The sequence below is a fragment of the Garra rufa genome, chromosome 13, assembly GCF_049309525.1.
Source record: "Garra rufa chromosome 13, GarRuf1.0, whole genome shotgun sequence".
In the NCBI taxonomy this organism is placed as follows: Eukaryota; Metazoa; Chordata; class Actinopteri; order Cypriniformes; family Cyprinidae; genus Garra; species Garra rufa.
Window position 1 is genome coordinate 24,397,700 of NC_133373.1, and position 122,786 is coordinate 24,520,485.

Here is a 122,786-nt window from a genome sequence, read left to right on the forward strand (position 1 = left end):
TAATGAAAAAAAAAAAATTCTTACTGACCCCGAACTTTTGGACAGAACTGTATATAGTAAGTCAAGTCACTATTAAAAAGTAAAAAACAACAAAATATTTTTTTGTCAAAGCAACAGTTAATGAAAACTATATTTTCCTGACTCATACACAGATGTGTCACTAAAAATAAAATGGATAATTGTATTGTGTGGTGAAAATACTAGCAGGGCAAGTAAAAATCAGAATTACTGGACTGAATGAGCCAGCAGAAAAGACAAATCTTTACTCTTGAGCCCTGCCTATAATTGTCATCTAGTGTTCACGCACTATGCATTGTACTTTTTGCATTACAAAAAAAATATAGAAAGCACAAAGCAGTTCACAAAAACGTCACAAAAAAGACTTTTGAAGTTAATTTCTATAGAGGGTTTGCACTCACGTCACGGTTTGGTCAGTTACCCAGATGCACAGCCATATTGGCAATACTCAGAAGTAAATAACTGCATGGATTGCACGGTTAATGAACTACTGAATACGCTGTTCTGCTAACTCATGCTGTCTAAACCACAGAAAAAGCTGCTAAATCATATAGAGAATGACTTAGTAAGCAGGAAAGGGCGCAAATACTTTGACAAACTAAAGCTAATAGGTGGTACAGATACATACAAGCAGTATTAATTAAGATATTAGCCTAATATTTCCCCTACCTGACTGGAAATGATAAGAACAAACATAAATGTTGTCAACATTCTTGCCCTGGAAATCCTGGTTCAGTTTGGCCAAAAACAAACGCCTTTTGTTCCTCTTCCTTTTGTTTTTTGCACCATTCTCCTTAATTTGTTATAACTTTTGGCAGTTTATAGTACTACAAATGTTTTTCCTGTTTTGACCAGTTAGTACAGCACAAAAGAAGACAACAGTTGACCATTTTCAACAGCAATAATCAGAAAAAACGCAAGTTACATTCGGTTTAGTGGCACTGTTTACGTTCAGTGCTGCCAATATGGCCAATTGTGACAAAGACAGGGCTCTACAGTTACTTTTTTCTTGTTAGGAGCACTTGTTAGTTAGTTCGAACGGCTGGTTCATTCAGGAATAAAGCAAGTGACTGTCTTTAAGAATGGGAAATTGAATCATTTCGCTAGACTCGTTTAAAAACGCACGTTCAATTATAAATGAAACACCGCTGTGTTTGAGTGGAGATGCGCAGCGGCTCAGTTGTGCCTTGTTTCAGACTATTTTTGACAACGAAATAGAGCAAAATCAGGCAATAGTGTTCTAGTCAGACAATGTAAGTCAGTTAATAATAACTCCTTGTTTATTTAACTGTTGTATTAAATCAATATCTCATTTACAAACTCCCTTAAAAATGATTAAAAGCTGTCACTCATCTTAGTTCGCGATCTATATTATAATCAACAAAGCTCTCTATACTGCACAATCAATATCTTATATACACTCTCTCTAACCGCTGTTTATGAAAGGATTCATAAGATGTCTATGATACATTATTTAACGTCGCAAAAACACATAGAAACCTTTGAAGCTCCCCTGAGCGCAAACTCAAATATGCTGATCGCAAATGTGAGTGAAATGGTCACACTGTAGAGCCCTGCAGGACGAAACCAAAAGCTAAAATGGAAAAATGCACTGTACACTAAATACTATAAACACCAGTCATATTGAAAACTATGAAGAACAGATCAAAAAGTGAGTCATCATTCAGCAGTTAACTGAACTTAAGAAACAAATAAGTGATTAAAAGCTGGTTCTTTGCAATTACCCAGTTCAACCATTTAACAAATCAGGTTATAATCTCACTGAGTGGCAAGATTATCAGTAAATAAGTACTTCACATGAACTACTTTGCGCCATTTAGAATTTTTTTAGCAGTAGTCAGAGATTTGCATGAATGTTATTTAAAGCATTTCATTACAGGATTTGCAATGAAATGAGGATGGGTAGATGATGACAGAGCTCGCATTTTCAGGTCAACTATCCCTTTAACACAGAACTGCAGCACCATCACACATAAATCTGACTTAACTGTTGGCACAGGCACATATTGCAGCACAGTAGCAGAGGAAAGGATGGCCTACATCACAGGAAGATGAAAAAAAGAGGGGGGAAACCCCTACACATCAACCACAGTCAAAACACGTCTACAACATACTGCAGGACCCAAACCACACACTGCTCTCCTCACTCGATTGTTTCTTGAATTACCCACGTTGATGAACAACAATGGTGCTGATTGAGCTATATTAAGGAGGACACTCTCTCAACAGAGCAGCAGCAGATAAAGCAGGACACAATTGGCTTGGTTTTGTTTCATTAAAACGTCTATCTTTGTTTCTCATGGGCAGGCGCTAGGCTATCAGGAAATCAGACCGTCTCTAATCTTGCTTGGGGGACATCTGATAACCAAGGCACTTGAAATACCTGAATATTTCCTACAACACCAAAAATTGTTTGGGTTGCAAAACAATTCTTCATTAGTACGTTTGAAGGCTCCTGGGAACAGCTCTGTGTGGGAAACTGAGAGATACTGTAGAGGTGAATGAACTCAAGGGGGCCAAACAGGATGGGACTTTATGTAAACCAACTTGGTCATCAGTTAAAACTTTGCCTTTAATTAGACCCTGAAGACTTCCAGAATTCCAGAGGAAATAAACAGTCGAGACAAAGACAGGGGAATATGTTCCTGTCCACTAATTTTCCTAAACAATACCCTGTCTAATTACAGAGGTCCAAAATAAGGCACAGTGCACAAGCCTCCTTTTTTAAATACAAATAAAGGCAGGTCAGTGAGGGAGGACCTGTTAGACGAAGCAAAACAGCTCTCTCGTGGGGACTATACTAGCTTTTTACAAGCACAAACATCTCTTAACATGCCAAGTATGCTTTTGGAACTCATTAGTATCTATATATTATGCAGGGCAACTGGAGGAGTATCTTTTAAATCAAGTCTGTCACATATTTGAAACTGGTTATGGCTACTGACAGCTCCAAATGAACATCCATGGATGTATCTTCCTCTTTATTACATGACGTGTCCGCATACATGAAGGCATTACATCTGTAATAACTGCACACTACGCATACTCAGCTAGCCTAGCTTTATATGCATTTAGCATTCAGGTGGCTCTTAACAGCTCCTTTGGGTGAAAAAGTTAGCAAAATGCGGCTTATCTAGTTGTTTCGACCTTCTTGTGCAATAAACTAAAGAACTTACGTGATGTTAATGTTTTCTTTTGGTTTAGCATGCAAGCTAACCATAATAACTAAGCTTTGCTTACTAGTTCTATGTGGAAGAGTGAAATAGGTTACTATTTGAAGTTTACCCGGTTATAATAACTAACAATATGGATAAACAGTCAAGGGCTGTTGTGGTTTTAATACACAAGGCATAACTGTAAATGTAGCTAATTCAGCAGCTCGCCATGGCAGATTAGCAAGCAAAGCAAAAAAGCAGAAAAAAAGCCTTCAACCCTACCTGAGTCAAGTTTACTGCTCCTCTCTTCTCTTCTTGCTCATAAAACGAGCCAAAATCCAAGCCAGCGACTTCTGATATTTGCTTAGCCGAGCAAATTTGCTCGCACTTTTCTTTCGTAGAGTGTTATTGAGTAAAAAAAAGAAGCCTATGCGCGTCCCGGGTTCACACACACATACACACATACAAACACATATATGAAGCGCTAGCAGGCTGCTAGTACTTTTACGTTACACCATCCGTCTTACATTACTCGCTTTTAATGCCTCTTTCAACAACAAAACAGCTCAAATAGAGTCTGTGCTCTTCGCTTTCAGTTTGCCGTGAGCAAATATTACATGTAGTGTTGTATCCTCCTCTTATTCAGTAAAACAATGAGGGGAGGGCTAAGCGTCAGGATTCGGTTAGCAATGTCGCTACGCCATCTATCTGTTCGAGCTCGGATGAGGCATAGAGCAAAAAGGTCCAATCAACCAAAAAAGGTCTTCCGCGTTGGTTGGACCTATGTGCCTAGTGAATAAAGAAATGCGTTAAAGCCTTAACCGTTCTCTTTAACATATTCGTTTTTGTATATGTGACACTCGACCACAAAACCAGTCATAAGGGTAAAAGCTGAATCAATAAGCTCTCCATTGATGTATGGTTTGTTAGGATAGGATAATAATAGGTGTAAATGTCGAATCTGAGGGTGCAAAAAACCTAAGTAAATCAAAATATTGAGAAAATCGCCTTTGAAGTTGTCCAAATTAAGTTCTTAGCAATGCTTATTACTAATCAATTAAGTTTTGATATATTTACGGTAAGAAAATGTACATGAAACATGATCTTAATATCCTAATGATTTTTGGCATAAAAGAAAAAATTATCATTTTGACCCATACAATGTATTGTTGGCTATTGCTACAAATATATCCGTGCTACTTAAAACTACTAGGTTTTGTGGTCCAGGGACTCATATATATAACTATATACACTGCCTATCGTTCAAATTTGGGTCAGTAAGATTTTTCTAAAATACGTAAATAATTTATAGGCTAATGTTACAAAATATTTATATAACAAATAAACTACTCTAATATAAAAATATATATATATATAATTTAAAATATAAATAATTATATTACCCTTTTTTATTATAACACCTAACATCTTTAATAATATGTGTTTTGAATTTTTTAAGAATATAATTAATATAATTCTGTGGCATAATTCTTAATATAATACAATATAATCGTTTCTTTCTATAGTCATCAGGCTTTTCCCATAGGGTGGCGACAACACCACATTATTGATCTGTTGTCCACTAGGTGGCTTCAAATGGATGGCCTACAATTTCTCATAAATCTTTATGACGTCATTCATAAGCTATGCAAATGTGGATAGGTTGATTTAAAAAACTAATAAAATGACTTAATTTCAATGCATTTCAATTTCAATACCTTAATACACATCCCTCACTATCACCAACAAAGGCCGGGGTTTATGCTTTCAGATAAAGGACAAAAAACTTGCTTTCAGGATGGTTTTGTCCTACTTTCATATATAGGTGTAATGGTGTTGAAAAAAATATATATCCTCAGGATAAAATACCTTCTTTCCACTGCAAATATCAAAATAGCACAATAACAGGACACACAAAAAATTGCTCACACCCAAGTGCATAAACCAAACAATGAATAGGGTGTATCCACTGTTGAATGGCAAGCGGTGTTCTGACATGAAAGACCAGCCTCTGTAATGTGATCACCAACATGAATGAAGTGCAATACCACAGGCTGTACTGACAGCTGACAGAACACATAGCCAGCTGCACCATTTTCTCCACTTTTATCTCCCTTTAATCTGCTCCTCTAATCAGATCTCTTGTCATTTGTACCTCTTTGTACTGGACACAGCCCTGAATGCACACCAAGCAGAGAGCCAGGTGTTTCTTGGCTACCTGTGTTCCGTTCCTGCAAACCCATGTGCTGTCAAACAGCATTTACTGTACAAAAGCATGGTGTAAATCACATAAGACATTAATCACAAAAGAAAACAGTTATGGTCTGTGGGACTTTTATATTATAAGCTAAAAAGAGCTTAGCATTGGCTTGTCTATCACCTGTAAGGTTAAAAAAAAGTTTAAGGTCTTAATAATTTTATTAGCAGTCAAACAGTTGATTTAACTTACGTTACATTAAATTATGTTGAATTGATGTTATATTTCGCTGTTTTATTTACATCTGTCAAAAGCGACATTGGAAAAAAGTTAATATACAAGGTGGGTGGTCAAACCGTCTAGGCCCCTCCCAAAGAGTGGGCTGGTTTTGGAAGATAAAGTCTATAATATGACAGGATACATCTATTTTCTCTTCAGCAGTCTTGAGGCAGGAAACCCAGAGGTTGCACCCAGTGAACATCCCCTCTTTCCTTCTCCCTCAGCCTTGCTCTCTCTCTCTCAGACACATCCAGACTTACTGGTGCTGACCCATACAGCTGGTGGGATGCTGACCTTTCTGAGGGGAGCGGTGCAGCCGGTGACTGTCAGCAGGGCGAGGGATATTGTCCAGAAACGCAACTCCAGCATCTACAGCAAACCACCCAAAAACAAGATCGGACCTGGGGTGAGTGAAACGATTACAAAATCCTAAAAGGTTGCACAGATTCATGGGATCAGCCAGCGTTAGGTCAATGAGATAATGGGATTACCTTGGATGACTCCTTATATTGAAGAGTAAACCTCAGATTTAGTTCACATAGTATATTATATGAATAACTGTTCAAAAGTTTGGGGGTCAGTATGATTTTGTTTTTTTTAAGAAATTCATTGTTTGATTTAGCAAGGATGTATTAAATTTACACTTATAATTTTAGAAAAGATTATCTTTTAAAGATTGATGCTGTTTTGAGCTTTCTATTTATCAAAGGTTCCACAAAAATATTAAGCAGCACAACGGTTTTCAACATAATGAGAAATGTTTTGGAAGCATATTACCATATTAGAATGATTTCTGAAGGATCATGTGACGCTTAAGACTGAATAATGACTGCTGAAAAATCACAGAATATATACATGTGATAATTTTTCACATATTACTGTTTTTAAATTAAATAGCAGTGCAATATAATCATTTAAAGCTGTTTGAATTCATGTGTGCATTTCATGTGTTTCTGCAGCAAAGTTTCTTCATCATGTCTGTATTTGCTGTCGCCCTCCTTGCCCCCGCCGGCTGGATTCTGCACCACATCCCAGAATATCGTCAGAGAGAAAAACCCCCACCATCCTAAAGAACGCACACCTCCATCACGGTCAACTTACCTGGTGTCACGTACCACTGACAGACCTGGCTGCCTCTAAAGCATTATTCACCTCTAGTGAAACATTTACATCCTTAAAACACAACATCATGAGACACATCACAAGTATACCTTTTATGGATAATAATATTAATATTAATAACAATTATCATAAAAAAAGTCCAGTTGTTTATAGAAGGGACAAATTGGCCCCGTTTGAATCTAATAAGAAATGTAATTCCATGGTGTTTAATGCCTTAGGACTGTGGCCCTTACTACATGCAAAATGACTGTATGCTTTCTCCTGTAATAAAGTTTCTTTATATACCATCTGTTTTGGTTGATAACTTTATGTTTTCACTGTGCTAATTGTTCTTGCCTTGGGGGCACTGTTTAGAAGTATACATAGAAATGAGATTTCTTGAGAAAAATCACTTCAATAATGTCCCGTAAATTGGAGCAGAGACTGAATAACGAAGCAGATTGATGCAGCCAATTCATACACACAAAAAAATGTGGTTCTTTAGTAGTCCTTGTTTTTTTTTTAAGGTGCTAGTACTTCTGCCATATGAAGAACCTGTTAAGCTCAGTATGGTTCTTCAAACCCAGTATGGTTCTGCAGCGGTTTGTTGGGGTGGTTGAAGTGCTTTAAAGCCCAGTATGGTTCTTTAGTGGTTGTTCAGCAGTTTTTTGGGGTGGTTGATACAGAAACGCTATATTGTATAAAGAACCTGTTAAGCCCCGTAAGGTTCTTCAGTGGTTGTTCAGCAGTTTTTTGGGGTGGTTGAGGTGCTGTACAGCACCTTATAAAGAACCAGTTAAACCCACATATGGTTCTGCAGTGGTTCATTGGGGAGGTTGAAATGCTATATAGCCTAGTATGCTTCTTCAGTGGTTCTTTAACAGCTTTGGGATGGTTGCAATGCTATACAGTGCTGCTATTCCATATAAAGAACCTGTTAAGCAAGGTATGGTTGTTTAGTGGTTCTTCAGCGGTTCTTTGCGATGGTTTAGGTACTACACAGTGCTGCTATACACGCTTAAAAATAAAGGTTCCAAAAAAAAGGTTTTAAAGGTTTTATGGCAGTGATGCCATAAAAGAACCATTTTTGGTTCCCCAAAGAACCTTTCAGTGAACAGTTCCAAAAGAACCATTTTAAAGAACATTTTCTAAAGAAAAAAATCTAAAGAACCTTTTTCAACTATAAAGAACCATTTCTCCATTTAAAAGGTTCCATGGATGTTCAAGGTTCTTCATAGAATCATTGATGCCAGTAAAAAAACTTTATTTTTAAGAGTGTACCGTATGAAGAACCAGTTATGCCCAGTATGGTTCTTTAGTGGTTCTTCAGCAGTTCTTTGGGGTGGTTGAGGTGCTATATAGCCCAGTATGGTTCTTCAATGGTTCTTCAGCGGTTCTTTGGGGTGGTTGAGATGCTATACAGCACTACTATACCGTATACAGAAACTGTTAAGCCCAGTATGGTTCTTTAGTGGCTCTACAGCAGTCCTTTGGGTTGGTTGAGGTGCTATATAGTGCAGTATGGTTCTTTAGTGGCTCTTCAGCAGTCCTTCGGGGTGGTTGAGGTGCTATATAGCCCGTATGGTACTTCAGTGGTTCTTTAGGGTGGTTGAGGTGCTATATAGCACCATTATACCATATAAATAACCTATTCTGTATAAGGAACCTGTTAAGCCCAGTATGGTTCTTCAGTGGTTCTTCAGCAGCTCTTTGGGGTGGTTGAGGTGCTATATAGCCCTGTGTGGTTCTTCAGTGGTTCTTCAGCAGCTCTTTGGGGTGGTTGAGGTGCTATGAAAAACCTGTTAAGCACAGTATGGATCTTTAGTGGTTCTTCAGCGATTCTTTGGGGTGGTTGAGGTGTTATACAGCCTAGCATGTTTCTTCAGTGGTCCTTCAGCGGTTCTTTGGGGTGGTTGAGATGCTATACAGCACTGCTATACCGTATACAAAAACTGTTAAGCCCAGTATGGTTCTTTAGTGGCTCTACAGCAGTCCTTCGGGGTGGTTGAGGTGCTATATAGCGCAGTATGGTACTTCAGTGGTTCTCTAGGGTGGTTGAGGTGCTATATAGCACCATTATACCATATAAATAACCTATTCTGTATAAGGAACCTGTTAAGCCCAGTATGGTTCTTCAGTGGTTCTTCAGCGGCTCTTTGGGGTGGTTGAGGTGCTATAGCCCAGTATGGTTCTTCAGTGGTTCTTCGGGCGGCTCTTTGGGGTGGTTGAGGTGCTATGAAAAACCTGTTAAGCACAGAATGGATCTTTAGTGGTTCTTCAGTGATTCTTTGGGGTGGCTGAGGTGTTATACAGCCTAGTATGTTTCTTCAGTGGTCCTTCAGCGGTTCTTTGGGGTGGTTGAGGTGTTATACAGCACCGCTATAATGTATAAATAAAATGTTAAGCTCAGTATGATTCTTTATTGGTTGTTCAGCGGTTCTTTGGGGTGGTTGAGGTGCTATATAGCCTAGTATGGTTCTTCAGTGGTTCTTAAGCTGTTTTTTTTTTTGCCAATAAGGCCCCCCATTAAGGAAATATTCCAGGGCCCCCACATGAGAAATTTTGATCACAGAAAAGCATAAAAGTGATTCAAAACAGCTTTTGCCATTGTAGTACATTCTTATTCATAGCAAACATATGAGAATGGAGTAGCATATCTAAAATCTAAGGAGGAGATTGGGCTTCCTCTTATAGTTCTACATAGCACCATTTGACATTAAAGATTGCAAGCCACTTTTAGTGCTATTTAGCACCTTTTTTGTTTAGAAAGTAGGTGCAGGTTATTAGAACACCACAACACAAGGGTTAAACCACTACCTAGGGATTTTTCATGACCACAAAGGTGAGTTTAATATCTCACCTGAAGCACAGTGTCTTTTTACAGTATAGTATCCCATGCAAAGACTATTGGCAGCACTGTGACTCATACAGATCACGGGGTGAGCACCCCCTGCTGGTCTAAATGACACCAGCAGCTACCCTTAGTTTACAGGAGTCTCTCATCCAGGTATCGATTCAGCTCTTCCTAGCTTTAGGAGAGTTGCAAGGTGATAGCTGGCAGCTAAATGGCAAGCTACCACCCACATTGAGTATCTCGAAAGGTCTGTATACTTGAGGAAACTAAACAGAACACTGATGTGCTTGATAACATCCAAAACACAAACATGATGCTCCAATCCTCTTTGGAGCAAAGGAAACACTATTATGTCACAGGCTAAGGTCATAGCAGACAAATTTTAAATTATGCTAAGCTATTTAAAGTGCCAGGAAAAGATTTTTAGTTTAATGAATTCAGTGTCAGTTAATGTTAATTTCAACCTTTACTAATGCATTATTAAAATCAAAAGTTTTCTTTGTTACGAGTATTTAAATTGGCCTGAGCTAACATGAACAGTTGCAGTTTTATTAACCAACATTAATAAAAACTAATAAATACTCTAACAAATGGATTACTCAGTCAGTGTTAGTTATTCCATATGTTAACTAATGGGACCTTATTGAAAAGTGTTACACAAATTTGTGATTAATATATATAGTTTACTAATGCCTGTAGCCTGCTACAAGGGAAACATTAATGGGCATTTCAGATATTTAGATGAGCAAGGAAATTGACTAAACTAAGTGGCTAAGTCTGGGGACATCAAAATACATCCATTTTCCAAAGACTGTAGAGAGTGACCCTGGTCTCAAGCACTTCAGAATCCCCATTGTTTGTTTATTTTTCCAGAACAGCAGGAATGTTGAGATTCAGCCTCATTGTGGTAACATGAATTTATTTCTGTTCTAACCTTGTTTAAATAAGTCTTCGTAAATCCTCATAAAGGAAGCAAGATGCATTCCTAGAAATGTATAACAAAATAACCTTAACGTCTGATCCATTTTGCTGTTACATTACCATTTTGAAATAACTGCACGGTTAATGTACTACTGAATACATTGTTCTGTTCATTTATGCTGTCTAATCACGGAAATATGTGTGGAAGCTGCTAAATAATGTAGAGAAGGACTTAGTAAGCAGGAAAGGGCTCAATATTTCGACAAACTAAAGTTAATAAGTCGCAAAAATACATACAAGAAGTATTGATTAAGATATTAGCCTAATATATCACATACCTGACCGGAAATGATAAGAACAAACTCGGATGTTGTCAAGATTCTTGCCCTGAAAAATCCTGGTTCAGTTTGGCCAACCACATACACCTTTTTTTGCACACTTCTCCTTGATTTGTTGTAACTTTTGGCAGTCTATAGTACTCCACATGCGTTTCCAAGTCCGACTGATTGGTACAGTCCAAAACATGACAATAATTGATCATTTTCAGCAGCAACAATTAGCAAAATATGTGCGTTTAGTGGCATTGTTTACGTTCAGTGCCGTCAGATTGATGACGCGTTGTGAAAACACTCTATGCAGGGCCAGAAAGCTCTCAGATTAAATAAAAATATCTTAATTTGTGTTCTGAAGATGAATGCAGGTCTTACAGGTTTGGAATGACATTGGGGTGAGTAATTAATGACAGAATTTTCATTTTTGGGTGAATTATCCCTTTAATGTTTAAGTAGAAGAAATATTCAAATGGCAACAGTTAAATGGTACTCTCATGTGTCTACTGTAGCATTTTCTGATTCATTTTATCTTCAGTGCTCCTTTTTCTCATTCGTTCTAGTGAATCGGTTCATGATAAAAGGTCCACTCTCCTACACTCCTCTCTCCTAGCAGTGGAAAGTCATTCATTTTAGTGAATCGGTTAAATTAAATGGCCCATTCATGTTCACACACATTGCTTTGAAAGTCCGGTTGATGATTCGAGCCCCAGTTGTTTTTGTTGCGGCACGTACACACTTAGCTGTTCACACTGTTTAGCTGTAACACTAAATGTTGTTGATGAGCAAAAATATATAGTTGAAGTCAAATGTTTACATATATCTTGCAGAATCTGCAAAATGTTAATTATTTGACAAAAATAAGAGGGATGAGATAAAATGCATGTTATATTTTATTTAGTACTGACCTTAATAAGATATTTAATAGTCCACAAGAGAAAATTATAGTTGATTTTATAAAAATGACCCTGTTTAAAAGTACATAAGCTTGATTCTTAATACTGTGTTGTTACCTGAATGATCCACAGCTGTGTTTTTTTTCTGCCCACTGTTCTTCAGAAAAGTCCTTCAGGTGCCACCGATTCTTTGGCTTTTCAGCATTTTTGTGTATTTGAACCCTTTCCAACAATTACTATATGATTTTGAGATCCATCTTTTCACACTGAGGACAACTGAGGGTCTCATATGCAACTATTACAGAACTATTACAGATGCTTCAGAAGGAAACACAATGCATTAAGAGCTGGGGGTGAAAACTTTTGAACAGAATGATTTTTTTTATTTCTCTTATTTTGCCTAAATATCTTTTTTTCATTTAGTACTACCCTTCAGAAGCTACAGAAGATACTTAAATGTTTCCCAGAAGACTAAATAAGTAAAATTTACCCTGATCTTCAAATTCAAGAAGTTTTCACTCTCTTAATGCATCGTTTTTCCTTCTGAAGCATCAGTGAGCGTTTGAACCTTCGGTAATAGTTTTATATGAGTCCCTCAGCTGTCCTCAGTCCGAAAAGATGGAGCCTTAAAATCATGCAGTCATTGTTGGAAAAAGTTCAAATCCACAAAAATGCTGAAAAACCAAAGAATTTGTGGGACCTGAAAGATTTTTGTGAAGAACAGTGGGCAGTTTAACTGTTCAGGACAAACACAGGAACTCATGAACAACTAGCATTAAAAAACAGCTGTGGATCATTCAGGTAACAACACAGTATTAAGAATCAAGTGTACATAACCTTTTGAACTGAAATGTCTTATTCAGGTCAGTACTGAATTGTAATGCCAAGCCAGCAGAGGGAGCCCTTACCCATGAACTGACTGTTGCTGCTCCCTCTGCTGCCTCAATGGTTACTTCCTGTTTGTCAGCCATTTAAGGAGGGCCATGCCAAACAGGCCCTCGCGAAGTATTGTTTTGCTGTTGCGGACTCTACCAAGCGTTTTCTTGTTTCATTGCCATTGCCATTGTTCTGTTTCATAGTCATAGTCATGGTCATAGTTTTTCCTTGTTTCATTGTTTTGTTTTATTTGTTACTTTGGACTGCCCACTTGGATTTTGACCCTCGCCTGTATTTCTGGATTACGCCTTTGTCTCGTCACGGATATACAGTCATGGCCAAAATTGTTGGCACCCCTGAATTTTTTTTCCAGAAAATCAAGTATTTCTCACAGAAAAGTATTGCATTAACACGTTTTGCTGTACACATGTTTATTCCCTTTGTGTGTATTGGAACAAAACAAAAAAAGGGAGGAAAAAAGCAAATTTGACACAATGTCACACAAAACTCAAAAAATGGGCTGGACAAAATTATTGGCACCCTTAACTTAATATTTGGTTGCACACCCTTTGGAAAAAATCACTGAAATCAGTCGCTTCCTATAATCATCAATAAGTTTCTTACACCTCTCACCCAGAATTTTGGACCACTCTTCCTTTGCAAACTGCTCCAGGTCTCTCATATTGGAAGGGCGCCTTTTCCCAACAGCAATTTTAAGATCTCTCCACAGGTGTTCAATGGGATTTAGATCTGGACTCATTGCTGGCCACTTCAGAACTCTCCAGCGCTTTGTTGCCATCCATTTCTGGGTGCTTTTTGAAGTATGTTTGGGGTCATTGTCCTGCTGGAAGACCCAAGATCTCGGACGCAAACCCAGCTTTCTGACACTGGGCCCTACACTGCGACCCAAAATCCTTTGGTAATCCTCAGATTTCATGATGCCTTGCACACAGTCAAGGCACCCAGTGCCAGAGGCAGCAAAACAACCCCAAAACATCTTTGAACCTCCACCATATTTGACTGTAGGTACTGTGTTCTTTTCTTTGTAGGCCTCATTCCGTTTTCGGTAAACAGTAGAATGATGTGGTTTACCAAAAAGCTTTATCTTGGTCTCATCTGTCCACAAGACGTTTTCCCAGAAGGATTTTGGCTTATTCAAGTACATTTTGGCAAACTGTAGTCTTGCTTTTTTATGTCTCGGTGTCAGCAGTGGGGTCCTCCTGGGTCTCCTGCCATAGCGTTTCATTTCATTTAAATGTCGACGGATAGTTCACGCTGACACTGATGCTCCCTGAGCCTGCAGGACAGCTTGAATTTCTTTGGAACTTGTTTGGGGCTGCTTATCCAACATCCGGACTATCCTGCGTTGCAACCTTTCATCAATTTTTCTCTTCCGTCCACGCCCAGGGAGATTAGCTACAGTGCCATGGGTTGCAAACTTCTTGATAATGTTGCGCACTGTGGACAAAGGCAAATCTAGATCTCTGGAGATGGACTTGTAACCTTGAGATTGTTGATATTTTTCCACAGTTTTGGTTCTCAAGTCCTCAGACAGTTCTCTTCTCCTCTTTCTGTTGTCCATGCTTAGTGTGGCACACACAGACACACAATGCAAAGACCAAGTGAACTTCTCTCCTTTTTATCTGCTTTCAGTTGTGATTTTTATATTGCCCACACCTGTTACTTGCCCCAGGTAAATTTAAAGGAGCATCACATACTTGAAACAATCTTATTTATCCACAACTTTGAAAGGGTGCCAATAATTTTGTCCAGCCCATTTTTGGAGTTTTGTGTGACATTGTGTCAAATTTGCTTTTTTCCTCCCTTTTTTTGTTTTGTTCCAATACACACAAAGGGAATAAACATGTGTACAGCAAAATATGTGTTAATGCAATACTTTTCTTTGAGAAATACTTGATTTTCTGGAAATTTTTCAGGGGTGCTAACAATTTTGGCCATGACTGTAATTGTTTGCTGTTGTTCGACCTTGCCTGTCTTGACCACGATCTGCTTAATAAAGCCTGAGTTTGGAGCTTACACGCTTCCCTGAGTCCTGCATTACATTGTATTTTGTACGATCCCTCTTATTTTGGTAAAATAATTAACATTTTGCAGATTCTGCAAAGTGTATGTAAACTTTTGACTTCAACTGTACATATGATTAACTTACAGGCCTAAATTCTATCATGATAAAAATGTTACCCCCTTAACTTGATGTGATTTGCAACTTTTTGTCAATACCTTGTAATGTAGCTAAGTACTTTTTCAAAGAAGTATCTGAAGTAAACTGTAGTTATGAAAGCAAACTGTTAATTATTATTAGCTTGTAGCTTTCTGCATGAATGATTCCCCTGGGTCAAATTCAATAGTGCGTCACTCATCCCAGTGTCTCCAGTTAGAAGACATTTTCTTTTCTTTTTATTTTTATTTTTTATTTTTATTTTTATTTAATCCAGTATAGTGAAACTCAAAACAACCCATGGTGAAATGGAACAAGCAGACCCCCCAAGTACTGTGAGACCTGCAGCTAATTGTTCCAGAAAAACGCAATGGTTATTTTGTTAGGCTCTGTTGATTATGGAAAGTCAAGCAGAGTTTTATTATCATTATCAAAAGCAGATTATCTATCATTAACCCATGTGTTTCCTGTTGCTTTTCAGATAGTGTGCAAATATTAAAAAATGTGACAAGTGATGCTATATATAATTAATTTTAGAAAGATTTAATAATGTGCACCTGATCTGTCTACTGACAATAAAACAGAATTATGCTTCCTTCTCTTTCTGGCATGCTGCAGCTGATCTCTCAAAGATTAACATGTAAATAGCAGCAATACTGTCTCTAGAGCAAACATTGTTTCCTGATATTCCCACAACTCGGGACAGAATGTTCTTTCCCTCCTGCTCAAGTCTGTGCTGGTGTCTGCTCTGCTTCAGACTTGCAGCTTATCTGTTTAATAAAAAATAATTATGAGTAAAAGGACAGGATTTTTTTGAGGAGTTCTCAAGCTTGTAAATAGATAGTGATTAGGGTTAAATGTTACCACAGAGCTTAAAACACACACAGTGCCTTAAGGCAAAAATGAGCAAGATAGAAGATACGTGACCATAGTCGTGTGTGTGTGTGCAGTATGTGTGCATGATAAATAAGTGAGCTCTGGGTGAATTGGTCTCTGGGGGTGTATGTGTGTATCTGTTTGCTGTGAGGATGTACACACAGTTAAGGTGCCATAAGGCTCACGCTTTCCCACACTACGGGAATTTTAAATTTAATTGAATTTTTATATTTATTTTTTTGTATATACCATGGTGAGACCCTTTTCACCCTGTTTTTGTTTATACTGAATATACTTATCAGTGCAAACAGCAACATTTTAAAACGATTTGAATGAAATAAAGACCTAACAAGCTAAATTAGTATTTATGAGCAGAAAAAGATGTAAAAAATGTAAAAAAATAGCAAATATAATTATGTTTATTTGCATTAATGCAAAAGCATTATTTAATCATTTTGGCAATGTTCCCACAAAAACTCAGTTGCATAATTTCAGATCAATGAGGTCTACAAACAATCAGATACAAAAAGAAATACAACGCCTGTCACACAGACTGTTTTAACAATGTCCTTACATTTCTGACTATTTGGATGTTTTAGTTCAAAAATATCTTAATTTGTGTACAAAAGATGAACAAAGGTCTTACAGGTTTTGTAAGAGCCAGTTATGTGTAATTCATTTGTGATTATAATTTAGTTAAAAAGGATTAAAATATGGTCAATTTATAATAATTGTATTATCTAAAATGCATAGTTTAATAATTATTACAATTTAAATAACTTTTTTGGTATTTTTTGGCTTTCGGCAGTAATACGTAATGATGTCATTAGTTTGTACGTTTAGGTCAGATTGCAGCTATAGACGCTGGAAGCAACACAGTTTTTTGACCGAGCTATATCGAGTCTATTGTACCTTTGTATTTGTTTTGCATTTCTTCAGTAAATTCTTTTTAAATGAAGATTCGGTCTTACTCGCGTTATTTCAAATACTGGTTGTTAGACTAGCTGCAAAAGTGGTACATAAGGATGTGCACGAAGGGTGTGCCACTACATTAGTCAAAAAACTCGCTAAAAATATTCTATGGAATCTCGCTGGATTGCCTGATAATACTGCTCGACGAACAAGGGAAAAGAAGTTAAGAGTGAAACTGGTAATTCACTGCAGCATCCTCCAGGAAAAGGTATTGTAAAGTACTCTTTATTTTTGAGCATTGTGAGGAAGAGACTATGAATATAGACGCATGAAGAATTCCCGCGTTCGGAAGAAAACGAAAGTAAAAAAGTCTAACCATATGGACAAGAATGTCAGCGCGCTGAATCTCTGCCCCAGTTAGAACGCGCGTGAGTGGCAAGAGTGGATTCGGTCAATGTGGAGTTGTGTGATTATAGAAAGGTTGTTTGCACTCGGTTCTTTAAGAAAGGCAACATTGAAGAAAGTGCTTTAAACTTTGTGCACGCAACGTGAGTAATAACTCCGCGATAAGTGAGATGGCTGATGAAGAAGAATATACATGTGGCGAGGATGGAGTGGAGCAGGGAAGATCACGTAAGCTAACAGAGAAGGGTTTAGAGGAGAGATTGCAAAGGCTCATAGCAAAAAGGAAACGAACTTTCCGAACTCTATCAGGCCAAATGAAGGAGATAGAGACAATGAGGAGGGATACTCAAAATGTACAAGAAGTGAAGGATATGTTGGAAAGTGATTTTGAGCAGTCTCTAAATGAGTTCATTAGGCTTAACAAAGAAGTTGGCAATTTGTGGACTGAAGATGAAAAAATGTTTGACCATGTTGATTGGTTTGAGCCAAAAATGGCACTACTTAAAGACTTCATGAGAACAATTAAAAGATGGGTTGCAGATGTGCAAGAATCCATGGAGAAGGAAACCGAGCATCCAGAAAAACATGATGAGATAAGTGAACATCAAGAGGCTGTTTTACCAAGTGACAGTATTTCCCAGATAGGGGTCAGCAGTGCTGCCAAGGCTCACTCAAGTGGATCTCATGTGAGTTGTACATCAAGCACTTCACGTTTATCATCCACACGTGCTAGACAGGAAGCAGAACATGCTGCTCTGCTGGAACGTGCATCAGCGCTGAAGAAAAAACGAGAGCTTGAATTCGAAGTAGCAAGGATAAAGCAGCAGTTTGAGTTCGAAACAGCCAGAATTAAGGTTGAAAAGGAAGAATTAGAGATGGAGACTGCACTAGCTGAAAGCCAAGCAAAATTAAAAGTGCTTAAAGAATATGAGAGGTCTGAAGATGGTATGGGTAGTTATGCATCAGTGCGTAAATTATCAAGTGAGAACGTGAAGAAGGAAAGAGTCAGCATTACGCTACCGACACAAGCTAATGTGAATGTTCACGTACCAGCACAAGTGCATCACTCACGAGTACCACAGCAGCCACAACCAGTCTCTCATCAAAGTTTTAGAGCTCAGACTAACAGAAGTGATGACATTTTGACAATCATGGAAAAGCAGAATGTAATTACTGAGCTACTAGTAAAGCAACAACAGCTTTCTCAGTTGCCGACAAAGGACATCTCTGTGTTCAAAGGTGACGCGCTCCAGTACAAATCCTTTATCAGGGCATTTGAGCATGCAATTGAGCAGAAGACAGACAATGATCAAGATAAATTATACTTCTTGGAACAGTTTACAGACGGTGAGCCTCAAGAACTCGTTCGTAGCTGTGCTCACATGTCACCTAGCAAAGGTTATCACGAGGCAAAGAAGTTACTTCATAAGCATTATGGGGATGAACTTGTGATTGCCAATGCATACATTGATAAGGCGCTCAAATGGCCACAAGTGAGAACAGACGATGGGAAAGCATTAAATGCTTACGCAATGTTTTTGATTGGATGTCGTAACTCTATGGAGGACATTGAATTTTTAGAAGAGATGGATAATCCTACAAACCTGAGGACAGTGATATCCAAACTGCCTTACAAAATGAAAGAAAGATGGCGTGTTGAAGCTTTCGAGCTCAAAGAGCGAAGAGGTAGAAGAGCAAGGTTTGCAGACTTGGTGAGCTTCATAGACCGCCAGGCCAAGATAGCTATAGATCCTCTGTTTGGTAATATCACAGACAGCCGCCCAAACACAGCTGGAAAGATGAATCAAAGGGAAAAGCAGCCGGCAAGGAAAGAGGTTCGTGGAAGCAGTTTTGCAATCAGTGTTGCTACTGAAAGTAAAGCACCTCAAGAAATACCTATCAAGCCTCCTAACATAATAAAAACAGTGAATGCCTTTGCTAAACCATGTTTGTACTGCCAGCAGTCTCACACTCTTGCTTCATGCAGTAAAATCAAATGTCAGCCACATGAAAAACGAGTGGAATTCCTGAAATCGAAGGGCTTATGTTTTGGATGCTTGGTTCCTGGCCACCTCAGCAGATTCTGCAAACGAAAGTTAGAGTGCAAAGAATGTGCATTAAAGCATCCTGACATTCTGCACAAAGTGAAGGAAGAAAGTTCTGTCTCATCAGAAAATAAAGATGGTGCTCAAAGTAAAGAAGTGTCATGTACGGAAGTTCCCATCACTCAAGAGTCATGTGGTCTTACCGGAGCCGGAGAAGCAGAATGTGTGCTATCAATAGTACCCGTAAAAGTTAAATCAAAAAATAGTAATAAGCATATAGTAACATATGCTTTTCTAGACCCGGGAAGCACAGCAACATTCTGCACGGAAGACCTGCAAAGGAAATTGAATGTTAAAGGGAAACCCACAAGAATACTTCTTAGCACCATGGGCCAAGATAAATCAGGGGAACAAAAGCTAATGAACAGTTTTGTGATATCAGACCTAGAAGTGTGCGGGCTCGAAGACACTATGTTCATTGAGTTACCCAAGGTGTTCACTCATAGCAGCATACCTGTTCATGCTGGGAATATACCCAAACAGTCAGATATTCAAAGGTGGCCTTACCTTCAGGAAGTGAGCTTACCAGAAATAGAAGTTGATGTAGGTCTGCTTATCGGAGTTAACTGTTCAAGAGCCATGGAGCCCTGGCGCATCATTAACGGTCAAGATGGAGGTCCTTATGCAGTGAAGACGGCTATTGGCTGGGTAGTGAACGGGCCTGTAAGGAAGGATCTGAATGACTCAGAAAATGAACCATCTCATTCCTCTGTAAACAGAATCTCTTTGATGGAGATTGAAAAGCTACTGGTTCAACAGTACAATACTGATTTTCCAGAGCGCAAATATGACGACAAGGAGGAGATGTCTTTGGAAGACAAGCAATTTTTGAAGTCTGTGGAGAAGACAACAGTCTTTGAGAATGGGCATTATAGCATTGGATTGCCACTCAGGAATGAGAACCTTCAAATGCCCAATAACCGTTGTGTGGCAGAACAGCGTTTAGCATGTTTGCTCAGGAAGTTTAAAAAAAATGCTGAATTCTTTAATGACTACACAGGTTTTATGGAAACCATCATTAATAAGGGCTACGCTGTCCAGGTTCCTACAGACCAACTGAACAGAGATGACAACAGGGTGTTTTATATACCTCACCATGGTGTCTATCACCCGAAGAAACGAAAGTTGCGGGTGGTATTTGACTGCACTTCCTCGTTCCAGGATAAGTGTCTGAATAGTGAGTTGCTCCAGGGGCCTGATTTGACCAACACGTTAGTTGGTGTCCTTTTGAGATTTCGTGAGGAGCCTGTAGCAGTAATGGCGGACATTGAGTCAATGTTTTATCAGGTTAAAGTGCCAGAACATGATGCAGACTTACTCCGTTTTCTTTGGTGGCCCAACGGCAGATTGGATGAGCCAGTAGAGGAGTTCCAGATGACAGTGCACCTCTTCGGAGCTACTTCTTCTCCAAGTGTAGCCTCATATGCACTGAGAAGAACTGCAGAAGATCACAAGGATGTTGCATCTCCAGATGCTATTCAGACAGTACTGCGAAATTTTTATGTAGATGACTGTCTGAGAAGTGTAGCTACAGAATCTGTTGCAGTGACCTTAGTCAGTGATCTTCGAGCTTTGTGCAGCAGTGGAGGGTTCACCTTAACAAAGTGGACGAGTAACAGCAGAAAGGTGTTACTGTCAATCCCTGAAGAGCACAGAGCCAGTGAAGTGAAAGACCTGGATTTACGGCACGACACTTTGCCAGTAGAGAGGACACTCGGTGTGCAGTGGGACACCGAAAAAGATACTTTCACCTACAGTATGAAGCTGCAAGATAAACCAATGACCAGAAGAGGGATTTTATCGATTGTCAATTCCATTTACGACCCTCTCGGCTTTCTGGCCCCAGTCATCTTGCATGCAAAGCTTATATTGAAAGATCTCTGCAAAGAGCAGCGTGGTTGGGATGAGAACATTGGTGGAAAGCACGCAGAGGATTGGGAAAGATGGATGAAAGATGTTACTCACCTTTCTAACTTTCATGTGAGTAGATGTTTGAAACCCACCATGTTTGGATGCACTATTGCAGCACAGTTACATCATTTTTCAGATGCGTCGGAGTATGCATACGGCATCGTTTCTTATCTACTGTTACAGAATGAACGGGGTGAGAAACACTGCGCTTTCCTTATGGGGAAGTCAAGAGTGGCTCCACTCAAAAGAGTCACGATCCCTAGACTCGAGTTGACCGCAGCGGTTGTCGCTGTAAAAGTTGACAAGATGTTGCAGCAAGAGATTCAGATTCCATTGCAACAATCTGTCTTTTGGACAGACAGCACTACGGTGCTCAGATACATTGACAGTGAAACTGCTCGTTTCAAAACGTTTGTTGCAAACAGAATTTCCTTGATCCGAGAAGCAACCCAGTCATCCCAATGGAAATATGTCAGAACAAACGAAAACCCTGCAGATCAAGCCAGCAGAGGCCTGAAGGCGAGCAGCTTGGCGCAAGGGGGAACATGGATAAGTGGACCAGACTTTCTGTTGCATGAAAAGGATTGGCCGGAACAGCCTGTGCGAAGGAAGGAAAGTCTTCACAATGACCCAGAGGTCAAGAATACAGTTGTTAACACAGTCAAGGTTGAAGAAAAGGTAGAACCAATGAACCAGCTGATCAACTATTATTCGGATTGGAGTAAGCTTAAACGAGCAGTGGCTTGGATTGGAAAGGTAAAGAATTATCTGTGGAAACAGAAAAAAGAAAGAAAAGAGGCATTAAAAATCAAGCAAGCTGAAAAAGACCCTGGAAAGCAAAGGTTAAAGTTAAAACAACATATGAAGAAACTAAAACCTGCTGAAGTAAAAGAATCACTTACCTTGGATGATCTGGACACTGCTGAATTAGAAATAATACAGTTCAGCCAAAGACAGCATTTTGAAGAGGAAATCAAGGTACTGCAGGAGGGCAAGCAGCTCATTCGCGGTAGTGCGCTGTCCAAATTAGACCCAATGTTTTACGACGGCACGTTAAGGGTTGGTGGAAGACTTAACAAATCTGCTATGCCGGAAAATGCTAAACATCCAGCAATTCTTTCCAAACACAGCAAAGTTGCCACCTTGATCTTGAGGGACATACATCAAAGAACAGGCCATTGTGGACGCAACTATGTGTTGGCACAACTGAGATGCAGATATTGGATTCCACAAGCCAACTCCGCAATCAGAAAGATTATCAATAAATGCACAGTGTGCCGTAGGATGTCTGGAAAGGTTGGTGAGCAAAAGATGGCAAACTTACCTGAAGATCGCCTACTCCCACACCAACCTCCCTTCACTAACACCGGCGTCGATTACTTCGGTCCGTTTGAGGTTAAACGGGGCCGGGGTACCATTAAAAGATACGGGGTAATGTTCACTTGCCTAACTCTCCGAGCTGTGCACATTGAAGTTGCCGACAGCCTCGACACGGACTCCTGCATCAACGCAATTCGCCGTTTTATATGTAGGAGAGGTCAAGTCACCATCATGAGGTCCGACAATGGTACAAATTTTGTGGCAGCCGAAAGAGAATTAAGGGAAGCCATCCAACAGTTGGACAATTACAAGATAGAAAGAGCTTTGCAGCCAAAAGGAATAAAATGGATATTCAATAGCCCAGCTGCTTCTCACCAGGGCGGGATTTGGGAAAGGCAAATCCGCACCGCTCGAAGAATTCTTAATTCCCTGTTGAAGGAGCAAGCAGTAAACGATGACTGTCTTCAGACAATAATGTGTGAAGTTGAAAGTATCATCAATGGCAGGCCACTCACAAGTGTCTCAGATGATGCAAACGACGTTGAGCCTTTAACTCCTAACCACTTATTGCTTCTGAAGTCTCAGCCAATCATGCCGCCAGGTATCTTCTGCAAGGATGACACATACGCAAGAAGAAGATGGAAGCAAGTCCAGTATCTCGCAGATTTATTCTGGACTAGATGGACGCGAGAATATCTTCCACTTCTTCAGGAGCGTCAGAAATGGCTGAAACCCAGAAGAAACTTCATGATGGGAGATGTGGTACTGTTAGTGGACAGTTCTTCTCCTCGCAACTCTTGGGTAATGGGGAAAATAGTTGAAACATTACCAGATTCCAGTGGAATGGTGCGGAGAGTGAAATTGAAGACTAGGACCAGCACTCTGGAAAGACCTGTAAATAAACTGTGCCTGTTGAAAGAAGCAACGTTGGAAGAATAACGAAGGAAGACAAGTTGATCTTTACACACATTTGAAGTTTAAGTTGTTTGGCTCTTAATGTTTTAAGTTTGTAATTGATTAGTCCTCCAGCCTAACAATTAGGGGCCGGGTAATGTAAGAGCCAGTTATGTGTAATTCATTTGTGATTATAATTTAGTTAAAAAGGATTAAAATATGGTCAATTTATAATAATTGTATTATCTAAAATGCATAGTTTAATAATTATTACAATTTAAATAACTTTTTTGGTATTTTTTGGCTTTCGGCAGTAATACGTAATGATGTCATTAGTTTGTACGTTTAGGTCAGATTGCAGCTATAGACGCTGGAAGCAACACAGTTTTTTGACCGAGCTATATCGAGTCTATTGTACCTTTGTATTTGTTTTGCATTTCTTCAGTAAATTCTTTTTAAATGAAGATTCGGTCTTACTCGCGTTATTTCAAATACTGGTTGTTAGACTAGCTGCAAAAGTGGTACATAAGGATGTGCACGAAGGGTGTGCCACTACAGGTTTGGAACGACATGAGGGCGAGTAATTAATGACAGAATTTACATTTTCGGGTGAACTAACTGCTTTAATGTTTAAAGGAGAATTTTACTTTCAAGACAAAAATTTACAGATAATTTATTCACCCCCTTGTCATCCAAGATGTTCATGTCTTTCTTTCTTCAGTCGTAAAGAAATTGTTTTTTAGAGGAAAACATTTCAGGATTTCTCTCCATATAGTGGACTTCTATGGTGCCCACGAATTTGAACTTCCAAAATGCAGTTTAAATGCAGCTTCAAAGGGTTCTAGCCAAGGAAGAACGGTCTTATCTAGCAAAACGATTGGTTATTTTCTAAAAAAATTACAATTTATATACATTTTAGCCTCAAATGCTTGTGTGTACTCTGTGTATTCCAGTTCAAGACAGTTAGGGTATGTCAAAAAACTCCCGCCTCATTTTCTCCTCCAACTTTAAAATAGCCAGACATCGCTGTTTTACCTTTTTTTGTTTAGGGCATTTGATCTTCTTTGCATTTTCAAACCCTTATGTAAACACTTGGTCAGTACTTCTGCAGCGATGTAGGGTGATTTTAAAGTTGGATGAAAAAGTGAGATGGGAGTTTTTAGACATTCCCTAACTGTCTTGAACTGGAATACACAGAGTACATGCAGAGCTAGTCAATATGAGCATTTGAGGTTAAAAAGTATATAAATTACAATTTTTCGTTTCGCTAGATGAGACCTTTATTCCTCGGCTGGGATTGTTTAGAGTCCTTTGAACCTGTATTTAAACTGCATTTTGGAAGTTCACACTCGGGGGCACCATAGAAGTCCACTATATGGAGAGAAATCCTGAAATGTTTTGCTCAAAAAACATTCTTTACGACTAAAGAAAGAAAAACATGAACATCTTGGATGACAAAGGGGTGAGTAAATTATTTGTAAAGTTTTGTTCTGGAAGTAAACTTCTCCTTTAAGTTGAAAAAATAATTTTATTCTTGGGTTTATGTCTTGGCAAGACCTTTTCACCCTGTTTTTGTTTATATATTGGTGAAAATCTAAAATCTAAAAGTTTTAATTAGCTGAAGTAGTATTTATGAGCAGAAAAAGATTGAAAATAAAAAACGAGCAATTAAAATGAATTAATGCATTAATGCAAAAGCATCATTTAATCATTTTTGCACCGTTCCCCTTGCATAATTTAAGCTCAGTGAGGTCTATTATCAGTCAGATACAAATAGAAATACAAAACCTAAATCAAATGAGAGAAAACAACTAGACAAAAAGATTGAATTAAATTGGTATATTATAGCATAATAAAAATAAACAATATAATATAAGCAACAATATAAACAATATAAGCAATTTTTTGTAGGCCTGTGTTCCGAAGATGAACATAGGTCTTACGGGTTTGGAATGTCATGACAGAGAATAATTAATGACAGAATTTTCATTTTTGGATGAACTATCCCTTTACATATTTGAAAAAAGATCATTTAAAGATTAGATTTTTTGTAGGTTGGTTATTTTTTGTAACAAGGTAAAAAAAAAATGTTTTTAAAGAGAACTTGTTATACCCTGTTAGAGCAAAGTATTAGCAATGCATTAACCTTCACTAGCATTTTCGGGAAAAATAAAACCCTCAGGTCAAAAAATGACTGGAACACAACATGAAGGTTAAGTATTGTAAAAACATTACATTAAAGGGATGGTTCGGAGTAGAATTGACTTCATTGCTATGCACTCCGAAGCCCATGTAAATACCCCATCCGAACATTTATGGAGATATTAGAGTTTTTCGAATTGCTTGTTACAGGAGTGATTGGTACATGTGATGTATCTCGTAAATTGCACCACTAAACGTGCAAGTAATCTCGGGTAAAACGTGTTTTTAAAACACTCATGGTGGACTTACAAATGTTCTGATGCAGCGTTTTGTGAGTACATAACCTATTTACACTACTGCACAAGTTTGGTAAGATTACTTGCACGTTTAGTGGTGCAATTTACGAGATACATCACATGTACCGTCTACTGCTGTAACAAGCAATTCGAAAAACTCTAATATCTCCATAAATGTTCGACTAAGGTAAAAAAAACTCTGGATGGGGTATTTACATGGGCTTCAGAGTGCATAGCAATGAAGTCAATTCTACTCCGAACCATCCCTTTAAGTGCACTGATTTAGTGCTCTCTTGTGGTGTAACATTGCTAGTGAATGACACTAAGCACACACATCTTTAAAAGTAAGATTTAGTAATTTTGCAGCTGCATTTTTAATAGTGAACAATAGAAAAAATATAAAATACATAATAATCTAAACATCAAAAAATATAAATCAATGCTAGTTTAAGAAACAAATTCAGTAACACACTGAGCTGCTCTATAAGAATCTTTTAAGATGACTATTAATGAATAAATGAATGTTTAAAAGGGTACCAAAACTAATCTTCTTTCTTGTACAAACTTAATTCTTACTCTAGGAAGTCTATAGGGTTACAAAAATTCATGAATTACAGGGAAAATTCTGTCATTAATTACTCTCCCTCATGTCGTTTCTCATGTCTCATGTGTCGACTGAGACAGAAGAGAGGGAATTGTTAAATAAAGTCGTTATTGATGTCACATGGACTATTTTAACAATGTTCCTACAACCTTTCTGGGCCTTGAACGTCTCAGTTGTGTTGCTGTCTATGCAGGGTCAGAAAGCTCTCGGATTTCATCAAAAATATCTTAATTTGTGTTCCAAAGATGATCGAAGGTCTTACAGGTTTGGAACAACATGAGGGTGAGTAATTAATACCTTAATAATAATTTGGTTTTTGCGTGAACTATCCTTTTAATATTAAAAAAGACACACACTGCAAGACAAACATAGCCCTAAATGAACTGCATTTAGGGGCTTCCCCAAACAAGTCACTATCACAATCCGAGTGGCAGATTATTAATAGCACAGAGGGCACAGAATAAATAGGATGCAACCCTGTCCAACCCAGAACACAGAGCCATCAGACCGTAGCCTGAGTGCCCCGTCTTAATACAGCCCCTCTAAATTTAGCCAGATGAATAATGCATCAAACCTTTTTTTTTTTTTTTTTTACTTGTTTTACTTTCAAAATAAAACCTAAAAATAGTCATCTAAAAGTTTCATAAATATAGACACAAATCTCAGATATGACCAGTACGAAAATAAGTAAGGCCTGGGTATTTTTTTCCTTTTGTGTTATTCTCATCTTGTCTTCTTCTGTGCCTTACATCTTACATACTTTTGTTTCTTATAATTTAGTGTCAGCATGAAGACTTAGAAGGAGAAAAGAATAATTGCTGAAACTGCATTGCCATTATCACAGCTTCACGAGAGAGATAAATGCCATTATCAACTGAACTCATTGCTGGGTTTGCTAAAGGCTGAACGTAGCTTTGTGATATGAAAAAGCTGACATATTAAATCTATTCAAAGAGGCTTCGAAATTAAAGATATGTTGCAGAGTCATCCGTCTTTATGTTGAAAACGTTAAACACCCTCAGTGGTCAACATAAATCTGCATAAAAGGGACAAAGTATGTTATTTTAGGGGTTTAGGGGTAGAGAGATCATATTTAGACTTTGAGAGATCACATGGTGTTTCAATGCCCCCAGCAGATGGAGCCTTTGTGTAAAAGACAGCAGTGCCATTTCTATAACTTGTTCAAGGCTTAACCACAATGTCACTACAGGATGGTGTTTTATTTTTGGATCAACAGCTTTTGTTAGGCAATTACTTTCTGCTTAATGAGAACATCTGTTAAAGAGCACCTCATGTTACATTTTGCCAGAGCTGCATTTATGCAGTGACCCTGTGACTTGCTGAAAGAAAACCATTGTCCTGTTTCTGAGAATGGATTCGGAAAAAATGCTTAGACTGTGGCTTAAATCAGCAAACGGCAACATGCATATTTAATATTCACTTCTATTCAGACAACGACATGACTGTGAGTGTGACACTGCTTTTGTAAAACAGCTGAATAAAACATTAGTTAATACTGAGTAATTAATTTAGACAGTATTGTAGGTCACTGAGTATTTTTGCTACGCCAACAAAAACAAAGTCCAAACAATGTTAAAAGATTAAAAAAATCAATCTTCAGATCCCAGAGCAACACGACAATCCCCGAATGCATTTTTTTATTTTACATTGTTTTAAATTCATTTTTAAAAGAATCAACTGAGGGAATGATTTAAGATTAACTCACAACTGGTGTGTCTGAAATCGCATGTTGTCTGAGTAGGTGCTACATTTCAGTTGAAACTTTCTTTGTGACCATTAAAAAAAGTATGTTTTATATAGATGAATATGAGTAATAGGGCTGTCACTAACGATTATTTTGGTACTTGAGTAATCTGTTGATTATTCTGATGATTAATCGAGTAATCGTCTAATTACTAATATAATAATAAAAATAGACCTAAGTGAACAATAGCCTTTAAAGGATTAGTTCACTTCCAGAACAAAGATTTGCAGATAATGTACTCACCCCCTTGTCATCCAAGATGTTCATGTCTTTCTTTCTTCAGTCGTAAAGAAATTATGTATTTGAGGAAAACATTTCAGAATTATTAACATTATTTTCCTGTAGCGGCTAATGATACTTCCGCATTATAAAAAAAAGGTGGATAGAAATTAATGAGAAATGTGTAAATGTCATGACTCCTCCGGAGGTCGCAGTTTCCCTTCCTCCCGCACTTCACTCCCCTGATTGTACACACCTGTCTTGTGATCATGACACTCGTTTCACCCACAGCTGTTCACAATTATCACGGACTATAAAGTTTCTCATCTCCCACTCCTCATCCTGGCTGCATTGTCTTCTCATGTCATGTCTTGTTGTGCTCGTGTTTCAGTTCTGTTTATTTTTTAATTCCAGTCGTGTTTGTGCCGTGTTGGCCTTTTGTTTGTGTCCTGTTTAATTAATAAATTCCTCACCTGCATTTGGACCCTGACCTCATCTCTCACCGTGACAGTAAACTAAATGCATAATCTTTTCTTATAAATTGCCATAACTCTAAAAATGTTTCATTCCAAAACTATTGTTATAAAACGGATAGTTCCGGTCTTTGATTCTGATTGGTTTACTTCTGTGTGTTGCTCTGCAACCACTTTGTTGCAACCACAACCGTTTCTGAGGAACTACATTGTTTGGCGGAATAATAATGTTTTCATTAATATAATTACACTTTATTTGCGCTGTTTTATTTTGTGAAACCTTACTACGTATATATAATAACCGTTTTATAAAAGCAATAAGCCCTGTGAAGCCGTGGTTTACAGTGAATTTCTAACAGCTTCACGTTGTAACTAACCTTAGCTGCTATAAATTCACTGCAAACCATGGCTTCACAGAGCTTATTGCTTTATGACAAAAAAGTTGAAGATAAGCCGATAGGCAAATTGTTTCGCTAGATAAGACCCTTATTCCTCAGCTGGGATTGTTTGGAACCTTTTGAAGCTGCATTTTTAGCTTTTAATTCATTTGAGCACCATTGAAGTCCACTATATGGAGAAAAATCCTGGAATGTTCTCCTCAAAAAATAATGAGATGGAAATTAATGAGAAGTGCCGTAAACTAAATCTTACCTAACGTAAAAAATCTTCTCTTATAAAATGGCATTTTTTTGGTGTAAACTCTAAAAATAGTTCATTCCAAAACTATTGTTATAAAACAGATAGTTCCGGTCCTTGATTCTGATTGGTTTATGTCTGTGTGTTCATTAATTTCATGACACTTTATTTGCGCTGTTTTATTTTGTAAAACCTTACTACGTATATGGAATAACCGTTTTATAAAAGCTATTATATTATTATAAAATGCTAATGCTAACGCTGCCACTTCGGTGGTATACAGAGAACCGTATTTTTTTTTCATTAAGTAAAACAATAAGCCCTGTGAAGCCGTGGTTTACAGTAAATTTATAACACCTTCGAGTCGTGCCTAATAACGGCCCTTAGCTGTTATAAATTCACTGTAAACCACTGTTTCACAGGGCTTATTGTTTTATTTAATGAAAAAAAAATACGGTTCTCTGTATAGCACCGAAGTGGCAGCGTTAGCATTAGCATTACACTTTTTTGGTTTTTAAATGTTGCAGGCTTGCCTTCTAGTGGCTATGCATAATTTATAATTTTGGTGGAAGTAGTAGGTAGACTGTAAAAAATATTTTTGTAAAAAGAAAGTTGTAAAAATTAAAAAATTATAGTATATTTTACAAGAAAATACTATTTCAAAAAATAGTATTAAAATACTATTTAACTCAATGTGGTGCTTCATGTTTCTTTTAATTATTTGTGAATTTTTTTTTTTTTTTTTTTGGTTAGTTTACTTTTCACCTACTATGAATTCGGACATACCACTCTGTTTATTACTGTTTATCGCATGCAATATAGGCTTAGTAGTGAAGTTTCGGCAATGCCTTTTATCGTGCACTACTTGTGTAGACAGTAGGGCTGGACGATTAATCGAAAATCAATTGAAAACGAAATAACAAATGTAATTTTCTCATGTCAGTTATTTCGTTTTTTTAATCCTGTTAAAGGATCTTATCTAGCTAAACCATCAGTCATTTTCTAAAAAAAAATTACAGTTTGTTTACTTTTTAAGCTAAAATGCTTGTCCAGCTCTGCGATGCACATGCGTACTCTGTGCACTCCGGTTCAATACAGTTAGGGTATGTCGAAAAGCTCAAATCTCCTCCAACTTCAAAATCATCCTACATCGCTGCAGAAAAACCAACCCAGTGTTTACAAAGTGAACTTGCAAAGATCAAATGCCCTTTACAAAAGAAAGGTAAAACAGCGATATAGGATGATTTTGAAGGTGAGTTTTTCGACATACCCTGTCTTGAACCAGAGTGCACAGAGTATACATGCGCATCACAGAGCTCAAGACGAGCATTTTGTGGGTAAAAAGTGTATAAACCGTTATTTTTTTAAGAAAATGGCTAAATGTTTTGCTAGATAAGACCCTTACTCCTCGGCTGGGATCGTTTTGAGACCTTTGAAGCTGCATTGAAACTGCATTTTTAACCTTCAATCCATTGAGCACCATGGATAAAAATCCTGGAATGCTTTCCTCAAAAAAGATAATTTCTTCGCGACTGAAGAAAAAAAGACATGAATATTTTGGATGACATGGGGGTGAGTAAACTATCAGGAAATTTTTATTCCAAAAGTGGTACTTTAATACTTTCCCATTAAAAACATACTACCTTGTGTGTAGTCGGCGCTATACGGATATGTATGACCGCTGCGCTTGCGTCGTTTGTAGTGTCTCGCATGTGAGTGGCACCGCTCATCAATGTCAGTTCCAAAACAGTGGACCAATCAGAAGACCACGGAGGCAGGGCAAGCATTGCAAGCTTTTGTTTACAGTAGCAGGTTGGCATGGCAACTTCTGTATTTGACGGCAACATGGCCCATTCCTGAGCACTGCATCTTGCATTTTAGACGCAAAGACATGTTTTGTGTGAATGGCCAGTAAGAACCCGGAGTAAATACACAAATAGAGTGACAGGACAAGATTCCGAATTCACTCATTCTTTTTCATTTACTCATTCAGTGTACTATTTTAGCAAAATAATGTAGGAAATAGTGAGTGTAGGTTACGATTTTAAATACAACCAGTGTTCCTGAATTAATTGGTTGAGTGAATGATTCATGGATTAACTCACAAAGACAAGAATATCTAGTTCTATCCCTTATTTGTAAGTTGATGTATAAATGTAAATTTAGAGTTTTATAAAACTCTGCTTCTGAATGAATAATTTGAGGCAATTAATGACTGACTGATAAAGACAGCTGCTTGACTGTAACAATGTAACTAGCAGAAAAGTCACTGAAAAATGCCCACCATTAATGCACAAACAGGCTGTCTGAAATATTCAAACACAGATAAGTGGAGTGATACAAACTGTGAAAAATCCCAGTGCTGTTAGACTGTTATATTCAGCACTCATGGTACGCTGCTTGACCAATCAGAATTGCGGACTGGAACTAACAGTTGTGTAATGCTTTGTTGCTGATGGGCATACGTTCACACAGCATTCACATCATGTGTGCAATCACGTTTGGTACATCTGATTTCAAGGCTGAGTTCAGTCAATGGCTCTGGCTGACTGGGGTGCTATAGACTGAATCAAAATGACAAACGAGGAATGAAAACTCAGCTTAATTAGATCAAAGACAGCTGGGGATTTTATGCATTCGCAATTTTTACTGTTTGGAAATGTCAGATTTCTGCATGCATAAGTAACTATGAAAAGGCTGAATAGGTGAAAGCCGGGTTGGGGCTGCATTGTTGAATTAGAAGAAAGTCTGACAGAATACACTTCTTGTGTCATAAACAGAAGATCATCTGACATTTCAGTCATAACCTTATTGCTGTTGTAGCTTTGGATGCCTTTGGTTGTTAAATTGAAGACATTCTCTGTGTGTGTGAAGGTGTATATTGCATTATTTAACCATTTCAAGACATTTGAACACATAATCTCAGAACACAGAATCTGCAACATGTTAATTATTTTACCAAAATAAGATGGATGTTACAAAATGCATGTTATTTTTTTTATTTAGTATTGATCTAAATAAGATATTTAATATAAAATACATTTACAAATAGTCCACAAGAGAAAATAATTGTTGAATTACCCCATGCAATACTGTGTTGTTACCTGAATGATCCACAGTTTTTTTTTTTTAGTGATAGTTGTTCATGAGTCCCTTGTTTGTGCTGAACAGTTAAACTGCCCGCTGTTCTTCAGAAAAACCCATCAGGTCCTACAGATTCTTTAGTTTTTCAGCATTTTTGTGTATTTGAACCCTCCAGAAGGAAAAACAATGCTTTAGGAGCCAAGGGTGTAAACTTTTGAACAGAATGAAGATGTGTATATTTTTCTTATTTTGCCTAAAAATCTTTTTTTTTTTTTCAATAAAAAGATGCAATTTACCCTGATCTTGAAATTCAAAAATTTTCACCCCCCCCAACTCTTAATGCATCATGTTTCCTTCCCGAAGCATCAGTGAGCATTTGAACATTCTATAATAGTTGCATATGAGTCCCTCAGTGTGAAAAGATGGATCTCAAAATTTTACAGTCATTGTAGGTATGGGTTCAAATACACAAAAATGCTGAAAAACCAAATAATTTGTTGTGTTTTTCTGAAAAACACCATGCAGTTTAACTGTTCAGGACAGACAAGGGAATCATGAACAACTATCACTAAACATAACAACACAGTATTAAGAATCAAGTGTATGTAAACTTTTGAACAGGGTCATTTTTTTTTAAAATAAATTCAACTATTATTTTCTCTTGTGGACTGTATGTAAACATCTTTTATGTGAAATATCTTATTCAGTTCAGTACTAAATAAAAAAATAACATGCATTTATGATCCCTTTTATTTTTGTAAAATGCGTATGTAAACTTTTGACTTCAACTGTATCTTAATGTGTAGCCTAGCATGTATGTATCTTAATGTGTATTTCAACCTCATTTATGTGCAGCATCTGCTAATGACAGTGCTAGAGATGATCAGTGAGACCAGGAAGAAAAGCATGACTAGGACAAAGTGCCCTTTATATTAGGAGAGAAACTGACTGCTACCATTATGATTTGGGCCTGATTCAGTTAGACCGGATAAAATCTGTGGTCAGATTTCACATTACTGGAATATTTAATTAGCCTGTCAGCATTCAAGTGTGGTTTACCAGCATGTTTGCTTATTTGTAAAATCAATTAGTTTCGTAATCAAACTATTTTCTACGGATTCAAGGCTTAGCTGCGTCTCATTAACTCATGAAACATCTAGTGTTATGTGCTTATTTGTAATTGAGTGGCAGATTTAGTTTAGAAACATTAAGCCTGACTGTCCAAGATTAAATGTATCCATGCTGTTCAAACATTTTATTTAATTAATTTTCTTAAAAGCTAACAATATCTTGTGTCCAAGTCCTAGATTTCATTTTGTATGGGAACAATGTGTACAATAAGCCTGATAGTGCTCCTAGAACATTTACTTAATATAGTATCATGAATCAGAGTTTGAGCAAGTATGTAAACCTCTGGGCTGGCAAGCACTGTTCTAGACCACCATGCTTTATTCTTTCCTTCACACAGTAGTTCCAAATGCACTGTCATTGTTAAAAAAATAATTCATCAAAAAAAGAAAATTCTGTCATTAATTACTCACCCTTATGTCTTTCCAAACCCATAAGACCCTTGTTGATCCAAGTGCTTTCTGACCCTTCATAAAGAGCAATGCAACTGACACATTCAAGGCCCTGAAAGGTAGTAAGGACATTGTCAAAATAGTCCATGTGACATCAGAGGTTCAACCGTAATGTTATGAAGCTACAATATATTTCTTTCAAATCAAATATTTGCTTAACTTAAGAGAACCTAAGGGTGAACTTAAGAGACTTCTTCTTTCGAAAACATTTAAAAATCGTACAAACTCCAAACTTCGAAAGATGGAGAGGACAGGAAAGTGGACAGGAGTTTACAGTGAAAGTGGTGACCCCCCCTCTGGAGGACACTGCATGATTCATGCCCTGTTATCCACAACCAACTGTGCCGCTGTGATGAGGTAAATCAGTCACATAATTTATCCTGCCAGATGCACCTGGCAGCAGAAACCCACTCACTGTCCGCTGTTCACACCACAATCACGAGTTCTCTTTGTCCTCCCCAGGCTTCCTGACTCTCTCACAGCAGGGTCTGAATTCTCAGAAACGATTACATTATGACTCTCAGAAAAGGTGATTTGCTGACATTTAAAGTAATTTCTCTCATCTAGAAAAACTTATCATTGGTGCTAACTGATACCTGCAGTGAAAGCACGTCTTAGACCGAATGGTGCAAGACTAGAACATGGTCGCATTTGTAATGTACGATGTGAAGACGGCTGGGGAAAAAAATCCACAACTTCTTTGATCATGCTAAAGGCCTGTTTACCCGTAAGACCTTTATTTATCTTTGGAACACAAATTAAGATATTTCTGACGAAAGCCAAGAGCTTTCGGACCCTGCATAGACAGCAAGTCTATGTTCAAGTCTTTCTTTCTTCAGTCAAAAAGAAATTATGTTTTTTGAGGAAAACATTTCAGGATTTCTTTTATATATAATGGATATCTGTGGTGCCCCTGAGTTTGAACTTCCAAAATGCAGTTTAAATGTTGCTTCAAAGAGCTCTAAACAACACCAGTCAAGGAAGAATGGTCTACTATAGCAAAATGATCAGTTATTTAAAAAAAAAAAAAAAAACTGACAATCTATATACTTTTTAACCGCAAATGCTCGTCTTGGTCTAGTTGTCATGATCTGGGCTGTGGGGTTTCCCTCAGCCACCTGGGGTCGCTGTTTTCCCTGCACTGCACTTCCCTGATTGTATCACCTGTCACCCGTCTTCCCCAGCTGATCACTATTATGATTTGTCTTTATAATCTCCACTCGTTCCCCACTCTGTAAGTCTGCATTGTCTTCCTGTCTCTTGTATTGTGTTCCTGTTCGCTTGTTCCTGCTCCTGCTCAGTTCCTGTTGTGTGTGCCGTGGTGGCCGTTGGTTTTGTTTGTGTTTATTTGTGTTTATTTATATTAAAATCCTTCCCCTGCATTTGGACCCAGACCTCCTTCGTTTCACGTGACAGAATGCAGACTCCAACAGTGGATCCAGCGGGGGAGACATCCTTTGAGGTGGCGTCGGCCGCTCGTTTTGAGTTCCTCTACGCCTGTCTGGCGGCGATGGACGCCTGTGCTGCCGAGGCTGCGCGGAAGCGCCCCTACTTTGCGGCGAGGGCGGAGACGCTCTTCCGTGGGAAGGCGACGGCGTCCGCTATCTCGGTTCCCGAAGTGGCGGCGTCCGCTATCTCCGTTCCTGACGCGCAAGTGACCGCTATCTCTGTTCCTGACGCGGCACTGACTGCTATCTCTGTTCCTGACGCGGCGGTGACCGTGCTCTCTGTTCCTGACGCGGCGGTGACTGCTATCTCTGTTCCTGACGCGGCGGTGACCGTGCTCTCTGTTCCTGACGCGGCGGTGACTGCTATCTCTGTTCCTGACGCGGCGGTGACCGTGCTCTCTGTTCCTGACGCGGCGGTGACTGCTATCTCTGTTCCTGACACGGCGGTGACCGTGCTCTCTGTTCCTGACGCGGCGGTGACTGCTATCTCTGTTCCTGACGCGGCGGTGACCGTGCTCTCTGTTCCTGACGCGGCGGTGACTGCTATCTCTGTTCCTGACGCGGCGGTGACCGTGCTCTCTGTTCCTGACACGGCGGTGACCGTGCTCTCTGTTCCTGACGCGGCGGTGACTGCTATCTCTGTTCCTGACGCGGCGGTGACCGTGCTCTCTGTTCCTGACGCGGCGGTGACTGCTATCTCTGTTCCTGACGCGGCGGTGACCGTGCTCTCTGTTCCTGACGCGGCACTGACTGCTATCTCTGTTCCTGACGCGGCGGTGACCGTGCTCTCTGTTCCTGACGCGGCACTGACTGCTATCTCTGTTCCTGACGCGGCGGTGACCGCGCTGTCTGTTCCTGACGCGGGCGGTGACCGCGCTGTCTGTTCCGGACGCGGCGGTGACCGCGCTCTCTGTTCCGGACGTGGCGGTGACCGCTATCTCCGTTCCTCTGGCGGCGGCGTCCGCTGACGCTCCTCTGGCGGCGAGGCCAGCTCGCATTCCTCTGGCGGCGAGGTCCGCTCACGTGACTCCGCTGCACGGGCCTGCACCGCCATCCCTCCCCCTGATTCGCCTTCCCCCGTTCCTCCTCCCTCCAGACTTATGGAACGTCTGGAAGACACCTGGGGTCGCTGTTTTCCCTGCACTGCACTTCCCTGATTGTATCACCTGTCTTGATTATGTCACCCGTCTTCCCCAGCTGATCACTATTATGATTTGTCTTTATAATCTCCACTCGTTCCCCACTCTGTGAGTCTGCATTGTCTTCCTGTCTCTTGTATTGTGTTCCTGTTCGCTTGTTCCTGCTCCTGCTCAGTTCCTGTTGTGTGTGCCGTGGTGGCCGTTGGTTTTGTTTGTGTTTATTTGTGTTTATTTATATTAAAATCCTTCCCCTGCATTTGGACCCAGACCTCCTTCGTTTCACGTGACACTAGTTCTGTGTGAGGGAGTTTGACCTTCCTTGCATGTTCACTTTGTAAACACTGGGTTAGTACTTCTGCAGCGATGTAGGACGATTTTGATGTTAGAGGAGAAAATTAGTTTTTTCCACATACCCTAACTGTCATTATCCAGAATACACAGAATTCACACAGAGTGAAACAAGACGAGCGTTTGAGTTTTTTTTTTTTTTTTTTTTCAGAAAAAAAAAAAGATCTTCTCGCTAGATAAGACCCTTCTTCCTTGGCTGAGATTGTTTAGTGCCCTTTAAAGCTGCATTTAAACTACATTTTGGAAGTTCAAACTCGGGGCCACCATAGAAGTCCATTATATGGAGAGAAATACTGAAATGTTTTCCTCAAAAACATAATTTCTTTATGACTGAAAAACGAAAGACAAGGGGGTGAGTACATTATCTGTAAATTTTCGTTCCGGAAAGGAACTAGTCCTTTAAGATGCTGCTCGTCAGATCCTTATACAAGGGCCTTGGGCTGGTAACATCCATCCTTCTAGTCACAAGGGAAATAATAAAGGCTTTAAAAATAGAACCGCTGATCTGTGATACTCTATGCTGTCAAATAATTTTATGGCTCATTCTATAAATAGCCATACACCACGCAATATTAATAATATACTGCAATCTGTCATCATATAATCGCCCTCATGTGGTTCCAAACCTGCATATTTGTTATGTAGAAGATATTTTGAAGAACTGCTTTTGCTTGATCAATTAAAATCAATGGGGTCCAAAACAACATTGGACCCATCTGACTTTCACTGTGTGTTTCAAAATATCTTCTTTTGTGCATCCTCAATGAAGACTTTCTAGTGTTTAGGGTGGTAACCATTTTGTTTTTCTGAAATGAGAATAGCACTTAAAGGAGACCTGTTAAGCCCCTTTTTACAATATGTAATATAAGTCTTAGGTGTCCCCAAAATGTGTCTGTGATGTTTCAGCTCACAAAATAGCCCACAGTTCATTTATTATATCATTTTGAAAAAGCACATTTTGAGTGGAATCAGAAACACAGTATTTTCGTGCATGACTCTTTAAATGCAAATGAGCTGCTGGTCCCCGCCCCCTTTTCCAGAACAGGGCTGTGCCTTTACAGCTTGAACATCAGATAATATTCCCAAAAACATATGTTCGGCACAGAAAGCGGCTGTCACATGGCATGTGAGTACTAAACTAAGTTCTCTTTCATGTCTTATTGCACTTAAACTGTCAAATACACCCAAGTTTATGTTAAAAACACAAATGAGTTACAAAAACAAAGGTAAACAGCTGGGACTCTAAATAGAGTTCTGTGCTTTTCTGTGCTTGTCTGTGCCGCCAACAACAGAACAGCATGCTTTGCTCAAACATTTGCCATGCCGTTAGAACTGGTACACCATTGTCGCTTACGAAAACTAAATAGTTGCAGATTAACAGTTGGAGCGAGTTACTAGGTTGCCCTTTTTCACATTTTCTGGGTTTGTAGATACACCAGGGACCCGATTATAGCATATTTTCATGATATGTCTCCTTTAAGAACTGCTTCTGAATCATTAAAACATCTTTGTGCTGGAATTTCATTTGAAACACAATTCTATGCCACAATCACTCCAGTCTAATGATACTTAGCTAATGCCTGACAGACAAAAGGTGAAATGGGGTGCTCTTGGCTATCGAAGTTCAATCATTCACACTAAAACAGAAGCTCAGTTACAAAGAGGGGCCTTCAATCCCACAGCTGTGGATCGTTGTCTATTACCATCACATTCATTTTGCTCTCTTTCATCATGCAGGCCAAGCCGGAGCCTGGGCGTTAATAATGGTTGAGCTAACAATGCATCCATCGTTTCAAAGGCCCTTACCTGTAGATAATAAATGAAAAGAAGTCATTAATCCATTCAAAAGAACACAAGGACACACACTGATATCTCAGGGCCTAATTGATGTATCAAAAACATACTGCATGACGACACTAATATAAAAGGTTGCACCATGTTGTTCATGTTAATTTTGCTATTGATGTTGGCTGGCTAGTTTTCAGGAAAATAAACTCCCCTCTGCAGACTTGTGATACCATACGCAGTGTATCCATCTCTAGAAGGTCTTTGGACTAAAGCCCTGTTTGATCTTTTGCCATGGTCTGACATTTGATACTGTGACATTTTTCAAAGAAAAAAAAAATTAACCAAGGCTATTGTCACACTTGAGTCCTCTTTAGAAGAACCAAACTGGGACCCCTTTAAAGGGATAGTTCACTCCAAAACCTTTAAATGACATGAGGGTTTGTTTATCTGATTCCATTCATGATATATGGATGAAAGAAGCACAGAGACGCTTTGCAAAATATCTTTAAGAAAGTCTTACAGGTTTGGAACGATAGGAGGGTGAGCAAATGAAGACAAATTTTATTTTTGGGTAAACTAACTCTTAATACAGATATCACATTATTTTTGGAACGCCTGATGAAATAAAACAAAAAGAAACATAAAGAAATGGAAATGAGGCCCCCAGCGTGTGTGTGTGTGTCTCTTACAGTGGGTTATTTTAGTACATTCTCACATATCAGCTCATTGTATTTTACTGACATCTGACCTCCCTCACTCGCCTATAATCTTTCCAGTTGTTCTCTGGACTGACCTGTGCTGTTGAGCCAGGCGATGATGATACATCAGAATGGCAAGGACAAAGGTCAGGTCAGCAATTCATCACACCAGACTCCATCATCCCTGGCCTGCAACTCCAAAATAGAACAATTATAAACAAGACAAAAACAACACCCCCAGATCATGTCTAAATTTTATGCCATTTCTAAACATTTTCGGCACCTGTTTAATTAAAATAAAGCCAATCATTTCTAAATGAATGGCTTCAACACTACGTGCACTAATTCTCAAAAGTTTGGGGTGAGCAAGATTTTTATATATTTAAAAAAAATACAATTTATTCCATTACTCCAGTCTTCAGTGTCACATGATCATCCTATCCAGAAATCTTTCTAATATGCTGATTTGATGAGCTTAATATTATTATCAGTGTTGAAAGGTTGTACTGCTTAATATTTTTGTGGAGTTTGAAAAAACATTTATATGAAATAAACATTGTTTGTAAATTCTAAATGCCTTTTCTGTCACTTTTGATAACTTAAATGCATCCTTGTTGAATAGAAGTGTTGATCAGTTTATAGGCATCTTTCAGACAACTAAATATGTCATAGCATAATGTTCCTGGACAAAATGGAGTAATGTGCCAGTGACCAAGGGGTCAAGGTTTATTTGCTTAGTATGGCTCAGTAAGCTGGCAGATGCCATGACTACATCATCTGGTTCCAAGTCGACGATCAGTCAATATAAACTGTTTTCTGACACAATCATTTGCTTGCAAGCAACATATATATGGGCCATTCTACAGAATTGGTGCAAAACTCCTGTCCCACAACCAAAAAACACATTTAAAACGCATTTAAGTATTCAAATCTTAGATGTTTACCAAGATCCTTCTATTATCTACTGAAACCCACAGTAATATTTAAAATATAAGTAAGCTTAACATACAGTACATAAAATCATCATTTAATGGGTACTTTCAATTGGGAGGTTGCTGTATCAAATGCTAACCCTTAAATTTCAACTTATGAAAATGATATTGAAATCCTTTTTGCATTTTATTCCATTGTTGTTTTTAAAAATATATTTTTGATAATATAATATCAATGTGTCCCTTTTCTCTCATGGCCACATGGTGAGTAGATCACCATCATTTTGAGGTAAATGTGTTCAAAAGTCTGAAAATCTGTGTGAAAACTTTAAGGAACATGACTACCAAACCTTTTTTTCTGCAGTTAGGTACACTTTTTTGGAAGTTATTCATAACATTTAGTTTTTATATCTGTACAACTTCTCAGAACTGTGCTAGCTAACCATGTGCTGATTAGCATCTCTGAGCTAGGTTCAAAGAATCTAAAACAGTCACTACCAAAACAGTCACTACCGAAACAGTTAGGACCAAAATATTTGGTGAAGTTTCAGTAGTGGCATCATTGTTTTTTTGGGTGTTAATCTATAAAATGTAGTTTTTATGTGTGTACAACTGTTCAGAACTGTGCTAGCTAACCATGTGCCAATTAGCATCTTTGAGCTGGACATAAAAGTATCTAAAACCATCACTACCATAACAGTTACGACCAAAACATGTCATTATATTGACAAAAGCGAACACATGATCCTTTATTTGGGGGAAATCAAAATTTAAGTATAGTAAGTTTTTTAGTATTTTAGTATGTTTTAGTAGTGTTTTAGTATGCGAATTCTGTAATGTGATGTGGCCACCAAAACATCACTGTCATGACCTAAACTGTAAACTCAGGACTCGTAGGAAGCGTTGAAAGATCCAAATGCGAGCTTTAATACAGATCGTGGTCGAAACAAGCAGGGTCAATCATCAGCAAACAGTTATATCCAGGGCAAGACAAAAGCATAATCCAAATACACAAGGCGATGGTCAAAATCCGAGAGGGCAGTCCAAAGTAACAAATAAAACAAAGACAAAACTATAACTATGGCTACGAAACAAAACAGAACAGAACAGAACAGAACAGGGCTGCGTTTCCCGATAACGATTGATCTTAGCGCTTAAGAGCGTTTTCTACGAGTCATTTTGCGCACGTTCGTTATTGTCTCACGTGCGTTTCCCAAAAATGCACTTAACACAATTGCACGTAGCCCTGCTTTAAGTGCTACTTAGGAGTCGCTATCCGTTAGTCAAGTGCTGAAATGTAGAATGGCTCGTCATTGTTGCACATGCTGTTATAGCAATCCATCTGATTTTGTATTTCCAATTATTCTTCTACTTTTGTGAATGTGTATTCAACTCGAATAACATAAAAAAGTCCTGTAATTTCTTCTTGAGCAAGTTTAAAAACATAAATTATACAGCATTATTTTCGATATTTATATGAAACCTTAATCATTTAAGTAGAATTATGTATCAATTTCTTTCAACAATTGCTTATCTCACATCAAAATAAATAAATAAGTAAATAAATAAATAAGCTCTTACATATATTTTTGAAAAGTTAAGCCTAATTATCTTCACCTGATGTGCATTTGCTAATAGGACAAAAATTTAAATAAGCACATACCTAGGGGTGGAGACACTAGCAAAATGGCTGAAACCAAAAAAAAAAGAAAAGAAAAGAAAAGACATTTTTCAAAAAGAGGAAATTCATATTATTTTAGAGGACATGGAGCTACAAAAACCTCCTAGGTTCATCTCCTATTGACAGACACTTACCATCTTGAAATCTAGTTCAATTAGATTTAAGTAATTTTTTTATAAATGTGCCTTAGAAAAAAACATTACTGGTGTCCATCTTGAGACGAAACAAAGGGACTGATATATTTTAAGATCAGTCAGTGCAAGTGTCCTTCAGTTGAAAAAGCTCAGACTTGCATTTTAGTCTGGACTAGGCTTAAGCCTTGTTTGTGAAAAGAGGGGTATATATTTTACTACAGCTTGAGTCTTGAGGGTGTGTGTGGCAATATAGTATTAGGGCCTATCTATTAGTCTATCCATATAGGTGCAGAAAAATGTTTAATGTGCACATTCTTTATCAGCACTGTTTTAGATAAATGTACTCTTCATATACATTTATAAAAGGACAACCTTTGACCATTATGAACCTAACAAGAGAATAAATTCAGGGAAGAGGTAATTAATGCAATTTCTAAAATCAGTGATTCAGTTTCTTCAAGTGGGGCCTTCTGCAATTTGTGAAATAGATGACAATCAGTGTGCGACATGTGAATATTATCACATTCTAACATTTGTCATTTTATTTTATGTATTTATTCTTTATTATTTCTATATTGAATTGTGTAATGAGTAGAAAATAGAAATGAATAAAAAATATATGTACAAATAAAATGAAAAATGACTTTGAAGAGAAGTACATTTTAGGTGCAATTTGCCGGTTGTCCAGCAGGTGCCCTCATAACTCTGTCTCCTTACGATGCACTTAAGGCTTTACGATTACTCCAGAGCACCGGTAGATCTACGAAGATTTTCAAGTGCTACTTAAGTTACGATGTTTTTGGGAAACAGACCGTAATATTAAGATCATTTGTAAGATCATTTTTACGAACTTCTTAGGCTTACGATGCTTTTGGGAAATGCAGCCCAGAACAATAACAATGGCAATGGCAATGGCAATGGCAATGGCAATGAAAACAAGAATAAATGCTTGGTAGAATCCGCTACAGCAAAACAATACTTCGCAAGGCCTGTTTGGTTTAGGCCCTGTTTATATGGCCACCAAACAGGAAGTTACCAATGAGGCAGCAGAGGGAGCTGCAACAGTCAGAGTGCGTAAGGGCTCCCTCTGCTGGCCTGGTGTTACAGAAACATGGGCTGTTTTGTCAAAAATAAAGTATATTGAATTATCAAGATTTTATGATAGTGTTTGTTTCAAAGCATATTCAAACTAATGAATGCTTAACTTTGAAATCATAAATCATCTCATAAATCACACTTGAAATACTGTTAATTGTAATTGTTATTGATTTAGCTATATTTAAAAGGTAGAAGTAATCAAAATCTTAACAGGTCAATATAACACTAGTTATGTATTACTGTGTTTCGGTAGCAAATTTTTTGGGGAGAGGACAAATATTCCAAAGTATTAACTGCACAATTACTAGAAATGTATACCTTTTTTATTATACAATTTGCATACATACAACATTTGTGGAAAAAAAACACATTTTTTTTCAAGATTTTTCCAACTCTGACTTTGAACTAATTCTGTATAATGGCATATATATATATATATATATATATATATATATACTGGATGTTGTACCAGACATAGGAAAACCTTATAGAATTGTACAATTACACTACTGTATAAACATTAAGTTATAGCTTTAGTTTAAGTCATGAGGTGACAATAGTCCAGTTAAGCATTTTATTACGGTGTAAAAGTAATGGCTCTGTAATTTGCATGTCAGTTCAACTCAGAACGTAGCCTGGCTATCACCAGACCACGTTATGACTTCGTCATGATTCGTGGTCTGGGAACCACATGTTCATTTTCTCGTATTTGAGGCGTGGTTAACGAATGCCCAGAGCCGTTTATTGGGCGATACGAATGTCTATCAAATGCGCTGTGCGTAGCTCATAGCCAATCGTTTCAATTATACCGGATGACGTATGTAGAGCGAACGCCAAAAGTTGCTCTTTTTTCAAAACAAACTTGCATTCTAATGTCATTTGTCGCGTCGGGTCGCGCCGCTCGCGTCCAGTGACAGACACGAAAGATAACTTTGCGTCTGCTGCCATGCTGGATCCTTCGGTGAGTCGCATAGAAGGCGTCATCGTCTTGCTGCTCCCTCCCCGTTCTGTGATTGGTTCCCTATCTTAGGTGAAAATTAGGTCCATGGTTTCCAGACTGACTAGAAGCGTGAATAAAATCGCGCTGCGCAAGGCAGTATGGGGACACCCAGGCTACTCAGAACGCCTACATATTTCTGCTCGTGCTACAGTAAGATCTAATTCATGGGCATCTAGGGTACTTACATCAATTGCAAGACCAGCACTTCACCATGTTTAGAAAATACTAAAAGATGACATATCATGAAAATTTGACTTTTTCAGATTTTTCAGAAAATCTGACTTTATCAGGTTCAAGTGCTAAAATTGGTCTCCAGTGCATTTATCAATCCAGAAAACATGAAAAAGGACAACCCAGTAACTTTGTTTTGGTAAGCCTTTACTTATGCCATGGCAAAAGTTCAAGCAAAGCAAATGCTAACTGTTTTGTCATTGGCTGCACAGACCAGCACAGAACACTGTTTATACAGACATAACCAACTGTTTTTGTAACTTGTGTGTTTTTAACATAAACTTGTGTGTATTTGACAGTTTGAGCGCAATAAGACATGAAAGAAAACTTAGTACTCACATGCCTTGTGACAGCCACTTTCCATGTGCATGCTTCAGATATGTGCGCTCAGAAAACGTCTCAGGTTACGTATGTAACCCTAGTTCCCTGAAGGGAACGAGACGCTGCGTTGAAACGCTTAGAGAACGCCTCCAGCGTGACCACGCTCTGAATCACGTGTGTAATCAGTCCAATGGAATCGCGAGACGTCACATACGTGATGACGTCACCGACCAGGAGCAGCGCTAGCTTTCTGGAAACAGCAAGCGCCGCAGGGATGCCGGAAGTATGGCCTCGAGAGGCAGCGTCTCGTTCCCTTCAGGGAACTAGGGTTACATACGTAACCTGAGACGTTCCCTTACAGGTAACTTACGCTGCGTCGAAACGCTTTGGGAACGAGAATGCCCACGCCGCCATACTGAGGATGTCCCTGCCGTATTAGGGCGAGAGGACGAAGGAGCCAGGAGCGGCGGGAAGATCTAGGCCATAGAACCTAGTGAAAGTAAGGGGCGTGGACCAACCCGCAGCGTTGCAGATATCTTGAATAGAAAGGCCCGAAAGAAGGGCTTTAGAGGCAGACATAACACGAGTCAAGTGAGCCTTGACTCCCAATGGTGAGGGGAGACCAGAGGACTCATACGAAAGGGAAATGGCATCCACAATCCACCGGCTTAAGGAAGGCTTGGCAGCAGGACGGCCTCTCCTCGGAGGGCCGTAATAGGCCAGAAGTTGGTCAGCCTTCCTGAGCTCTGGAGGGCAGCGCTGGAGCCTTCAACGACGATGCCGCTTCACCGTATACGCATGCTCAGACAGCCCCGCCACATTAGAATAGTGTACAGCGGAGGGGCTGTAGAGCCGCGCGGAGTAAGGTTTTCCCCATGACATCAACACCTCGGTGTGGAGGTCAGGGAAAAATGGAAGGCTCCTACGCAGAGGTGGTGGCCGAGACCGCAGGAAGCGTTCATCCAGCTTGCTTCTCTGCGGTTCGGTCTGTCTCTCGGCCGGCCAGTCTAGATTTAACGTGGCTATGGCGCGAGTGACCACCTCTATGAGCTCCTCATACTGGGGAGAATGAGGGGGTGATTCCTCATCGATGCCCTCTACATCCTCCTCCTCGGAGGAAGATAAGAGGAGCGCCGCGCCCTCTCTGACAGGTGACAGGTGAGGTAGAAGATAGGGACTCGCCCGTCTCCATACCCTCTGTCAGATCCACTTGCGATCCACATGAGTGCAATTGCCGCTCCGCCTCAGCGGAAGCGGGACCAGACCCGCGAGGAACGCTGGTGAAGGCTCCCTCCTCAAAGAGAGCCTTCCGGGAGCGGAACACACGCAAAGGCATGCGTTCACAATGCAAGCAATCAGCCCCCTCGAGAGCTGATTCTGCATGTGCCGCTCCCATGCAAACAACACACAAGCCGTGGGCAAGGAGGGACACACGGCCTGTGGTGTTGCTGCTTATTATCACCCTTTTTAGACATGATAACACAGACAGACAATAACTCTCTAAACAAAAGTTGTGCAAACTGGCACGAAAAACGGAGAGTGACAAACATAAAGCGCTTGCTGAATGGCAGAAAGCTAGCGCTGCTCTCACCGTACGTGCTTTTAAGCTTCCTGGTCGGTGACGTCATCACGTACATGACGTCTTGCGATTCCATTGTACTGATTACACACGTGATTCAGAGCGTGGTCACGCTGGAGGCATTCCCAAAGCGTTTCGATGCAGCGTAAGTTACCTGTAAGGGAACCCTATATCAGAAGTATAAACTAATATGGTTTAAAACACATGATTTCAGCACGATAGACATGATAATTAAAACCAAACAGATGTTTTTTGGCAGAGTAATTGACGTATGAGCTATAACGGCACAGCCCTGTTCTGGTAAAGGGGGCGGGGAACAATAGCTCATTTGCATTTAAATAGGCATGCACGGAAACAGCGTGTTTCTGCTTTCACTCAAAATGGGCATCATAATAAATGATCTGTGGTGTCTTTTGAGCTGACACTTCACAGACACATTCTGGGGACACCAGAGACTTATATTACATCTTGTACAAAGGGGCATAATAGGTCTCCTTTGAACTTCATCGTAGAACATGACGCAAAGATCAACGGAGGTGAATGCAAAGATGTATATGACGCAATACCTCTTAATGATAATGCTAAAAGCTTTCACAGATCACTTGTGTCCTGTTATCTGTAAAGTGCCATTAGCTATCTTTCGCAGTAGAGAGTGAAGCGTACTTCAGCAATGGCACTTAAAGCTGTTCTCAGCTTAGATTTAAAAGTTACCTTGACAGTTGGAAGAGAGATGAACTGGCTCATGAAAAAAGGTAAAAATCCATTAATCACCGAGCAAACATTCGGTGGCTATACGCCTAATGAAAATGTAGACTACTACTTTCTCAGAAGCTCTCTCAGAACATCCACAAAGGACAAAATACATCAAAAAGCACCTTAAAAGGATAATAAAGTATTTCATACGACAAAAAGCACCACAAGTCTGTATAGTATAGAATTAAGTTATATTGATTCTATATAGCAAATAATTGTTATCTATTATATCACAACACTGAGTTTTCTGTAGACATGCTCTGTAGCGATTCACTTTAGGGATTGCATGAGCTTGCAGAGGCTTTTGGCAGCGCTACGGCTATCCTGTCAGAAAGTGCAATGTGCTCCCTGGGAGCTGAGGGATACCTTGCTGGATTTGCTTCTCTGCTGCTGGCCACTCAGGCTCTTCCACTCAGATCGATTTACTGTTGAGGCACAGGCCTTAAATCACAGCGCCATGGCTGTGCTGACTCCACTCCACTTCACTCCTTGACCTGGGGCGGAAAAAACTCAGCAAGAAACGAACGGCTGTCACAACATCATCTATCACCACTGCTCCCTCCATCTCAGGACACAGTCTACCCATGCAACCCACCCACCCCCCTATGCAAGGTTGGGCACTGTGCTTCAGCTGCATTATATCCAAGTGCTCTCCAAAGGCTTCGATAGGGCATTACATCATGGAGAGACCATGCAAGCACAAAGAAATATTTTGCAACATGTTATTAGAGCTGACACGGAGTAGTGCAGTGGGGTGGAAGTCTTATCCGAAAGACAAGAGTAAGAGGTAGGCAGTTATTGTTTGATTCATCTAAAGGCCACAATCTTTTACTCACAAGTTATTTATCCTTCTTCATGGATTTTAACATCAAACACAGTGACGATACAAATGGCTAAAGTGTAAAGTGCTTTAGTGTTAAAGGGTTAGTTCAGCCAAAAATGAAAATTCTGTCATTAACTACTCAACGTCATGTTGTTCCAAACCCGTAAGACCTTTGTTTGTCTTCAGAACACAAATTAAGATATTTTTGATGAAATCCAATAGCTCTCTGACCCTCCATAGACAGGGTACTACCACGTTCAAGGCCTAGAAAGGTACCAAGAACATTGATAGAATAGTCCATATGACATCAGTGGTTTAATTGTAATTTTACGAATCTACGAGAAAACAAGAGTATCACGTTTACATGTTTACAGTACATGCGATGAAAGCGTGTGCATATGTTGTGATATCCTCCAAAATGCCGCTAGGCTGAAGTAGAGTAGAAGAATTGTTGAATAAAGTCGTTATTTTTGTTTTCTTTGAGCACAAAAAGTATTCTCATAGTTTCATAAAATTACGATTGAACCACTGATGGACTATTTTGTTGATGTTCTTGGTACCTTTCTGGGCCTTGAACATGGTAGTACCCTTACTGTCTATGGAGGGTCAGAAAGCTCTTGAATCTCATTAAAAATATCTTAATTTGATTTCTGAAGATGAACAAAGGTCTTACAGGTTTGAAACAACACGAGAGGGAGTATTAATAACAGCATTTTCATTTTTGGGTGAACTAACCCTTTAAAGGAGAAGTTCACTTCTAGAACAAAAATTTACAGATGATTTACTCACCTCCTTGTCATCAAAATTTTAATTTCTTTCTTTCTTCTGTAAAGAAATTATGTTTTTTTGAGGAAAACATTTAAAGATTTCTCTCCATATAACAGACTTCTATGGTGCCCCTGAGTTTGAACTTCCAAAATGCAGTTTAAATGCAGCTTCAAACGGCTCTAAACCGAGGAAGAAGGGTCTTATCTAGCGAAACGATTGGTTATTATTTATTTTAAAATACAATTTCTATATTTTTCTATAACCTCAAACGCTTGTCTTGTCTAGCTCTCTGTGAACTCTGCGTATTCCTCTAACTTCAAAATCGCCCTACATCGCTGTTTTACCTTTTTTTGAAAAGAGCATTTGATCTTCTTTGTACGTTGTAGGATGATTTTGAAATTGGAGGAGAAAATGAGATGAGAGTTTTTAGACCTACCCTAACTGTCTTGAGTTCATGCAGAGCTAGACAAGACAAGCATTTGAAGTTAAAAAGTATATAAATTGTCTATTTTTTTTTTTTTTTTTTTTTTTTTTAGAAAATAACCAATCGTTTCGCTAGATAAGACCCTTCATCCTTGGCTGGGATCGTTTAGAACCCTTTGAAGCCGCATTTAAATAGGGATGCAACGATACGGATCGGCCGATCTTGCTTGCGCGTTTTGTCAGTAAAGCCGGTTCTGTAATCAGCGGTAAATGCCATCAGGTGTGTGATTTCATGTTGAGCCATATATACTACACACAGCCATTGTTTACCGACGAGCTGCGCACATTCACACTGATAATGAACATGGATTTGCGCATCTTGTCTGTGAACAACGGCTGTGTGTAGTATATATGGCTCAACGTGAAATCACGCACCTGACGGCATTTACCGCTGATTACAGAACCGGCTTTACTGACAAAACGCGCAAGCGGATCGGCCGATCCGGATCGGTGCATCCCTACATTTAAACTGCATTTTGGAAGTTCAAACTCAGGGACACCATAGAAGTCCACTATATGGAGAGAAATCCTGAAATGTTTTCCTCAAAAAACATCATTTCTTTACGACTGAAGAAAGAAAGACATTAACATCTTGGATGACAAGGGGGTGAGTAAATTATCTGCAAATTTTTGTCCTGGAAGTGAACTACTCCTTTAAGCCATATCATTCAGACCTGTAGATAATTTTATTTTGTTCTGAAACTTAAATTTTTACAAATGCATTTCTCCAAGGCAACCAAAATGGCTTCATTGGGACAGCATTTTGGTTTTGGAGCAGAGGTATGACAAGATGAAGTAGTAAGCAATCAGACAATGCTGCTTTTACGAAAAAGATTTTCCATTATGAATCAGTGGTGTGAAATGGTGTTCTGAAATAATAAGGCAAAGTCCTCAACCCCAAAGTCCCAAAACCCCACAGATCATGGTTTCAGGCCATTTGAAGTTTGATTTTGACTTGACAAAGTGGTGATATCTAAGTGTGTGAGTTGTTTACTTACTTTTTTTTATGACTCTTCCTATTAACACCCTTATATTGTTCATTTAGACTGATTCGTGAATGCAAAACATTCACAAAACACAAGAGATGGGATTTATCGTATGAACCAACCCCACCAAACTCACTGCATGCTTTAGGGTCTCTATTAAAACTCAATGGGCTCAGGGGAGGCAAGAGAGACGTGAACACCCGCTGTAACTTTACCTGCTTGGTGTCACTGTTGCATAGTTTTACTTTGGAAAAATTAGTGATTTATATGTTCTTTTATGTTATATTTTGTAATATTTGCTTTGTTTTGCTATGAATTTTTCTTTCATCCAATTTTTTGAGGAGACACTCCTCCCTTGCCTCTTCAGAGGAAATGCCCGTTATGAATTATGATACAGCTTGCTTCATTGATCTCTTGGGTCAGACTGCTTACTCACCACAAGCAAACAAATTAGTTTTCAATTGGGCTGTGTCGAGATCACCTCCTTCAGGCAATCTTGCACCAAGTATTTTGGTTCAGATTCAAGTGCAAGTACACATTAATATATGCCAAACAAACTGAACTATGGGAGAAAATGTGCCAGGTTGTGAAACAAACACTCAAAACCAGCCAGGTGTGAAAACACCTTAGTGTTCCTAAAGCCTGGCATGAAAAATTACAATGTAGAATGTATACAAATAAAGTTTTACAGAATAATCGATTAAAGGCCAAAACGCACACAGAGCTCAAGTATGTGTTGTATTATTTGCATTACCATAAAGGGTGCAATATTGGGAATTAGCATAATGTCTTTATTTATCACTTTTCTTTTCAGATCAACTACTGTCAAGAAGGAGCAACAGTTAGAAGAGAATTTTGCTGATCAAGTTAGTTAAAGTCAATATTATGCTTTTAGCAACTTACCCAAATTTACCCCAAAATAAAAATTCTGTCATTAATTACTCACCCTCCAACTCATTTTCAGAACACAAATTAAGATATTTTTGATGAAATCCCAGAGCTTTCTGACCATGCATAAACAGGAACACAACTAAAATGTTTTCTGGCCGGAAAGGCAGCAAGGACATCATTAAAAATGTCCATGAGACATCAGTGGTTCCATAATGCAATTCATAACTATAATGTTATCAATTGCCGAGAATACTTTTTGTGCACAAAGAAAACAAACGACTTTGAACATAATGACTTTGTTATTCAATGTTCTCTTCAATTTCTTGTGTTCTTACGGGTTCGTAACGACATGAGTAATTGATGACATAATTGTAATTTTTGGGTGAACTATCCCTTTAACATAATCAGTTTAAAGAATGCATGAAGCAAAAGTTGTGGCTGACTTTGGTTAGAATAAAAAAGTCTGATCAATGTCTAAATTCTAACATGCTGATTTTTCATTGCGTTTTGCATATTAGAATTGTGTACAATGAAAGAACATCATCAGCTTATCATTAATAACGTTTTCAAGCACTCTTTTGAATTGCTTAATTCTTCAGTCATAATAATAATATATGTATTTCTGCATGAGTGACCAATTCTATTTAGAAATGAAGATAATTGCAAATGTACTTATTATGAATGACTGTAGCTTTGCAAGATGGTGCTCATTTTAATTACTTTTCAGAAAACGGATGGAACCACATTATTTCCTAGAATTAAACACGAACATTTTGTCCTTGACAACAGCAAATCCTTCAACCGTGATCACTTTCCTTGTGAAAGTCAATTTTGGCTTTCCCAAACTCTGATTAAACATGATTAGTTTATTGATTAAGTGACAAGCAAAATGTGGCTACATTAAAAATAGTAAAAGCACCAATTATTAGAATGAAATCCTATTAAATCCTATTGCTACTGCACAGAGATAGCTGAGTGACCAAAAGCAAACTATTTTAAAGAGGTCATCGGATGCAAAACTCACTTTTATTGTTTACATATTGAACATTAATGTGTGTTGGCAGTTTGTACCACCCTACAATGATAAAAATCCACCCAGTGGTATTTTTGTAATCTTTAAAAGTAATATCCCCTTTTTTAAAACAGGTCATTCTCAGCTTCTTTGTAGGTGTGACGACACACCGACAGAGGCCGTTCCCACGATAGTTGATTGACATGAGAGCCTTACCTTAGACCCGCCCTCACCGAGCTCAAACAGTCCGACTCCGATCGCCATTGTCTCGACTCAGGTACAGGGGAAGACAAGAATGTCTCAAATTGAGCGATTGAGGTGTTCTGTTGTTGGATGTAATAATGAGCAGTCGTCATTTACTCCCAACGTCTAAGCCGCTGAAGATGCAGAGGATTAATGTTACTTTCGTTTTTGAAAGAAAAGCGCCGATCCCGATCTACACATGCGTCTATGTTCTTTGAATCATTCGCGATGCAGCTTCACCCACAGCAGAAGTGAGTATAAGGGTTTTTTATGCATCTTTGCTAATGGCTTTTCTGAACGCAGCTAAAGTAAACATCATGTCTCATCATCCCATGGCGGAGAGGGGCGGAGCAAGCAGAGCTCATTAGCATTTAAAGGAACATGCAACAGAATAGCTCGCTCTAAAAAGGGCTTCTGACAAGGTAAAAATAGTGTATTTTACACTACCTTTGAGAAATTTTACCCAAAGTATGTTGTAGACTTTTCATTAAGACACTAAAGAATCATATCAACTTGAGGAAAATAGGCATCCGATGACCCCTTTAAGATTGCTACCTCAGGATCAATAAAATATAAATATATGAGATTTAAAACTTTAAACACTGTCTCTCGTGGTCTTTTGTCTTCATGCTGTAAAGATGCCAAAAATAGGCTAAAGACTGAGTGCTTAAAGTTTTGGTTTATGATCATTTTTGATTGTGTTATGCTATCATCTTTCTTTAGTACACCTATAAAATTTCCAAAGTATTAAATCCCAGAGGTCTTTTTGATCTCTTTTATAGCAACACCATTGACATACTGTCTACTGAGAGCATTCAGGTGGTCTGCAGAACTACTTTATTGCCACGAGGCTGGCGCCAACTCTAGACAGAAGTATGGGGTTGTTAAGGTGCAAAGTTCCTTCAATCCTTATTGAATCTGCCAAAGAGAATACCTACTGCAGCCAGTTTGATTCACAATTCAATTCCATCTTCAGCAGAAAAAGGCCCAGAATAGACTAGGGGTTTCTTTAGGTGAGGAAGAATAAATAAAGAATTGAAGTCCGGGAGATAAGGAACACAAATCGAAAAGACAGAGAGGAAGGAAAAGAAGCAGCGTGAGCTCATCTTGATTGAACACGGGCCTAATGGCCTGGACTCAATTGGATGAACAATCGGACAGATCTACCTTAATGTACACAGAGCCATCAATCTCTTTTTTAACTAGATTACAGCACCCTTTAGGGTTGGTCAGCAGGCAGGGGAGAGGACTGCTGCAGACCAAGCAGGACTTCCTGGCATCAAGCTGTAGGATCAGCTATTGTCTGAATACAGCCCTCCCTGTTCGGCGACCCCTCTTCCTATTTCTAATCTACTCTGCAGTACGCCATGTCTCAACTAATGAAATGGCATTAACTTGGACTACAGCCTATCACTAAAACCAAGCACTCACATTGATTCCTATTGACTACGTTTGTCCAGCACTCAGGAGAACGCATGTATGGTGCCTGCATTTCTAATAGGCTTGCACTGGTTTTCTGATCTTTTCTGAAAAGTAAACCCAGGGAGGTGGGTTTTATTATAAAGTATTGACTAAATAATATTTTAGATTACTGTAATTACTTTCAGATTGTTAAATAAAGGTCCTGGTGGTGTTTACCGAGTGAATAAATCAAAATATCCGCCAGTTCATATTTAAGAGCCAATGAGTGATCGCTGTAATTAAACAGAAGCAACACATTGGAGACATGGTGTCTGAGGTGCTGGCAGACTCTGACTCAGTCCATAAAACAAGACCTATAAATTAAGATTCAATTTATTCTGGGTTGAATTTATTGCTTTGGTGATTTAGTGGAGCAACCTCATTTAGGATGATCACATCAGAGGGCTTCTCAGTCTAATTAAATCTGAAGAAGGAGGGGGTTTTACTGCAAAAGTGTAAGCTGTCACCACACACTGCGGTTTGAGGAAGAGGTGGGAGAAGGAATTAAACTTAAATTATATTTCAGATTACAAAAAAGATCTCACTGATAATCTGTCTATATATAACTGACATTCGTGAGGCCTTTTTTTCGATTTTAACTAGGTATAAGGATCTTATGGTTGATGCCATGTTTAATTTTTCATGACTGAAAAATGCCTACAAGGCATAGATGCATTGTCTGTTCAATAATGTACTCTATTAATATTTAGTAATATAATATATAATAATATAAAAAAATATTGTATATATATATATATATATATATATATATATATATATATACACACACACACACACACACACACACACACACACACACACACACACACACACACACACACAGACATTTATTATAAATTTTCGCAATCTTATATACGGTACTATATTGTTTATATATGTACACACACACAGCTATCTATCTATCTTATCTTTTTATCTATCTATCTGTCTACCTGTCTATATACATTTATCCTACCAGTCAAAAGTTTTTGAACAGTAAGATTTTTTTACGTTTTTAAAAAGGTATCTTCTGCTCACCAAGCCTGCATTTATTTGATTAAAAAACAGCAAAAACAGTTACGTTTTGAAATATGCTTACTATAAAATAACTGTTTTATATTTAAATATATTTTAAAATGTAATTTATTCCTGTGATTTCAAAGCTCCAGTCACATGATGCCTCAGAAATGATTCCAATATTCTGATTTGTTGCTCAAAAACATTTATTATCATTATTATGTTGAAAACAGCTGAGTAGAGTTTTTTTCAGGTTTCTTTGATGAATAAAAAGATTTATCTGAAATGGAAATGTTTTGTAACATTTAAATGCCTTTATTATCACTTTCGATCAATTTAAAGCATCCTTACTAAATAAAAGTATTGCTAAATAGTTTTAAAAATTATGAATTTCTATAACTTATTTCCCTTTGAACCTTTGATCTTTGGATATTTCTATTCATCCAAGAGTCCTGAAAACAAATCTATGTTGATCTCAACTGTTTTAAATATTGATAATAATAATAAAAAGTGTTTCTTGAACAGCAAATTAGCATATTAAATAGTACAAATATTTCAAAATGTTACTGTTTTTGCTGTACTTTGGATCAAATAAATGCAGGCTTGGTGAGCAGAAGAGACTTTTAAAAAGCAGTAAAATTCTTACCGTTCAAAAACTTTTGACTGGTAGTATATAAAATATGTATTTTTAGGTTTATTTATTTTGATTTATTATGCATTTATTATACATTTTTTGAGATCTTATGGTGCAATTTTAATATTTACTAATATAATTTAATAATATTGTTTATGTATGTTACACATTTGTATTATGCATTTTTGGGTATATTTATTTATTTATTTATTTATTTAGATTTTATGTTAGCTGAGTGATTGACATCTAGGTACAAAAGATGCCCTACCTACTAAGCAAAAGTCTTGTTTCTGTAGTTTTAAATAACAGAAAATATACAAACGAAAATGCACACATAATATAAACAAACAGAAGTTATTAAATAGTATGTTGCATTGCCTCCATGACCTAATGCAAAAAACAATAACTTAAAATATGTAATATCACAAAGCAAACAGCTTTAAATTGGACTTAACTGTAGTTTTAGCACCTGTGATTTGAAAATACCCACGTTTTTGTTCCATCAACCAACAATCAGCATTCAGACACGAAGTGCGTGGCACCCGCACCTCCTGTTCCAGACTTTACGGCACTTTGCTCCGGCACTTTTACTGCCAGTTACAATTTCTTTATTTTGGCTTGCATGTCCTATTTCAGAATTAGACGAACTACGCATTTGGATCATTTATTAAAGTCTCTTAATTAAAAATTATTTTCCCGCTGTTAATCAAATCCCATTTGGATGGTAATGCATCCACAGAAAACGTCCTTTAATTTACCACGCAAGCTAAAATTAAAATTCTGCCACCTAAACAAAAGCTGTGGATGGCAAACTGCCCCCCTCCCCCTCGGCTCTCTCCCTCACTGCCTCATGTGCTCTGTGTCTGTCTACTCTGCAGAGTACATCCAACTCGCCCCGAATACACGCTCACTGTCTGACGCCGTGACCTAACCAAACGTAACCCTAAGAGTCCTCGTTGAATACATCGCTTTATCTCCATCCGGAAGCGATAGAAAACGTGTGACTACGTCGCTAATGTAAATGGCGAGCACATTAATAATAGTGCGTTATCTTTGCGCGCGTCTCTCACTGGACGCCTTCACGTCAGGTGGTGCCGTACAAGTAATGAAGAGGTGAATCCCCATTCTACAGTTTTGGGACCTACTTGAGCACCGGCGTCCGAGCCATTAACCGCGTCAGCGTGGGTTCTCCGTGGCGTGTCAGTAACTTCTGTGTCGTAAACTGACATCATCTCATCATGCCTGGCAAGAAATGAATCCCGATTCAGCTCTCGACTCACACAGAATCGCGCACGGAGAGAACTTTGCTTTGCAACTCCTGTGTGGTGGATACGGTGGAGGATCAACAACTTTCCTTAGAAACAGCGCTAGCGTCCTTCCTATGTCGCTCCAAACCCTTCCATGTCACCAATTATTGTTGCTTTAACTGGACGAGAATGTTTCAGAGACCGTATCTGCTCAAACTCGGGGAAGACATCGTTGGTAAGCCTTGAGAAGCGGATAATAAATGACTTTTATGCGCCTCAGACTCGCGTCCTCGCCAGGTGGACTGTGAAGAGACAGAAGAGGAATGTTTATCCGAAATTTATTGCCGCTCAGTTTGGGTTTTTTGCCGTTTTTGTTAAGTCACTGTTTTCTCTCACTGTTTCTTCCCTTATTTCAGGTAAGTTGGACCGAGCACTTTAGTCGTTTATAATAATTCATAGTCAGGTTCAATAACTGAGCGTCGCGGATGCGCACGTGCATAACGGTCACTAGTGATTCTCTGCTGCGCTTAGATTGAACAATTATTCAAATAATATTGAATATATCTAGTTATTTAGATATCTAATTATGTATTTGTATACAGCTGACAACTAATAAACCATTTATGGCATTTATATAATATTTAATAATAAGTCTTTAACCTATAATAGTTTAATCAGTATGTTTACATTTAGAGAATTGGGAGAGTTGAGGAAGATTTCACTTTAAAGACCTTAATGATTGAAAGTAAAATATCCTTATCATTATCTATCATTATCATTATCAGCTGAATAAATAAGCTTTCCATTGATGTATGGTTTGTTAGGATAGGACAATATTTGGCTGAGATGCAACTATTTGAATCTGAGGGTGCAAAAAAATCTAAATACTGAGAAAATTGCCCATAAAGTTGTGCAAATGAAGTTCTAAGCAATGCAAATTACTAATCAAGAGTTAAGTTTTGATATATTTACAGTAGGAAATTTACCAAATATCTTAATGGAACATGATCTTTACTTAATATCCTAATGAATTTTGGCATAAAAGGAAGATCGATCATTTTGACCCATACAATGTATTGCTGACTATTGCTACAAATATACTTGTGTGACTTATGACTGATTTTGTGGTCCAGGTTCACAAATTTTGACCTCACACATCTAGTATTACTACAATAGTAGGATTTACTACTAATCCAGTGCAATAGTATCCACTACATTTTATTTAAAGAGCATCCACTCCTCTCAGCACCAATTAAAGTGATAGATATTGAACTGTGTTCAATTCTGGAGACATGGCTTTTGGTCTTTTACTACTGTCCCCTGTGGCAACGGTGCTGACAAGACTAGTAGAAGTGATTCCTGGATGGCCTGTTAGGGGGAGGCAGTGTCAGGGTTCACCCCTCGTTACTCCCACTCTTCTGGGGGTCCGAGGCTCTGCAGTGTGGGTGGGTGCTCTCTCTGGGAGACCTCAGCCTCCACACACCCTTCATTCTCCACTTTAGTGGGAGGGAGCTCCCATTCGCCAGCGTGCAGAGAGAAAATACGAGAGAGTGCTTGTGATGCTCTCTTCATTGTAAATTCCAAGGGCTATTGCAGAAAATCTCATTTTACTATTGCAGTTTTCGCCGTGCTCTACACATGGCATGATGATGAAAATGACAAACGCATTAATCTAAGTTGTGCACTGTTTTTCACCCTAGTTTGCGAGAGGGGAGCTCCAGAAATCATGCTCCCGAACCACAGTGGCACCGCTGGAAGGGAGCTGCCAGTTGCCATGCCAGTGTAGGCCCTACCCACCGTTACCCCCTCCACCCCCTCCTCCACCACCCCCAAGGCTTCTGGCTCCAACTGGTGAGTAGTGCAACCCTCTAATGTCTCTGCAGTCTTAATTCATAGTTTTCAGTCACGTGACTGGCATGGAGACCCGGAGGACTGAACATCTATAGAACTGCATCTCAAGCCTGTCAGTTTTCCATCTGTTTCAAGCCACAAATATTTAAAACAAAGATTTGTGAACAAACTGCAAGTTTTAGGCACTTGATATCCATATAGATTACCTGCAAAGGTATTTCAATCACTAAAAACAGTGGGGCGTTATAAAGCATGGCTTAAAGGTCCACTGAAGTGCTTTGAAACATGCAGTGTTATTCTGTGTTGACGTAATTTCAACTGAAACAGGAAGACAGGGCAGGACATATCAAGCAGTCCCACCATCTTTTTTAAATAGCCAACAGCATTTCATTTATATCACAGCTTTGAGTTGTTGAGCTCAGCAAAGCCACATTTGACCACTGCAATCTCATTCATATTGCTATAAAATATACCATGCTGTGTAGAATTCAAATGGGTCCAATATGTTTGGTGGTCTGTGCCGACTCATGCATATAGAGCTTTGTGCTATTGTTTCTCTGGACAGGAGCAGACTGCATGCGTGTGTGCGCTGCGGCGGTTTGCGTGACACAGTGTGAAACCAGACTTCTTTCGCCCCAGTGGAAAGCATCATCATACACCATCTGAATCGTTCCCTATCCCCTATATAGTGCACTACGTGCCATTCACCGGACAGAAAATACCGAACAGAAAAAATAAGTGACCGATTTCAGTCACAGCTTCAGGGTCTATTTACAGTGTAGGGAGCGGGACATTTTCGGATTCTAGAGCGCAATTGATTGGACAGAAAGTTTGATGAGAAGCTGCAGGGTGATGTCATCAAAATCGTTGATCCATATTGGCGGGAGTCAGGACTGTAAGTTTTAAATGCTTATATCTTGTAAATGCGAATTTTGTCATTGTTTTGAAACACAATAGCTTATAGATAAGGTTAACATAGTCATACTAAAAGCCAAAAAACTTCAATTTCATGGGGACTTTAAAAGGAATGGTTTACCCAAAAATCAATTCTGTTCTCATTTACTCACCCTCATGTCATTTCAAACCTCTATGACTGATTTTCTTCTGTTGAACACAAAAGAAAATATTTTAAAGAATGTTGGTAACAAAACTATTTAGGTTCTGACTGATTTGACCATTGTATGAACAGAAAGCTGCTTGGTGTGAACGTGACTTATGTGTGACCAGTGCTTTGTACATTGCTTGGCTATTGACAGTACACTTTTTTTGCTCACTTTATTTTGCCTAGATTTGCTAATGGTGACCGCACCTTAAGACAGTGATATTAAATAGCAAATTCAATATAAAACTTATTTATAAGGCCTAGACCACAAAACCAGTCATAAGAGTTTTTTTTAAATTGAGATCAATTTTATACGTCATCTGAAAGCTGAATAAATAAACTTTCCATTGATTTATGGTTTGTTAGGATTGGACAATATTCGGCCAATGTACAAGTTTGGAAATCTAGAATGCGAGGTTGCAAAAAATCAAAATATTGAGAAAATCGCCTTTAAAGTTGTCCTTAGCAATGCATATTACTAATTAGAAATTAAGTTTTGATATATTTACAGTAGGAAATTACGAAATATCTTCATGGAACATGATCTTTACTTATCCTAATGATTTTTGTCATAAAACAAAAATCAATAATTTTGACCCATGCAATGTATTGTTGGCTATACAAACATACCGGGCCTTGCTACTTACGACAGGTTTTGTGATCCAGGGTCACATATAAAGGGTTTTCTTTCTATAATGGTTTTCTATAGGAAAACGCTGAACATGAAACTTGTGTTGGTTCATACTCTGGGATCATCTGCTTGCCTGGACATAGTATGTTTTATTAATAAGGTAAGGTATTGAGTTTGGTCCTCTAATATCACCGTCTCAAAGCCACATTAAGTGTTTTCTTTAAATAGTTTTCCGGCATGTTGCATTTATATTCTGGGTGCATCTGCTGTATATAGTAGGCATCATCAAGAACATGAGTACTATTTAATATCACTGTCTTAGTACATTAGTACTTAGTACAAAGTGGCTGGCAGCAGAAGAAAGCCTTGTTTTGCCCTCCAGACGGGCATTCCCAAAAGACTGTGACGTCATGTGAAAACTATGGTTAGCAAATGGTTCATAACATTGGCAAATTTTGACCTCTGCAAATGTTTACAGATTGTAAGCTCGAAAGTAGGTGTTTGTGTACCTTTCTGTGCGTCAAACACAAATCTTGCAATCTAGGATTTCCTCTAACAAGTGTGATTTTTATCTCAGTGTCATGCTGTCAGAATCTGCAGTGAGTTCAATCCCCCGAAATGAATGAATTGGCTGTGGCTGCACGCTTTGCCAGAAAGACAGGCGAGTTCATTTAATCAGATTTTGTCGCTGTCGTTTTGAAGGTAGCTTATAAGCCGTTTAATAGATTGCCCTTCTTGCTGAAACAGTTTTCATTTCCTGACACCTCCCGGTTTGAGAAATGGATGTGGCCGGAAACTATGTTGCTGTTTGCAATTGACACAAAGCTCAATCCCCTTCATTACAGGAGGTGGAAATTTTAGATTTGTCATCAGGGGTCCCTGTCAGGCGCTGAGGAAAGCCAGATCAATGAGGCCTCAGCATTGAAAGGGTTGTGAAATCAATCTGCCTCTAGAGTTTAAGCCTTCTGAGTAATGTACTCTCACAACAACGGCAAGCTCTTGGAGAAAAAACATTTAAGAATTTATGACGAATACATTAGTATGTGCTATGCATCAATACCTGCCTCATGCATACATGCCTGCTACATCTTCAGATATGAAGCAAACTAAATCAATACTTTGCATGAACAGCCTGAGAACCTTTAATATTATGTTTTCATACTGTGACATGAAATGTTTTGAGGGCGAAATGCAACATAGCTATTAACAACCGCGCGAGCGCTGAGGATTTAACCGTAAAAGGCGATTTTGATAAGTAACCAATTGAAGGCTGGTGACAGGCTTTGCCTTTAGGGGTGAAATGGCTTTAACATTAGCTTATTAAAATTATTCATGAGGAAGTTGTGTTTAATGAGGACTCCCACACCTGTCGTTATTGAAGCAGCGATAAAAGGTTTAAACTGAGGAATGTATTAGTTGTGGAAAAGGAAAGGCGGCTTCAGAGGGCATGATTGCAATAAGAAGCGCTACCACCCTAAACCTAATAGTAGGATTAAAACCTAAGTTTGACTTTGGCTGAAAATCGGAAGCATCCTAGTGGATAAACAGATTCTTTAAGTAGTAATTGACATTTCATCAAACTAAAAAGACCAGATTAATACAAATAAAGCAACATGATGTTTTTTTAAGCAGCCCATTTATCACACATCCTCTTATCCTCTTATCCAGAAATGGATAATGCCACACTGTATTGTATTGTCTGAATAATAAACTGTATTGGAGCGGACGCATAGTACTGATTGAACCCAGAATATTACCAAAGTGTACACATTTTATCTCGAGATTAGTCTGAATCTATTTTTAGCACAACTGCTGAGGATGTAGATGAGGGGAAGTAGATTAGATGGAATTGCTCCTGGGCTCTTGGAAAAGAACATGCTCTTTTAAGCCCAAAAAAGGGCATGCGTGGCAGTCAGAAACACATGGCTAAGTCTGCTAACCTCACAGAGGTGTTCAGAGACACTAAGATCACCATTGTGACAAATTATAGTAACCTAAGAGCCCTTCTTTGCAGGCTTTTCCCTTAAGGTATGAAGAAATTGATATTATTTTTATGGTGCTAACCTACATGTCAGTCAAAATGATGTTTGAGGGGAGCGTGGGATTTCCTCTATTTTTACATTACCCTTGTCATTATATAACACGCACTTAAAGGTTAACTTTAAAACATTTATTTAAATTAAATAAAAAAAAATATTAATCTGCCATTTAGCAGTTATTTGACATAGCATGAAGACAATATTCATTTTGCCTTTCTTGGTTTTTGTGTCTTTATATCATTCAATTAAATATTTAGCACACTCAAAAAAAATGCGGGGTTAAAAATAACAATTTCTGGGTTATTCGGCAACCTAGAACAGTTCATAAACAACTATTTTTTTTATTCAATGTCACGTTAGTCTTTTACAATCATGAAATTTCATGAAATTTTTTTTAGGACATGGCAGGAGCAGCAAGAGCAGTCAATGGGAATCTGTGGGAAGAAAACTGCTATCAGTTGACTGTTCCAGTTTTTTTAATGACTTATATTCATGACTTATCTTATATTCATGTTTGAAAAGTTACATCAAACACAGCTTTACCTTGTGCCTTCTTGTCTGTCAGACATTTAAGTTTCAACCCGTCAAACGCATAACACGTCCACAGCTGCAACAGTGGCACACTAGATCAGTAGCGCTCCTATTGTAGTCAGTGGAGTACACAGAAACTTTGTTACATATAACAGTGAAGTCGCGTCATGTTTATGCTCTAGTCACGCATTCGTTTGGCAGAAGATGAAACTCCATGGTGTCACCGGTACATCGTTCGCTTTGAGTGTGGATCCGGTGAATGCTGCATTTGTAGAAGGCTAGTGTTGCAAGCAGACATTAGCTTCGATGTATATTTAAACAAAAAAAGGAAATATGTGACTATTTATACAATAATAAATTAATTCTGAAAGTTTCCTACCAGCACCTGAATAAAAATGTTAAAAACAACCCTATAAAAGAACCAAGCATTTAGATTAATAAAAAAACAGCATTTCTAGAGTGCAGAAAAACTACCCAGCACCTGGGTAAAAATGTTAAAAACAACCCAATAAAATGTCCCAGCAGGCTGAACCCAGCATTTGGGTTAAAAAAATAACCTAGCATTTCTAGAGTGCAGAAAAACTACCCAGCACCTGGGTAAAAATGTTAAAGGGGTCATCCGATGCCCATTTTCCACAAGTTAATATGATGCTTTAGGGTCCTAATGAAAAGTTTGTAATATACTTTGACTAAGGGTATAGTTGTATAGTTTGGGGGAAAATTGCACTTGGGGGGGGGGGGGGGGGTGGAACAAGATAACACCTGCAAAGAAGTTCGGCAATTACGGCTTATACTGGATGTGTCTGAATGGTTAGTAAACTTAATGTCACTTTGATTTATCTTTATATGTACTGGCAGGGTAGCGTACTGAGAGAGATAGGAACGCGATGTGTTTACTGTGTTTACTGTGGTAAAGAGACGAACGTGGTGTGATTACTGTGTTTACTGTGGTACAGAGCTGAACGCGGTGTGTTTACTGTGGTACAGAGCTGAACGCGGTGTGTTTACTGTGGTACAGAGCTGAACGCGGTGTGTTTACAGTGTTTACTGTGGTAAAGAGACGAACGCGGTGTGTTTACTGAGGCATAGCTGATTGAACAAGAGCAAAAAAGTGATCGGTTAACATAACTTACCCCGTCCTTATATTGAAATACATAAATGTGAGTGTTAAAGTCTTTACTCATGTGCAGTTGCGGGCTGTAAACACGTTTGCAGGTATTGCGTTAAGGTTACATCTTAATCATTAACAGACTCCGTTTTAAACCATCTAGCATTACAAAGCTAAGCTTTATACTGACCCTCGTTTATAAAGCTGTATGGTGAGAAATTATTCGTGTAAACATTAACCCATTTAGGCAGATCGGCGGTCACATTCCCTCAGTGCTGTCATTTTACACTCGGGGCGGGTCTATGCTAAAACACTGCTGTCTATCAACTATCGCAGGAGCGGCCTCTGTCGGTGTTACACCACAACGACAGGCATCTGAGAACGGCTCGATATGAGAAGGGGTAAATTATTTTACTAAATTAAAAGAAAACTACTGGGCGGATCTTTGTCATTCTAGGGTGGTTGTGTACACACACTCCTAACACACATTTCTGTTCAAACAGCTTGTAAAAGTGCATGTGGCACCGGATGACCCCTTTAAAAACAACCCAATAAAATGTCCCAGCAGGCTGAACCCAGCATTTGGGTTAAAAAAAAATAACCTAGCATTTCTAGAGTGCAGAAAAACTACTCAGCGCTTTGGTAAAAAAGTTAAAAACAACCCAATAAAATGACCCAAAAGGCTGAACCCAGCATTTGGGTTAAAAAAATAACTTAGCATTTTTAGAGTGCAGAAAAACTACTCAGCACCTGGGTAAAATGTTAAAAAACAACCCAGTAAAATGACCCAAAAGGCTGAACCCAGCATTTCAGTAAAAAAAAAAAAAACCCAGCATTTCTAGAGTGTATATATCTTCAGATTAAGGTTTGTTTTTATCCCTAATAAATCTACTCTTCCCATAAACAATTACATAAACTTCACTGAACTAGTTGTTTTGTGTAACGTGATGTTATTCCTTAATCTAGGCAGAAAGTTGCTGCCTAAAACAACAGGATAACACAGAGAGCTTTGAAACGGCAAGTACTTCTCTCCTCTTGTCAGGCATTCTCCCTCCGGGCCTGTCGGCTTGACTCCCCTTCTGACAATCAAAGTAAAGGAGAGAAAAAGCAAAGCTAATGTCTCCCTGTCCAGAGGGCTGTTTTGTCTTGCAAGTGTATCTGCCTGTTTAATGCTAATTCAAAGCATGTCAACATTAATTAAGCGTTTCAGCGTCTTAGGAAGTAATTAAGTGGAGCCAAATCAAAAACACATTGTAACACAAAACGCAAATAAAGCGAAACAAATCTGTCTTTCCGTATCTTCCCATCAGGTGAATCCACGGCAGGTGACGGCACATTTCTTAGATACCAGGCAATGTTTTTGCTTGTACACTGTGACCAATTGCAGAAAATCTTTTCCTCTTATCACACTTCTGAATTATTCATATGTGTGCAAGTAGGATAGCTTGCTATAGGGAAAATTGCTGTGTCAGAAGTGTAAAATTGTCCTGCACAGTGAGAAGGCAGTCTCACTGTCTTACATTATATAACAATGCATGACAATAGGTTCATGATCAAAGATCACACAGTTAAAGATCGGCACGCTTAGATGATAGTGACCATGCAAGGCTAACATGGTCACTCACATTCACAATGAACTATTATAGTGCCTTGTTTTGTGTTATTTCTCAGTGAATCAGTAGAAATTACAGGTGAGGTGTGTGTATATTCTTAAATTTTTGTTATTGTTCAAATATGTTTTCAAACACTGGAGGAAAGCTACCTTGCATACTCACAAGATCTTGTCCGCTGTCTGATGGCTGGACCATAGCACAGAAGGATGTGGGGTGTAACACTCACTGACATTTTCGCTGACTGTGAAATTGAGAAATTCACCTGGCATAAAGTACTCATACATTCATACACTCATACATTCACCTTCCCCTCTGTCCAATGTGTTGTCGAGCCTATCTGCTAATGTTACATGGATTGATTCCCCATGATCCAGTTTGTCTTATTTGAGAGGACATTGGTAATCTAGGAGCATTAGCAGATTGACAATCACTGGCAGAAAGCCACGCAGTTGCTCCGTGTACACGACACTGCTCTAAGCTGCAAATAAGTTCAAGACCCTCAAATAGTCTGAGATTGAAGGGGAGGCCATAAAGCTTTTTTTATGCACTACTGATTAATACTTTCCAGTTTAGGTTAATTACATACTAGAGAGGCTGGTCACGATTCTCATGATGCAGCACTTTGCATTTAGTTGGAATGTTTTATTTGTAGTGTGCCTTTTTCTGTACTTGAGAAATGTAATATAAATCATAACTAGGCATTTAATTACCTTTCAGATTTTTTTGTTGCCAACTATCTTATGATACAGCACACTATACGAAACAGGTGCGGACTCTGTAAAAGGATTAGTTAACTTTCAGAATAAACATTTCCTGATAATTCACTCATATCATCCAAGATGTCTTGCTGAGGAAAACATTCCAGGATTTTTCTCAATATAATACACTTATAATTTTTTCCATATAATGGACCTAACGGGTTGAAGGTCCAATTTGCAGTTTCAATGTAGCTTCAAAGGGAATAATGGTCTTATCTAGCAAAACGATCTGTCATTTTGTAAAAAAAATTTCTGTACTTTTTAATCACAAATGCTCGTCTTGTACTAGCTCGACTTCATGCATTATATTATGCAAGGTGATTACATAAAAAAGCTAGTGCAAGACGAGAATTTGTGGTTAAAAATTATATAAATATATATTTTTAAATTAAATTGACCGATCGATTCGCCTTTGAAGCTGCATTGAAACTGCAAATTGGACCTTCAACCTGTTGGGATCCCATTGAAGTTCACTACATGGAGAAAAGTCACGGAATTATAATTGATTTTTTGAGAGAAGAAAGAAAGACATGAACATCTTGGATGACATGGAGGTGATTTAATTATCAGGAAATTTTTATTCTGGAAGTGAACTAATCCTATATGATGAAAAGACAAAGTAAAACCTATTATATAAAGGTAGTAGGTAAAGTGCCATGTAGGAGTAACATATTGGGCTTTTAAAACTGTTGCTATAAACCAGTGGTTCTCAAAGTGGGGGGCGCGCCCGCCAGGGGGGGCGCGGGCCATCAGCAGAAAAATAAACGTAAACAGCCAAAGGATGTAATGAACGGGAGATGGATCGGTGTGTGGAAGAGAAGAGAAAACCATAGATGAATTCGCACAGACCCAGGCAGGTGCTGGTCATTCAAAAGCTCAATGCAGGGCTTCTAATTTAAATGGCTGTACTTATAATAGAGAAAATAAACATCTTGTTCATGTACTCATATTTTAATTAATTCCTGTCCCTTGCTTAAGGCGTAAAATAAATATAAAAAAGGCTTTCAGAATCAGCCCATTTGCTTGTAAAACATCTGCAACCAGAATCAGCCATGAAGAATCAAGATCGACACATTACTAAAAATAAATTGGGTGCTCCTATATTTTTTTTGTGCTCAAACTTTTTTTACGTGGTAGCACTGTAAAAAAGTTAATTTCAAGCCCTGCTATGCCTTAGGACAGCATGAATCCTACAAAAAATATATATATGAATAAATAAATAACATACAGAATTATAATAATAACAGTTATTCTCCCTGTGCTTTTTTTTATATTTCAAGTGTTGCATGTGTTTTTCTCCTGTAGCATTTTTTTTTTTTTTTTTTTAACTAAGAAAGCATTAATTTTTCATTAAGCTTAGTATAATCATTTATTACTCTTAGGTGGGATAGGTATTTTTGGGAGGGGGGCGCCAGATTTTTTTAAAGGTTTAAAGGGGGGCGCGACCAAAAAAGTTTGAGAACCACTGCTATAAACAGTGCTATCTGGAATGTGCGCATTATTGCTGGAGATAAAACAAATCGCTGCCATGATTAGAATCAAGATTTAATATTATGTACTTTGTACATTGTGTCATGTCTTTGAGTTGTTTTGTCACCTGTGTGAATAGGCCTACTTCAGGATACTGTATACTTTACAAACTAATATCCAACTGTTTTGATATTATAATCACTTATATGACATTTTCTAAATGCATGTGAGTGATTCACCTATGTATGTTTTTTTTTTTTTTTACCATGTAATTATAAATCAAAATGTCATAATCAATTAGCGATATATGCCGGATATTTCCAATCATTTGGTCTGCTTAAACTGTGCCCCTTTTCTACAATCAATTGCAAGCTTGTATTCTAATCTGCCTCCATTTGAGTGCAACAGTCAAAATCTAATCAACAACTGATGGATAGAATCAAGTCCCTGCCCATTTGATTTTGATTTTCGATAAGCCGTTTCAAATGGAAGTAAAGATCTATAGCTTCTAGTGTTTCATTGTGACTTTAAATGTGTAGAAAATTATAACAATAATTAAACCTGAGTATGGTAAAGGAGAACTAGAAGCATGTCGGAGCCCTAATCAGATGACGGCAACCATGTTTAGGCCTTAGGCCTTTTCTCACAATATATGTACATGACCTCAATCATTTTTAGTGATTATATTTACATAAAATTTAATGTCACATGTTTTTGCATTCCACTTGCAGAAAATCGAACCCCATCCAAATTTTGTTTGACGGATGAAAGTTTTGGAGGCAGTGTGTAAACGTGATTGCTGCAGCATGCGGTAGCATTAATTTTTTAACATGCAAAAATTTCAGACGAAAGTGTGCAACGACCTTTACTTTGCACTTCTCATTAGAAAAAGTTTATTTACTATTTATTCAAGTTTTTCAAGGTATCTAATATTTTGATACTTAATTTCCATAATCTAAACATTCTTAAGAATTAAAAGTTTGTTGTCATTTGAAAGTGTGTAGGCCTTCTTGCATTATTCAGTGGCATAAAATAGTATTAAAATGACAATAATATCGCTTATTGCAATTATTTCTGGAACAATATATTGCACAACAAAAAGTTGTTATCGTGACAGGCCTAATAACGTTTACACACTGCCTCCGTAATTTTCGTCCATCATAAAATAAATTCTGATTGGGTTAAATTTTCTGCATTATTCGCATCCCTAACAAGTACTTTGAGAGGCCACTGTACAAGCAACGGGCAAAATCCAGAATGGCCTCTGACAAGTTGATCCACTTTGTCTCGCAGCACAAAACGCGAAAGGTCAGAATAAATTGGTACATGGAAGTTTTAATATGTGGCTCCTGTATCGCTATCAAAATCGCTCGCGGTAATCTTGCAACTCTTTGATAAAGAGGTGGATTTCTTCTTCCACTCTACGCAGTCTCAGGATTGGATGAACCCAAAAGTTTCTCTTTTTTTCTCTTTTTAAAAAGAGAGAAGACAACAAAATCATCCTCACTGCTTGGATTCATTAAAGGAGTAGTTCACTTCCAGAACAAAAATTTACAGATAATGTACTCACCCCCTTGTCATCCAAGATGTTTATGTCTTTCTTTCTTCGGTCATAAAGAAATTGTTTTTTGAGTAAAAACATTTCAGGATTTCTCTTCATATAATGGATATGTATGGTGCCTGTGAGCTTGAACTTCCAAAATGCAGTTTAAATGTAGCTTCAAAGGCCTCTAAACGATCCCAGCTGACGTAGAAGGGTCTTATAGTGAAACGATCGGTTATTTTCAAATTGACAATTTATATTTTTTTAACCTCAAATGCTTGTCTTGTCTCGTCTCTGCGATGTGCATGCGTAATCTGTGTAATCCGGGTCAATACAGTTAGGGTATGTCGAAAAACTCTCACCTTGTTTTCTTCTTCAACTTCAAAATCACCCTACATCACTGTTTTACCTTTTTTTTTGTAAAGGGCGTTTGATCTTCTTGTATGTTCACTTTGTAAACAAGGGGTCGGTACTTCTGCAGCGATGTAGGACGATTTTGAAGTTGGGAAAGAAAATGAGAAGGGTGTTTTTCAACATACCCTAACTGTCTTGAACCGGAAAAACAAGTTCACACAGACCTACCAAGACGAGCATTTGAGGTTAAAAAGCATAGAAATTGTAAATTTGTTTTCGAAAATGACCAATCATTTTGCTAGATAAAACCTTTCTACTTCGGCTTGGATCATTTAGAGCCATTTAAACTGCATTTTGGAAGTTCAAACTTGGGGACACCATTGAAGTCCACTATATGAAGAACATTCCTGAAATGTTTTTTCCTCAAGAAACTAAATTTCTTTACAACTGAAGAACGAAAGACGTGAACATCTTGGAGGTGAGTAAATTATCTGTAAATTTTTGTTCTGGGAGTAACCTACTTCTTTAAATTTTAACAAATTTTTAAGATGACTAATGCGAAAAAACACAAAATTTTTGGACTCGGTGTGCAAGTATCTTTACATATACTGCTTCAGGTGGAATTGGGATCTCTGTTGTTACTACTATAAAGCAGGTTGGTCTATTGTCTGAATGTGTTTGAATTTATCTATAACACTTGTATATAATTAAAGGAAGGAATTCACTTAGGCGAGAATTGTCAACTACTACTACAGAGGCCATTCTGAGCAGCTTCCGCGATCGGGCTCTCCTTATTGATTTAATTAGCTTTTTATGTTGGATGGGATGCCAGCAGGCAGTCGAACGACCAACTGTTATTTCACTCAGAAACTTGGCAAAAGGTCTAAATCCATAATGAAAGTGCACCAAGCTGCACAATGAGAAAATTAGCTTACGGTATTCACCAAAGGTCAAAGTAAATGAGGAGAAGTGTTATGAAAAATATCCACAGACATTCCTATCTGGATGGGATTAGATTTCAGCGCTGTAGCACGAGCTGTTTGGAACATTTAGCAAGCAAATTATTAAAAGTCGAAAATTAAAAGTCAATGACTATTATGATGATCCAACACAGTGTAAATCCTGAGTAATAAAAGTTACTTTAAGACACACAAATAATGTGTTTTGAATATACAAATAAAGAAATGGTTGATAAAAGCATTGCATGTGTAGAACAGAAGATACTACTGAAGTCACGTAATGTTTCTTTCTAGCTCGTGATCTTCCTCTTGCGCATCCAGCCCAATGCCGCTGGCAAATGTCAGGAGTTGTGGTGGAATGTCAGGAGTCATGGTCTGGCTCCACCACATCCCCTCAACCGAACGGACAGGACGTGCTCGCAGGTCTGGCCCTGCACCAGGCTCCTAGCTTTAATTAAAGAGGGCTTTAGGATGTGTGCCAGAGACTTTGGAGAGTCGCCTTCATCGATCACCCTCACCGTCTCATCTAGCTTTCCACACCCCCACAGCTTTTGAATCATCTTTGTACTCTCTTAGTTTTTTTTTTTTTTTTTCATTTCAGCACTCATCGTCATTGGATGATGGAGTGATGTTTTCCCTGTTTGAGTATGACTAACTAGGTAGGATGGGGGAAGCAGCAGTTGCCTGCAGGCTCTGCACTGACCTTTGCTCGGATGCACTTTGTCATGAGTGTGGATGAGCCGCCCACAGGGATGGAGGCCCACGATTGCTCCCTCCCTTTGCCTGCAGACTTTCCCAGTGTAGAAGAAGAACGGAGGCCCTCCCTACCTGCGCTTGCGATCAAACGCAAGAGGTCTGTGGATAGAAGTGAGGTATAGAGTGGGGGTTTCAGTTAAATCCAAGGCATCTAAATATCTGTGAAATCAAAGCCACTTCTTGCTTGTGTAATATCTGATAACATTCAAGTACGAGGGAATCAGCAGATGGTACTGCAACCGAGGAGAGAGCGAGAATAAAAAAATGATGAGCCCATACTCTAACTGAGCGGTAAGAATTAGTCTGGAGTTGAAAATTCTCGTAAATTACTTAAAAGTCCCTGACTTTGCTCCTTCTGTGGCAGGCTACCAAAAAAATGTGCAGAGCTCAAGTCAGATGGAATTATTGTTTGTTTTTTATATCTGGCAGCCTGTCAGTCATCTTATTTTAAAATCAGTTTTGCCCAGGCAATCCAGAGCCATGTAACTCCATTAAACAGGAGAGCAGGTACAAAAATAGCCTAATCTAATAGGCCTGGTTTGCTCTGCCTTCATGAGGCCGAACCTCTGATATCTGTCTGCTGCTTCTTTATCACAGACAGGAGACACTGCTATTCACAGTATACAAGTTACAGGTACTCGCATCAAACTTTTACATCCATGCTTTTAATGTTGGATGTTACAAGACTTTTCTGGTGAAACTTTTAATGAGCTAATGCACATTATGTCCAGTGATTTAAGTGCATAAGCTGTTTAAACATTGATTGATTACATTTTGCAGCCTAAGGGATGCATTTGCAAGTAACTGATTACATGTAATCTGGATTAAGTTATCAGATTCCAAAAATTAGGTCTTGTAATTAGATTAAATTTCATTTTAAAATACTTGTAATAAGGCTGCAGTTACTTTTTATGGATTACACGATCATATATTATTTAAACAATTGCAATAAATTATTCATAATTTATTGATTCTCCCTAACTCCTGTTTTTCATCTTTTAAATTGTTTTTTCTAAAATGGCCTACTGCTTATATGCATTCAGAAAGTCTTCAAGTTTTGTCAAATTCACACAAAGATCAGTCATTACTCAGCTGGCGACACAGCATTTGACCACTGATTTACAGAAATCATTTTAGGTTTAAAGGGGTCATCGGATGCAAAACTCACTTTTACATGTTGTTGGTATTTTTATCTTTAAAAGTAATATCCCCTTTTTAAAATCAGGTCATTCTCAGCTTCTTGTCAGTGTGACGACACACCGACAGAGGCCGCTCCGACGATAGTTGACATGAGCACCTTACCTTAGACCCGCCCTCACCAAGCTCAAATAGTCAGACTCCGATCGCCATTGTGTCAACTCAGATGCAAAGGAAGACTCTAATTGAGTGATTGAGGTGTTCTGTTGTTGATAGTAATAATGAACATAACAGTCGTCATATGCTCCCGACATCTTAGCCACTGAAGACACAGAGGATTAACGTTACTTTCATTTTTTGAAAGGAAAGCGCCGATCCCGATCTACACATGCGTCTATGTTCGTGCAAATCATTCGTGATGCAGCTTCACCCACAGCAGAAGTGAGTATAAGGGTTTTTTATGCATCTTTGCAAATGGCCTTTCTTAATAATGTGCTAGTTAGCAAGTTTCACAGCTAAATGCGGCTGAAGTAAACATTACGGCTCGTCATCCCACAACAGAGAGAGGCGGGGTGAGCAGAGCTCATTAGCATTTAAAGGAACATGCAACAGAATAGTTTGTTCTAAAAAGGGCTAATTTTGTCAAGGTAAAAAGTGTTTTTTACACTACCATTGAGAAATTTTAACCAAAGTATGTTATAGACCTCTCATTAAGACCCTAAAGAATCATATTAACTTGTGGAAAATGGGCATCCGATGACCCCTTTAAGAAGTGTTTCAACATTGCATCAGCTACTGATACACACATTGATTTTTATTTGAATTATCACTCTGTAGATTATTTAGATTAAAATAAATATTTTAATAATTAAGTTTACCATTTGCATGTTTATTAGTTTTTTGACATCAGTTATGGTCACATGACATACAGGTAAACAAATATAACAATATTTAATTTTTAGTATGTTTTTTTTTCTTAATTTTGATTGATTTTAAAATATTTTAAGTTAACAATTTTTTCTGATTTAATTAATTATTATCTTTTTTATTAAACACATAAACCCCCTGCAGCTCCTTCACAAACACTAGCTTGGGAAACCTTGATGTAATATGTAACCCTGGACCACAAAAGCAGTCATAAGGGTACATTTTCTGAAATTGATATTTATACATCTGAAAGCTAAATAAATAAGCATTGATGTATGGTTTGTAAGGATAGGACAATATTTGGCTGAGATACAGCTGTGAGAAAATCTGGAATCTGAGCGTGCACAAAAATCAAAATACTGAGAAAATCGCCTTTAAAGTTGTCCAAATCAAGCTCTTAGCAATGCATAGTACTAAACGTAAATTAAGTTTTGATATATTCACGGTAGGAAATATACAAAATATCTTTATGGAACATGATCATTACTTAATATCATAATGATTTTTGGCATAAAAGAAAAATGTTTCATTTTGACCCATACGATGTATTTTTGGCTACTTCTATAATGTTTAATGCACTTTATGTTGTTAACAACAACAAATGCAATATATATTCTTACTTTTTATATCAATATGGTACAAGATAATCCTATTTAAATCAATGTGATAAACGTGTTGGCTCAAAAGTAATCTAAAAAGTAGCCTGATTATATTACATAAAATGTCTAATGTAATGGATTATGTTACTAACTACAATTTTTGTCATGTAATTTGGAATGAAAACTCATCTTTGTGTTGTTCCAATCCTGTTTGACTTACTATTTTGACTAAGCAGATATTTTAGAATAATGTGTCTGTTTTTGTTCATTTAATGGACTGATTGACTTTCATTGTATGAACAAAAATGTACAGAGACTTGTATCTTTTGCATCAACACATAGATAAGTAAATGATTTAGAATTTTCTTTTCTGTGGGGAACTATCCTTTTAAGAGTGTAAACACCTCCTTATTGGATCACAGTGTCCCTACATGCATTCCCTACAGATGCACAAGGGTCCAATTATTGAGTTCGCTCAAGCTAGACGCTCTTTGCCACTGGGGGTCATCTCTTTGGGGCAGCCATCATTTCTCGGTAAACACATAGCATGTGTTGGGCCATTTGAGACTAAGGAGTCTTCTGAGGACATACCTTCCAGGCAGACAGTACACTCATTATCAAATATTAGTCATTTCACTCTTTGCTCTAAGTTATCAGACAAAGAGCATGGGCAGAGGACACAGAGAATCTTACAAGCAGACAGATTTTATATTGAAATAAGAGAAAATAAAATCACATACTGTATGGTGTTTTAATGCAAGTATTACAGATGTGTAATCATCCACAAATAAACAAGTCTACTTTGACATTTAAATAAGGTCACTAAGGTCATCTTTGCACTCGTCTAGACCCATTGCCCTGAGGCTTTCTGCTTTCTTTATAATGTGTTTTGATTTCCGGGTGTGCCGTAGTTCATCAGTAAAGAATCTGACTTTGTAATCAATACAGGAGTTACTTTCTGCTCTGTTGAATTATTTCCACAGTTTCCGTGTTTGCGTCTCTTCCGTCCGTTCAAAATAGTGAGGCTTGGGTGCATCGATCAGGATGATAAACGGCAAGAGAGAAGCCCACATGAAGTTGCTGATGCATTGGTCTCGACCCAAGGGACAATTATTCAGTGATTTATTCTCCGAAGCGCCTGGCTAATACCTCACTCCTTTTAATTAATGGGAGGTTTGTGAGAATAATGAGAAATAACAGAGTGATGTTTGTGGTATTTCTACTGTGTAACAGTAGGGCTGGGCGATATGGCTGAAAACTATATCACGATATCAGTGTTTCATATCGGTCGATATCGATAATTATTGATTTTTTTATGACCCATTTAAAATAAGGACCAGGAGAAAAATATATTACATTCAAACATTTTTATTTTAAACTTAACCTTCCTCTGATCATAATCCCCTCAGTTATTAAGACAGAAATGTCAACAACCATGGAAAACTCAAATAATTAAAATGTAAACATAAGTCTAAAGTCACAATTTCATTGTCGATGAAGTGAATGGTCAAGCTAATGTATGGCCCAGAAGTACTGCTTGACCACAGGTCAGAGGTTGTTGCAAAGTACTTGGCTGATAATATTTATTTCTGCACAGATTGCTGGTTGCCAGTAGCCAACGTTACATCTTTCCCGGTACTTTAGCCTACTTTGTGTAATAACGAAAACATTCATTTCAGTGAAAAAATAAGTCCAAAACTTTCAACTTTTTGAACAATAGGGCCCTACAATCTTTTGCTTTTTTCAGAAATATTTGTTTTAATTTTTCTGATAATCAAATGAAAGCAAAATCACTGATTTATTTTTAAAAATAAAGATAATCGGAGCTTTACTGTTAAAATTAATACATAGGAGAAAAATTATATACAGTTATAAAAAGGTTTAATAATAATAGTATTTTCTCAACAATTAAGTGGTGACTCTTTTTATTTTATTTTTTATCATATATATTGTTTTATGTAAATTATTTAAATGTGAACATATAAACACCTACATACTGTACAAAGTAATACAAGATTGTTCTGTTACACCGTACTTTTATTTTGACAGGTTGCCGTGAAGTTTCAGTGTGTAATACAGTATGAATGATGCTAGTTTCACTAATGATACGGTAAAACTGACAAAAAGTGACAATCACAGCAGCTTTGGAGATGTATACTATTTATTGGAGTTTGTCTGTTCATATGAGATGCAAAGGCCAAAAATTAGCGTCACGTGTGCAGTATGCGTGTAGTGAAAATAAAACGCGTCTCTTCCATTCATACACAGAGGCAAACGGAACACGCAGGATACTTATTGAAACGGTCTTTTTGCATTTCAGTTTTCACAGACACTAGTCCATATCGCGATCGGAATGAATTAACAGACCAACTTTTGATTTATTGATCCAAAAATCGACGAATTCCGCCCTATAGTAAAGTCCTTTTTTATGAATGGAGTCCGCGATCCCGTCTGTGAGGAGACATTGTAAACGCGCGATCATGTAGAGACAGAAATGACATGCCGTCGTGTAAATAAGATTAATAACATAAGGCTATTTAGTTTGTTTAATACAACAACAAGGACCCGTTCTGTAGGAAAGATAACCTTTACTTCTATTGTGACCTGGCGCTATATAGAAAATAAAATTAACTGGACGTTAAAGGGGGGCTGGGCGGCCGACAAAGAATACAAAATATCGAACGTTTTATCGAACATATTTTTTATTGATATCGATCTCTTGTCTATCGCGATATATATCGTTATCGTTTTATCGCCCAGCCCTATGTAACAGTGTCACAGTAGCCTGGAAAAATCCAGACCCTAATCTATTAAGATTAAGGGTCTGGGATCGAGCAATGAAAACTGCCTAACTCGAGGGGCGGCACCAAGCATGCATTTGAAACTCTAACTGCACGCAATTGGATAACGCCACGACCAATCACAACAATACACGCTTAGCTACCAGCAGAGCTAAATGATGTTTCATTAACAAAGTTCGGGAGAAGCGCGTCAGATGCTTAAAGGTTGTATCAGCGATTTCTAGCCTAAAACATAAAGTGTCGATTTCAGCTTACCTTTCATCACGATCCGCTCGCTGCCTGCCCCATAAATTGTCTGTGAAAAAACCGCGTCTCTCTGGTCAGCCTAGGGTCCGAGATATGCCAAAAAAAACAATCGGCGCTATCAACACACCACAGATAACCAAACAGTGTTCCAACCAATCAGCGTCAGGGGTTTGGTGTTGTGGACTTTCCTACTGGTGCAGGGATGTGAGGGAGGCGGAGCGAACGTCCACAACACCAAATCCCTGACGCTGATTGGTTGGAACACTGTTTGTTTTTGTGTGGAAAGGTTGGTAGTACCGATTGTTTTTTTGGCATATCTCGGACCCTAGGCTGACCAGAGAGACGCGGTTTTTTCACAGACAATTTATGGGGCAGTCAGCGAGCGGATCCTGAAGAAAGGTAAGCTGAAATTGACACTTATGTTTTAGGCTAGAAATCGCTGATACAACCTTTAACGTAAACATCACAAGTCAATCAGCGCCATAGGTTTAAATACAGCTGACTCACCTCAATTCACTCGATGGTTTATCAGTAACCGTCCACCACCCCATCTCATCACTCCGAGTTCTCGCTACTCCTATTGGGGGGTAACGTACTCTGGGTTTCGGGGCCACTCCCGAGCTCGGAGCCCTTCACCGGACAGCACGCCAAACATGCACTACTATTCTCCGGCTAATTATATGTAAGCGTGAACTCGTGAACTGATAGATTAAACTCTTGCCGTATCCAGTCGGCAAAACAGCAAAAACGTCCTTCTTGCAAAGGAACGATTCGAGTTTTCGGTTTTCTGTTCCTCTTTTATATGGAAAGCCAAGTCTAACTCGTTCATTGTAGCGGCCAAAGCCGTTTCAAACAACTTGTTGTTCATCTGTAGCGACAGCGATCTTTCAAAGTTTACTATGATTCGAACGTCGCAGTGCTGTCATCATCAGTTTAGCTCGCCTCTGGCCCGCCTACATCAGATACACCGATTTGATTGGTTCCCACAATTGCTTACGTATTGCAGTAACCTGCATCATTGCTCGATGCCAGAGTGTCTTGCAGAGACAATTCAAATTGTGCTCTCGCGAGACCTCTGGATTTCCAGGGTAGTGTCACAGTGTACCAGGAATCTTTTCCATTGAAGTAATGCTGATTCTCGTGTTGGAGCCAGTGCTTAACTGGTAAGAATGGTAAACCTTTCTTCCTTAACTATGATTTTTGAGTTTTGAAAACATCTACTACATCTAGTTTAGTATTCATCTATGATTACCAGCTGATGTTGATGTAATGGGTAATACAGTTAAGATCAAAAGTTTACATACACCTTGCAGAATCTGCAAAATAAGAGGGATCATACAAAATTCATGTTATTTTTTAAGTAGTACTGACCTGAATATGATATTTCACATAAAAGACATTTACAAATAGTTGAATTTATACAAATGACCCTTTCCAAAAGTTTACATATGTTTGATTCTTAATACTGTGTTGTTACCTGAATGGTTTAGTGATAGTTGTTCATGAGTTCATTGTCCAGAACAGTTAAACTGCCCACTGTTGTTCAGAAAAATCCTTCAGTTCTCACAAATTCTTTCGTTTTTCATTTTTGTGAATTTGAACCCTTTCCAACAATGACTATATGATTTTGAGATCTTTTCACACTGAGGACTACTGAGGGACTCATATGCAACAATTACAGAAGGTTCAAAGTAGAGCCCTGCGCGGGACTGTTTTCTTCATCCCGCTCCCGCCCGCGCCCGCCGAATTTCTGACCATTACCGCCCGCTCCCGCAACGTGTGTGTTACACTCCCGCCCGCTCCCGCAATATGTATGTCCACTCCCGCCCGCACCCGCAAAACTCTGTGAATTTATTCCCGCACGATAATAGAAATGCATTGATTTTGCCTCTTCTCCCGTCCCGCAGGGGAAAAAACGTATTTGTATTGCTGTTATTAAAGAGATTCATGTTTGTTTCTTTCCCTGGCATGCATGTATTCTGACACACTGGTAGGGAATATTAGCCTGGGCTATCGGGGACATCTAAAACGCTTAGGCTACCGACTTCAAGTACTTTTTTTCACGTAATCGCCGTATGCAGCCAGAGGAGGGAGCGCCGCGCCACTCATTACAACACACAGACTAATCCAGCGCGTTGTGCCGTAGACAGGCTGTTAGAAGTACAGAACGGATTTGCATCGGGCGAGGGAAGAGGGGGGGGCACTGCGGGGCAGCCCAAACAACGGGAAAAAGGCGAGTGGACGGAAGAAAACTGGACAGGTTTTCCCGAAACCCCCTCTCGAAATCCCCCTGAAAAACAAGTTAAGCTGTCCAATGAATGGAGTTGCACTTTACTTTATTGGAATACCTCCGTATCCTGAAAAAAGTGCAAGACTTTTTTCCTCACTAACGCAAAGCGCGCTGAGCATCCCGATCCCGCAGTGCTTTTTTTAGCCGCCCATTCCCGCCCGCAGCAAAGTTCAAACTGCCCGCTCCCGCGAGATTTGCGTTGGGTCCCAATCCCAATGCAGCCCTCTAGTTCAAAGACTTACTGATGCTCCAGAAGGAAACACAATGCATTAAGAGCCGGGGGTGAAAACTTTTGAACAGAATGAAGATGTGTACATTTTTCTTATTTTGCCTAAATATATATATTTTTTCATTTAGTACTGCCCTTCAGAAGCTACAGAAGATATTTACATGTTTCCCAGAAGACAACATAAGTTAAATTTACCCTGATCTTCAAATCCCAACAGTTTTAAAGATATTAATAAATGTGGTTGTCAATCCCAAATACTGACCGTCAACAGCTAGAGTTTCAGAACAGATCTGAATCTGTGGCTCAATTCTCAAAGGTATTTAGACAGACAGGCAATCAGAGTGAGAGAGACTGTGAGGTATGCGGTGATGGAAAGCAAGAAACGAAGATCTAGAGGAAGGCAGAGTGAGAGAGAAGAGGCAGTAGCCTCGTATGTTCATGAGGGCAATGAACTTGTTAATTAGCCTTCTCCTGTGCATTTTTATAAGTACCATTAAAACCGCTCACTAATGCAGGGTGCCGCTATCAGTTCCCAACCAGAGAAAACTCATCCAAACTTTAAAGTGGTGGAAAAGGTAGAGCAGCCTGAAGCACTAATATGTTTCTGGATGAGACGGCTGTGTAATGGTCCAAATAAAGCGCCTCTCAGATATGGAATGATAAATGGAGTTGAGCAGAATGCTGCAGCCTTGTGATTGGGCAATCAGACTGTATTGGTGTAAGAGACCAGTATGAGAGTGATAACGGTCTCCTGGGGCTCCTGGGGACCCACTGCTCTGCACATTTTGTATGTCTCCCTTATCTGACACACTCAGTTCAGCACATGGATCTCTCTCCTAACGAGATGACAATCTGAATCAGGTGTGTTAAATAAGGGAGACACACAAAATGTGCAGAGCAGTGGGTCCCCAGGACCAGGATTGAAAACCACTGCTCTACATTAGGGACAGGTGGGATGGTTGACTGCTTGTCCAACAACTGACTAATTAACTAGAGAAGCCGTCTTTTCTAACCATAGAACGTACTCTGTGAATTTGCATCTTTAAAGGGAATTCCGGGTATTAAGACTTGTATGGCATAAATTATGTCTTTTGCTGAAATATGTAGTAGAAGATCCATGTGTCACGTATTGGTCGTCTTGTCATCATTAACTCTTGCACTACACATCATGGACTTCATTCCCCACAAGCCACTGCACTATCACTGCATTCACCTGCTCCTTGTTTCTCACTGCACTGATTACCGCTCACAGCTGCACCTTATCACACTGACTGCATTTAAGCTTCACACACACACAGCCACCTTGCGAAGTCTTATTGTTCCTCCTGGTCGTAATTCTGAGCGTTTCTTCCCGTGTTTGTTTTCCCGTGTGTTTGATTCCTGGACTCCCTCCCGTGTTTGATTCTTGCTGCCAGCCCCGACCTTTCTGCCTGTTTTTTGACGACGATTTCTGCCTGCCCCTTTGTGTTTGTTTGTTTGGTGTTATCTAAATAAATGCTGCGAATGGATCCGCACGTCTCTGACCCTCCCTGTGACACCATGAAAGATTTACGTTATTAAAAAATCCATGTCATTTTATACATATTTTGGACTATAAGGGGCGACTGGTGTTACCTGTTGCTATTTTTACGGCAACACAACCCAAAATAAGCAACTCAGAAAATAAAATAACTTGCTACATCGCGCAGCTTTTGGTTGTGATTTTCAGTTAAAGGGCAACAAAAGAAGTGATGTAAAACTTTAACGCTTTTACTAACGAATAGGAAGATGCCTGTGGATGAATAAAGCTTCCTAAAGACTTGCGTTTTTGTTCTCTCCACTTCATCCCTGATGCCTTTGAGGCTTTTAGTAGACCACAGATACTAAAAGAGCATACAAATGGCAGAGACAAAAACGCTAGATGCCATCCTGGCAGGATGTAAACATATTGATGGTTGTCATTATGCCACAGCCACTAAAGGATTTTCTCAGCGCAGATTTCACTCGATATCCAGGGACGTCTAGACTCCTTGTGGGGAACAATCTATGGTACGACATTTGGTGTAAGCCTACGCTCATATCCATCGCCACCTGTAAGCTCTAACATAAATCGTATCAGTATTTTATTTTTCTGAGATGTGTATTCTGAGATTTGTTGTGGTAAAAATAGCAACAGGTAAAAAAATTCTGTAAAAATTACAGTAAAAAAAATGTCAGCTGTGGTTGCCGAAATTTTACCGTAAAAAAACATTTTATGTTTTATGGTTTTAACTTAAATGTACATTTAAATACCGTAATTTCATTTATGGATATAATGTTAATATACCGGTATATTACCGTAAAATTTCATGCAGTGTCAATAGTTGTTCACTGTATATAGTAGGGGAACTTACCATTAACCATTTAACAGGTTTTTACTGTAGTCTTTTACCATTAGATTCAAAGCCATTTTTTGCAACCAATTTACATAATTGAAATAATGGTGCCCCCCATAGTCCAAAATATGTATAAAATGACGTGGATTTCTTTAAATAATGTAAATCTTTCATGGGTTTTTCACTACATATTTGAGTAAGGTATACATTAACGTTATATTAAGCCATACAAGTTTTAATACCTTGGGTTTCTTTTTCATTTACTTCCACTACAGGCATGAAAAGCAATTTTATAACAAATTTTATAACAACCGTGATCTTGCCGTATAACTGAGCTACAGATATGTACACATGTACACAGGTGTCTTTGGCCATCTTACTGTTTTGTGTTGATTATTTATTTATTTGTTTGTTTTCTTATTTACTTTTTTGCTATGAACTACTTTTTTTTTTTTTTTTTGATGGCAAGTGTAAAATGAAATGACAACTCTGCATTCTGTTGCTCTTCGTCTAGCTGTTTTAGGGCCTCCATAAGACCCTCTAGTTAATGCAGTTTTGCACATCTCTATTCTGCATATCCTCTTCCTTCATTTATTGTTCTGGTTCTGTGCTCTGCACGCTTTTTAACACTTTGTCTCTCTTCCAGTGGCTCCCTCAACTGTATCCCCCATAACGCCCTGGAGGAGAGAGATGGAGATCTTAGTACTGGGGACAGTAAGCTGTGCATCTGTGGTCTTCCTCCTACTGACTGCCATCATTTGCTACAAGGCCATCAAGAGGTAATCTCAATAGTTTTAGCTATTTTATATCAAACGTATTTAACTTTGTTTCTTGTATTAGTTGATCTTAATTTTTTCTAAAAAACATCTAAAAACAAAAACAGAAGTTAGTCAAATGTGTAATTTCTTTAACTTATTACAAATTTTATTTATTTTTTCATTTTATTTGGCCAATATCATTTTGGCCATGTAATATTGAATGCACAGCATTTTGGGCATTAAAGATATGTTTTGGTCATTGCCTCTGTTGGCGATTCAGCATAACAAGAGAGAATATTTTGAAAACTACAGAAAAAAACAACACATTTTTCAAAATCAAGAGAAGAAAAAAAAATCAAACACACTCTTAAAAATAAAGGTGCTTCACGATGCCATAGAAGAACCATTTTTGTCTAAATGGTTCCATAAAGAACCTTTAACATCTGAAGAACCTTTCTGTTTCAGGTTCTTCAGGTTCTTCAGATTATAAAAAAGGTAAGAAAGAGATGGTTCTTTAAGGAACCTTTAACTGAATGGTTCTTTTTGGAACCAAAATGGTTCTTCTGTGGCATTACTGTGAAGAACCTTTTAAAGAACCTTTATTTTTAGGAGTGCAGGCTTGGAACGACATGAGGGTGAGTAAATTATCACAGAATTTTAATTTTTGAGTGAACTATTCCTTTAGGTTGATGTTGGCATAGCACCATACAAGCCTACAGGTAAACAGAGAAAATTCCATTAGCGTTTATCTGTGTCAGCTTCATGCTTCCTTAATATAACAAGATAACAAGGCAAAAAGATGATATCTCCACTTCTTCTCTGAAACTTGAATTGTGAATGTTGTTATTTTAGTCTAGATGACATGCGGCTGTCGCCTTCCTACATTAGGAAAAACATTGGCTATGATTTATGGTTAGGAAAAGGAATGTGTTTTGCACTTATGGTGCAGAAGAAGGCATAAGCATTGTGTGGTGTGTCATCCTTAAGCTGCTCTTTTGGTTTGGTACCAGTGACATGCTGTCAAGGGAACAACTGAGAGGCCTGTCAAATCAGCCCCAGACAGGGAAATGGCCTCAGACAGTCCAAATCACTCACACAGCGAAAAAGGAAAGAGGCTCCCAGACAGTCTTTGATACATCCAGGGCTAAACTACAACAATTCGTGGATTTAGCAGATGTATTGCTATTTTGCATTGTGCTGTATCGTATTTCTTCTTTTATTTCTCTTCTAAGTATTCAAAAAAGTTCTCAGCTGTCATGTTGGAGTCAGTCAGCATTTTTGACCTTTTAATATATGCTATCACTATATCACTTTCTGAGCCATAGTGTTAACTCAAACATTTTTGGCTACACATCATTTTGTAAAAACCTGACCATGTAATAAAATCCCATTTAAAGACAAGGCAAGTCAAAAGAGAGCCACTGCAGCATTTTATCTGCATTAGTACAGCATGTCACTGGAACTTCTGACTATTTATCATGAGGATTTATCGCTGCAGGTGTTGAAGAAACTAAAGATTTCTTCACCTCCTCATATTTGTTTAAACCTTTCAAGTTTTTGGATAAACTATTTGCAAAAGTGAGTTCACACTTGGCTCAGGATTATGATGAATCGATGCCTTATCCTTGCGAACTGTTGCTATCATAAGCTGGTGTCCAACCATCCTCAATCATTTTAACCTTTAATCTCAACACTCCTAATTTGATGGGTCAACAAATGAGGCTACACTCTTAAAAAATAAAGGTGCTTTAAAGGAACACTCCACTTTTTTTGGAAATGGGCCTATTCTCCAACTCCTGCCGAGTTAATAAGTTGAGTTTTACCGTTTTGAAATCCATTCAGCCGTTCTCCTGTTCTGGCGATATCACTTTTAGCATAGCTTAGCATAGATCATTGAATCCTATTAGACCAATAGCATCGCGTTCAAAAATGACCAACGAGTTTCGATATTTGTCCTATTTAAAACTTGACTCTTCTGTAGTTACATCGTGTACTAATACCGGTGGAAATGCAAATCTGCGAGTTTCTAGGTTGATAAGATTAGGAACTATACTTCCATTCCGGCGTAATAGTCAAGGAAGTTTGCTGCTGTAATAAGGCTGAAGCAGGAGCAGTAATACCACGCAGCACATGTGCAAATGCTAAACTAGCTGGGAACTCATTTCTGATAATACTCCACCTGCTTCGGCCATATTACGGCAGCAAACTTCCTTGACTATTACGCCGGAATGGAAGTGTAGTTCCTAATCTTATCAGCCTAGAAACTCGCAGCTTTGCATTTCCACCGGTCTTAGTACACGATATAACTACAGAAGAGTCAAGTTTTAAATACAACAAATATGGAAACTCATTGGTCATTTTTGAACGCGATGCTATTGGTCTAATAGGATTCAATGATCTATGCTAAGCTATGCTAAAAGTGATATCGCCAGAACAGGAGAACGGCTGAATGGATTTCAAAACGGTAAAAATCAACTTATTAACTCAGGGGGAGTTGGAGAATGAGCCTATTTCCAAAAAAAGTGGAGTGTTCCTTTAAAAGGTTCTTCAGAGCGATGCCATATAAGAACCATTTTTGGTTCCACAAAGAACCATTCAGTCAAAGGTTCTTTAAAGAACCATCTGTTTCTTACCTTTTTATAATCTGAAGAACCTTTTTTAGCCACAAAGAATCTTTTGTGAAATAGAAAGGTTCTTCAGATGTTAAAGGTTCTTGATGGAACCATTTAGACAAAAAAGGTTCTTCTATAGCATCGTGAAACACCTTTATTTTTAAGAGTGTAGCACCAGGTGTCATCTATAAAACATCTAAAGGCTGGTTGCACGGCTTCCGTAAGCCATTTTTGGCGCATAGGAGTCTCATGCAAGTGGGGAGGGAGAATTTATGCAATAAGTTTCCTATAATAATAACTATATGCAACTATATGCGCAGTATAGCGCAAGCCTTTGTACCTTATTGCTTGTGATAAATAGTAAAAGCGTACTTAAAACATTAAGCACAGTTTCATTAAGCGTAGTTTTGTGAAAGGCTGTTGTATCTGCATCATAGCCATATATTTTAGCATGACTGGAATGCTTTATTAACGAATTGGCAGGCAGGGCCAGAACTGATTGCCTCACCCCCAAAAAACCAGAATCCATGTGATAAGCGTCAGTTGACTATATTTGGCCTGGTTCATGTCATCCTGAAGCTACTCTCATTAAATTGAAACGATTCAGATTTTCCAGTGAAACTAGTGGAGGTGGATCCAATCTGTTAATGTTAAAACATTCCAGTCTTGTGGAAATTAATCTTTTATTTATGAAAGCTGTGGAACATCCCCTCCTGGCTATTAAACGGGGACTTGTTATGAGCTCTGTTTTGGAATCATTTCACTTGGTGAATTCGTTTGTTACACATTGCCTCTTTTTCGCCTGAGAACTTGGTATAAGGAAGCCGGTTCCCAAAGGAAAACCCAGCTGGCAGCTATTTCCCCACTAATGAGCTTGCCCAGTCTGCCAAAATGAAGAGAGAGACATGTTAAATGCCTTCCTTTATATGCATGCGAACACATCATTTAGCTATGCCCAATGACCGATGCACCGCAAATGGTGCTTCTTCAAACAGTCGCTAAAATGTCCCAGTGAAGGCTCGGATTATTACCCCAATCATTGCTTTATGGCTTCTGCATGCTGAAGCCTGGTGTGGCTCACTTATTGTAATGAGTTTAATGGAATTAGAGGCACTGGAGGGGAAAGCTAAAGCAGTTTTGCTGAAAAGTTGCTCAGTGCATATAGTGAAGAATAGATCTTAGAGGGGAGAAATGCGGTGCTTCGGGATTTTTGACCGCTGTAAACGAATGATAAAGCATCCCGGTCATTGAACGGTAGTGTAATTATGATAACGAAGACTTTAAACAAAACATTCAGAACTCTTAGGATAAGATGAGCACACATAACTTCAGTTCATCAACTTTTTACCCCCCCCTCTTAGCTCTTCTGAACATGCAGCACTGTTAAATGCTGTCATGCATAGTTACAGTCAACACATCCTAAAATAACTTTTTGGGTGAACTTCAGTCACATTTGAAATGCTAATTAGATTTAGGCTTGTGTTTAAGGCTAAAATTGTCTGCAAAATGATGTGCTATCAAGTCTTTAGGGTAAAAATGTGCACATACACCATGGAAAACATCTCTTATTGAATAATATTTGAGTGTATGTGTTGCACTCGTGCTTGAGGGTGATAAACATTTCTAGACAGTACTACTGTTGGGCAACTTCTATTATGCAGTAGCTTTTGAACTCTCTAATTTAATAAAATAAATAATAAAAGAGCACACCAGGTTTTCATAAAAATGCTCTGGTTAAACTCAGGCACTTAAACTTTACAAGAAACTTTACAAGATGCCTAATAGGATAAAAATAAAGACCGAAAATACTTGCAAAGTGAGGGTTTGACAGTCAGCTTGATGTTTTTTTAAGCATCTTGTTACTTTTAAAGCTTTTTTGTAACAAACTGGCTAATACCACAAACCACATGTTTAAAGATTTTAAAGGGATATTACACAATAAAAAATGCTTTATTTAAAAGATTTTGATGAGATATGGGAGCAACATGAGAATATTTTGTTTAATAAATGTGTCTGTTTTCATCCAAAAAGAGAAAAATAGCATTAGTTTAATCCTATACACTACTATAATGTTTTTTTTTTTAAGAAATCTCTTCTGCTGACCAAGCCTGTTTTATTTGATCCAAAGTACAGCAAAAACAGTAAAATTGTCAAATATTTTTACTATTTAAAAAAACTGTATTCTATTTGAATATATTTGAAAATGTCATTTATTCCTGTGATTTCAAAGCTGAATTTTTAGCATCATTGCTTCAGTCACAGGATCCTTCAGGAGTCATTCTAAAATTCTGATTTGCTGCTCAAAAAACATTTATTATTATTAGTATTATGTTGAAAACAGCTGAGTAGATTTTTTTCAGGTTTCTTTAATGAATAGAAAGCTCAGAAAGAACAGGATTTATCTGACACAAATGTTTTGTAACCTTATGAATGTCTTTTATAATCACTTTTGATCAATTGAAAGCATCCTTGCTAAATAAAAGTATTAATTTTTATAATGTAACTGTCCATATATATATACACACACACACACTGATTTCAAGCTTTTGAATGGTATAATAGTGTATAGTGTTACAGAAGTTTTTTTTCTGATAAATGCTGATTTTTGGATTTTTCTATTCAAAGAATCCTGAAAAAAGTACTCAACTGTTTTAAATTGATGATAATAATAATAATAATAAAATATTATGGATGCACCGATCCTTATCGGCCGATCACTTGCGCGTTTTGTCAGTATATATACTACACACAGCCGTTGTTCACTGACGAGCTGCGCACATTCACACTGATAATGAACATTGATTTGCGCAGCTCGTCGGTAAACAACGGCTGTGTGTAGTATATACGGCTCAACGTGAAATCACGCACCTGATGGCATTTACCGCTGATTACAGAACCGGCTTTACTGACAAAACGCGCAAGCATGATCGGCCGATAAGGATCGGTGCATCCCTATAAAATATGTTCCTTGAACAGCAAAAAAAATAAAAAATTCACAAAACATTCACAATTTTGCTGTATTTTGGATCAAATAAATGCAGGTTTGGTGGGCTGAAAAGACTTTTTTTAAAACCAAAAAATCTTACTGTTCAAAAACTTTTGACTGGTAGTGTGTGTGTATCAGCACTTTCAAGATTGTTTATTTGTGATGATGTTTGTAATGCATCTTGGGGGAAACAATTAGTTAAATATTCTATCCAGTTTATTCAGATTTGATGGGGACATGACTGGATAACGGTAGATACAGCATAATTTACATTATCTATTGTACCGACAGTCCTGTGGAAAGAATCTCAGCCCACTCTTGTTTATTTTCAGAAGAAATGTATATATTCTGGTGCCTATTCCAAAGAGCCAGGTTATAAAATATTTACCTCTACCTGTAATGTTTTGTGTAGCTCCCTGCCATGTGTGTACTACAACTCATGTATTATTAAGGGCCAAGGCCCACATTTGGAGGTGAGGATGTGTCTGTTTTAGGTTCTGCAGTGATATTCAAGGCTTCTTTTCAATGAGAGAGGACAAAGTGAGACACTGAGCATTCAACCCTGTGTTCACCAAACATTAAATCTTGAGTGTATGTATACATGTTAAAACTTTAACATATTCAAAATTAGATAGGATAAGCTGAATCATATTTTCACTAGTTTTTTCAGGCATCTACACAGGAAGAGAATGCCTCTTACAAGTTATCGCTCGTTTCAGCTATGCTTCAGAACTTATCCTTCCAGATCAGCATTTATTTTAGTCTGAGAGACATTTCTGGCCCACATTTTCCCACAGGATTTATGTGTCGATCTCCGAGGAGAGGTCACGTAAGACCAAGGCAGCAGAACAGTGTGCTGAAATGTCTGGGGAATGGCGAGGACCTCTCAGGTGCTGCTGTCCATCAGTGAGAAAAGGTGGTAAAGAGAGCAGAAACTGAGCAAGGGAGAGTGTGCAAGTGAGCAGGCTCAGTGCTGATTCAGGGGAAAGATAAAGGAGTTTTTGGCTTCCCGTCCTGGCACGTTACATAAGCTGTGAGCGGTCCACAGAGAAACTGGGCGACTGTCAGGGCATCTGCACACGGTGCAGTAGAGCAACACGACTCGAGGGACATCCGCAGGACTGCTGGAGTCCATGAGCCTTCAGCAGGTTGGAGGGGGGACAGAAACAATCTCTCAGTGGAAAATTACTGTTTAGCTGAAAAAGCAAAAACACTGGTTTCATGCAGTGGACTTCCTGAATTCAGAAGACAGGGGTGATGTGATCAATCCAAAGAGCCTGATGAATCTTGACTATACATTATGGAGTCTGCATTTTTCATTTGCATCAAATTGTTCTTCATTTGTCCACCGGTCAAGCGTGTCAAATAGCTGAAGACCAGTCTTTAAGTGACCCAGTGCAGCAGCTCCACAGCTCTTCTTTTATTTATTATATGCTTGTATAATCTTTGTGTTCACTTAAGCTAATTATGTTCAATTTAATATGATGTCAACCTAAGGATTATGTGACTATTTCTCCCCGAGTGTTTATTTCTGAAAGGACTTTTTTTTTTCTTGCTGTCCTCCTTCAAAAATCAGATGAGGCAGAGTTTTTCCCATGTGTAAATCATGCAAAGCGAGAGGATGTCTTTATAGGAAAGCCCTGCAGCCTGGGGCATCTTGTGACAGATGGCCCCTGCAGAGCTACGGGATTGTCTCATCAGTCCTGCCCAAGAGACAGAGACTGTGTTTATCACAACAGATGAGCGCTAGCTACCTTTGAACATTTAATCAATCTCGACAAGGACTTATAGTCGAATCTTATAGTTAGTTGAAGGTATAGCTGTATTTGTTGCTAAAGGTTCGAAATGCTACAAGCTGAAGAGGAGCAAACAAGGCCTATGCCCATAATAATATGCTGTCTTATCAAACAGCAGACAAAATAATGGGATAATGCACACAGAAATGAAAATCCTGTTATTTACTGACCCTCTTGTCGTTCCAAGAAGATATTTTGAAGAAACTATGGAAGGCAACAAAATTTGGACCATCTTTACTATGAACTATCCTTTGAAACAGTTATATACTGCCATTAAAAAGTTGGAGATTGGCAAATCATTTTTTATTTTAATTTTTAATTTTTTGCTTTTTTTGAAAAGTATCTTATGCTTAGCAAGGCTGCGTTTATTTGAGCGGTGATTGTGAACAATTACTGAAATTCAAAAACAGTTTTCTGTAATATTTTAATATGGGATGGCAAAGCTGAATTTTCAGCAGTCATTACTTCAGTCTTCAGTGTCACATGGTCCTATAAGGACTGTTGAAGAAACATTATAGAAACAGCTGGGTTCAATATTATGCTATTAAAATCAATGTGATAAACGAGTTGGGTCAAAAGTAATCTAAAAGTAGTCTGATTATATTACCTAACAGGTGTAATGTAACGGATTGCGTTATTAACTACGATTTTTGTCATGTAATTTGGAATCAGTAACAGATTACCAGAGCTGGGTAGTAACTGATAACATGTAATCTGGATAATGTAATCAGATTCCAAAAATTAAGTACTTAGTAAGTAATAGAGTAAGTTACATTATAAAATACTTGTAATCAGACTACAGGCACTTTTTATGGATTACATGATTACATATTATTTACACAATAGCAGTGAATTATAATTATAATTTATTTATTCTCCCTAATTCCTTTTTTAAACATTCAGACAAAGATTATTCAGTTAGTGACACAGCATTTGACCACTGATTTACAAAAATAATTTCAGGTTTAAGAAGTGTTTGAACATTGCATCAGTTACTAATGAACACATTTATTTTTATTCGAATTTTCACTCTGTGGGTTATTTAACCATGCGGTTCTATGTCTTTGGAAGGCTTTTTGTTTTTCAAACACATTAAAATGCACAAATTCACAATTTATTTTGTCATCTGATTCTCTTTTACTTAATATATTTACTTGAAGTAAATATATTAGAAAATATATTTTAAAAATATATTATATTATACTTCATATTTTATGTTCTTTGGTTTTCTGATTAATGGTCATGCAGTTAAACAAATAAAATATTTAATTCTTTTTAGTAAGTGTTTTTTTTTTTGATTGATTGATTGATTGATTTTAAAATGTATTTTATTTTACCTTTACAATTGTGATTATTTTACAATTTAATAAATTTATTATTTTTTTATTAAACTCATAAACCCTCTGAAGTTTCTTCACAAACACCAGTTTGGGAAACCTTGACATAATATAATGTTTAATGCACTTCATGTTGTTAATAACAATAAATGAAAGATATTTTTTGTCAATATGCTACAATATTCCAAAACATTTTGTCATCTAAACTTCATTCACCATGTATACTTATAGATTTTAAAATAAATATTTCAATAATTAAGTATCACATTTGCATGTTCACAGTTTCTTTGATATTGATTAATGAGTCATAGGTAAATAAAATATTTTATCCTTTTTAATAAGTGTTTTATTTTAATTGTTATTTTAAAACAAAGACTATAGAAATACCCTTAAAAGGGACTTTGTTTTAAAATAATTTAATTAGAATTTTTTTATGATTTAGTCAATTGTTAGCTTTTTATTAAACTCAAAAACCCACTGCGGTTCCTTTACAAACCCTAGTTTGGAAAACCTTGATGTACTAGAATTGAATGCACTTCATGTTGTAAATTACAATGAATGGAACATATCTGCTTACTCTTCGTATTTTACATTATTATGGTATAATATAATCCCAGTTAAATCAATGTGATAAACGAGTTGCATTAAAAGTAATGCAAAAGTAAACTGATTATATTACATAAAATGTGTAATGTAACAGATTACGTTACTGACTACATTTTTTGTCATGTAATCTGGAATCAGTAACAGATTACAATTTGTTAGTAATCTACCCATTTTTGCAGATTACAATTTGAAAAAGTACTGATTATAAATGTTGAAAACAGTTGTGCTGCTCAGAATACTTTGATAAATATTAAAGTTCAAAAACAAGAACATCTACCACGTTTAAATGACGTTTGTTAAAGCTGTAGCTCAGCTCCAAACACCAATGACATTTCATATGGGTGAGCTGAAACAAATGCTCTTTATCTGATCCTGTCTGCAAAAGCAGCCTTCATTCAACAAGTTGCTATCTCATGCGTATTTCTCTGGAAGAAACGGGTCAATTTTAATGAGCTCAAGCCCTGTTTATGAAATTAGACGTGTCCTCTAGACAGACCCCAGAGAGCTGCAGACAGTAGAGATGGGCTCTGTAAAGGTCAGGTTGTTTTCTTTCTCATGACCATTTTTATTTTTCCTGACCTAATCATTAATGTGATGTGGAATCTCTCGTTCTGGTATTTGCTGTAATTGTTCATTGTTGTTCAAGCTTTTGGTGTGTTTACTGTAGAACTCAGTGACCGCACTTTTATGGTGTATTTGAATCAAATTCACATTTATTACTTCCACACAGTTCTAAACCTTGAAACCCAGACAACTCTGAGTTGAATAATTTCATCTTTTAATACAAAGCAATAAATAATGGTGGTAATGGGTCCAAAAAATCCATTAAATTAATAAAAAGTGTGAGTCACATATTTGCAAGTACTAATAAAGTTCCTTGTGGTTAAATTGTATTGGTTTAACAACACTCACTAAAATAAAAGTGTCCTTGAATACTGTACATACTCTGTACGTATTTGTGAATTTGACAAGATGTACTGTCAACTTTAGTGTCATTTCCATAGTAACAGTCTTCTTAGTGGATTTCACTTAATTCAGATTTACTAAAAAAGGAAGCAGGCTAATGGTTTCTACAGAGGCATACTTCAGCACTTAACCTCCGAGTTATATTAAGGGTGTCTTCAAATATTTATCAGGTATTGTTGAAAATCAATCTCACTGTGGAGATTCTGAATGGCATTTTTACATCCATAAGCAGTCGTTGAGCCCTATCGTATGAACGTGTCGTTTTAGCAGTGACGTTGTTGCTTGGCATCAGGCTGCTCCATTAGCTTATTGAACATTGTAGACAGCTGCTTTCATGTGGCCGCTTTCTGTACAGCCTTACTTTGCAAAAGCCGGAGCATTAAATATGCTCCAACTAATTCAGACCTTTACTGATATTCATGCTGGCAGCTTACAAAATGTGTATCCCCAGCATCCATCTCTCTAGATAACCAGCTCTTACCTCAGGCCCTCTCTACCATTAAGTCAATACGTGACTGACATGATTTAACAAAATATCAACAGATTGCATCTGTGTGCTCCGCAGTTTGGGCAGCCCTGGATTTTAATGCAGTTATGAAGGCAATTGGCTGCAGGCAGGTTGCATATTTCAGATCGTAATAAAGAACGGACGGGCCAGAGCGCATACCACAGCTTTTTAAGTCCAGCAGCCATTACGGCTTGCGGGAAGTCATTTAAACTGCAGAATAACTCACTTTGATGACCTGTGCTGCTGTTTATCAACCCAGACTTTGTTAGCATCTCAAGGAGCGTCTAAAATGTGCACTCAGGCTTCCTGAAACACTGATTGGAAAATACGGTATGAAGAAAAATAATTTTTAAAGGTGACATATCATGAAAATCTAACTTTTTCAATATTTAAGTGTTATAATCGGGTCCCCGGTGCATCTACCAACCCAGAAAATGTGAAAAAGTTGTGTGTACCAGTTCTAACGCCATGTCGAAGGTTTGAGACAAGCATGCTAACTGTTCTGTCTTTGGCTGCACAGACGAACACAGAATACTATTTAATATGTGACCCTGGACCACAAATCCAGTCTTAAGTAGCACGGATGTATTTGTAGCAATGGCCAAAAATACATTATATGGGTCAAAATTAGCGAATTTTTATTTTTATGCCAAAAGTCGTTAGGATATTAAGTAAAGATCCTGTTCCATTAAGATACTTTGTAAATTTCTCACTGTAAATATATCAAAACTTTTTGATTATATATATGCACTAATAAAAACTTGATTTGGACAACTTTAAAGGCGATTTTCTCAATATTTAGATATTTTTGCACCCTCAGATTCAAGATTTTTAAACAGTGGCAACTCGTTGTGTAATGATGCAGTATAGTGCTCCTGATTTGACAGACAGCTCTTGTTAAACCTGTGAAATAAAAGTGAAAGCCACCTCAAAATTCCATTCTTGAAAATGGTAGAAAATTCTTTAAATATGAAAACGTACTTACAAGCTGTGAGTCAGAAGTGCCAGACTGTCCTTACACATTTGGAATTGGCATTGTAGGCTACTCTCCCAGGTTCAGGAAACAGTCCTCCATAAAATGCGCTGCACACACTCAAATATTTGCATTGTACTGTTCTGGAACAGTGATGCAAATAGGACTGATTTCTAGTTGTGTACTCATTTAGAAGGCCAAACAAAGTACTTTCGCTTTCAAAACGAAACACATGGTGGCAGATACAACAATACTACAGCGAGAAGTTAAGCCTTCTTTCTTTGCGTATACTTTCGGGCGATGTTATGCAAATACTCCCCCGAAGTGACGTAGATTTCTTTGGGTTTGAGACTTTAATCTTTGCAGCTTTACAGATCTTATATACGCACAAACAGCTTGTAACTCTCCAAAAACAAAGGAAAACATAAAATCGCATCATATGAACCCTTTAAAATGTGTAACTTTTGCTACAGTTAAGCCTGTCGTTTACACTACTCTGGTGTTTCCGACCCTCGAAAACTGAGACTTTTGAAAACGCTGCAGACCCTGTTTCAGTTTGAAAACTCAGAGGTTGCATTTCAGTGTAAACGGACCAAAATGCTCCCAGAGGAGACAAGAGAGCAGTGGATTTATTTACTAATTCACTGTATATTATGCTGCTGCCACACCGATCTAATATAAACGAGTGATTTCTTTCCCAGTTGTTTACCTTCACAGAAATAACCAACTGTTTTTTATTTACTCCAGTGTGTTTAACATAAACTTGTGTGTATTTGACAATTTAAGCGAATGAAGACATGAAAGAGAACTTCGTTTAGTACTCACATATCATGTGACAGCCGCTTTCTGTGCTGTTTAACTAATACAGTTTAAAATGCATGATTTTAGCACGACAGACATAATTAAAACCAAACATGTTTTTTATCAGAGTATCTGAAGTATGAGCTGTAAAGGCACAGCCCTATTCTGAAAAAGGGGGCGGGGAGCAGCAGTTAATTTGCATTTAAAGAGCCATGCACGAAAACGCGTTTCTGCTTCCACTCAAAATAGGCATTTCAAAATGATATAAATGATTTGTGGGGTATTTTGAGATGAAACTTCACAGACACATTCTGGGGACACCTCAGACTTATAGTACATGTTGTAAAAACTGGCATATTAGATCTCCTTTAAGTACTTTTTGTGTTTTCCTTTCCTAGTTTTTCTGTTTGCCTTTGAGACATTGTATTTCACTGTGCTACGCTCAAGCCTCTACAACCCCGATCAATAGCATCCTCAGTCTGAGCAAAAATAGTCGTTTGAAGCGTAATCTTTTTGTTCTCTTTTCCAGGAAACCCCTTCGAAAAGAAGAGAACGGCACAAGCCGAGGGGAGTATGCCATGAGCTCACGCTGCAAACAGCAGGTAGTGGAAACCAATAACACTGGAGTATAGTGGCTGTGTGATAGCAAGGCATGTACAGCTGAACATTCTGTACCCTACAGCTCCACCATCTCTGTTTGGGTTTACAAGATGGACGCAAGGTATATAATGAATTTAGGAATGGTAAACCTCACGGCTGCCCTTCTTGGGACATAAAATGATGTTTAAAGACTAAAGCGTATGAATACGTAATGACTGACATGTATAGGCAAGTATAAGCAGGTTTTAAGGAGGCACGGAAACTCTTAGCGATGATGGCAGCTGCACAAGTATCACGAGACTCAACCTGGCGGCCCCCTCGGGGCGCCATATTTGAGGACAATATACAACACCAACAACAAAATAAACGCATGCACTTTCTGTTGAATGCAATGATGTTTTAAAATTCCTGTCTTCTCTTGTCTTTAACTCTGTCTTTGCAGTGTTCCTCATTAAACATTAAGGGTTCTCTCACTTCATGTAGATTGTGCGAGTGTTTAATGGTTAAATAACTGCACTGGCCCCATTGTTTTAATACAACCGCCAAATGGGATCGGGCAATCCTGCATTTTATGTACCAAATATACAATGGGGAATAAAAAATGTTTTCTCTAAACACCCAGAAATTTATTGTGGTTTGTGTTACTATGCAATTGGAAAGGATTGAGTTCTTGAGGTGCATGTTTATGATACAAAAATCACAAGGCTAGCTTTAGCATTGCAAATGTAGTCTGATAGCGTAGCCCACATGTGAAAGAGATATAGGTAACACTTTACAATAAGGTGTTTGTTAACTTTAGTTGATGGATTTACTAACATGAATGAACAGTGAACAATACTTTTATTACACTATTTATTCATCTTTGTTAATTGTTAGTTCATGTTAGTTCACAGTGCATTAACTAATGTTAACTAACACAACTTGTGATTTTAATAATGCATTGGTGAATGCTGAAATTAACATTAAGATGCTGTAGAAGTATTGTTCATTTTTAGTTCATGTTAACTAATGTAGTTTACTAATATTAACTAATGAACCTTATGGCAAAGTGTTATTGAGATCTAATTATAAATGCATTAAAAACAACAAAAGGCATGATGGATTAGTTTTAGGGATGGATTGGTGAATAATTTTTAATGGTGATGTTAAAATCTGTACTATTTTGCCCTAAAATAAACTGCACCACAAACTAAAATGGTTAGTTTTTGTGAATGTCAAAGCAATGTTTGGATGCATAGACAACATTATGTACAGTATGAAATATAGATAACTCTTTATTTTCTAATGAATAACTGATTGAGTAGTTGAGATTTTAACAATCGTAATAAGTGAGAGTTCCATTATAGGAAAGTTAGCTTTAGACAAAAGACATTTCAAAGCAGTGTCCACAATTAAATATCCATTATCTGCAAAGAAAAATATCCAATATGGACAGATGCTGATAAAAAATTGACTAATGTTGTCTTATAACAGATATACTCCTGATATATGGTGCATCTCCAACTAGTTTGGCTTTCTGTGTTACATATATATGAAATCACACAATATGATGGATGTCCGATGTTACTTGTGTAACCGGATTTAATTATCACATCATCATCTGTGGTCCATCTCTTTGGAAGTCTCTTCTTGACCTTTTTTGATGCTACAAGCTTTTACTAAGATGGTTTAAAGCTATTTTTAAAGTCGCTAATACTGTGATTTCATGGGGGATGCTTTAAAGATGTATCAAGGTGATTCATCAAACAAGCTTAAAGGATTAGTTCACTCCCAGAATATAAATTTCCTGATAATTTTACACCCCCTTGTCATCCAAGATGTTCATGTCTTTCTTTCTTCAGTCAAAAAGAAATTAAGGTTTTTGAGGAAAACATTCCAGGATTTTTCTATATATTTCTTCAATGGTGGCCAATGGGTTGAAGGTCCAAATTGCAGTTTCATTGCAGCTTCAAAGGGCTCACTCAACACGGTCTAGTGAAAAAGAAAAAAAAAATCTATATACTACTTAACCACAAATGCTCATCTTGCACTAGCTTGTCCTCAAGCATTACGTAATCATGTACGTGTGAGGCGGGCGGAAGTACCGGACCAGTGTTTACAAAGCGACCGTGCAAAGAAAGTCAAATGCCCTTTACAAAAAAAAATAAAACAATGATTTTGGATTTTAAAGTTGGAGAAAATGAGATCTTCCTTACATTTTTGAACCAAAGTACACAAAGAACTAACTGCGCGTGACTTTTCCAATGTGATTATGCAATGCGTGAAGACACTTTTTTTAGAAAATGACATCGATTTACTCAGTAAGACTGTTATTACTCGGCTGGGATCATGTACACTCTTAAAAGTAAAGGTGCTTTAAAAGGTTCTTCACTTTTGGTTCCACGAAGAACCATTCAGTCAAAGGTACTTTAAAAAAAAAAACATCTCTTTATTACCTTTTTATATTCTGAAGAACCTTTTTTCACCACAAAGAACCTTTTGTGAAACAGAAAGGTTCTTCAGATGTTAAAGGTTCTTTATGGAACCATTTAGACAAAAAAATCTTCTATGGCATCGTGAAGCACCTTTATTTTTAAGAGTGTAGGGCCCTTTGAAGCTGCATTGAAACTGTAGTTTGGACATTTAACCCATTGAAGTTCACTATATGGAGAAAAATCCTGTAATGTTTATCTAAAAAAAAAGAAAAGAAAGACATGCTCAGTTGAAAATTTTTCATTCTGGAAGTGAATGAATCCTTTAAAGGAGAAGTTCACTTTCAGAACAAAAATTTACAGATAATGTACTCACCCCCTTGTCATCCAAGATGTCCATGTCTTTCTTTCTTCAGTCGTAAGGAAATTACGTTTTTTTGAGGAAAACATTTCAGGATTTCTCTCCATATAATGGACTTCTATGGTGCCCCCGAGTTTGAACTTCCAAAATGCAGCTTCAAATGGCTCTAAACGATCACAGCCGAGGAAAGAAGGGTTTTATCTAGCAAAACGATCAGTTATTTAAAAAAAAAAAATACAATTTATATACTTTTTAACCTCAAATGCTCGTCTTGTCGAGCTCTGTTTGTACTCTGTGTAGAGATTAAATAGTATATATATATTGTAAATGTTTTTAGAAAATAAAGATTGTTTCGCTAGATAAGACCCTTCTTCCTCGGCTGGGATCATTTAGAGCCCTTTTAAACTGCGTTTTGGAAGGTCAAACTTGAGGGCACCATAGAAGTCCATCATATGGAGAGAAATCCTGAAATGTTTTCCTCAAAAAACACAATTTCTTTACGACTGAAGAAAGAAAGAATGAACATCTTGGATGACAAGGGGGTGAGTACATTATCTGTAAATTTTTGTTCTGAAATGTACTACTCCCTAAATTTAGCTTGTAATAGCAGATCCTCTCTATTGTTTCTTTTATTTTTCCCTGGAACTGTATATCGAACATGTCTAAATCCACCCCTTCCCCTTTTTTGTAGACAGGAGCTTGTTGTACGTAGATGCAATGTTCGTGCATAGTAACACTGAACTATGAATCATAATATACAACCATATTCAAGTGAGCAATGGTGTTTACATAATATACAAGCTTGTGTAAACAAACATCCCACTTCATATTCTGTAAAACATTCTCACAATCTACTGTACAGTCATCATTCACCCGTTCAACAAGATATATGAATTGAAGATTATATGTGTATTATACTGTACATAATATACTGTATAAGGTACTCAGAATTTTATTGCATGAATGTACATATCAATATTTGCCTTCTTGACAGTCTATTGTGTGTACAGAGTAAGAGCAAATGTTTATAGGGATAAGTATAAGTCGATGTGTCGTCAGAACAGAATAAGTGTTATTGTTTGTCTGGAACAAGCCATTAATGTATATTTGAGTAATCAGAGGTTGTTGCACAATGTATGCATCACATACCAAAATGTAAAACTATTATATATTGTGCATTGAACTAATTTAATTGCAACTTGCTGACTTTTTTTAGTTTTAAATAAAATTGTACTACTGAATCGTATCTGGTGCTTTTTTGGGTGCATGGGGAAAATAATTGGTCTGGTATTTAATTTGCAGAATAATTTCATGGTTAGATTAGTGCACCGCTGTGAAATATACTGTACATGCGCAGCTTTCCAGTCAGAAAATATGGTCTATGATGGACTATTTATAAATCTGTTTTAATATGATTTCATTACACTGTTGACACGTTATATCTGTCAGGCTTGGAATGTTTTGTGGTTGTATGTGGTGGATAATTATATTCTATTAATTGCTATCTGAGATGTAATTACCTCTGTTTAATAGTTGAACTAAAAATATTGCACTAAAAATAGGAACAACAACAAGGACTGATAAGACCAGTATTAGATTACTCTAATACGCTCTTAAAAATAAAGGTTCTTTACTGGCATCGACTGTTCCACGAAGAACCTTGAACATCCGTGAAACCTTTCAAATGCAGAAAAGGTTCTTTAGATTTTTAAAATGTTATTCAAAATGATTCTTCTAAGAACTGTTCTCTAAAAGGGGACCTTAAAATGGTTCTTCTATGGCATCACTGCAAAAACACCTATTTGGAACCTTTTTTTTAAAAGAGTGTATTATAATATTTAGATGTATAATATATCATTTTTATTTAAATAAAGGGTTAGCAGAGACTGTAAAACCTCAGGCAAGTAGGAGCATAAACCGGGGGCAGAAAATGCTGTCAGTTTACCTCCGTCTGCTGACACACCTTGCTTGACAATTAATTTAGAAAAGTGGAATATCAAGATGTCTTTCCTCTAAGAACCAGTGTAAACACATTTTCTCTGTTCAGCTAGATAAATTTACCCAGGTGTGGATAAGGATGATAAATAGTTTGGAGAAGCTGAAGGCCAAGTAGGCTGTCACTCAGTCACTTTCACAAGGAAAAACTTGATGCTCTACAATATTTACACTGTCAATTAGTCAGGCACCAGTCAGGCTTCACGTCAGTCAAAGTTATTTGTCCGTGGCTTCATATTATTCAAGCCCAGTGCTCTCATTATACATTGCAATTTTCTGAAATATATATATATAAAGCACTGAAAATCACAAACAAGTTGTTTAAGCTAACATTGTGTTGTATTAAATAGTATTTTATTAGCAAAAAACAGATTTTTCGTAAGTGTTTAATAAGTAGTCAGTCAAAGTTTATATGGATAATTCAATCATTTAAACATTTTCTAAATAAAAGCTCATAGTTAAAGGGATAGTTCACCCAAAAATGAAAATTCTGTCAATTACTCACCCTCATGTCGTTCCAAACTAAGGCTGTCGTTCATCTTCAGAACACAAATTAATATATTTTTGATAAAACATCTAAGAGCTTTCTGACCCTGCATAGACAGCAACACAACTGAAATGTTCAAGGCCCGGAGAGGTAGTAAGGATGTTGTTAAAATAGTCCATGTGACATCAGTTGTTTCATACTTTTTGTGTGCCAAGAAAACAAAAATAACGACTTACTTCATCCAGGTTCTACATCATTACGCTCTAATCAAATAAATATTTGAGAAAATGTAAAAAAAATAAAATAAAGTAACTTGATGCAGTAAGACTTTTGAGTTCTCTCAACAATAGTTTTTCAGTTCTTCTCAATAAAGATACTTTGTTTAGCCAACTTAAATTAGTTTGTTCATCCAATGCCGATTGTCTTATTTTGCTAATAGAAAAATTCTTGTCACAGCAACTGAAACAACAATTACTGACGTTGAGATCATTCATTTTTTTCTGTTTCCTGGATGAAAAAAAAAATGTTATGTTTATTTACAAATAACAAACTGAATTGTTATAGAAACCCTAATGGATAACTTAGCCTTATATGTAGAAAACATTGTCTTTGGTTCGTAAAACATCTTGAAGCGGATGTAAGTGGTTGACCATAATTTAGGCCTTAAAACTAGGCACACAAACCTCAAGAACGGTGGCGACCAATAAATATTAAAAAGATGAGCTCTTTACATCACTGTACAGCAAATAACTAACAATAATGACAAAACAACAAACAAGTTTAAATGAAGTCAGCAAACAGCAAAACAATAATCCTATAATAGTAACTGCATCATTTATTAATGCTGCAATGCATGCAGGGAACTCACAAAACTAGCTGGGACAACATTTGGGGTAATTTTGTTGGTCTGACAAGGGTTTTTATGGGCCATTCCACCGGGACAGAATAGGTACAGACATGCATAAAAATGTACTATAAAATGCATTTTATTATTAAGCAAAGTGTCCTACACATTGATCTAACTGCAAATATAAAATATTTCATTAAAAAATAACTACAAACTACCTCAAACACTGAAAATATAGCATTTGTACATGTCCCCTCAACGCTACATTTTAACATGAAATATTATGTTTAAAATCCTTCAGAAATCATTTTTATTTTGCATTTTTGTGCACCTCCATATGCCATCTGTGTTTTAAATACATTTATTTCGGAATAAATGTATAATATTTTGGATAAAATACACATTTTAGTCGTGTCCCCAGGTTTTCACTAACATTCGCCCCTCTAAAAAACTGGGAAAATTACACAAGACACATTTTCAACTGGATATTGCAACATCTGGATCTTCTAAGGGCAATGAAATGACCAAAAGCATTTAGTCTTATTTTCATGTCTGTATATTTGATGATATTGTAATGGTGGCTGGGAGCGTCAATATAAATGTACTGTCCTGTTACCTAAATTATTTCTTAGATTTCTTATTAAACTCATATATGGAATGGCGTTTGAGTGAGCTGTGCTATAAGAAAACAATGTCCACAGAAAAACTGAAAAAATTGTATTATTTGTAATATTAATTTTAATTTAATATTTACTATTTTTACTTTATTTATTTATATCTTATCTCAAAACTCGTCCTCTACCCCTAAACATAACCCTACGTTTGGTCCAATATTTATCCCATTGTTTAATAAATTGCATCACAGAAAATTGATAAGCTTGATGTTTGAGTCGCCTTTAAAATTAAAAAATGGGTTTGTGTACTTTAGAAAAATACACCTTGTGTAGATCAATATTGATTTTTTTTATTATAAAAATAATCTTTTTGGACCATGAATTCAACAATTTCTTTAAAATAAACACCTGCCTGAAGGGAAAATGAAGTGAATTTGTTGACATATATTTTTAAACATGTCTTTTAAAAGACATTGAAGTTTTGGTAACAGGACTAAGAAAAATGCATCAATCTTCCACTTAAAATGTGTGTAAAAAATTACAGATTTTGAATAGATAAATATGTGTATTACTAGATTCAGTCTATAAAAAAGTTTTGGAAGCAAATGGCACCCATTCGGTGGAATGGCCCTTATGTAATTTCAAGAATAGCATTTTTTAGTATTTGTGACTCAAAATGTTTCGTAAACTGGAAAATATGCAGTTGCACGTTTTATAGTGTATTTTTGTTTTCTTTGTGCAAAAAAATATTGTCTTAGCTTCATAACATTACAGTTACAGTTATTAAAGAACCACTGATGTCACATGGAGTATTTTAACAATGTCCTTACTACCTTTCTGGGCCTTTTACATATCAGTTGCATTGCTGTCTATGGATGGTCAAAAAGCTCTCAGATTTCATTAAAACTATCTTAATTTGTGCTCTAAAGATAAACGATGGTCTTACAGGTTTAGAATGACATTGAGTAATTAATAACAGAATTTTTATTTTTGGGTGAACTAGTCGTTTATCCACTTTGTTCAGGTGATTTCAGAAGGATCATGTGACACTGAAGACTGGAGTAATGGCTGCTGAAAATTCAGTTTTGGCATTTCATGAAGAAATGTAATCATTTGTCCACAATATTGCTGTTTTTACTGTATTTTTGATCAAATAAATAGATGTATATACTGAAACACACTTATGCACATTCATAAAAGTGACCATATTCAAGTGTGTGTGTGTGTGTGTGTGTGTGTGTGTGTGTGTGTGTGTGTTTCAGTGTAAGCAGTCATAAATTTATCAACAAGCTTTCATGTGCAGAGCTCCCTTCCCTCCAGACAGCCACACACTGGCCGCTGACAGAATAAGGAGTTGGTTCTCTTACCTCTTCTGCTCAAAAGCTTTCAAAGCTTCCTCATAATCACTTTCAATAATAGGCGACCCAATATTAATGCAGGGTTTATGTTTTATCTATGTGAAGGCATCCAGAACCCTAGAAATCCATATAAAGATATGATGAGAGGACATCACATGGCACAAATAACCACAGCCCAGGGCCTTGTATTTTAGCAAACATGTAAAATTTTGTTTAACACAAAGATATACAGGACTATCTAGGTGCGTTACATGTTAATAAGGGAGGCATACCTAAATGAGAGAAGCTAAGAGAGCTGTTCTCTAACTTCTCCATCAGACGTGCCATTTGAAGATAATGCAATGAGACGGCTGGGGCCATTTGGAGCACTGATGCGTCTCTTCTCCACCGAGACTTGACTTACACGGGAACAAAGCCAACCCGACAGCCTGTAAATCGCTCTGCTCAGCTCCTGCTCATGGGAGGAGAGAAAGAGAGAGAGAGAGAGAGAGAGAGAGGTCCACTTTTAGACGATGACACAAATCTATAGATGTATGACTTCGTAATGACAGCCCTGTAATTGATGATTCCGCCGAGACATCATATGGAAATATGATAGGTCAATTTAAACTAAGCTCAATGCGTATGCGCAATATTTGCTGTGAAGTTTAAATAAGTAAACCGAACACTAAAGAAGCTTTGCTTTTCTGTCTGTGTCATTGTCGAGAGAGAAAGCGAGAGCTCTGACTGTGCATATTATATTGTCTGGATTTGTAGCACTGCATTCAGCCCGAGTTGGGACAATAACAAACTCAACCGTGGCTCCCAAGCTGTGGCACAGCTGAAGCTAAGGCCATTTGGGCCATATGGATCAAATGAAATGGACTGGAGGGGATAATCCTTCTGCTGTCCCCTATAAACAAAACCAATGCACCACCGCTAATGTGCCTGCGCCCATTTGCATCTCATTGGTCCAAGCCTCAGAATCAACAACAACAACATCTGTGAAAAATGCACCTCTCTGTTGTACAGGCTGTTCTGTGTAGAGATGTTTTCAGACTTTGTTCAAAAGTGAGAAAGCCCGACAAGGTCACTAGCAGCTATTGGCTTCAGTTCAGTCTTAATCCAGTCGGATATATGATGTGACTAAACTACATTATGCATTACATAGTTAGTTCTAATCCTCGAATTTGATTGAGAACTCCAAGAGCACTACAAGGCCACGTTTACACTAGCGTGTTTTCGCTTAAAATCATCGTCTACACTATAGTCTCAGAAACAATCTTTGTCCACACTACACAGTAGAAAATGCATGTCACATGACCATTCATAATGAGCATGATGTTATTGTTTACATGGTCATCAAGGATATGCAGAGTGAATGTGGGCAGAAACACAATAATTTTCAAAAGTCTTTGTTTTGGCCCATTTACACCGAAACGCAACCCTGGAGTTTTCAAACTAAAACGGGGTCTGCTCTATTTTCGAGGGTTGAAAACGGCGGAGTAGTGTAAACAACAGGCATAACCGTACTAAAAGTTTTGCGTTTAAAACAAAGAGTCCTTAAGCCTGTCGTTTACACTATTTTGCCGTTTTCGAACCTCAAAAATGGAGACTTTTGAAAATGCTGCAACCCTGTTTTAATTTGGAAACTAAACAACTAGTGTTGCATTTTGCATTCCACCATGGTGTTTTTGCATTGTTTTTCTATGTAAAAATGCACAATTTGTTCAAAAACACAGATTTTTTTCAGGAATGAAACAGCTGATAAAGCTACATTAACACGAGTGTGTTTTCATTTTAAAATGAAGCGTAACTTTTGCTATAGTTATGCCTGTCGTTTATACTACTCCGGTGTTTCCGACCCTCGAAAACTGAGACTTTCAAAAAAGCTACAGACTAGTCATGTGACCTGCATTTTCAATTGTGTACTGTGGATGGAGACTGTTTCTGAAACGCAGTGAAAACGAGGACCGTTTTCATTTTAAAACGCCTTTTTAAAATGAAAACGCTCCAAACGGCACATGTAAACAGGGCCTAAGGCTACGTTTACACTAGCGCGTTTTCGTTTTAAAACGTATAACTTTTGGTATGGTTGCACCTGTCGTTTATACTACTCCGCTGTTTCCGTTCATTTGAAAACTGAGACTTTAGAAAATGGTGTAGACCCTGCTTTAGTTTGAAACTTCGGGGTTGCGTTTCAACGGCATATTAAAATGAGAACAATCATTGATGTTTCACATGTTTACACTGATGTTTTCACTGCGCTTCAGAAAGAATGGGTGCTTTTCAATATCCCTCCTCATGTCCTCGCTACTCCATCCTTCATCCTATGACCCGGAAGCCGTTTGAGCTCAGCCATCTTGTAGGACATCTCAATTCCCTAATTGCACTGCGAGAAGGCTTCCTGAGGAATCTTGAGCGAGGATACACAGGTGTGTATCTATGCGAAAAAACCTGAATAATTTACGTATATTTAACCTTTGCAGTTCAAATAAACCAAAAATGTCATATATTTCAACAGGACATCTTGCTTTATTAATATTTACTATGAATGCCTTATATAACGAACTTTAATAACATAAGGGCAGATCCCTTTAGTGCGGCTGATGACGCTTTGAAGTGACCAAATCTCAGTCCACACTACACAACGAAAACGCATGTCACATGACCATTCATAATGAGCATGATGTTATCGTTTACACAGTCATCAAGGATACGCAGAGCGAATGTGGGCAGAAACACAGAAAGCGTTGTTTTCAAAAGTCTTCGTTTTGGTCCGTTTTCAGTGTAAACTGGAGTTTTCAAACTAAAACGTGGTCTGCGGCATTTTTGAGGTTCTAAAACACCAGAGTAGTGTAAATGACAGGCGTACATGTAGCAAAAGTTTTAAAACTTCTGTGAGTCGTGTTCTGTGGTTGCACCAATAACACTATACACATTATATAGTCATGTATAATAGTCATGTGACATGCGTTTTCAATTGTGTAGATGAGGATCATTTTCATTTTAAAATGCCGTTTTAAAAAGATAAAACACTATAGCGTAAACAGGGCCTAAGTCAAGCAATCATTCACAGATTAATTTCAAAACTAAACAAGTGAGTCATTGAATAATTCACTTAACTGATTTGTTCAAAAACAGTTTAATTTAGGAACAAAATGATTGAGTGAGTCAAGTAACCGTTTACTTAACTGCTTGGTTCATTAACACTGATTCATTTAAGAACAAAACAAGTGAATTCTCTTTATGAGTGAGTCACTGAATTACTGATTCAAACGATTCATTCAGAAATGAAAAACATCACTATATGTGTTGCTCAGGAAGTCGTCTGCTTCGGGTTAGTCTGGAGTTCTTCTCGTTGGAGTAATGGGCAATATTGTCTAAAACGTGAGATACTTAATATTAAAGGTATAGTTCAACCAAAAATACTAATTCTTTCATGAATTACACACCCTTATGTTGTTCCAAACCCATAAGTTCCTCTTCAGAACACAAATTAAAGTAAGTACTTAGTAACAAAGTAAGAACATTGTTAAAATCGTCCATGTGACATCAGTGGTTCAACCTTAATTTTATGAAGCAACAAGAATACTTTTTTGTACGCAAAGAAAACAAAAACCTCTTCCCTGCCAGTCTTTTTATTCAGAAGAGTACCACGACAAATGCTATTTTAATGATGTTCTTGCTACCTTTCTGGGCCTTGAACATGTCAGTTGTGTTGCTGTCTGTGCGGAGTCAAAAACTCTTAATATCTAATATCTTAATTTGTGTTCTGAAGATGAACAAAGGTCTTATGGGTTTGGAACGACATGAGGGTGAGAAATGAATGACAGAGTTTTCATTTTTTTTGGGTGAACTATCCCTTTAACTTCTTGTTTATTGAACTGTTGTTTAAAAGCTAGACAGTTGTAATGTTATGTGGTGCAACCCTGTGAAAATGTATTTTTTAAGAGGTTTAGCTTTCATTTTAATAGCAATGCATTTATTAAAACCGCAGAGTCACACTGCAGTTTTGGATGTCTGGGGAGCAGTCAGCTCTTAAACGGCTCTGTAGTGTCAACCGGTGCCAGAGTATGATGGAGAGCCCAACAATGCTCCAGCCTTTTCTGCCAGCACTTTTTGAAGATTTCTAGACACTCCAGAGTTTGCACAAAACAAATGGCCACTTACCCCTCTCCCCCAGGCCCTTTTGACAGCAAGGTGTGTAATCAATGTTCACTGTTGACCTTTCTAAGGCCATTCATCCACATAAATGCCGCAATGGAAAACTGATGGTGAAAAAAAAAGCAAAAGACCGAGGGTTGTGGTTTGGCCCATCTCACAAATTTTAATGATAGTGGACAGTTGTGGGATAGAGTGATGGCAGGTTCCTGGCCTCTGAGAAGGGGAGAAAAAGGTAAGGAAAAGAGAAAACTTTTTCAAATCAATGACGAAATCTGTGCTTTGTGTATTTTTTTTTTCTCTAGATTAAACTTACATATGCATTTATAACTGTAACACTATATAAAATAGTCATGTAATGTATTTAAATACTAATACTAAATTTTGAGTGTATAATACAAAACATATATTCCGAGGATTTTTCTAATTAATCTGTCATTATGGTTATGATTTGTCTTTTATTTTTATGATTTACTTTGATACTGAGCAAAACAAAAAGGTGTATTTCTTATATGAAATATTTTCTTTATATGAAAAAGCAGCACCAACTGTGTTTTATCTGAAACCTCTAGTTTCTTCAGTTTATTAGCTATGGAGTTGCATTGCCACCCTGTGGTTACTTTATAAAGAGATCAAATACTTACCTGAGAAAAAAAGTAGGCTTAGTAGGACATAAAGATATGTTAAAATTGAAATAGACATAGTTATTGAGTCCAATCCAACATATGTGACCCTGGACCACAAAACTAATCTTAAGTAGCACAGGTTTATTTGTAGCAAAAGCCAAAAATACATGATCAATTTTTCATTTATGCCACAAATCAATTAGGATATTAAGTAAAGATCATGTTACATGAAGATATTTTGTAAATTGTCTACCATAAATGTATCAAAACTTAATTTTTGATTAGTAATTGCGTTGCTAAAAACTTAATTTAGACAACTTTAAAGGCGATTTTCTCAATATTTCATTTTTTTTTTTTTGCACCCCCAGATTCGCGATTTTCAAATAGTTTTATCTCGGCAAAATATTGTCCTATCATAACAAACCATACATCAATGGTAAGCTTATTTATTCAATATTATTTATTTCACATGATGTATAAATCTCAATATTACAAAATTGACCCTTATGACTGGTTTTGTGGTCCATGGTCACAATTTCTGTTATACATACTGTATATTTTACCCTAAATCAAATAAAGAAAATAACACAATCATAAAGGAAGCTTTACAAAAAACACAAATACTTTGTGAACAGCTGAAAATGTGGTATACTTTTATCTAGAAGTTTATGCTGACTAACTGACATTATGCTGATTTACTGTAATGCCAGATCAGATTCAAAAATAGGAGCAAACCGATAAAAATAAGCCACTTTTTTCAGGATTTGCCTGAGAAAGAAAAGCTGAGCCAAAGCAACAAACACAGGAAAAGTCCCACAGAGTTTGTTTTTCCGTTCTGCCCCCTGCTGGTGAGAACTCAGACACGCCACAGATCCTTTTCTCCTCGGCCATGTGTATTTATTGCTAACCCTAAGAAATTCTATAACCTGCAAAGCCACCACATCCGCCAGCTCCGCAGAATTAAGGTCAATGTCGCGTGAGCTTTTGAGGCTTATCTGGAAGATCTTGAAAGAGGAAATGGAGAACAATTAGAGTGGCCTTTTGTGACTAACAGAGTTAGAAGTGCCTTAGTAATATTATTTTGAGTTGTAACACATAATATATTAAGAATTATGTAGCATAACTATGTTTTGTTGTACCATAGTAAATTAAAAACTACTTCATGTTGGTTTTAAATTCTTTAATCCTTTCAGCTAAGGCAGGCAGTTTCTGTGCTACTAGCGCTACCTACCGGAACCACAAAAATAAAGCATGTTTTCAAACAAACTTTTTTTTTTTTTTTTTTTTTTTTTTTTTTTTTTTTTTTTTAAAATTTTTTCGTTTTATTTTTTTTTCTTTTTTTTTTTTTTTTTTTTTTTTTTTTTTTTTATTAGAACATGTAAACAACATAGTTACAGAAAGCAGGCATCAAAAACAGAGGCTCCAAAGATGGTTAAAGAACAAAAAAATAAAAGTAAGACATTCACAAGACGCCAAAAACAGATTCATAATATTTTACAGTTGACATTGCTTTTACATTTTTCACAACTTTCAGAGACTTCATTAATAGAGTGAGTTCATTAGAGAAAACCTTGTATAAAGGAGGAGATTTTGACAGTCTACACTTATGAATGAAAAATTTGCCATTCAAGATAATAAAATTAACAAAATTGTGAATATTTTTATCATCATTCTCAAAATAACAAATAATTTCCTTCATATTCAGTGTTATCGTTAGATTACTTTTGACTGAAAAAACAGAAAAACAATCTTTCCAAAATGTTTTTACACTCTGGCAATCAACAAAGAGATGACATAAAGACTCCTCATAGGTGTTACAAAAAGAACATTCTCTTCCAATATCCATAAAGTTAGAGAGCAACATATTGGTTGGATATATTTTGTGTAAAATCTTCAGGTGAATTTCTCTTACTTTGTTTGAAATACAAAATTTGTAAGGAAGCAGCCAAGCTTTCCTCCAATTAATATCCCTTAGGATGGAATTCCAATAAAATTTTCCTCTTGGAACAACTCTCTTTTTGTCATTAAAGACTTGTCTTATATCATTGTTAGTACATTTTTTATCAAATACATTTTTACCATTTATAAGGAAAATACAATCTTTATTATCAACTTTATAATAAGTCAGGTGGCTGCACATTAAAGTAACAAGACCAGAGGGAATAGCTTTGATTATTACAGAAAATTCTTTAAATTTTATAGGGAAGTTGAATTTAGATAAAAAAGAGTCATAAGAGTAAATTCTTAAAGATGAATCAAATAAATCACTCAAGTAGATTAACCCGTGATCCAACCATTTCTCAAAAAATAAACTTTTGCCTTTAACTGTAATCAACTCATTATTCCAAATCTTCATTCTGTGAGGAGAAAAATTATGCACAAAGCACAATTTCCATGCCAAGAGTGCTTGCTCATGGAATTTAGACAATTTTATGGGTAATTTGGAGGGCAAAAAGTTACAAGTCAAAAGAAAATCTAAACCACCCACCATCTTAAAGATATTATGTGGAATGAAAAACCATATTGAATCAGGATCCATCACACACTTTTTGATCCAATTAATCTTGAAAGTATTATTCATATCTATATAATCCAGCATTTCAAAACCACCTTCCGATTTCTTTCCAGCTAACAAATTACTTTTTAAATTGTGCTGTTTATTTTTCCAACAAAAATTGACCAATAATCTATTAATTTCTTTGCCAGTAGAATCTTGAACAAACAAGGAAAGACCAGGAAAAATGAATCTGGATAAACCTTCTACCTTGGTCAGTAAGATTCTGCCTAAAATAGATAAATCCCTTCTCAACCAATTGTCCAAAATCATTTTTGTTTTCTTAATCTTGTTATTAAAATTAAGTTGCTGTCTAACTGACAAGTTTTTTGATATATAAATTCCTAAATATTTAATACATTCTTTTACTGGAATGTTAAACATTGATTGTTCAGAAGAATCATGCACTGGAAGAATTTCACACTTTGAAACGTTTAACTGGAGACCTGATGCATCAGAGAAAGTTTGAACTAAATTGACTGCATATTTAATTTGATTCTTATCTTTTAGAAATAAAGTTGTATCATCAGCCAATTGTGATATTTTTATTTCTTTATTAAATAATGTTATCCCCTGTAAGTTTGGATTTTTTACTACACTAATTGCTAATAGCTCCACAACAATCAAAAACAAAAAGGGGGAAATTGGACAACCCTGTCTCACTCCTCTGTTGATGAAGAATCTTCTAGAAGTATTATTCTGTATAATAACAGAACTATTAATGCCTCCATAAAACATTTTAACTATCTTAATGAAATTATTTCCAAAACCAAATATACGTAAACCCCGTAATAAAAATGCGTGATCAATTGTGTCAAACGCCTTATAAAAGTCGAGAAACAAAATGAGAGCATCTGAATTCACCAAGTGGTTATAATCTAATATGTCCAAAATAAGTCTAATATTTGAACTGATATGACGTTTTGCCATAAAACCAGTTTGAGATTCACCAACTATGTTACTCAAACCACTTTTTAGTCTAATGGCATAAACTAAGGCTAAAATTTTATAATCAACGTTTAATAACGTTATTGGTCTCCAATTGTCAATGATTAAAGGGTCTTTATCTGGCTTTAGAATTAAACTAATAACACCTTGTTTCATTGTTGAGCTCATTTCATTTTGTTCTACGCATTCTTTATACATGCTAAATAAAGGGTTTTCTATCAGATCCCAAAAAGCACAATAAAATTCAACGGTTAACCCGTCTGAGCCAGGGGATTTTCCTTTTTTCATTGAAAAAAGAGCTTTGGAAATCTCAGCTTTGGAGATATCATCCTCACAATATTCTTTATAATCATTAGAAACTGTTGGGACAAAATTTTGAACTGCATGTAAAAATGTATTTATTTTATCATTGTCAGAATTGGAAGTATATAGTTTTTCATAAAATGAGTATACAAAGGAAGCTATATCAGAAGGATTATTAGAGATTTTTTCCTTTATTTTCAAGGATGAAATAGAATTTCTTGTATAATTCCTTTTTTCCAGAGAAAAAAAATAACTAGTATTTCTTTCCCCTTCCTCAAACCACTTGGCTCTTGATCTTATATAAGCACCTTTAGCTAGTTCCGTATATAGTTTATCTATTTCTAAATTGAGAAGATATAATTTAGACTTTTCCTCCTCTGACAGAGTATTTTGTTTAATTAAAATATTGAGTTGATCTGTTATCTCTGTAATCTTTCTAAGTTTATTTTCCTTTAATTCTTTACCTCTTTTCATAGCAATTACCCTAACTTTAAATTTAAAAAGCTCCCACTTTTGAATGTAACTTAAGTTATTATTTTCAAAAATATTTGCTAACAATTTAACTTGTTCCACAAAATAACTATCAGAGAGGAGCCTATTGTTGAATTTCCAGTATCCACGAATTGTACTAGTCTTACACCCATCAAAAGAGATTGATATCAATTTGTGATCTGATAGAGGGGCACAGGTAATTTTTGTTTCAGAAACACAGTGAATTAAATCCTGAGGAATCAACCAGTAATCTATTCTTGATTTTAAAGAAAAGGAGCTATTATTCCAGGTATAGTCACAACAATTAGGGTTCAAATATCTCCATACGTCAAAAACTTGTAACTTGTCAGTTATAAAACAAAATAAATCTGAAATTCGTGAATTATTATGTTTAGGTGGAAAGCGGTCAACAGAATCATCTGGAGCATCGTTGAAATCACCACCAATAATTGCATATCCATCATTGTATTTCTGTTTTAAATCTGTTATTGTATCACAAATCTTCTTAAACATTTCCAAATTATGTGCCCTAACATTATATCCATAGACATTGCAAATTATTAAAGTGGAATTGTCCAGTTTAACGGTCAGTATTATCCATCTTCCATTATCTGAACGAATCGTTTCCAAAACCTTGCCTTTGAATTTGTTAAAGAGAATTGCGACACCTGCTGAGTGATTGGATCCATGACTGAAAACAACATAATCTCCCCATTGGGTTTTCCAGAAATTTGAGTCAGAGTCACAAGAATGAGTCTCCTGAAAAAAAAGTACTTGAGCATCTGTATGTCTCCCAAAAAGAAATATAGCTTTTCTTTTAACAGCGTCGCGAATGCCTCGAACATTTAAAGAAATTAATTTGAACCTACCAAACTTAAAATCAGCCATTACAAAGGAACTAAATAACCAGTATAAAACAAATAAATACCTTTGGAGAAAGTGAAAATTGAGAAAGCATGAAACATTACGTTAATCAAAACACTTGCATCGACCCCGATATGTATTCTTAACCGCTGTTTTCAAACAAACTTTGCAAACGCCTCATTCGCGCATCACGTCTCTCCCAACTCAAACTTCACAAACACGGCTCTTCCGGGTCTAGAAGTGAAGGCATGCCTCAATGGGTAAAAGGAGGCTACTTTCTATAACATATTAAGAACACTTTAAGTTTAGCTTACCCGTGAAGAGGCTTACTCATATAGAGGGTTTGCACTTACGTTTGGTCAGTTACCCGGATGCGCGGCCATATTAGAGATAGTATAAACATCTGCATTGATTGCACGCATAATGTACTACTGAATACATTGTTTTGCTAATTTATGTTGTCTAGGCAAGGCAAGGCAAGTTTATTTATATAGCACATTTCATACACAATGGCAATTCAAAGTGCTGTACATAAAAGGAATTAAAATCATAATAGCATAAAAATCATAAAAATTTAAAATAATGATCACAACAATAAAAACAGAGAATTTAAGGACATTTAAGATGATTTAAAAAATTGATTTAAAATTAATTAGCACAGTAAAATGATTATACATAAAATAATGCAATCTGTTCGGACGTAGCACAGTGCTCATTCAATAAATGCACAACTGAACAGATGAGTTTTGAGTCTGCATTTAAATGTGGCTAATGTATTAGCACATCTGATCTCTTCTGGAAGCTGATTCCAACTGCGGGCGGCATAATAGCTAAAAGCGGATTCCCCTTGTTTTGTGCGAATCCTTGATATTACTAACTGACTCGATCCTAGTGATCTGAGTTGTCTGTTAGGTTTATATTCAGTGAGCATATCTGCAATGTATGTAGGTCCTAGGCCATTGATTGCTTTATAAACAAGTAAAAGTACTTTAAAATCTATCCTAAACATAACTGGAAGCCAGTGTAAGGACCTGAGGACTGGTGTGATGCTCTGATTTTCTGGTTCTAGTCAGAATCCTGGCAGCAGCGTTCTGTATGAGCTGCAGCTGTCTAATGGTCTTCTTGGGAAGGCCAGTGAGGAGACCATTACAATAGTCCACCCTGCTTGTGATAAAGGCATGAACAAGTTTCTCCAAGTCGTGACAGGAAACAAAACATCTAATTCTTGCAATGTTTTTGAGATGATAGTATGCTGATTTAGTTACTGCTTTGAAATGGCTACTGAAACTGAGGTCTGACTCCAGAATCACACCAAGATTCTTGACTTGATTTTTTGTTTTTTTGATCCCTAGCATCAAGGTACGCATTTACCTTATGAACTTCATCTTTGTTTCCAAATGCAATGACTTCTGTTTTCTCCTTGTTTAACTGAAGAAAGTGTTGGCACATCCAACTGTTAATTTCATCAATGCATTGGCAGAGGGCTGTAGTCATTTGGCAATAAGGCTAGGTAAATCTGGGTATCATCTGCATAGCTGTGATATGCAATTTGGTTCTTTCTCATTATTTGACTTAGTGGGAGCATATACAGGCTGAACAACAGCGGCGCCAGAATTGAGCCTTGTGGGACTCCGCATTTCATGGACGTCCACTTAGACTTATGTTCTCCTATACTCACATAATAGCCTCTCCCTTCTAAGTATGACCTGAACCATTTGAGAACCATCCCAGAAAGCCCGACCCAGTTTTCCAGTCTATCTAGAAGAATGTTGTGATCGACTGTGTCGAACGCAACACTGAGATCTAGTAATACCAGCACTGATATTTTGCCAGAATCAGAATTTAGGCGAATCTCTGTGCTATGATGTGGTCTGAAACCAGATTGGAAATGGTCCAGGTATCCATTTGAGTTTATGTAGTGGTTCAGCTGATTAAAAGCAACCTTTTCAACAATCTTGCCTATGAAAGGAAGATTTGATATTGGTCTATAGTTGATCAATATGGTGTTATCAAGATTTCTCTTTTTCAGAAGGGGTTTAACAACTGCAGTTTTCAGGGAGTTTGGAAAAGTCCCAGAAAGAAGTGAGGTGTTCACCACTTCTCAGCTTTTCTGTATTGTCTTTTCATATTCTGTACTGCTGTTGATTTTCTCCACAGCGATTTCTGTCTGCCTGACGTCTTTCTGATTTTCACAGGTGCAGTGTCATCAATGACATTCTTAACTTTTGAGTCGAAGAACTCCAGGAGAAGATCAACAGAGTCTGCAGAAATGCTTGGCATTGAAGATATAGCCTTCATAAATAGCACACTAGTGTTAACATTAATGCATCTCTTTCTGACAGAGACAGATCTACATTCATTAGGAGCAGAGATCAATATATCAAAGAAAATACAGAAGTGATCAGATAGTGCTACATCCTTGATAACAGTGGATGAAATCTTTAGACCCTTACTGATGAGTAAATCAAGAGTGTGTCCACGATTGTGTGTAGGCCCATGCACATGCTGAATCAGGTCAAAAGTGTTCAAAACCATTTTAATTTCTTTTGTGGTTTTGATTTCTGCATTTTCTATATGAACATTAAAATCCCCTGCAATAGCAAAACAGTCAGACTCTGAACAAATCATTGATAGCAGTTCTGTGAACTCCTCAACAAAGGCTGGAGAGTATTTTGGGGGCCTGTAAATAATGATAAATAGAATGCGTGGAGCACCTTTCAGCACAATCCCTAGATATTCAAAAGACAAGTACTGAACAAATGACATTTGCTTGCATTGATAGACATCTTTAAAAAGAGCAGCTACACCTCCACCTCTCCTAACAGCTATGGAGACACTCATGAAAGTAAAGTTAGGAGGGGCTTTCATTGAGGACTGTTGCGCTGCAGCTGTCTTCTAGCCATGTTTCATTTAGAAACAAAAAATCCAGGTTGTTTGTGGTTATGAAATCATTGATCAGAAGTGATTTATTTTTTAGTGAGTGAATGTTTAAAAAAACGCTAGCTTGATGGCATTACTTTTTGTCTCTAGAGCAATTTTAGTTTGATGCCTAATAGGCCTCAGATTAGATGGGTCAACCATACGACTTGAGACGGCCTTAGACTTTGTATCAAATATTAAAACAGAAATAGGGAAAACTACAGGCACACTGGGTTCCCGCTTGTTATGTAAACATTCCTGAGTGTTGCTGCTATCGTAGCGGGGACCCGACACATATCACTGAGGGCTGTTATCAGTTGTTTTTGGTTCACTCACAGCAGACACAGGAGGGTTTGGGCCCTGACGTTGTGGCAGCGGCCGGAGAGCTCTCACAGGAGGAGGAGGCTGAGCTGGACCCACAGGTTTTGGTGGTTGTGGTGCCTGCCGTTTTTTAGTTGATAACTGGGGGCTTGCAGCAAAAGAGTGGCAGAGTCTGGTTCCAGCATATACCAGTTCCTCCATTTTCTGTGAGAAGCGTAGAAGTGGAGATGCTGGAGAGAGGGATAATGTGTCTGGTGAATGGAGCTGGATGGATGCCGGAGTAAAAAATAGATATTGTCCTTTAGCACTCTTGCACCAAGTTTGTTTGGATGGAGGCCGTCTAGTTTGAACAGTTGTCTATGAAGTTGTCAATGAAGTTGACTCCTTTTAGACTGCAGGTTCTTTGTAGCCAGGTATTCAGTCCAAGCAACCGTGAAAACATGTTAGTTCCCCTTGCTGGGAGTGGTCCACTGATGAACGACTGAACTTCAAGTCTTCGAAGTGTTTCAGTGAGTTCACCAAAATCCTTCTTTAGGAGTTCTGACTGCTCTTTCCGAATATCGTTCTTTCCCACATGGATGATGATTCGATTTGCAGTCTTGTGTTTCATTAGAATGTTCCGAAGTTCCTTGTTCACATCAAATTCACTTATATTTCTGATAATAGAGTCACTCACTATCAGAGTCCTGGGCTCGGCTGCGCTCTGAGCTGAGTGCCGCTGTCTGCTCAACCTTGCACGCCTGTTTGTAGCAATGTTAGCAGCTGGCTGATGCAATCCATGTTCAGTCACATTTGGGGATTCCTCACCCACATTCATTAATGCTTCAAATCTGTTTTCAAGCAGTATAGGGGGTGGCAAAAGTTTTTACACCAGTTTTTGCAAGCCTTGTCACAGCCATATCTGGGGTAGAGGATGCTACCGCAGCAATACGAGATACTCTTGACAGTCTGATGTCTCGAGTGCCTTTGGGTCTCGCTCCCTGTTTGTGCCATCAATTTGTGTGTCGATCAGTTTTGGCTTGTTCCTCTACACTTATAAACTGTCGATATTGACTAGATTCACAGGACTCACCGGCTGTATGCTGAGGGGGTCCGTGATGATGATCTTCTGTGTGTTCCGCCTGTTTTGGAAGTCCAGCAAGTAACTTTGTTTCTAAAACCACAATCCTTTGTAGAAGTCTATGGCAGTTTGTGCAGCAAGTAGATTTCAGAAGAGACATTTTCTTTCTTGTCTGTTGAAAGTAGGCAGCTGTGTTTTCCCGTCCCCGGAATGTAAGCTGCTGGCAGTGGGAGGCAAAAAGTCTCCTTTTTCATAATGTTTGTATTAAAAATGTGTTGTCTGAGCACTGTGCTGATATGCTGAAGTTAAAATCTTAGAAAAATATGAGAAAAGTTCATAAACAGGGAGCAAAGCGCGGAGCAGTAAACAAGAGTGTCCGAACAGTAGCAAAAGCCGGAAGCACCTAAAGTAAACCATGGAAAAAACGTGAGGAAGCTGCTAAATCATATAGAGAAGGACTTAGTGAGCAGGAAATGGAACAATAGTTTGACAAACTAAAGCTAATAGGTGGTAAAGATATACAAGCAGTATTAATTAAGATATTAGCCTTCACCTACCTGACCGGAAATGATAAGAACAAACATTAAAAGATTAAAGATTCTTGCCCTGGAAATTCTGGTTCAGTTAGAGCACTACAACTGCCTTTTGTTCCTCAGATAGGTTTTTGCACTCTTCTCATTGATTTGTTATAACTTTTCGTGGTCCAACTGATTAGCACAACCCAAAACATGACAATAATTGTCCATTTTCAGCAGCAATAGACCTTTTTCCTGAGTAAACTATGAGCGCCGCCATTATGAATTCTAACATCAGATTAGATGCTCTTATGTTCCGGTCTCCACAGGAACCCATTCAAATAGCCACCATCTTTTTTAATGTTGCTAATATCGGCAGCTTCGTGTCATTTACACACTCATTAAACTTTGAGGAGTGAGGCACTGACAAATGACGGTCATTGCGACATTGCAAAGTGATGGCGCTATAGAGCCATGTGCTTTTTAAAAACTTTTTAATAGGTTTAACATTAGATTAACAGCTGGGAATATACAATACTTTGACTAGAAACACTGAAGACCAGGAATGCAAAGCATTCTTCAGGTTAAGAGTCAGGTGTGACTTCCGCGTTCAGGAAAAACATCTATAGTTAGCAAATTTTGCATGTTCTTTTCTGTTTATTGTCACTGTTCAGTGCCACCATATGGCCGATTGATGACGCGTTGTGAAAACACTCTATGGACATTCCATCAAATGCTTATATCTTGTAAAACACCGTCAGTGTTTATCCTTATTTTACACTGTTGTCTGCCTGTGTTATTTGGCAAGTCTTTGAATGTTGGCTTGCACTTTTGTAATCTAAATTTCTTTTTCCACACCAGCTAAACACATTCTGACTCAGCCTGCCACAGTACCACCAACTCTCTATCTGCTGCGCAGAGGCTGACAGACAGGTAGGACATCCAATAATTTAAAAAATACCTAAAGGCAGAATTTTGATTGGTACTGTATTGTGAAGGACACATCTTCTGGTCCTGGGGTTTCAAAACTCACCCTGGAGGGCCACTGTCCCACAGAGATAAGCTCTGAGGGACAGTGCCTGGAAGTTTCTAGTACAGGGTGCCCAAACACGGACCTGGAGGGCAGGTGTCCTGCAGAGTTTAGCTCCAACACAAATTAGACACACCTGAACTAGCTAATCAAGCTCTTACTAGAAACTTCTCAGCAGGTGTGTTGAGGCAAGTTGGAGCTAAACTCTGCAAGACACCAGGGGTGCTTTTCAATATCCCTCCTCGTTTCCTCGCTCCTCCGTCCTCCATCCTATGACCCGGAAACCGATCGAGCTCAGCCATCTTGTAGGACATCTCAATTCTTTAATTGGACCATGAGGAGGCAAGGATCGAGGAGTGAGGAGCTTCCTGAGGAGTCTTGAGCGAGGATACGCGGGTGTATCCTATGCGGAAGTGTTTTATCGACTAAACGTGACGCACTCCTCCCCCTTCAGATATGTCATAATAATTTACATTTATATTTTACATTTGCAGTGTAAATAATGTCATATATTTAAACAGGGCATCTTGCTTTGTTAATAATTATTATGAATGCCTTAAATAACGAACTTTAACAACATATGGGCAGATCCCTTTAGCGCAGCTGATGACGCTTTGAAGTGACGCTTGAGTGGTCAAGAATATTCCAATGTTCCTCCTTTGATTCCTCCATCCTCATTTCCTTTCCTTAAATCCTTCCTTTGTATCCTAGGGGGGTGGAGCTAAGACGCGAGGAAAGGAAGCAAGGAAAGGAAATGAGGATGGAAAAATAAGAAATGAAAAGCACCCCAGGACCGTGTTTTGGCACCCCAGTTCTAGTATGTCTGATAAGACCTTGATTAGCTGGTTCAGGTGTGTTTAATTGGGGTTGAAATGAAACTTTGCAGGACAGGGGCCCTCCAGGAGCAGGATTGGATACAGACCATCAACTGCAACAAAAAGGATCACACTATACAGTTTACATTCATAACTCAGTGGATGTTTCATCTTTATTCAAACTATGAAAATCTTTGAAAGAGGGCATAGGTGCAGGTGCATTTTGCCAGAATTGGCAATTCAGCCATTGTCCGTGAGATAATTGAAGGGGAGGCACTTCAAGCAGAGCATGGCATTGGCTGGGAAAGGAGTAGACATACTGGGAATCTGGGCAATGCCATCAGTTCTGCTCTCAACAAGCAGTCTGGCCATCTGGAAAGTGCTGGAAACTGGCTGTCACCAGAACTGATCTGAAAAGTTTAGGTCGGGGTCAGCACCCACCTTCAAGGGCATACAGACAGCGTCTGTCTTACTGTAACTGACAGCATTATTGCTGACAACATGTAAATATAGTTATTTGTTTTTTAAGTTCACAGGCTTTCCTCTTTACAGACACTAGGGGGCAATCTTTGGGAGCTCCATTTGCTCAGTTTGGATGCTGGTTTTCTAAAGTCAGGTGAAGCATGCAACCCAACATCATGATGAAACTGGTACTTACAGTTGCAACCAAACCAGTTGCAGTTGACCTGCGAGACATGTTGCTGCGGAGAACAAAATTTTATGGAAACAATTCAACAAAGGCATCAGTAAACTATTAGAGAAAGTTTATTAAAATACATTTGAGTGATTCTGAGAATGTAACATTGATGAATCATAATACAATTCTAATTGACTCTAAACGCTCATGTTCAAAATGATTCAACCCTTAAAAGTCAAATTTTTTGCAGAATCTTTTATTTTTTAAAACCAACAATAAACGCTGCTTGGAAGTGCTTAGAAGTCACCTCTCTACTGCAATCTTGGCCCATTCCTCACCCGAAAAAGCTTTCAGATCACTGATAATCTTTGTTTTTTACTTTGCCACTGCTTTCTTCAAATTCAACCAAATATTTTCAATGAGAATTCCATCTGGAGACTGAACAGACAACTCAAGAACATTTTATGACTGATCCCTGAACCAAGCATAAGTAGATTTGGATGTTTACTTTGGGATGATTGTCCTGCAAGAAACTCCATTTCAATCTTTGCACTGAAGGTATCACAATTCTTGTCAAAATGGCCTGATAGTTCAAAGAATCCATGGTGTCCTTCATACAGTCATGATTTTCACTTTTTGCTACAGTTAAACAAACCCCATAACAGGACTGGCCAACCTCCGTGTTTGACCATGGATATTGCTTTGCCTTATTTGGATCAGACATACCGCTGATCCATATGTCTAAAAAGTTCTAGTTTGGTCACATCACTCCATTAAACATTCTTCCAGAACTCCACAGGTCTATCCAAATGAATTTTAGCATGTTCAAGTCAGTCTTTTTGTTCTTTTTGGTCAAGAGTGGTATTCGGCAAGATGCCCCAACATGAAAGCCATGCTTGTCTTTTGTTCATCTTATACACTGCATTGCAAGTCTTTGGCTGTACATTGCAGGTTTTCCTCAGTTGTTCTGATCAAACATTTTATGATATTGTGCTTTTTGGTTAAACCCCCTCAAAGGTTTTCTGGAACAACACATTTTAAGCGTTCTAATGTCTTAGAAATATTCATATAGCCTTAGACTTTCTAAGTAATAAAATTATTTCTTCTCTATAGCTTCTCTATAGCATTTGTGAGAGCTCTCTTGACTTTGTCATATTACCTACTCAACTTAAGCACATGCATGGGCTTTCTAATACGTTCTAAAGGCTTAATTGTTCCCCACCACAAATAAGTGACTAAAAAACAGCAATGTTGAATAGAGGTTGAATAATTATGACATAGCTGTGTCCTATAAAAATCCTTTAACTCAAAAACTTGATTTTCTGTTATTTCTATAGAATGTAATGAATTAACCAATGAATGAATGAAAAAAGACATTAATTCAAGTCTTATTCTGAATTGTTAGTGAGCGAACAGTTTCTGTGCAGGTGATAATGGAGAATAATTATGAGCAAAAAAGGTGTTTAGTCTTTGAAAAATATG

General features: G+C 37.6%; 2 protein-coding genes across 2 annotated transcripts; both read left to right on the forward strand.

Annotated features, from left to right (window-relative positions):
• Positions 1 to 5,816: 5,816 nt before the first annotated feature.
• On the forward strand, positions 5,817 to 7,079 carry LOC141283839 (cytochrome c oxidase subunit 8A, mitochondrial). The gene is made up of 2 exons (XM_073817159.1): positions 5,817 to 6,076; positions 6,630 to 7,079. Exons 1-2 carry the CDS (start codon positions 5,957 to 5,959, stop codon positions 6,738 to 6,740), a joined length of 231 nt encoding a protein of 76 aa, XP_073673260.1. The 5' UTR covers positions 5,817 to 5,956; the 3' UTR covers positions 6,741 to 7,079.
• A 49,345-nt stretch (positions 7,080 to 56,424) lies between these two features.
• On the forward strand, positions 56,425 to 100,001 carry prima1 (proline rich membrane anchor 1). Its single transcript, XM_073816390.1, has 4 exons — positions 56,425 to 57,179; positions 58,464 to 58,614; positions 82,708 to 82,840; positions 95,934 to 100,001. Exons 1-4 carry the CDS (start codon positions 57,087 to 57,089, stop codon positions 96,034 to 96,036), a joined length of 480 nt encoding a protein of 159 aa, XP_073672491.1. The 5' UTR covers positions 56,425 to 57,086; the 3' UTR covers positions 96,037 to 100,001.
• Positions 100,002 to 122,786: the final 22,785 nt, after the last annotated feature.

Coding starts and splice junctions, on each gene's coding strand:
- prima1 (XM_073816390.1), top strand. CDS start 57,087: ATGTTTATCCGAAATTTATTGCCGCTCAGTTTGGGTTTTTTGCCGTTT. Junction 58,615..82,707: donor AAGGCTTCTGGCTCCAACTG/GTGAGTAGTGCA, acceptor TCTCTCTTCCAG/TGGCTCCCTCAACTGTATCC. Junction 82,841..95,933: donor TGCTACAAGGCCATCAAGAG/GTAATCTCAATA, acceptor TCTCTTTTCCAG/GAAACCCCTTCGAAAAGAAG.
- LOC141283839 (XM_073817159.1), top strand. CDS start 5,957: ATGCTGACCTTTCTGAGGGGAGCGGTGCAGCCGGTGACTGTCAGCAGG. Junction 6,077..6,629: donor AAAACAAGATCGGACCTGGG/GTGAGTGAAACG, acceptor GTGTTTCTGCAG/CAAAGTTTCTTCATCATGTC.